Source organism: Nerophis ophidion, linkage group LG06 (assembly GCF_033978795.1).
Source record: "Nerophis ophidion isolate RoL-2023_Sa linkage group LG06, RoL_Noph_v1.0, whole genome shotgun sequence".
Lineage (NCBI taxonomy): Eukaryota > Metazoa > Chordata > Actinopteri > Syngnathiformes > Syngnathidae > Nerophis > Nerophis ophidion.
The window spans coordinates 35376057-35520235 of record NC_084616.1 but is presented as its reverse complement, the minus strand read 5'-3'; the positions used below and the strand labels follow the sequence as shown (position 1 = coordinate 35520235).

Genomic DNA, 144179 nt, shown 5'->3' with positions numbered 1-144179 from the left:
AGCTGAGGTATACACTCACCCATCATCCGCTTCCCAGCCGGCTCCCGCATATGCCCCGCCCGCAGGGAACGCGTGGACCACGCCCCTCCACATGCCTCCCCCGTCAGACTCGAGCCGTGTTTTATTTTATCTCTCCACCAGTCCATCCATTTGCGGATGGTAGACACTGGTGCGGATTGACTTAATTCCCAGTAATCCGTATAGTTCCTTTATTGTGCGTGACATAGCAATTTTCGTAGAATAATACACAACTCACAAAATGTTTTTTTTGCTATGACTATGTCAGAGTTAGACATGCGTTTTACTGAGGTGGCAAATTATGATGCGTTCAGTTTATCGCAGCGCCAAGTAGACAATCTGAAAATTCCCGTCATATCAATTCCTAGATATGGTCGTAATTATTTTAAGTATACTGCGCATAATAAACGCAACATTATTAATATTGCTACTACGGATAATTTTATCAACAACTCCTTAAAACAGCCCACTACCTATAATATGGGCTTTCTAAACATCAGATCTTTGTCTCCCAAAACGTTATTAGTTAATGAGGTCATTAGAGACAACAACCTTAACGTCATCGGTCTTAGCGAAACCTGGCTTAAACCAGACGACTTTTTTGCGATAAATGAGGCATCCCCTCCTAACTATACGAATGCGCATATTGCCCGTCCCCTTAAAAGGGGAGGGGGGGTCGCACTAATATACAACAAAAACTTTAACTTTAGTCCTAACTTAAATAATAAATATAAATCGTTTGAGGTGCTTTCCATGAAGTCTGCCACACCTCTGCCTCTGTGCCTGGCCTTTATCTACCGCCCCCCAGGGCCCTGCTCGGACTTTATTAGTGAATTCTCAGAGTTTGTTGCTGATCTAGTGACGCACGCCGATAATATAATTATAATGGAGGACTTTAATATCCATATGAATACCCCATTGGACCCACCGTGCGTGGCGCTCCAGACTATAATTGATAGCTGTGGTCTTACACAAATAATAAATGAACCGACGCATCGCAGCGGTAATACGATAGACCTAGTGCTTGTCAGAGGTATCACCGTTTCCAAAGTTATGATACTCCCGTATACTAAAGTAATGTCCGATCATTACCTTATAAAATTCGAAGTTCAGACTCATGTTCGGCAAGCTAATAATAATAATAACTGCTATAGCAGCCGCAACATTAATGCTGTCACAACGACGACTCTTGCTGACCTACTGCCCTCGGTAATGGCACCGTTCCCAAAGTATGTGGGCTCTATTGATAACCTCACTAACAACTTTAACAACGCCCTGCGCGAAACCATTGATGGTATAGCACCGCTGAAGTTAAAAAAGGCTCCAAAAAGGCGTACGCCATGGTTTACTGAAGAAACTAGAGCTCAGAAATTATTATGTAGAAAGCTGGAACGCAAATGGCGCACGACTAAACTTGAGATGCACCATCAAGCATGGAGTGATAGTTTAATAACTTATAAACGCATGCTTACCTTAGCTAAAACTAATTATTACTCAAATCTCATCCGCATTAATAAAAACGATCCAAAATTTTTGTTTAGTACAGTAGCATCGCTAACCCAACAAGGGACTCCTTCCAGTAGCTCCAGCCATTCGGCAGATGACTTTATGAAGTTCTTTAATAAGAAAATTGAACTTATTAGAAAGGAGATTAAAGACAATGCGTCCCAGCTACAACTGGGTTATAGTAACACAGATACAACTGTATATACGGTGGATACTGCAAATATCCAAAATAGTTTCTCTCGTTTTGATGAAATAACATTAAAAAAATTGTTACAACGTGTAAATGGAATAAAACAAACAACATATTTACTTGACCCACTTCCTGGGAAACTTATCAAGGAGCTTTTTGTATTATTAGGTCCATCAGTGCTACATATTATAAACTTATCACTTTCCTCGGGCACTGTTCCCCTAGCATTCAAAAAAGCGGTTATTCATCCTCTCCTTAAAAGACCTAACCTCGATCCTGACCTCATGGTAAACTACCGACCGGTGTCTCACCTTCCCTTTATTTCGAAAATCCTCGAAAAAATTGTTGCAGAGCAGCTAAATGAATACTTAGCGTTTAACAAACTATGTGAAACCTTTCAATCCGGTTTCAGGGCAAATCACTCGACTGAGACAGCCCTCGCAAAATTGACTAATGATCTATTGCTAACGATGGACTCTGATGCGTCATCTATGTTGCTGCTCCTCGATCTTAGCGCTGCTTTCGATACCGTCGATCATAATATTTTATTAGAGCGTATCAAAACACGAATTGGTATGTCAGACTCAGCCCTGTCTTGGTTTAACTTTTATCTTACTGATAGGATGCAGTGCGTCTCCCATAACAGTGTGACCTCGGACTATGTTAAGGTAACGTGTGGAGTTCCCCAGGGTTCGGTCCTTGGCCCTGTACTCTTCAGCATCTACATGCTGCCGCTGGGTGATGTCATACGCAAATACGGTATTAGCTTTCATTGTTATGCTGATGACACCCAACTCTACATGCCCCTAAAGCTGACCAACACGCCGGACTGTAGTCAGTTGGAAGCGTGTCTTAATGAAATTAAACAATGGATGTCCGCTAACTTTTTGCAACTTAACGCCAAAAAAACGGAAATGCTGATTATCGGTCCTGCTAGACACCGACCTCTATTTAATAATACAACTTTAACATTTGACAACCAAATAATAAAACAAGGTGACTCGGTAAAAAATCTGGGTATTATCTTCGACCCAACTCTCTCCTTTGAGTCACACATTAAAAGCGTTACTAAAACGGCCTTCTTTCATCTCCGTAATATCGCTAAAATTCGCTCCATTTTGTCCACTAAAGACGCCGAGATCATTATCCATGCGTTTGTTACGTCTCGTCTCGATTACTGTAACGTATTATTTTATGGTCTCCCCATGTCTAGCATTAAAAGATTACAGTTGGTATAAAATGCGGCTGCTAGACTTTTGACAAGAACAAGAAAGTTTGATCATATTACGCCTGTACTGGCTCACCTGCACTGGCTTCCTGTGCACTTAAGATGTGACTTTAAGGTTTTACTACTTACGTATAAAATACTACACGGTCTAGCTCCAGCCTATCATGCCGATTGTATTGTACCATATGTCCCGGCAAGAAATCTGCGTTCAAAAGACTCCGGCTTATTAGTGATTCCTAGAGCCCAAAAAAAGTCTGCGGGCTATAGAGCGTTTTCCGTTCGGGCTCCAGTACTCTGGAATGCCCTCCCGGTAACAGTTCGATATGCTACCTCAGTAGAAGCATTTAAGTCTCACCTTAAAACTCCTCTGTATACTCTAGCCTTTAAATAGACCTCCTTTTTAGACCAGTTGATCTGCCGCTTCTTTTCTTTCTCCTATGTCCCCCCCTCCCTTGTGGAGGGGGGGACATAGGAGTACTGGCTGTCCAGAGTCGAGACCCAGGATGGACCGCTCGTTGGGACCCAGGATGGACCGCTCGCCTGTATCGGTTGGGGACATCTCTACGCTGCTGATCCGCCTCCGCTTGAGATGGTCTCCTGTGGACGGGACTCTCGCTGCTGTCTTGGATCCGCTTGAACTGAACTCTCGCGGCTGTGTTGGAGCCACTATGGATTGAACTTTCACAGTATCATGTTAGACCCGCTCGACATCCATTGCTTTCGGTCCCCTAGAGGGGGGGGGGGGTTGCCCACATCTGAGGTCCTCTCCAAGGTTTCTCATAGTCAGCATTGTCACTGGCGTCCCACTGGATGTGAATTCTCCCTGCCCACTGGGTGTGAGTTTTCCTTGCCCTTTTGTGGGTTCTTCCGAGGATGTTGTAGTCGTAATGATTTGTGCAGTCCTTTGAGACATTTGTGATTTGGGGCTATATAAATAAACATTGATTGATTGACATAAAGGACGTGCCCTGGTCAGTCAGAACCTCTTTCGGGATTCCAATTCGGGAGATGACCTGAAACAGTGCTTGCGCCACACTCTTTGCAGAGATGGAGCGCAAGGGTACTGCTTCGGGGTAGCGTGTTACATAATCCACCAACACAAAGCGGTATCCCCGTATGCTCGGGTGAAATGGTCTGATGAGGTCCATCCCAATTCCTTCGAATGGTACCTCCATAAGCGGCAATGGGCGCAAGGGTGCCTTCGGGATGGCCGCTAGATTCACCAGCTAGCATTCCGGGCAGGCAGCACACCAGCGGCGCACGTCTGCCCATATGCCCGGCCAATAGAATCGGACCATGACCCGATTAAGTCTCTTATCATACCCCATGTGGCCAGAAAAGTGGTGTGCATGCGCCGTCTGGAAAATAATTTCCCGGCGGCGTTTTGGCACCAACAACTGGGTGTATTCCTCACCGGTTTGGGTGTCAAGGCTCACTCGATATAATCTGTCCCAATAATTGAGAAGTGGGGGATCATCCGCGCTTTCCCGGGATGCACCAGCTGACCTTCGATGGACTCTACCTGATCCCAGGCCGCACGCAAGGTCTCATCGCGGGACTGCTCGAGGGGAAAATTCTCCGCAGGTTGCCAGCGGGGAGCCGGGGGGCCTCCCGCGAAGCCCCCGCCGGTCCCCGCTCGGCAGCGCCGGATGAACCCTCGTCACCGCTGAAAACTGCGCGAACATTCCCTTTTCTTATGGTCCGTGAACGCATCCCCATGCATTGCATCACCAGATAGTTAAACACCGGCCAATCTTTTCCTAAAATTACGGGGTGCGTAAGGTGCGCGCTTACAGTAACCTTGACACTATGCCTTTGCCCATTATAATAAATTTCCACTGGCACAATAGGGTACTCGTGCACATCCCCATGAATAAACCTAATTTTTCCCCGTGTTGCATGCCTCAAAACCCCGGGTCGAACCTGGTTTTGGTGGATCATGGTCTGTTTGCAGCCCGAATCCACCATTGCCCGGTATGTACCCCCTTGTACCCTTACCGGGACACCGTACGTCTCCCCGGGATCGGGGGCGGGCGCTGGGGGCCCGACAACCCGAATCATCTGCCCGACCTCCATCAAGGAGCAGTCCCGTCGCACACGCCCAGGCTGTCCTCACCCCCAGCAGACCGGCCCTGGTGTCCGCAAGTCCCTCTGCGAGGGAAACCCCTTCTCAGCAGCGTCAGCACCCTGAAAATAATGAGCAGAGGAGAGGTTATCATCCCTTTTCCCTCCCCTTGCTAGTGTGGTCATTTGTTTGCGTGTGTGTGTGTGTGTGTGTGTGTGTGTGTGTGTGTGTGTGTGTGTGTGTGTGTGTGCATATGTCCGAGTAGGGGACCTTCTCTCGGGTCCCGGCCGCCTCGGCCAGGCTGGGTAACGGTTCCAGGGTTGTCGTCTCCGGTAGCGCGGGTCGTCGGTGGGGAGCTGGAACGGGCCTCTCCGTTGGTCTTGTGGACGCCTCTTTTTGGACCGCTTTGTGGTCCTCCGCTAGATTTACCGCAGTCATCACGTCGCTGGGCCGGTGGTACTTCACCCATGCTGCGGTCCGGGCTGGAATTGCCGCAATGAATTGTATATGGCTCTCAGCTGCCTTGGGCTGGAGCCATCTGGTCGCTGCGAGGGTAAAGGGACAATCTTTGGGGCCGAGTTTCAAGGCCCGGAACCGGCGTCGGTGGTCCTCCGGCTGCTTCCGTTCCGGTCCAGGATGGCGCGGCGCAGGTTTGCAAATTGCATTCGGGCGGCCGCTGGGAGACTCTGCGCCGCCCTTTGCGCCAGGAGCGGCAGCAGCTTTGTGCCCCACTCTTCTTCCGGCCAGCTGCATGCAGTGGCTGTGGACTCGAAGACGTTGAGGTACGCGTGGGGGTCCTTCGTCTCTGTCATGCGTTGCATGGGGGCTGCTTTTCGCTCTGATGCCCCCACTGCCCTGTCCATCAATGCCTGTTGAACGTGTGTCTGCTGCTGAGACGCCGCTACCACTGCTGCCAAGACCTGGCCAAGCGCTTCCAGGGGGTTTGTAGTGGACATTGTCGTGGCCCGGTTTGGTTGGGCGCCAATTGTGAACGTCTTGCTGACTGGGTTCTCCCGAACCACCCTATACCACCACAATGGATTGACGATAGTTTTTATTTTTCTTCTTTTCGGCACTCGTCGTTTGCAGCTTTTCTCCGTTGCTTTTCAGCAGTCTCTCGCCAGTCCTTGTCCTGTAGTCCTCCGTGCCGTTTTTGTGTCTCCCTGTCTCTCCCCCCCACCTCTGAGGTAACCAACGCTAGCAATAAAGAGACAGGTGATTAGATAACTCGTTCCAGCTGAGGTATCCACTCACCTGTCATCCGCTTCCCAGCCGGCTCCCGCACATGCCCCACCCGCAGGGAAAGCGTGAACCACACCCCTCCACAATGACATTTATGCGTCTTGTAATTGGATACTCATCGGACAATTAGCGGATGACTTTGAGAACACATACAGTTGATAGACAGTTGCGATAGCCAATCGGATCACGAGTTGTGGTGAGTAAGGCCTTATAGATGGCCTCACATTAAACGTGACATTTACGCGTCCTGTGTTTGAATACGTCATCGGGACCGTTGGCAGATTAATTTGAGAACACTAACAACTAGGGCTGCAACCAACGATTAATTTGATAATCGATTAATCTGTCGATTATTACTTTGATTAATCGATTAATAATCGGACAAAAGAGACAAACTACAATACTTTATTATACTGGCACCATGTCCTTTCGACTTGCCAAATAAAACAAGGCAAGTGTTACAAAAATGTTTTTTTTTATAAAGTGCACCATTGTCCTGCACAAGAGCAATAATTTTGCTTAGGGGAATTTCAAACCTGGCTACTACCTATTCCAACCATTCTGCAATGTTGGATGCTGAATGTCTTTCCTCTAGTGGCATGGTCGTAAGGCAGATTGACTTCATGTTCCATTCCTCTCCAATGTAGTGGCATGTATTGCCAAGGTAGGCTACACTTGTACACACATCAGTAGTGAGAGCAACTTTGCCCTGGGTGGCTTTTATGTCAGTCTACAACTGCATGGAATGTCCGCTCGTACTTCCTCTCCATCAGTTTGGTAAAATGGTTCCTCGAAGGAAGAGTGTAACCAGGGTTGAGGACGTGAATCATTTGTCTAAAACCTTCATCCTCCACCATTGATAGTCGCCTCATGGCAGTTAGCAACATATTCAGGTAGCATCAGTCAATGCAGCCGCTTGCTGTGGTGTGCACACCTTCCTTTGTACCAAGTCGCTAATGCTGCGTTGTTTCTTTCTGAAATGAGAGAAACCATATTATGAACGTACATAGTAGCATCATTTACATGTAATTTAATACACACCCAGTTGATTTAATTAATAATTTCTGGCGTAAAAGGCAATTACTTCACCACATTAAAAAAAAACAGCTAAATTAAATAAATGGACATTGGGGTTGCAGCATACAGCAATAACAACACAGAAATGTAACTCATCAGATCAGAACTGGGCAGAGGTGGATAGAGTAGCCAGAAATTGTACTCAAGGAAGAGTACTGTTACTTTGGAGATTTATTACTCAAGTAAAAGTAAGGATTAGTCACCCAAATATTTACTTGAGTAAAAGTAAAAAGTGTGTTGTGAAAAAACTACTCAAGTACTGAGTAACTGATGAGTAACCTGATTGTTTAATGATTACGGCAACAAATAATGCACAAAAACATAAAAATAACAATGAGCAAATTCAGAGCCAGGAATATCTCTTAAGCAACTAAAACAATAATATATATTAAATAATAGAACATAAAAAAAAAAGGCACATTGAGCCACAATAACTTAACAGCACCATAGGCTCAGTAGGCAATCATTGATTGATTGATTGATTGAAACTTGTATTAGTAGATTGTACAGTACAGTACATATTCCGTACAATTGACCACTAAATGGTAACACCCCAATAGGTTTTTCAAAGTTAATCAATGACTTAATAAATGACCAAGTCGAGGTGATCTACCTCATATATACATATACATACACACACATATCATATATATATATATATATATATATATATATATATATATATATATATATATATATATATATATATATATATATATATATGTATATATATATATATATATATAATGTATATATAGATATACATATATATATATATATATATAATGTATATATATATATATATATATATATATATATATATAATTTATATATTTATTTTGCCGTTTTTTTCACATGATATAGGTGTTTTAATGAATATACATGCATGTTTAACATATAGATTCCTATCTTTCATGAAGACAAGAATATAAGTTGGTGTATTACCTGATTCTGATGACTTGCATTGATTGTATCAGACAGTAGTGCTGATAACGTCCACGTTTTCAAATGGAGGACAAAAAAAGGTCCTCTTTTCTGTCTAATACCACATGAAACTCGTTGGTTTTTGGCATCTTATTTGTCCAGCGTCCATATTCGTTTTTATACACTTTACAAGAAATACATTGGCGGCAAACTCCGTAGCTTGCTAGCTTGTTTGCGCTGGCTTTCGGAGACTTTTATTTTGTTAGCGCAGGCGCGATGAATGGCACTTTTATTGTGAAGACAGGAACTGTGCGATAAGTCTTTAGGCTTTTGACGGGATGTACGGTTGAAATAAAAAGTGTCTTATTTCTTTTACACTTTTGATTGATTGATTGATTGAAACTTTTATTAGTAGATTGCACAGTTCAGTCCATATTTTCGTACAATTGACCGCTAAATGGTAACACCCGAATACGTTTTTCAACTTGTTTAAGTCGGGTTTTACGTGTGACGGTCATGTGACCGCCTGGCTCTGTTTGATTGGTCCAACGTCACCAGTGACTGCATGTGAATGGTGAAACGCAGGCATGCGGAGATCCTACTTTGAAAAACCAAAACAAACATTAATAGATCGATAAAAAATAGTAGCGAGTAGCGAGCTGAATGTAGATAAATGGAGCGGACTAAGAGTAGCGTTTCTTCTCTATAAATATACTCAATTAAAAGTAAAAGTATGTTGCATAAAATCTACTCTCAGAAGTACAATTTATCCCAAAAGATACTCAAGTAGATGTAACGGAGTAAATGTAGCGCGTTACTACCCACCTCTGGAACTGGGTCAGATATAGTACACGTTTCTGTGGTGAATAATAAAGGATTCACTTTAGGCTACCTGTGAATAATAGCATGAAATATTCCAGCACCTTCATAACGTTTAGTTATACTAAAGCGTCACTCAAATCTAAATATATTTCTATGGCTTTATCGGGTACGGTACATTGATCCATTATGAAACCAACCTGAGATATTTCTGTCCGTTACGTTTATTTCCAAATTGTTAACCGTGCATTTTCATTCTCAAAACGGAGTCAAATGCGCCGGAGACACATTATCAGCCCCACAAAGCAACAAAGACATAACTTTAACGTTACTCACAAAAAAACTGAACTTATGAATGCCTGTTGCGACTCTTAACAACACAGAAAATGAACTCTGAAAGTCAATACACAACAGTTGCTGCTGCGCTTCCTGAAAAAAAAATCTCCTCATTAACAAAATATTAAAAAGTCACAAAGACGCACACAATGGCTCAATGTACTTGGACTATAGACTGAAAAAGTTATTTACCATGAGTTTTTCTTTTCATCCATGGATCCAACATGATTCCTGTTCAGGTGCTCCCGAAGCGATGTGGTACTTCCGTGCCACGCGAGGTCCATGCTGCACGTTTTGCAGGAAACTGTCTTCTTTGCAATGTTTAAAGTGAAGTATTCCCACACTTTTGACGACTTAGGTCGTACACTTTTCTCCAATGCAGCATTAACCTCCAGATGTTTCTGCGCAGAACTATCTGTACTGTTTTCTGCCATTTGTCCAATGCTTCCAAGCGAATGAGACTGCGTGGTCACGTGAGCTGCACATGACACATCATTGGCTGGCTCACTGCCACCACATGAGACTTAGCCTCAGCGCAGACCTGGCGCTGTTTTGTACTGTTTTTGTACTTATTTTGATTATTGTTTCTCAGCTGTTTGTAAATGTTGCAGTTTATAAATAAAGGTTTAGGAAAAAAAAAAAAAATAAATAAATAAAAAGAGCCCCAGCGCATGCGCATTGCATACATCCAACGAATCGATGAGTAAATTAATCGCCAACTATTTTTATAACCGATTTTAATAAATTTAATCAATTAGTTGTTGCAGCCCTACTAACAACCCTACCTTGATTTCATTACAATAGAACATAAAAAAAATGCATGAGAGCCCTCCTACAGACATCACACAGGACGGTTTAGTCAGTATGAATTGTTTTACTTATATTATGAAACTTACAAACAATGCTTGGAGTAATGAATGAAGAGCAGAAACGGAATGGACGCATAGAATCAGAATCAGAATCAGAATAATTGTTATTGCCATTGTTTGAGAACGGGTTCACAAACTAGGAATAGTAGACAAAACGGGACACACTTACCGTTCAAAGGCACAACAAATAATTTCAACCCGCAGCACCTGCGGTGAGCGCACTCATCCAAAAGATGGCATTATAGCATGAACAATAACACACCTTTTCAGTGTTTTTGTCAAAATATTAAATACAAAAGATAATGGCCGGTTGAGAAGAAAAATGCATAAATTAGCTGCACCGTTTTGTTATCTGCAGGGTTGAAAGGGTTGGAAAAAAATAGTGGCATTTTTTATAATTTAATATAAATTTAATTTAAAAGTACATTTAAATTATTATTTTTTGTCCTGTAAGTAAGTCGTAGCTTATAGTCCAAAAAACACTGTACTTTTTTTCTGTAAGGCATTATTGTAATCACATTACAATTACAAATCAACAGTGATGGTAACAGTAACATACTTTTTCACATGTCACCACCCCCATTACCATTATTTACCAGCACGTTACGACTAGTCTCCTTTTTTGACCAACAATCTATGGTCAGAGCCTTGCTTGGGTCGTAATTGTCAATAATGCTGGCAGCAGCCCACCACAAACTCGGAATGAGTTTGACGTTAAGTAGGAAAAAGCAGGAAGTCATTACTCATCATAGTAGTATAACTTACCATGTGGTAAAGAATATCAATCAATCAATGTTTACTTATATAGCCCTAAATCACTAGTGTCTCAAAGGGCTGCAGAAACCACCACGACATCCTCGGTAGGCCCACATAAGGGCAAGGAAAACTCACACCCAGTGGGACATCGGTGACAATAATGATCCAGTGGGACGTCTGTGACAATAATGACTATGAGAACCTTAGAGAGGAGGAAAGCAATGGATGTCGAGTGGGTCTAACATGATACTGTGAAAGTTCAATCCACAATGGATCCAACACAGTCGCGAGAGTCCAGTCCAAAGCGGATCCAACACAGCAGCGAGAGTCCCGTTCACAGCGGAGCCAGCAGGAAACCATCCCAAGCGGAGGCAGATCAGCAGCGCAGAGATGTCCCCAGCCGATACACAGGCAAGCAGTACATGGCCACCGGATCGGACTGGACCCCCTCCACAGGGGAGAGTGGGACATAGAAGAAAAAGAAAAGAAACAGCAGATCAACTGGTCTAAAAAGGGAGTCTATTTAAAGGCTACAGTATACAAATGAGTTTTAAGGTGAGACTTAAATGCTTCTACTGAGGTGGCATCTCGAACTGTTACCGGGAGGGCATTCCAGAGTACTGGAGCCCGAACGGAAAACGCTCTATAGCCCGCAGACTTTTTTTGGGCTTTGGGAATCACTAACAAGCCGGAGTCCTTTGAACGCAGATTTCTTGCCGGGACATATGGTACAATACAATCGGCAAGATAGGATGGAGCTAGACCGTGTAGTATTTTATACGTAAGTAGTAAAACCTTAAAGTCACATCTTAAGTGCACAGGAAGCCAGTGCAGGTGAGCCAGTACAGGCGTAATGTGATCAAACTTTCTTGTTCTTGTCAAAAGTCTAGCAGCCGCATTTTGTACCAACTGTAATCTTTTAATGCTAGACATGGGGAGACCCGAAAATAATACGTTACAGTAGTCGAGGCGAGACGTAACAAACGCATGGATAATGATCTCAGCGTCTTTAGTGGACAGAATGGAGCGAATTTTAGCGATATTACGGAGATGAAAGAAGGCCGTTTTAGTAACGCTTTTAATGTGTGCCTCAAAGGAGAGAGTTGGGTCGAAGATAATACCCAGATTCTTTACCGTGTCGCCTTGTTTAATTGTTTGGTTGTCAAATGTTAGAGTTGTATTATTAAATAGAGTTCGGTGTCTAGCAGGACCGATAATCAGCATTTCCGTTTTTTTGGCGTTGAGTTGCAAAAAGTTAGCGGACATCCATTGTTTAATTTCATTAAGACACGCCTCCAGCTGACTACAATCCAGCGTGTTGGTCAGCTTTAGGGGCATGTAGAGTTGGGTGTCATCAGCATAACAGTGAAAGCTAACACCGTATTTGCGTATGATGTCACCTAGCGGCAGCATGTAGATGCTGAAGAGTGCAGGGCCAAGGACCGAACCCTGGGGAACTCCACACGTTACCTTAACGTAGTCCGAGGTCACATTGTTATGGGAGACACACTGCATCCTATCAGTAAGATAAAAGTTAAACCAAGACAGGGCTAAGTCTTACATACCAATTCGTGTTTTGATACGTTCTAATAAAATATTATGATCGACGGTATCGAAAGCAGCGCTAAGATCGAGGAGCAGCAACATAGATGACGCATCAGAATCCATCGTTAGCAATAGATCATTAGTCATTTTTGCGAGGGCTGTCTCCGTCGAGTGATTTGCCCTGAAACCGGATTAAAAGGTTTCACATAGATTGTTAGACGCTAAGTATTCATTTAACTGCTCCGCAACAATTTTTTCGAGGATTTTTGAAATAAAGGGAAGGTGAGACACCGGTCGGTAGTTTACCATGAGGTCAGGATCGAGGTTAGGTCTTTTAAGAAGAGGATGAATAACCGCTTTTTTGAATGCTAGGGGAACAGTGCCCGAGGAAAGTGATAAGTTTATAATATTTAGCACTGATGGACCTAATAATACAAAGAGCTCCTTGATCAGTTTCCCAGGAAGAGGGTCAAGTAAACATGTTGTTTGTTTTATTCCATTTACACGTTGTAACAATTCCTCTAATGTTATTTCCTCAAAACGAGAGAAACTATTTTGGAGGGCAGTATCCGCCGTATATACAATCGTGTCAGTGTTAATAGAACCCCGTTGTAGCTGGGACGCATTGTCTTTAATCTCCTTTCTAATGACTTCAATTTTCTTACTAAAGAATTGCATAAAGTCATCAGCTGAGTGGGTGGAGCTACTGGAAGGAGTCCCTTGTTGGGTTAGCGATGCTACCGTACTAAACAAAAATTTAGGATCGTTTTTATTACGGTGGATGAGATTTGAGTAATAATTAGCTTTAGCTAAGGTAAGCATGCGTTTATAAGTTATTAAACCATCACTAAATGCTTGATGGTGCACCTCAAGTTTAGTCGTGCGCCATTTGCGTTCCAGCTTTCTGCATAATAATTTCTGAGCTCTAGTTTCTTCTGTAAACCACGGGGTGCGCTTTTTTGGAGCCTTTTTTAACTTTAGCGGTGCTATGTTATCAATGGTTTCGCGCAGGGCATCGTTAAAGTTGTTAGTGAGGTTATCAATAGAGCCCACATACTTTGGGAATGGTGCCATTACCGAGGGCAGTAGGTCAGCAAGAGTTGTCGTTGTGGCCGTATTAATGTTGCGGCTGCTATAGCAGTTATTATTATTATTAGTTTGACGAACATGCGTCTGAACCTCGAATTTTATAAGGTAATGATCGGACAATACTTTATTATACGGGAGTATCGTAACTTTGGAAGCGGTGATACCCCTGACAAGCACTAGGTCTATCGTATTACCGTTGCGATGCGTGGGTTCATTTATTATTTGTGTGAGACCACAGGTATCAATTATAGTCTGGAGCGCTACGCACGGTGGGTCCGATGGGGTATTCATATGGACATTAAAGTCCCCCATTATGATTATATTATCGGCGTGTGTCACTAGATCAGCAACGAACTCTGAGAATTCATTGATAAAGTCCGAACAGGGCCCTGGGGGGCGGTAGATAACAGCCAGGTGTAGAGGCAGCGGTGTGACAGACCTCATAGTAAGCACCTCAAACGATTTATATTTATTATTTATGTTAGGACTAAGGTTAAAGTTTTCGTTGTATATTAGTGCGACCCCCCCACCCCTTTTAAGCGGACAGGCAATATGCGCATGTGTAAAGTTAGGAGGACATGCCTCATTTAGCGCAAAAAAGTCGTTTGGTTTAAGCCAGGTTTCGCTGAGACCGATGACGTTAAGATTGTTGTCTCTGATGATATCATTAACTAACAACGTTTTGGGAGACAATGATCTTATGTTTAAAAAACCTATATTATAGGTAGTGGGCTGTTTTAGGGAATTTTTGATCAAATTATCCGTAGTAGCAATATTAATAATGTTGTGTTTATTATGCCCAGTGCATTCAGTATAATTACGACCATATCTAGGAATTGATACGACGGGAATGTTCCGATTGTTTGTTTGTTGCTTTGATAAACTGCACGCATCATGGTTAGCCACCTCAGTAACGGGGATTTTCCGATTGTTTGTTTGTTGCTTTGATAAACTGCACGCGTCATAGTTAGCCACCTCAGTAAAACACATGTCCAACTCTGAAACACTCAAAGCAGAAAAAACTTGTTCTAATTTAACTGACTCCTTACCCAGACCAGTAGTCTCGCATCCTTTATTTAAATCCGTCTTCAGGGTGGAGGGAAGTGGTGTTCTATGGGGATCAGCCTTCTGCTTTGTTTTTACATTATTAGGTCATGCAAATACATTATTGTAATGGCTTACTTGTGGTCAGGGAGAGACACAGCCATGGCTTTATTAACTAGTGCTAACAACACACAGTGAACGTGTTTAACCGGAGATGATGTCAGCTCCGAGTCATGTCAGTCTTTCTACACCAGGGGTGTCAAACTCGTTTTAATTGAGGGGCCACATCACTGTAATGGCTGCTTTCAGAAGGCCGATTTATTAAAATTAATTTACAATATACATGCAGGTGATAACCTGTGATTAATCATGAGTAATCAAAATGCATTTGATTATTGCTTTAAAATCATAAATAAAGGTGACAAGCAGATATTTAAAGATTAGTTTTTTTCTCACAAAAATAGTTTTGCAATACAGTAAATAATAATATATTTGGCATGATCAGATAATATGAGAGTTTAAAAAATATGCATTGTATACATACATACACTCAAGCACATAATCACGTTTCATCAAACATATATTAACATTGTTGCTCTAGGAGAAACTGGGTAACACATGGCACACTGATAAAGCTTAACTTATTGTTACTATAACAATCTACAAGGTTAATATAGGTTGCTTCTCATTCTTCCCCTCCATTTTTCTGCATTCTTTTGTATCTCGAGTTATCGTTACGTATATGTATTGTTGCTTTAGAACAACTGTATTGTTGATAATACTGGTAAATTATTGGTATTGTTCATGATCAATAGCGCTATTTCTATTGGTATTTGTTATGCAACATTTGTAGTGTAATAATGCTCAATGTCATTTCTGTATTATTTATTTCATCAATTGCTTCTTTGCTATCACTTTTACCATCATATTTGTACAAATCCTATTTGCTGATGTTGCTCTATTGTTGTTGTTGTTATGTGAACTGTTGTTGTTTTTGTCTCTCCGTCTAATACCCCTCTTGTCCCCACAATTTCCCATCTGTCTTCCTTTTTTTCTCTTTCTATCCCCTCCTGCTCCGGCCCAGCTGCACCAAATGATAATATAAGTACATTTAATAAAGTCAAAAACAAATAAGGCAACAAGAAAAGTATCCTACACTTCTCTTTTGTAAAGTAAATCTGAACAGTCGATATGGGCATCTACATCAACTATATGATTTGCCTGAGAAGCTGGACAGGACAAAAAAAAATATTATTATGATGTGTGTATAAGGTAAGACATTATTTGGCGTTTTGTTTCGCGATCTTATGCAAAAGCAACTTTTCTTACCTTCTGGTACCTGCTGATCTCTATATAGAAACTACATAAATCCTGAAAAGTATTGCGCGAGTCCGCTTTTGGAGTCCGTGCCGACACCGTAGTCGATAAGCTTCTTTTTTTTCTGTATCTTCATGTCATGTGATATCCACCCTCTGCTGTTGACATTTCTAATATAAAGTAGTGTAAAGTTCTTACTTACTGTATATCTGTCAGTAAACTCGCCATGAAAGCGTTGAAATATACCGGTGTAGTGAGTTTACGTTATTTACCCAAGGAACTTTGTTTATTAGAGAGTTCTGGTTGGACGGTTTTTCATGGGACACATATCCTGTGTGGTTGTTTCTGGATGAGGAGATGCTGCTCCGTTATTGACTTAAGTAAAGTCTGAATGTCATTAAAACAGTTAGCTCCGTCTTTTGACACTTATTCCACTCCCGTTCTTGCACGCTACACTGCTACAACAAAGATGACGGGGAGAAGACGCTGCCGAAGGTGAGCCACGTAAATAAAACTGCCCACAAAACGGCGCATCCGGAAGCGACTGTCAGAAAGCGTGTTGAAGATGATCTGTAAAACATAATCCATGCAACATTTTGACCAAAGAACCACCATCACATGTTTTGTACACCACAAGGAAGTGTTTTACGTTTAGAAAAAAAAAATAATAATGTGACTCCTTTAATGCGCCTTATTATCTGGTGCGCCTTATACAGTATATGAAAAAAGATCAAATATGGACAATTCATCGGCACTGTGCCTTATAATCCAGTGCGCCCTATGGTCCGGAAAATACAGTATTTTCATCATGATCATGTCATGTACTAAAAGTATTTGGCCACCCATCCAAATGATCAGAATCAGGTGTCCTAATCACTTGGCCCGGCCACAGGTGTATAAAATCAAGCACTGCGGCATGAACACTGTTTCTACAAACATTTGTGAACTAATGGGCCTCTCTCAGTGATTTCCAGCGTGGAACTGTCATAGGATGCCACCTGTGCAAAACAAATCCAGTCGTAAAATTTCCTCGCTACTAAATATTCGAAAGTCAACTCTGTGCTTCATTATAAGAAAATGTAAGAGTTTGGGAACAACAACAACTCAGCCACAAAGAGGTAGGCCACGTAAACTGACAGAGAGGGGTCAGCGGATGCTGAAGCGCATAGTGGTAAGACTTTCTGCACAGTCAGTTGCTACGGAGCTGCAAACTTCATGTGACCTTCCAATTAGCCCACGTACAGTACGCAGAGAGTTTCACGGAATGGGTTTCCATGGCCGATCCACTGCATCTAAACCATACCTCACAAATTATGTCCAATGCAAAGCGTCGAATGCAGTTGTGTAAAGCACATCGCCACTGGACTCTAGAGCAGCTGAGACGCATTCTCTAAAGTGATGAATCTGGCTTTTCCATCTGGCAATCTGATGGAGGAGTCTGGGTTTGGAGGTTGCCAGGAGATCGGTGCATTTCGGACTGCATTAGGCCGAGTGTGAACTGTGGTGTGACAGGAGTTATGGTCTGGGGTTGTTTTTCAGGAGTTGGGCTTGTAGCTGAGATAGGCGCCAGCGCCCCCCGCAACCCCAAAAGGGAATAAGCGGTAGAAAATGGATGGATGGATGGGCTTGGCCCTTTAGTTCCAGTGAAAGGATATCAAAACATTTTGGACAATTCCATGCTCCCAACCTTGTAGGAACAGTTTGGAGCGGGCCCCTTCCTCTTCCAACATGACTGTGCACCAGTGCACAAAGCAAGGTCCTTAAAGACATGGATGACAAAGTCTGGTGTGGATGAACTTGACTGGCCTGCACAGAGTCCTGACCTGAACGCGATAGAACACCTTACGGATGAATTAGAACGGAGACTGAGACCCAGGCTTTCTCAACCAACATCATTGTGTGACCTCACCAATGCGCTTTTGGAAGAATGGTTTAAAATTCCTATTAACACACTCCGAAACTTTGTGGACAGCCTTCCCAGAAGAATTGAAGCTGGGTTAGGAATGGGATGCCACTTCAAGTTCATATGTGAGTCAAGGCAGGTGGCCAAATACTTTTGGAAATATAGTGTATGTTCTTCAGCGCAGCTTCCTTCTTAGCGGATGGGGGATGAACATGACACTCACAATAACACATTGCAGTTCTCTGGGCAGAAAAAACTGCCTTAACTTCAAAGCCTGATATTCCACATTTTCAAAGCAGGAGTTTACAATCTTACTGTCCAAGCATCACGCTTGTTTAACGAGGGCAGCATTTCCTCCTTTCCGAGTCTTTCCACTGAAGTTGGAGTTCATCCACCTTTTATTTTTCAGAGACTGAACATTTGCCAGTAGTATAACCAGAAGAGTTAACCTTCCTTTGCCAACAATGCGCCGGAGTCTATGGTCAGCTTCTCCTCGTCTGCCACGCTCTGGTTTCGGCTTGTTGCAGGCGCCTGAGGATGAATCTCAGACGCGCTGTAGCTGGCTATGGAAGGCGTAGGAGCTCGTCAAAAGAGGGGACGGCGTGGCGAGGTGGAACAGTGGCCGGGCCAGCAACCTGAGGGTTCCTGGTTCGATCCCCACCTTCTACCAACTTTGACATGTCCGTTGTGTCCTTGAGCAAGACACTTCACACTTGCTCCTGATGGGCCTGGTTAGGGCCTTGCATGGCAGCTCCCGCCATCTGTGTGTGAATATGTGTGTGAATGGGTGAATGTGGAAATAGTGTCAAAGCGTTTTGAGTACCTTGAAGGTAGAAAAGCGCTATACAAGTATAACCCATTTACCATTCAATGTTTTGATGGTGACAACAGGCAACAAGAGACTTCGACTTGTGCAGTCCCGAATGGCTTGAACCAAAAGGCAAAAGAACACAAAATAATGACACAAGAGCACAGAGCTCCTGCAACCAGCAGCCACTACAGTGGCGCCATCTTGGGAAAAAAAAAGAGACTGTAACCGCATTCTTGTGTTCAACAGTCAGAGGTTGGGTCTTCAGGAAGTTTTCACAATCATTTATTTAAACCGGTCACAGGGAAACGCTGGTCGCTCACCTTTATACCGTGAATTGATTAACGTGGACCCCGACTTAAACAAGTTGAAAAACTTATTCGGGTGTTACCATTTAGTGGTCAATTGTACGGAATACGTACTGTACTGTGCAATCCACTGATAAAATCCCCATTAATCAAAACACCCGCAGAAGTCAGTCAATTTCCTACATATGTGGGTGCCTCCACAAATAAACCAAGACCAACAATTGTTCTCTCTCTTTTTAGTATAAGAGCAGACAAATCCAATGGGTAAGAAAGTCCAAGGTTTCGAGATAATGCGGACGAGCCCAAGGAAAAAAGAATCATTGAGAATTCATGAAGGTTAAGGCTGGTCCATGGCAAATGGAATCTTTGTCAAAGTGATGTGTAACTAACTAAAATGATTATAATTTTACAACATTAATGTCTGAGGTTAGTTCCTCTTTTTGAAAAATGGTAGCTTTGTACCAGAGGTGGGACCAAGTCATTGTTTTGCAAGTCACAAGTAAGTCTCAAGTCTTTGCCCTCAAGTCTCGAGTCAAGTCTCGAGTCAAGACAGGCAAGTCCCGAGTCAAGTCCAAAGTCAAGTCTGGAAAGTCTCAAGTCAAGTCCCAAGTCCTGCATTTTGAGTTTCGAGTCATTTCAAGTCCTTTTAACCCCAGACTAATGTATTTACACAGATTGTGTATGCTTTTAAAATGCTGTATGCATTTATTAAAACAAGTGCATTTAAAACTGCAGGAAAAAAATAGTGCTGACATTGCACTTCATAATAGCACTATCAACCCATCATTTTAAACATTTAACTCATTCCTTTACAGAATAAACACATTTAAAAAAAACAAGTACAACTGTACTTATTTGCACAAACGTGTTAACATTGTATTTCCATGGAATATTGCATTGTAACTAGTTCCACAGCAGTTTCTATCCTGTTCTTACCTTATCTCATTGATCTCATCTCATATTCTGTGTGTTTATGTGTGCGTACACATGAAAAACATAACAAATACATGAACATAACAATGAACAGAGTCGCACTTTTTAGATGTAAGGGCCCTATGCAATATGTACACATATTCTTAATATAGTATACATTTTAACCAACCTTTATTTCACTATGTCTGTCTTTTTGTAAGTGGCTAAAATACGCGGTGCTGCTGACCGCCGTCTAACGTTACGTTACTGTGTGTGATGCATTCACCAACGTAACGTTATGTGTAGGTACTTCATGCAACCCTGCTTAAAAAAAAGTCCCCTGACAAAAAGTATGAATAAAGTAGTGAACTGCAGTGGACGCAAGAGATTGTCGTGTTTGCAATGACTTTACAACCATAGACATCTTATAAGTAGACACAGCATTGGCTGCTATTACACGAGCACTTTGGCCGCCATCTTGAAGAGGTGACAAGGTGCCGGCGAGCAGCCTAAACTGACAGTAAGAAAACAAAGATGTCGGGCTGGTGTTCAGCGTTTTCCTGCTCAAATGAGCGGACTGTTGAAAATAGGAATCGGGGGATTACTTTTCATAAGTAAGATTTAACATTAACATACTATTGGTTGTATTTTGTGAAAATAATATCACCACAGAGTTGAGAAGGAGCAAAGATCTTCAATATTTGTATGTGAAAATCACAAAGAAATATTTTGGGGGAAAATGACCTCGCCCCTACAGGGATTTGGTTTACAAACTTCAGCCCCACCTAAAACAAAATTCACCAGCCACCACTGATTATGATGCAGTTTCATTTTAGGCAAAATACAAGACAATACTCTCTTAACAGTCTAATTGTAACCAGGAATAAGTCTTCCAGTAACAATATTCAAATACTAACTTTGTTGGGTAAGACAGACTTTGGTTTTATTCTGAATCCAGTGAAACAGATTGGTGGTTTTAGTTCATATAAAGACTTTCAGGTGTTTATATATGTTTAAGTATTTGGCAGACACTTTTGTCCAAAGCAACATACATAAAAAATACATATATAACAATCACTGTAAACATTATTATTTAAGGGAAGAATGTAATAGAAAATATCAATACAAAGTGTCAAGACAGAATAAACTCTCTGTTGCTGCAAAAACGGAGATACAGTCTATAAGTCCCTAAGATATATAGATATCTAATGTATTCATACATTGTTTATGTAGGATATACACATGTATATCTAACCTAATCATATTGTTTCTTCAATTTAAAAATAGCTGACCGTTTTTTTCCCCCTTCTCTGGGGTTATTATTCCCAGTTTTGATCTCGGACGTCTGGTCACTTATAGCAATGGTCCCCAACCACCGGGCCGTAGCCCGATTGGTACCGGGCCGTAGCCCGATTGGTACCGGGCTGCAGAAGAATTTTTTATTTAAAAAAAATAATAAAAATAAAACATTTTTTTTAATTTTTTTTATTTTCTTAAATCAACATAAAAAACACAATATACACTTACAAATAGTGCACCAACCACAAAAAACTCCCCTTTTCATGACAAAAACGTCCCTTTTTCATGACAACGAAGAAAAAAAAAAAAGGACACCCCCCCGGGCCGCGGGACAAATTATTAAGCGTTGACCGGTCCGCGGATACAAAAAGGTTGGGGACCACTGACTTATAGTATATAAGAATATTATATTACTGTTAAGCAAACTAGGAACACGCCAAAACATGTGTCCTTTATCATAGCTACACGTATGACAAAAAAGCCTTTGAAAATGTTTGGTATTCAGTGAGGTAATATGAATTAAATGTGCTGACAGTTAATTGCTCCTGCCAAATGAATTGCACTGAGTGGAGTGGATCACCACTCCAAGATGGCGGCTCCGCGTTTCGTCTGCGCGAGTAGGCAGTAGCGCTCCATGCTGCTACCCTTATAAGATGTCTATGGCTCTAACGTTAGCAGTGAGTTCACAGCCTCACTGATTTAACTACACAATAAATAAAAGTTACGTTACTCAGCCAACAAACGTTAGCTTTCATTCAAAACTTACCCTTCATTGTGCATCTTGAAATGTCAAACGAAGTAGGAAGTTGTTGCGTCTCCGTCTGTAATCTTCGAACCGCATGCTTTGCATACTGGAATTCGTTTTTTGTTGACCAACTCGTAGTTTTAATCCCCTAACGAAAATATTTTTGGCATAATTTTTCCTCACTGGCGGGTTGTTTGAGAGATCTTCTTCGTTGGTTTTCCTGCAATTTGATTGTGTCAGGCTTGGACTTGGTCTTGGGTTGTTTTCCCGAGGTGCAAAGCGAATGGAGTGGAAACGGCGTGAAGGAAGGTACATCTTTATTTTAACACTAAAACTAAAAATAGGAACCAACAAAAAGCGCGCACAATGGCGGTACAAAAAACTGGGCTATGAAACAAAAGACTAGCACAAAGGCTATAAACTACAAACATGAAACAAAAACACTTGCGCAGTGGCATAAATAACAAAAACTTACGTGGACAAAATGGACAGCATAGCAAGGCATGAAGTGAATGAGGTGATGTTGCCAGACTGACTAACTGGTAACTGTGGCTTAAATAATGAACATAAGTGAAAACAGGTGTGAGACAAGACAGGTGAACTGATTGGTTGTCATGGTAACAAAACAGGGAGTGGGAAAAAAAGGAACTTAGAGTCCAGAGGGTCAAAAGCACCTGGTATTCCTAGGCAGTCTCCCACCCAAGTACTAACCAGGCCAGACACTGCTTAGCTTTGAGAACAGATAAGATTGGGGGTGCTCAGGGTAATATGGCCATTCATAACTCATGATCAGACATGACAGAAAACTAAATCAGTTGGCATGGTAAGACAAACAAGGAAATCCAAAACAAAACTAAATGTCCAAAAAACTAAACATAGCATGACCAAAACAAAACATGAACCATAGGCGTGACAGATTGGCTGAATGCTGTGTGACGAAAATAACGTGGATGTAATTTGATTGACTGTTGTAGTGACAGGTAGCGCACATACGCTGACAGACACGCGTACACAAGGGAAGATACGGAGCGCTCCTGAATAACTTTTTAATCGTTGGGTTTTGGGGAAAGTAGTAAGTCATGTCAAGTCAAAAGGCTCAAGTCCAAGTCAAGTCACAAGTCATTGATGTTAAAGTCTAAGTCAAGTTGCAAGTCTTTTTACATTTTGTCAAGTCGAGTCTAAAGTCATCAAATTCATGACTCGAGTCTGACTCGAGTCCAAGTCATGTGACTCGAGTCCACACCCCTGCTTTGTACCATATTTAATGCATCATGAGGTTACGCTCACCTGCCGACCACTAACTAGTAGTGTGAGGTAATCCTTCATTGGCTTGTGACCCGGTAGTGCCTTTTCTTTCTCTGTAATAAAGGGCCACTGTGGCATCTTTTTTGGGCTCATCACAATTAAAGACTCGCAACAAAACCAAGTCCCTTGTGTTGATAAAATCCTCGAATGGAAGGGGCCGCAAGCCAGATGCTAATTGGCTAAAAACGCTAGTTTAAAGCAGTTGTCTAGCAACCCCAAGCTATACAGGGAGACTGTGAGAGTTTGGGCACATTTAAAGCATTTCTGAACACACAAATTGATCTCTCTGAGAGGCTGACACAGCTCTGACAGGCGCAAGGTAAGACAACTGCGGAAATATACTCGTCAGAAGTGCAGATCACCGTGGAAGCTCTTCGAAATGGTGTACAAGATGTAAACAGGATGTGACGTCGGGCGTCAATGCCTCTTAAAAATGGCCTCATATAGGAAGTATTTGTACCACACACAGGAAGGGATGCCATCAAAATGGTAGCCTGGGGAGGCTTCAAGCGACATGCAAAATGAATGAATAAAGGATTTGTACGCTGAGACATGGTTCACACGGAGGCATATTTGGAGCGAGGTATACGTTTGTAAACCGAAAAAGTGGCAGGTGTACTGTAAATCGTAATATTTTCTGAGAAAAGTCATCCTCTCACCTCCAGAATGGATTGTGAATGTAACTAACAAGAGCATCTATACCCTGAACATGAATCGTTTCAAGAGTGACCTACTAACTTGATAACGCTTCCTTCCTCTGATGTCAAACAAAGTTTACGCCGCTTTCAAGTGAGCATTGACTACCTAGAAGCTTCTTCTGGGCCAGAGAGAGAGAGAGAAAGAGAGAGCGAGAGAGTCCATTAGGAAATAAAGCCATTAGTATGTGCATTTACCTCTTTAACGCCAGCCTCCGAAGTCGCTGAAATAGTGGATCCATTTTTGATGCATTCTTTTACACCCACTTCCTGACATGTTGAAAGGAAGTGAATAGTTGCAGCACTTGAATATGAATGCCTTTTGGCATCCCTCAGAAACCTTTCTTGATATACTGTAAAGATTTGAGAAAAGCTGGCAAAGCCGACCTTTTCTTAACGGTAACTCTTACAGAGTCCGTTGTTACTTACGCATAATGAAGTCTGTGTATCATTGTGAAATCAATGCAGATTTGGACGACATGGCTTTCTTGCGCTACAGCTAACAATCAGTGCTCGCTGTGATTACAGGCAAGACGTTTCAGAGCGCCAGTCTAGCAGAATGGCTGAATGGCTGCACGAATCTCTGGGGCCGCCAAATTGCTAATGCATTAGTGATGACACCCCCCTTAGAGGTGGGTGGGAAGGCAATCAGTCAGGCGCCATCTCTGTTCATCAACGAATGATGCACGACCTTCATCCGCTCCGTACAGGCCACGCTGATGTTAAATATTCAACTCGACTTGCCGTCCAGTCCATGTAACTTGCTTCGGTTGCATGTTAACGGTTTAGGATTTGGATTTGATGTGGATTTGCATGAAGCAAACAGGACTCGGTCTAGCTCCATCCTATCTTGCCGATTGCATTGTACCATATGTCCCGGCAAGAAATCTGTGTTCAAAGAACTCCGACTTATTAGTGATTCCCAGAGCCCAAAAAAAGACTTCGGGCTATAGAGGGTTTTCTATTCGGACTCCAGTCCTACAGAATGCCCTCCCGGTAACAGTTAGAGATGCTACCTCAGTAGAAGCATTTAAGTCCCATCTTAAAACTCATTTGTATACTGTAACTTTTAAATAGACCCCCTTTTTAGACCAGTTGATTCGCCGTTTCTTTTCTTTTCTACTTTGCGCCCCCCTCTCCCTTGTGAAAGAGGGGGCACAGGTCTGGTGGCCATGGATAAAGTGCTGGCTATCCAGAGTCGGGACCCGGGGTGGACCGCTTGCCTGTGCTTCGGTTGGGGACATCTCTGCACTGCTGACCTGTCTCTGCTCGGGATGGTCTCCTGCTGGCCTCACTGGACTGGACTGGACTGGAATCTCACTATTTTTACTACCTTTGTTATAACATCCACGACAGCCCGCATTCTCGTTGACTCTCTTTCGACAAATGGACAAAGTTTTTCGCTAAGTAGAATCACAGCTGACCTGGACATTGGAAAGTTCTCTTGTCGTCTGAGAAGTGTTGTATCCGAAATAACTGCATTCGCTTTCTCTTAAGGTATTCATGTGTGATTCCTACAAGTGTCTGTACAGACGGAAGGAGAAACACAGGCATGTCTGGATGACTTGCCTTCATATTTCCAGTGGTTAGCTCCAAGTTACGAAATTGTGCTGTGGCGCGTTCTTTCTGACGTCCCTTCCTGTGTGGGGTGTGGTTTTTCTGCCGTCACTTCCTCTTCAAACTCACTTTGAAAATGATCAATGAGTCCATACAAAGCTAAGAGCTGAAGATTCAAGAAATACACAGCACACTTACACGTGTAAAAAATTCTCCAAGGAGGGTTACCTTAAACGATAGTTTAATGTGGCTGAAACGGGTCTTAGGCTAAATATTTGTTTAAGGGGTTATCCGGCTTAGTGTAGACATAGCTTAGTTTATTGTTGTCACGTCGGGGTCGCAACTTTATGCGGGGTCGTTCTTTCAGGAATGCAGACGGAAAACTCTGGACAAAAGCGTGAAGGTAGGAATGATTTATTGTCCATAAATCATGCAGAACACAAGAATACTGAAAAGATAGAATGGGAGCTATGGCGAAGCTTAGCACATGAACTAGAAACAGGAGACATAGAAGTACTCAACATAACTGTTTCTTGCAGCAAACAAGGAAGCCAGGCTGAGCGTGGCGAGCAAGGTGAATAAAAAGCTCTCTGATTAGTGCAGTGGTTCTTAACCTGGGTTGATCGAACCCTAGGGGTTTGGTGAGTCGGCCTCAGAGGTTCGGTGGAGACTCCGCCGCTGAGGTCAAGACACATCTGAGTCATCGTGTAAATATAACTTCTCCCTATCGCCGTATTATGGATACTACCTCAAACAATTTTTCCTTTAATTTTCCATCTTATTTGCAGGTGTGTAATTTATTGTGAGTTCATGCACTGTTTGTGTTGTTCTTTGAACAAGGTGGTGTTCATGCACAGTTCATTTTGTGCACCAGTAAAAAAAAAAACATAACTTTGTCTTGAATTGGAAAGAAAAAAAAAACATTTTATTTTTCACTAAAGAAGGGTTCGGTGAAGGCGCATCTGAAACCGGTGGGGTTCGGTACCTCCAACAAGGTTAAGAACCACTGGATTAGTGGTTGGCAGCAGCTGAGCGTACTGACCACTAACCAGAGGCAGGTGAACCCAATTAATCCCCATGGAATCTAAAACAAACCCAGAGGTGCACAAACAGGAACTAAGGGAGTCCAAAACTAACAGAACATAACAAAACATGATCCAGGCCACGGATCATGACAATTGTGTTCTTTGTGGTGTTTTTCAAACTGCACCATTTTTCTCCTCAGAACTTCCAACTAACTTGAAGTGTTTTGCCGAGATAATTATTTGTGATATGTACATTCTCAGAATGTGCTTGTTCTATTTTGGGCCGAAGTAAAACAAAGACAACAATCTGAAGGTGTCATAGTTGTATTTTTACAGTAAGTTATCATGCCTTGATATTACCCGTGCGTTCCACGTGGGAATACATTTACCTCCAGCTAAAAGGAGTTTGACACCCCTGGTTTACTATATCTTGCTACATGAGTTACTTTTTACATTACAGCTATCACTTCACTGCTTTCTTCATTTTGCAAACAATCAAAAATCATATAGAGTGAATACAGCTGTGTTGTGATGCAAACAAATCAGTTTTACAGTTCCATTTTACAAACATCACAAGTTAGGGATGTCTTATTAGATCCATTTGAAACGTTCTAAGGATAACTAAATAAACTAAATGTCACGGCCAGGGCGCACCCCAGAGCGCATTCATCCGTGCGCCACTCCGGCTGCAGCAAGCGGATGCATTCAATCGACAATCCATCAACTCTACACACCTGTCGCTGATGTGCCTCCTAGGCTTCTTAAGCCAGTGCAAACATGCGTCAGAACGTAGCGAACGTAGCGACCTTTTCCCGTACAGTAAGCCGACAAACCCTAGCTCTATGCACTCTCTCTCTCTCTCTCTCTGTGTGTTTCTCCCCCTACGTGTTCATTTGTCCCCTGTCTCTTGTCGTTCCAGCAGCCTTTCCTCCGTTCCCGCGTTACGAGCTGTGTGTCTCCCCTCCTCGTATCCCCTCTGGTTCCCTGGCTGCCACTTTTGGATCTCGACCTCCCGTCTGGACACAGACTTTTGATGCCTCGCTCCTGCCCTTGATCTCACGTCTGCTCACGGACCCCCGAGCCTGCCTTTCCCCTCTTGGACTTCCGCACCTTGCTCAACACTCCGGGTAAAACTCATCATATGCTCGCTTCACATAGACGCACACAATACATAGTTTTGGATTAAGTACTCACTTCACTTTCTATTGGAATATTAAATAAATAGCTACAGAGCTAAAACCACGCCCCGCTGTTTGTGCAGTCTTCTTCAACTGTACACGTAACACTAAAAATATTAATAAATCTTACGAGACTAATCGTTTCTGTGATGGAGTTCTCAACTCAAAACACTTGTAGAATTGCTGTGGTAGTTGTGATCTCAAGATGCAGGAGACAGCTGTGCAGTTCTTTCCATCTCCGAAGTTGGTAGAGTGGCTGTGCCAGCAATCTGAGGGTACCTCGTTCAATCCCCACCTTCTACCATCGTAGTCACGTCTGTTGTGTCCTTGGGCAAGACACCTCACCCTTGCTCCTGATGGGTCCTGGTGAGCGCCTTGCATGGCAGCTCCCGCCATCAGTGTGTGAATGGGTGAATGTGGAAATACTGTCAGAGCGCTTCGGGCTGCTTTAAAAGGGGTAGAAAAGCGCTATACAAGTACAACCCATTTACCATTTACCATCTAGCTCTAAGCTAGTAGGATCAGATATTTTGGTCAGATCTTACAGGGTTCATTCTGACAATCGCTACGCCAACTAGCGATGTAGAGGCGCGTAACACAATTTTTTTACTCGCAACTTACAGTAGAACAATTAGCCAAGAGACAGAGCACTCGTAAGTCAAGGTAGTACTTTGTTGTAGATGCATGTATTTGAACTTTTATGCATATCTTTCACCCCGCAAAGTGAGAGGAAATTCAAAATACATTCAATCTTGTGCACCCATTACTAAAATTATTTAGGTGGAGCCCTGTAAAAATCCTCCACAATTCCAGTAATGATTGCATGTAAACGTCAAAAATGTATTTTTCAAATAGTCTGCTCTATGTGTTTCATCTTATCGTCAATGCATTTCACAGATGGTAATTTGCCACCTATTTTCACACTAACTTTCAATATGGTGTCAAAGTAATTACAAGGAACCAACATCACCTGACAGACTTTGTGTTGAAGAAGATGAAACCATGGTAACCACCAGCAGTGTTAACATCAGCCACAGGCAGTGATCAATGCAACACATCAAGCTACTCAACGCACAAAAGGACAGAGCACCTCTCACCCAATCATTATCTTGTTCACTGATAGCAAAACTGATAATGGATGAAACCTTTTTGACACATCTAAGGTCAATATCAAAAATTCCTTTTTGGCCACGTCCTCAGGAGGTTTCCCCAAAGGAAATCCGATGCCAGGCAAGACTCTGTACTACCAGTATTCACAGATGCATGCCATGTTCTATTTCCAGGTCACAGGCTTGATTAGTAAGATCAATACCACAAGACCAAGTTACAAGGGGGCCTGCCGAGTTATTTGGGAGCAGAATCTGAATGAATATTTCCACGGATGCTGCTGCCTGTTGCCGTGACAACAGGAGACAGACAGTGGAGTCCCTAAGCAGGATTTAGGGAGCCGAAGAAGAAAGATTGGATACATACCATAACATTAGAGTAGATAAGCTCCAGTAATATATTTGGAAACTATGATGTACCTTTTCGGGCACTTCGAGACAAAGTCAGGATGTGAGCGACATGAAAAATGAGCCAAGGCATAAATCAGGAAAGGGGACAAAAATGTGGAAATGCAAACACCAGATTGCAGGATGAGACTGTGCAGCTGCTCGCAGTCTCTCAGTTTGCCTCCCTCCTGGAAGCCTTGTTGGTATTTCCATCTGCTCGTGGGTGTGGTCTGTTTTTTTTTTTGACAAAATCCATTTTGAGTTTTTCAAATTCTTTTTCACATTGTGTCTGCAGACACATGACACATATTTCATATCTATCCATTGAGGACTTACTGTCTCGTAAGGTATCCTGGAAGGAGGTAAAAGCTGCAATGGCGCTTTGTGCATGCTTGATGTTTAAATAACGCAATCACCAAATAAATGAATGTTATTCTTGCAAAATTACAGTACTTGCTTTTTCTTTGTTTAGTAATCCTACAGCTGTGATCATTCCAAAGTGTTTTTGTGGTCTTGTTCATTTTGAAAAAAACCCAGCTGGTTCCTGTGAACTCTGCACTCACCACTTCCCTCTCTTTCTGATGCTTGTAAGTGTCTTCCTGTTTACCACTTTCAAACCTCACATTTACAGAAAGCTCTAAAGGCCTACTGAAATGAGTGTTTCTTATTTAAACGGTGCTAGCAGGTCCATTCTATGTGTCATACTTGATCATTTGGCGGTATTGCCATATTTTTGCTGAAAGGATTTAGTAAAGAATATCGACGATAAAGTTCGCAACTTTTGGTGCTGATAAAAAAGCTTTGCCTTTACCGGAAGTCGCAGACGATGACGTCACAAGGGTGAGGGCTCCTCACGTCCTCACATTGTTTTTAATGGGAGCCTCCAGCAGCAAGAGCTATTCGGACCGAGAAAACAAGAATTTCCCCATTAATTTGAGCAAGGATGAAAGATTCGTGGATGATGATATTGATAGCGAAGGACTAGAAAAAAAAAATAAAGTAAAAAGAAAAAAGGCGATTGCATTGGGACAGATTCAGATGTTTTTAGACACATTTACCAGGACAATTCTGGGAAATCCCTTATCTTTCTATTGTGTTGCTAGTGTTTTAGTGAGATTGAATAGTACCTGATAGTCAGAGGGGTGTGTCCACGGGTGTCTTGAGGCCAGTGTCTGAGGGAAGTCAACGGCAGCTGGATGGACGGTGCAAGCTCAGCTGATCTCCGGTAAGAAGTGACTTTTTACCACAATTTTCTCACCGAAACCTGCCGGTTGACAGGTGGTCGGGATCCATGTTCGCGTGACCGCTCTGATCCATAGTAAAGCTTCACCTCTGGGAATTTTAAACAAGGAATCAACGTGTGTTTGTGTGGCTAAAGGTTAAAGCTTCCCACCTCCATCTTTCTACTTTGACTTCTCCATTATTAATTTAACAACTTGCAAAAGATTCAGCAACACAGATGTCCAAAATACTGTGTAATTGCGCGATGAAAAGAGACAACTTTTAGCCGCAATTGGTGCTGCGCTAATATGTCCTCTACAGTCCGTGATGTCACGCACATGCGTCATCATTCTGCGACGTTTTCAACAATAAACTCCGCGGGAAATTTAAAATTGCAATTTAGTAAACTAAACCGGCCGTATTGGCATGTGTTGCAATGTTAATATTTCATCATTGATATATAAACTATCAGACAGCGTGGTCGGTAATAATGGGTTTCAGTAGGCCTTTAATGCCAATGAGGGAATGCATAGGAAACATTGCGAGAAAAACAGTGCAGTGCAACTACAATTGTTTATATTAGTGTTGTCCCAATATCAATATTTTGGTACCGGTACCAGTACCAAAATTATTTTGATATCTTTCTGTATTTTTCTAAATAAAGGGGACCACAAAAAATTGCATTGTTAGCTTTATTTTAACACAAAATCTTTGGGTACATTAAACATATGTTTCTTTTTGCAAGTTTGTCTTCATATAAAATAGTGAACATACTCGACAACTTGTCTTTTATTAGTAAGTCAGCAAACAAAGGCTCCTAATTTAGCTGCTGATGTATGCAGTAACACATTGTGTCATTTTCCATTTTAATATTTAGTCAAAGTTATTAAGGACAAGTGGTAGAAAATGAATTATTAATGTACTGGTTCACTTACTGTTAATATCTGTTCTCTTTCTCTTTTAACATGTTCTATCTACACTTCTGTTAAAATGTAATAATCTTGTTCTTTTGTTGTTTGGTACTTTACATTATTTTTGCATACCACAAATTTGGGTATCAATCCGATGCCAAGTCGTTACAGTATCATACATTGGTCATATTCGCTACTTTTCAGAGGCCGTATAGTACTGAATATGATTCATTAGTATCGCGGTACTATTCTAAGACTGTATACTGTACAACCCTAGTTAATATATAGAAAAATATATATATATTTTTTTACAAGTGAGACTCTTTCCGACTTGATGTGGATGTTTCCTGCTTCAGACAAAATCCTGTTTTAGCGTCACGATGCCACTTATAACTCCAATATTTCATCCTCTGCTCACACCTAATCTGGCTACTTTCATAATCTAAAGGATCCATCACACTTTCAATACCAACTAAAACAACGATAATAAACATATGATAAAATATTTTATCACTCAAAGCGTTATTATATCATAGGAGGTTAGACTTTTTGATTCAATTCTTGTACAAAGTACTGAGATAACACACTCTGATACAGCTGAGTGTGTAATCTCAGGCACATCGCTAATTTATACATTAAGGGGGCGTGGCCTGAGCATGGTCTATGCCATGGGTGTCAAACTCTGGCCCGCGGGCCAAATTTGGCCCGCCGTGTAATTTCATTTGGCCCTTGAGGCAATATCAAATTAAAATTAGAGCTGGCCCGCCACTGTAACACTGCATTCACCGCTGACACTCTTACTTGCCAACCCTCTCGATTTTCCAGAGAGACTCTCGAAGTTCAGTGCCCCTCCCTAATTTCATCCCGGACAACAATATTTGGGGTGGGCTTTAAAGGCACTGCCTTTGGCGTTCTCTAAAACTTGTCTCCACGTCCGCTTTTCCTCTATACAAACAGCGTGCCGCCCCAGTCACATAATATATGAGGCTTATACACACACACAAGTGAATGCAAGGCATATTTGGTCAACAGCCATACAGGTCACACTGAGGGTGGTTGTATAAATAACTTTAACACTGTTACAAATATGCGTCACACTGTGAACCCACACCAAACAAGAATGACACATTTCGGGAGAATATCCACACCGTAACACAACATAAACACAACAGAACAAATACCCAGAACGCCTTGCAGCACTAACTCTTCCGGGACGCTACAATACATTACACCCCCCGCTATCACCAAACCCAACCCCACCGCCGAAAAGAGGCATTCAATTTTTATTAAAATTTTATTTGATATGCCATTGATATTTTTTAATCATTATTAATATTTGAAACTCGATTTTGCATGTCACTATAAAGTTATATAAGCCTTGCTTGTTCAATATTCATTGCAAAACTTGTTTGGGTCCCTATTAAAAAGGTTAATTTGTTCAACCTCGGCCCGCTGCTTTGTTCGGTTTTAAATTTTGGCCCACTCTGTATTTGAGTTTGACACCCCTGGTCTATGCTGCCCTCCCATGCAATTCCACGTTGATTTGGATGTAAAAGAAACAAGTGCTTGGATTAGTGCGTGAGCACACTTTGATACATCTGAATTTTTTTTGCATAACCCGTTTTCTGGATTTGACCGTACGCCAATTTTAAGTATCAACACTGGTAATAGAATGCGGTTATTATTTTCCAAACCACAGATCATCTATACATAGATTTCCAAGTAAACACACTTGTGGAGTTCTGCGCTGTCTCTGTAATAGAAGACACATTTCTAAGATCTTGTTTATGACGATCACTGATTAGAGGGGAATATTTGCCAGTATCGCTTCTAAGAATGTGCCTGTGCATTACCGAGTGCACAGCAATGTTAGTTTCCTAATGAATACTTTGCTTCTCCTGCTGACATTTGTGATTTTGTATTTTCATCCGTGGTTGACTACCCTTCCTATGTCGGTGCTGTTTCTCTTGTTAAGCTTTATTTCCACTTATCTAATAACGGGACCTTCTACTCACACACCGCCTACCTTTTCTGCATCCTGGGACTGTTGTGTACAGAGGAGGGAAGGAGGCGACAACCAAGGCAGAACTGCGATTTCCAATGTTTATTTTAAACCTTTGATGAGTACCCGACGTGTGTATGCTACTCCAAGTGAATGAGTGTGACTATGTGTAGTATTAATAATGTAAATGTTACCAAGGGTTGTTGTCTGTGAGTGTTGTTTATAATCTTTCGTTGAATCAAGAGGGGAAAGGCGAAGAGGCAGTTTGTGGACAGGCAAGGGGTCGTGGGCAGGAGTGAGGCAGCGTGATGTGGGTCCGAGCAGGGAAGTCGTGGATCGAGGAGAGCAGTAAGGAATCCGGATGGGAGTAGAATGACAAGGCTCGATCACGGAAGGCACGGGAGTCACTATAAAAACACAAAGGAACATGAACCAGGGATACACGGAGAGAGAGAGCAAAAAAAAAAGGCAAGGAAATCATGGGTAAAGGAATGCCAGACGTAATGCTTACTGAAGAGTTAGCGACGTTCTGGCAAAGGTTCCTCGGGTCTGCTGGTTTTTATGCCGCTCCCTTTCATTAAGTGCAGGTGTGTTGGTTCTTAATTGTGTGCAGGCTCGTTGCTGCGTGGGCGTGCTATCAGCAGAGCCACGTCTTATCGTGCTATCAGCAGAGGCGCATCTTATCACGCTGCCAGGGGAGGCGCTCGCAGCTCCAGCCGACGAGGAAACGCGGATTCGACTCCGCGTCATGACAGGGACCACGTCAACAATGCCAAGCCACAACTGTAACTGACACATCAATAACAATAATGATAATTTGTATTGTATATTACTTCTTTGACTTACACACCTTCTTCCAACACACACATACACTGCAGCTTACTCAACATCAGGCTGCGCTGATAAGTGCCCAGCTAACCCCCATAACTGAGCACTCACCTTTGTTGATAAAGGAAATTTGACACAGGGATTAGGATCATTTGAACTAGTAAGTTTATGCAGACATACGATTACTGGTTTTAATGTTATTAGCGAGTGTATTAAAATGTTCTGTTGTGAAAATAACCTTGTCTGAAGCCTGATTGCTCTAGTTACACATCCTGAGACACAGTATACATGCAGCAGTTTCTAATTTTATATTATTCCATCATACTGTTATTGTAAGTTATAAGAATGATCTCAAATCACTTTGTCCCGAGAGGGAAAAGTCTCTCTTCTGCTCAAGGTTAAATGCACACCATCATCACACCATACGACATTCCAGACACAAGCAGTCAGGGCGGTCTGTTTTATGCCTGTATGTGATCCATTTGCATATTAGGCTAGTTCCAACTTGAATTTGTGTAGAAATGTGTGCTTGAATTGACTTCTGAGAGTGTATGAGCTGATTGCAACTAAATGTCCAGACTCATTTCGTAATGTAGACTTCTATTTACGAAATAATTTGAGATACGACTCCAGCATTTTTGTTCTGTACATTGACACATTATTTCAGTGGTTCTAAAAAATTTTTCACCAAGTACAACCACAGAAAAAAATTCTCTCTCCAAGTACTGCCATAGTGATCAACATTAAAATACACTAGCGTGGTAGGCCTCAGTCTTTGTTAAAACAGGGCGGAGGTTAACTATATGTAATATTTTTGGCCACTGTAACAATACACAGTTTGAACAGTAACACTGAAGATTGTTGGAAAATAAAAGACTGTACGTAATTAATGAATCAAATGTTGATTCTTTGGCATACCACTAAATGGAGCCTCTATACCACAATTTGAGAATCCCTACATTATTTCATACAACTACTGTCTAAAAGTTAGATTTTATTCCAAAAGACTTGTTACATGATACCACTGTGCTGTTTTGAGTGGGCTAAGCACGGATTAAATTGATTTCGATAGATTTTAATGGACGTGGCTGATTTAAGATACGAGGGTTTTGAGTTACAAGCTTGGTCCTAGAACCAATTGAGCTTGTAAATAAAAGGTACTGGCAGAGGTGGGTAGAGTAACCAGAAATTGTACTCAGGTAAGAGTACTGTTACTTTAGAGATGTATTACTCAAGTAAAATTAAGGAGTAGTCACCAAAATATTTCCTTCCATCCATCTATTTTCTACCGCTTATTCCCTTTCGGGGTCGCGGGGGGCGCTGGCGCCTATCTCAGCTACAATCGGGCGGAAGGCAGTGTACACCCTGGACAAGTCGCCACCTCATCGCAGGGCCAACACAGATAGACAGACAACATTCACACTCACATTCACACACTAGGGCCAATTTAGTGTTGCCAATCAACCTATCCCCAGGTGCTATTTACTTGAGTAAAAGTAAAGAGTATGTTGTGAAAAAACTACTCAAGTAATGAGTAACTGATGAGTAACCTGTTCGATTAATGATGACGGCAACAAGTAATACACAAAAACACAAAACATAAAAATAGTAATGAACAAATTCAGAGCCAGGAATATCTCTTAAGCAACTAAAACAATAATATATATTTAATAATATATATTTGGTTTTACACTGTATTGAAAAAAAATTTGAAAATTAATTTTACCTTTGCCACCTCATGATACTATCGGTTAAGTTTTGTATTCATAAATGTGAGTTTCTCAATACCCGACCTGTTTTTTGTGCCTTTGAACAATATTTAGAACGCAACATTAAAACATTCTCTACCTCTAACAACCAAAAAGCTGTGAAAACGATGATGCTGTGTTCCAAATTTTGCATTTTGTTTATTTTATATATATATATTTTTTGCATTCTATTTTAGTTACTTTAAATTTACAACCCCGTGGCGCTGTTTTGTACTGTTTTTGTACTGTTTTGTACTGTTTTTGTACTTTGATTATTATTTTCAACTGTTTGTAAATGTTGAAATTTATAAATAAATGTTTATATTAAAAAAAAGTGCTGTTAATCATGTGACCGCTTGGCTCTGTTTGATTGGTGAAACGGAGTCAAACTTCACCAGTGACTGCATTTGATTGGTGAAACGGAGTCAAACGTCACCAGTGACTGCATTTGATTGGTGAAACGGAGTCAAACGTCACCAGTGACTGCATTTGATTAGTGAAACGCAGGCATGTGATAGATCTTACTTTGAAGGTCTGTCTGACAAAACAAAACAAACAAAGACTGCATTAACAGATCGATAAAAATCAGTAGCGAGTAGCAAGCTGAATGTAAATAAATGGAGTTGAGTAAAAAGTAGTGTTTCTTCTCTATAAATATACTCAAGTAAAAGTAAAAGTATGTTGCATTAAAACTACTCTTAGAAGTACAATTTATCCCAAAAGTTACTCAAGTAGATGTAACGCAGTAAATGTAGCGCGTTACTACCCACCTCTGGGTACTGGTGTACTTGCAGACTGAGACCAGCGCTTTACTATTTGTGACCTATAGAGTAAGATTCTGTGGACCATGAATGACGACCAGATATTTGGAACTGTTCAACAAAAGAACTGGGAAAATGCCTTCACTTGTCTTAGAAGGATCCCAGAATCTCACAGAGTGATAAGATTCATGGCTCTTTGCTATGTGTCTTTGATTAATAAGACCAGACCATTTTTGAATCCCATTCAGACAAAGTCAGAGATTTGGTATTAAAGATTCAGTGATTCAGTGAAAAGACAGATCATTTTCTAAAATAGACTTATCCCATCCCTGAAATACATTTCCAGTATAGCACCTCATGCTTTTGTTGGCATAAAACCTGGACGCTTCCCATATAAACATCCAATTGTTTATTCTAGGCAGTGCCGTTCCTCTGTCATTCTGAGGTTGGAAAATTTAATGCTGCCTGTGAAGGCTTTGCCTCCAACTGAAGGTAATACTTAAATATTGACCGGTGGGGATAGGTTTTCTAAACGTCTGCTCATCTGCAGCCTTCAGTCAAAGAAATGGCATTCATCGAGTGTCTGGCTGACATTGGAGTCACCGAGGTGAACTCACTTGTGAAGGTGCCAGCCTTCACTTAGTCATAGATAGACAAGGTTACATATGAAAGATTAGAGCTTCTAGCATTTATTCTATTATGGTAAACCGTCTATTCTGTGTCAATAATTTCAAGGCATTTGAATATGATATTAGAGCCCAGTGACACAATTCAATAGGTTTATTTAAATAAAATGCTCCCTATTTTTCAAGTTGGGTACAAGATACATGTCATGATCTCTCATTGCAATTATTAGTTTCTAGTAATTTACTTTATTTCCTGTCCAGCACTTTACATTTTCTGTTTACCTCCTTTTTGCCAATACTTTTCCTGTCAGTCCACTGGCTCCCTCATCTGTCCAACTTTTGGAAATCAGGGTCAGGATGCTGAATCATTGCACTTTGTACCTTAACCTGCTGCATAGCTTTCCTCATTTTCCCCATTTAGCAGCATGTTTCGACAACTTGTCATAGTTGCCAGGCAAAAACAGAGTACACCGAGACCGTGGTGGTGTCTAACTCACAGATTCACTTTTTGAAAACCGCTCTGTGCAATGGTGCATTTTCATTGACTTTCCACTCTAGGATTCCTTTAAAAACAGAGGTCTTCCACAAAATCGCCTGTCTTTTGCCGGCATGTTGTGAAGTTTTGCAATTCCAAATAATGCAGAGGACATCAGGCAGTTTGCTGGTAAGATTAATTTTTACTTCAACACACCAGGCGAAAACCCACAACTTAAGCACTATCTTTGCGTGGCATGAAGATAAGCATCGTGAAACTTAGTATGGGCTGTGAATCTTTGGGCTCCACATGATTTCTTTCGATTCAATTCTTTGGGTAACGATTCAATTCAGAATCGAATCTCGATTCAAAACAATTCTCGTTTCAAAATCAATACTTTGTCAATAACATTGGGTACCAGTTCTACAATATTCCATCAAATAGATAAATAGTTGTATTACATTTCTATATTGCATCGGAGAAAACTGGTTTTGTTTAATACAATTCTATCCAAATATTTAAATACAAATTAAGCAACAAGCAAAGTATCTGACACTTCTCTTTTGTAAAGTATATCTGTACAGCAGTTATTGAAATCTCCATTAACAAAATGATTGGTTTGAGTGGCTAGAGCATTTAGAAAAAAAATAAAAAATAAAAAAAAATTAGTATTTAAAATAAAAAATTCTAATATTTTCAATCGATTAGGAATCGTTACAAGTAAGAATTGCGATTCACTCTAAAATCAATTGCATAGGTAGTGTGAAACAAACAATAAAACCAACAAACACAGTCATGTGTGGCAAACAATGGACAATCATATGAGACCGGTATAAATAAGGGAGATGATTAGCCTTACAAAAGGTGAGAACACTAATCATAAAATTACGACAGGTGTGTAGCTATCGCTCCTAGCAACAAAAGTAAACAAAGGAGCCGCCTGACGCATGAAACCAAAACACACTAAACACAGGCGAATAATTTACGCAAACAACAAAAGATATGACCTGCTGCAACAGATCAAAACAATATGGTAGTAATTTACCCAAAGGGCTTTGCGCGAGTCCGATAAGTTACTTCTTTTTCTCTATCCTCTTATTGTGGGGAAGACTTGCTCGTACATACACATGCATCCTCCGCTCTTGTCATTTCAAATACAAATTAGCGTATGTTTTTAACTTACATCTAATTGTAGACTTACTATGGATGCACTAAAACTATGTGTCTATTGGAGAGAAGATGCTTTTGAAGTTAAAGTTAAAGTACCAATGATTGTCTCACACACACTAAATGTGGCGAAATTATTCTCTGCATTTGACGCATCACCCTTGATCACCCCCTGGGAGGTCAGGGGAGGAGTGGGCAGCAGCAGTGCCGCGCCCGGGAATCATTTATGGTGATTTAACCCCCAATTCCAACCCTTAATGCTGAGTGCCAAGCAGGGAGGTAATGGGTCCCATTTTTATAGTCTTTGGTATGACTCAGCCGGGATTTGAACTAAGCGGAGACATGTTAATAAGACCTCCCACAAAACAGCTAATTTTGAAGAGATATGTGACGATCTGTCACTTCAATTCTGTTTGCGTTTTCTTGTTTTGTGTTTATTTCTTGCCAGTGCTCCTATTTGATTCCCATTTCCTGCATGTCTCCTCTGCGCACTCGTTTTCCTCACCTGTTTCTGACTGGCAGCCTGGCACACCTGGTCGCAGTTGCCAATCAGGCTGCTGTATATGCCTGCCTCGCCTGTTCCTCAGGGCTTGAGGATTGACTATATTAAGAACATTACATGCACGACTGCTTCTTTCCCTGTTTTGAGTATTAAAAGTCTCTTACCTGATCATCACTTAATCAATCAATCAATCAATGTTTATTTATACAGCCCTAAATCACAAGTGTCTCAAAGGGCTGCACAAACCACAACGACATCCTCGGTAGAGCCCAAATAAGGGCAAGGAAAAACTCACATCCAATGCCACGTTGGTGACAGTGACAATGATGACTATGAGATACCTTGGAGAGGACCGCACCCCCCCAGGGGACCGAAAGCAATGAATGTTGAGCAGGTCTAAGATGATAATGTGAAAGTCCAATCCATAGTGGATCTAACATAACGGTGAGAGTGCAGTCCAAAGTGGATCCATTATAGTAGCGAGAGTCCCGTCCATAGTGGAGCCAGCAGGAAACCATCCCAAGTGGAGGCGGATCAGCAGCGCAGAGATGTCCCCAACCGATACACAGGCGAGCGGTCCATCCTGGGTCCCGACTCTGAACAGCCAGTACTTCATCCATGGATGAAATACTGGCTCTCTGCACTCTCCTGGTTCCTGGATCTTGGGGTCACGCGGGTTCGCAACAAGACAGTCAAAAAGCGGCCCGAAAATGGTCTATAAAACAACATTTGTGGACAATTTTGACCAAAGTACCACCATTACATGTTTTGTAAACAACAAGGAAGTGTATTCATGTACAAAAAAAAATCATAAGAGCCCTGTAAGGTTATTTTGAGAAAAGAGTTGTCTCTCGGCTAATTATTATGCCTGAAGTTAAAAGCTAAAATCTGAGTAACAAACATCCTCGTATTAGCTGGTTCAGCTCTAGATGTTTCTGACTGCACCAGAGAGCCAGCTGTTCCACCTCCCGTGGAACCGTTGACGGTGTATGGGTGTATGCGAACGCCAGTCTTTGACAGGGATGTCAAACATGCCGCCCGTGGGCCGAATCAGGCCCGCAAATAGGTTCAATCCGGCCCGCGAGAAGTGTAAAATCGAGCTGCATTTTTAAATGAAAGAAAATGCTGTTCTAAATGCGTCCACTGGGTGTTGTATTAGCAATTCTGTTAGGCAAGCAAGGGCGTGCCAAATACATGGCCTGCATATTGTGATCATCCTCGTCTCACCCGACACATTCCGACAATTACTAAGCAATTAACTGAACTGCTGCCACCTGCTGACATGGAGTATTACGAGGTTACAATGCTGAGTTTTACACAGCACAGGCACTAAGCAACGGCACATTATTTGCAGATTAGAATGATTGATTTGGAAAAAAAAAATATTTGGACCAATTACATGAATTTCCCTTGGCACTAGCGGCACAGTGGTTGAACAACACTGCAGTAGAGCAGTGGTTCTCAAATGGGGGTACGCGTACCCCTGGGGGTACTTGAAGGTATGCCAAAGGGTACGTGAGATTTTTTTTTAAATATTCTAAAAATAGCAACAATTCAAAAATCCTATATAAAGATATTTAATGAATAATACTTCAACAAAATATGAATGTAAGTCCATTAACTGTGAGAAAAAAAAATGCAACAATGCAATATTCAGTGTTGACAGCTAGATTTTTTGTGGACATGTTCCATAAATATTGATGTTAAAGATTTCTTTTTTGTGAAGAAAAGTTTAGAATTAAGTTCATGAATCCAGATGGATCTCTATTACAATCCCCAAAGAGGGAACTTTAAGTTGATGATTACTTCTATGTGTAGAAATCTTTATTTATAATTGAATCACTTATTTTTCAACATGTTTTTAGTTATATGTATATCTTTTTTTCCAAACAGTTCAAGAAAGACCACTACAAATAAGCAATATTTTGCACTATTATACAATTTAATAAATCAGAAACTGATGACATAGTGCTGTATTTTACTTCTTTATCTCTTTTTTTCAACCAGAAATGCTTTGCTCTGAATGAGGGGTACTTGAATTAAAAAAATATTCACAGAGGGTACATCACTGAAAAAAGGTTGATAACCACTGCAGTAGAGCATGTAGGCACCTTTTATTTATTTATTTATTTATTTTAAACCAAAAATACGATTACGCCTCTAGCATGCAAGTGAGCACTGCAAGATGCACAGACATATGTAGGGTAAAAAATAAAAAATAAAAATCATGCCTGAACACAATGCAATTGAGATGATTCCGACTGAATGGAAGATTCACGCATAAAATCAAAGTGTGTCCTTCCACACGGCAACATGTGGCCCCTTTAGTGGGGATGTTGTTCAAGCTCAGCTGTGTTTGCTGTGAGATGGCTGGTCAAACAGTAATGAGCTGTCCTGGCTGTCAGGTCAGCCCACTGAACGGGCCTGGCGGAGGACCATCTGCTCTCTGCCGCGTGTGGAGGCTGACAGCAGCTGAAAAAGCCATGTGAGAATGTGACTGATGGCTCTCTGCCCCTGCAACGCCTCCGCCAGGAAAATGACGGTCAAAGTGTAAAAAAAAAAAAAAAAAAATGTCCGCGGTTCTTTTCCTGGATCAGGTGGCCGAGCAGTGGGAAAATGGGAAGTGGCCTCCTGGCTGTGTGTGTGCCTTGCGTTTAGATAAACCTCTAAGAAAAGATCCCGCAGGCTCGCAGGTGGGATTCCCATTAACCCTTGTTTCATGTGTTGCATCACATCCGGTGGGCCTATTTGTGTGGGTCAGGTGGTGGGAAACATGTATTTACAGGATGCACTGAGACATTTACATAGCTCCAGAGTGTAGGTCGTCCAATATCAATTAAAGCAACTTCACTCTGCAGACTGCGAGATGGTCTCTAGGAACGAAACATTTGATTAAATCCACTGCTCAATAGTGAGATTGCAATTGCACTCTTGACACCAGAAGTCGTGTATTCTGCGACGAGACAAGGTTAACCGCAGTGTTGTGCAGATGTTCACCCGACACGACCCCGCGTGATGAAAATCTGGGCCAAGCAGCAGGTGATGGACCGTGCGGATGGTGCGTCCCTCCTGTCGACAGGCCATGATAAATCAACTAAGAGTGCATGGCAGTCTATATAATCTGGCAAAGGGCCCACTTTGGGTCAGTGTTGGAATATTATAAGCAAACAAGGCAATGCACAAGTAGCACATTTTTTTTCATAGGCGGAACTGAGGAAGACTGGATCAATCCAATCAATCCAATCCACTTTATTTATATAGCACATTTAAACATCAAAATGTTTCCAAAGTGCTGGACAACAATATTAAAAACAATATTCAAATACTATCCTGAGCTCCACCAATGACTGAATAAAAACAAAAAATTAAAAAATAAATACTTATAAAACCAATATAAAAACAATACAAAATAAATATGATTAAAAACGATTTTAAAGGGTAAAATCAATTAAAACAGTAAATAGAAATCACAATTTTAAAACACAAGGGACAACAGAGGACCACACAACTCACGCAGTGTTAAAAGCCAGAGAATAAAAATGGGTCTTAACACGAGACTTAAAACACTCCACTGCAGAAGCAGTGGAGTGTTTTAAGTGATCAAGAGTGACTCAATGTCAACAAGTAAAGATACATTTATTTGGATTTTGTAGAGAAGGCCAACAAAAAAACTCATGTTAAGAGAGACAGAAACACACATTGTTACAGGAGAAGAGTTTGATGTTCCATCCACCCATTTTCTACCGCTTGTCCTGTTCGGGGTCGCGAGGGATGCTGCAGCCTATCTCAGCTGCTTTCTGGCGGAAGGCAGGGTACACCCTGGACAAGTCGCCTCCTCATCGCAGGGCCATCACAGATAGACAGACAACATTCACATTGTTGCCAATCAACCTATCCCCAGCTGCATGTCTTTGGAAGTGGAAAGAAGACGGAGTAACCGGAAGGAACCCACGCAGTCAGGAGGAGAACATGCACACTTCACACAGAAAGATCTCGGCCCCAGGATCGAACCCATGACCTTCGTATTGTGAGGCACACGCACTAACCCCTCTACCACCGTGCTGCTGGAGTTCGATGTTAAGAGCTTCAATTATTTAATGGCGAATTTAATGCTGTTTACCAATCTGCCAAACTATTACCTAAAGCAGTACAGTGGTACTTCAATTTTAATAGATAGATAGTACTTTGATTCCTTGGGGACGGCGTGGCGTATTTGGGAGAGTGGGTGTGCCAGCAACCTGAGGGTTCCTGGTTCAATCTTCACCTTCTACCATATAAAGCACATCCGTTGTGTCCTTGAGCGAGACACTTCATCCTTGCTCCTCATGGGTCCTGGTTAGCGAAATAATGTCAAAGCGCTTTGAGTTCCTTAAAAAAAAAGGTAGAGAAGCGCGATACAAGTATAACCAATTTACCATTTACCTTCAGAAGAGTTCCTTCAGGAAAATTTAAATTCCAGTGTACAGAATTGAGATTGAATTTAAAAAGTTAGTACAAAGTAAATAATGGGTTGTTTACATGGAAATAAAATCGAAAATATTACTATAAGAATAAAAATAAAAAGCAACAACAAGAGTAAAAAAATCTAACAGTAAAAATAGGAATATAACAAGTCGAGTCTAGTCAAATCAAATCAAATTTATTTATAAAGCACATTTATGTACAATGGGCAGGTTAAAAGATAGTACGAGAACCGAGCAAACAACACAACACAAACAGAACATGATAAAAAATTAATAAATAAAACATAAAAACATAAAAACAGGTTCACAGCAGGTGTATAATGGGACGCCATTGCAGGATGGATATCACTTAGTGTTAAAAGCCAAGGAATAAAAGTGTGTTTTTAAGAGAGATTTAAAAACAGGAAGAGAGGAGGCTTGTCTAACACTCAGAGGTAGGTCGTTCCAGAGCTTGGGAGCAGCAGCGGCGAAAGCTCTGTCACCTCTAAGCTTCAGCCTTGTGTCAGGGACTGTCAGTAGCAGCTGATCGGTTGATCTTAGGGATCGGGTGGGGCTGTAAGGCTGAAGGAGGTCGGAGATATGTGTTGGCGTGAGGTTGTTTAGACACTTAAAAACAAATAGAAGGAGTTTAAAATTGATTCGATAACACACAGGGAGCCAGTGAAGGGACGCTAATATAGGGGTGATGTGCTCACGTCTGCGGGTCTGTGTTAGCAGACGAGCAGCAAAGTTCTGCATATATATATATATCCATCCATTTGTCAATGGTTTTCCATAACTGTCTAATGTTCCCTTTTGCAGCTTTGATTAATTCTCAGTGAAAGTCAGCCCTAGTTTTCCGCAGCAGCATTGTAACTTTGTTCCTCAAACTTTTAAAAATCATACGATCCGTATTTAGACATGTTTTAATTGCTCTTTTGAGAGCTGAGTCATGATTTTTCATCAGAATCCAAATTGTTTCATTAATCTACGGTATTTTTATTTTAGCACTTTTCTTTCTGGGTTTTGTTTTAGTGTATTTACGGATAATCTCTTTGATTTTTGTCATTAGGTCATCACAGGCTTGTTCATCCATCCATCCACTTTCTACCGCTTATTCCCTTTCGGGGTCGCGGGGGGCGCTGGCGCCTATCTCAGCTACAATCGGGCGGAAGGCAGGGTACACCCTGGACAAGTCGCCACCTCATCGCAGGGCCAACACAGATAGACAGACAACATTCACACTCACATTCACACACTAGGGCCAATTTAGTGTTGGCAATCATCCTATCCCCAGGTGCATGTCTTTGGAAGTGGGAGGAAGCCGGAGTACCCGGAGGGAACCCACGCATTCACGGGGAGAACATGCAAACTCCACACAGAAGGATCCCGAGCCTGGATTTGAACCCAGGACTGCAGGAACTTCGTATTGTGAGGCAGACGCACTAACCCCTCTGCCACCGTGAAGCCCAGTGCTTATCCAATTTATGTCACTCCATGGTACAGTTTTAAGTTCCTTCTCGTGTAAGTGTTGCTCTTTTTTAGGGGTATAGGGCAAGCATTTTTGTGCACCTTTTTGGCTGTGATACCTAAATCTTGACAACTTCCGTGTTATCAATGTGATATTATGGTCTGATAAGCCGGTTAGTAAATTGTAAGTTTTTTTTATGTGATCAGGTTTATCAGTAAATACCAAATCCAGCAAGGTTCGGAAGGAATGTGTAATTCTAGTAGGGCAGTTTATCATTTGTGTCATGTAGAAGCCGTTTATAATATCCTTAAGTTTCTTTCTACGTGATTTATTCAGCCAGTCCAGATTAAAGTCCCCCATAACGAATAATTATTTCATACAAGAGCGTAGAATTGGGTAAGGATGCTAGGCACACGTCCCTACCAATATCTAGGCGCTATTGTGTAGTCACTATCAATACAAGCGCTGCCAGTAATGTTTAGTCAATGATTATGGCACAGAAAGGGTTAAATGTCGGTCTCTGCTAGAAGTCCCGCCTCTAACCTAAATATCGCTGCCTGATTGGTTGCCGGTTTCATGCTAACTTACGTGTGATTGGTTGTCCCCGCTGTCACTCCTTCTGATTGTAAAAGCTAGCCTACATGCTAGTTGCTAGCGAGCGGACGAGAGGCAGGTCAACTGTCAGTGTAAGTTGTAACTTGTAAGTTGTAAGTAAGTGTAAGTTGTCAACATGTTCGGCATTTGTTGTTCCTGGCACACGGTAGCTAGATGGATTTTAATATCAGTGCTGTGATTGACATTGTGTTTGTGTCTGTTTGCGTGCGTGTGTGCTGTAGGTTTTGAAGGATGTCAATAAAAGAAAACTGGATATAAGAAACTTCTTTAGGAGTCAAACTGTAAGTTACTTCAAGGGTGTATAGAGGCTCCACAATATTGAATAATTCAACAATATATCACTGCAGTCACGCCCCTTAGAGTGCTATAATGAGCATATACCATGGACTGGAGTGATATATTGCTTTTATAAAACGGTTACCAATAAAGGCAATATGAAATATGAATACTCAATCAATCAATTGAGAAATACATATTATCCAATAAAATAGCCTCACTGTGGAAAAAATAGTCGCATCTCTCCAGACGTTAGCTCCAAATTAGCACTGCATCTCGTCTTTTCCTCCGCTTTTTTTCAGGTGAAAGTCAATGCTCGGTCCCCTTTACCATTGTTAACCCTCCCCGTAGGTGAAAGTTAAAGTTAAACATGTGAATTCAACTACTTTAGTCCGTTTTTTAACATCGTAAAAACATCAGCTGTCTTTTGCTACGGACTGCAACAGTCTGTTGTCATGGATACATGACAACAACTTCCATTCATACCAGTCATACGTGCCTGAGGCGGAGTGATAGCCTGCGCTGTGATAAGGCTTTAGAATAGTAGCCGTGCTCAATATTTAAACCACGATTAACAGCCAATCACATCGCCGGATTTCACCTTTCCGTTTTATTTTTGAAATTATTTTTTAGTTTCATGTATTTGTGTAAAAGTGAGCAACGATTTGAAAATACCAATGAACAAAACGTTGTGGTGGAAAAACAATAAAACCTCACTAGATGATCATGTGATTTTACAATTATAAAATATAATTAATTAATATTAAGTAATATTCATATTTAGTAAAAGCCTTTTTGCTCAGGCAGTAACTGTACCATCAAGCTCTATGGTCATTGTCCTTAATGTATCTGTCGTTACATAGTAGGCTATGTTAATTGACAGTATGATGCACAGTTGCACTACAGCCCTACACTAAAGATTAAAGATGAGAACTCTTCGAAGTTGTCTCCTTTGCTTTCATTTTAGTTGCTTTACTCTATAACATCTGCATGACGTGAAATTATGATTGCTAATGTAAAAAAAAAAAAGAGTAAACTTTCAGAGTGCTGCCTTGGAGCACTTTTGTGTCCCCACCAATCTCAAAATCAAACCTACTCCCTTAATTTCATACTGTGCTGCTTGAGGATGTCTGAAAATGAACTGAGACAAATGTCTTTAGCTGTGGGTGGTCGGTATGCAACGATTACCTTGAAATACATTTCTGAGGACAATGTGATTTTAATTCCAACACACTCAAAGTTATCTACTGTGAGGGTTATTTGTTCACTTTTAATGTTTTCCCTTACATAGATCATAACTTCTCCCACCAATCTGTCTTTTCTCTAAATCTTGTACCCTGGGACATTAATTGCAGCAAAAGGTGTTGTAGGTTTTAACCATGTCTCCGATAGACAAAGGTAATCCAGATTAGAGTCTGACAATAACTGCTGGATTTGTTCAGTCTTTTGGACAACACTTCTAATATTAAGGTGACCCCCAAATATTGATTGATTGATTGGTTGATACTTTTATAAGTAGATTGCACAGTTCAGTACATGTTCCGTACAATTGACGACTAAATGGTAACACCCGAATAAGTTTTTCAACGTGTTTAAATCGAGGTCCACGTTAATCAATTCCTTTAGGCTTTGAATTTTGGTCCCATAATATTTGTGCATGGTTTGCAGTTTGAAACTCGTTGTTTGGAAGAAGCTGCGTTATTTGGAATCTTAGCTCTATACTGTTTATAGGGCCCAGTATTATCAGCATTACTTAATTCAGTTTTACTCACGCCTGTGCTGGTATCAACCAAAGGCCTATGCTTGCATCCCAGGTCTGGTAGATGAGCGCAGATGTCATCAATTTGTTGTTGCGAGCGTCTTCCACGTGCTCCATGCTTTTATATATATATATATATATATATATATATATATATATATATATATATATATATGTATATTATGCATATATATATATGTATATTATGTATATATCTATATGTATGTATATAATGCATATATATATATCTATATATATTTATATATGTATATATATATATATGTGTGTATATATGTATATATATACATATATATATGTATTTATGTAGGTATGTATGTATATAAACATATATATATAAATATATATATACACCGTATATATATAGGTATGTATGTATATATACATATATATATACATATATATACACTGTATTTCCTTGAATTGCCGCCGGGACGCTAATTAATTTAAAACCTCTTCTCACTCCTGCGCTTACCAAAGGCATGCGGTAAAAGTAAGCATGCGCTAATTATTTTAAAACCTCTTCTCACTCCAGCACTTACCAAAGGTATGCAGTAAATATTTAAGTGTGATGTAAGTTTGGACCTTAAATCCGACTGAATAGCTCTTAATCTTCTTCCCTTTATGCGATTTCAAATTACCGGTATTGAAATCAGCCTCCTCCATTTTGAAAATGATGACAGAGGAAGTGTCACGAGTTTGACCAGGCGGTAATACTAAGCATGCGCTAATTATTTTGGGAAGCGAGTTTGACCCGGCAGTAATTCAAGACAGGCGCATACTATATGCCCTGTGGCAATTCAAGGAAATACGGTGTATATATATATATATATATATATATATATATATATATATATATATATATATATATATGTATATATATATATATATATATATATATATATACACACATATATATATATATATATATATATATATATATGAATGATGTGAATGATATGCAATATTCCAAAAAATGTGCAGTTCCCCCTTAAAAGTTAATACACTTTTACAATATTGTGTGCAAATAATCTGCAGTTAACTATTGTGGTTACAATTTCAAACTGGTATTTCTGCTTGTGTGAATGTGAATCGAGCCATGATTTGAACACATTGTCTTTAAAAAAAAATACTATCCACTCCATCCCTCACGGCCAAATTTTCAAGGAAGGCGGAGCAGCTTGTCGGAAGCCCAAAACTAAATTAATTTGGATGAGAAGGCTTTACGCCTTTCAACGTGTATTCGCATTTTAGTCTCTAAAATATCTGGTTGTAGTTGTGCTCTCTTTGCACTCCTTTGCGTGTTACGTAACATACTGTATCTCAAATACTACACGCACATCACAAAACAGACACACATTATAGACTTTTTAGTCAAAGTGATCATTTTATTTCTCTTTGTTTGCTAATTTATGTTAAGTTATACAGTTGGTCAACCAAAAAATAAATAAATCAATAAATAAAGGATGACAACATTTTAACTTTCCATCTCATTGATTGTTTATGTTGCCAGTCTGCTGTTGGCAGGAAGAAACACACAAAAGAGTTTACAGAAGTGGTCCCATAATCAGCAGCACATAACAGTGAGAGCAGAGAAACTACACAAAAACCTACATTTACTTAACACACTTTTACTTTACACACACGCACATCCACACAAAATGCATCACACATCCCTTGGCCATGTTGACTCGGGTACCACCACCAACGCACAAACAGACATGACCGCGACAGTAAATTGACCTACTGTACAAAAATCAAAAAAATATTTCAAAATATACAATTATTATTATTTATTTACAGCTCAAGTATACACCTGCTCACTTTCACTAGATATACTTATTGTGAATGTCTCAGAATGTACATCAATATTTACAGTTTAAATACAATAAATATAACCTTAGCTTAGTCACACATATTTATACTATTTGCACTAATAAATAGATAATATCACTCTATTTTTTTAAAAATATTAATTTCAGAAACTGAAGCTAGAAATACATATTTAACGCAACTTAGAAGACAAAGAAGACCCGTGGAAACAACAAATACAAGACATGGACAAATGTATTGGGATACTATTTTAATTTATTCATTCAAGTTTATCAGGTGTCCCAATACATTTGTCTACATTGAGTATCACGTGACAGTGTTTTACTTAGTTATTAGAGGGGCTTTGAGAGAAGCAGAAAATTGGAAAATTGTCTTTTTTTTTCATATAAATTGTGCAGATATGCTGATACCATTAAAGTTAGTGATACTGTGGTGATACCAGGCCCATGCCAGTGCTTCCATTCTGTGTGCAGACTCCTTGAAGATGAACAGCTGACATGATCAATACGTTTCTTCACCTAATTCACTCTGGCTGGCTGGCAGTATTTTTAGCTCGCCGGCTGCTGAAGCTCATTTCTCACCCAGAGACATGTGTGGCTGCTTTGTGCTCACTACTGTGCTTCCTCAAATGCGTTTTTTTTTTTTCCAAAAATCTCTGACAGCTCTTCTTCCCCTGCAGGCCAAAGGTATACCTTCACCTGGGAGTTTGAGGGTCACTTGTATCGACAACACATCCCAACCCAGCGATTCTTATTAAAAAAAAGATGGGGTTATATTCTGCTGGTGGCAAAAGGGCAAAAAACCCGCTGCAGTCTAATGATAATACAAGTGCATTGTTTCCTTTCCAGTAAGTCATTGTCTTTTTAGCTCCTTCCAAGTATGCACAGTACAGTCTGATCAAATGTTTTTACTGTTACTGTACAGTAAGAACAGCAAAGAAGGCAATGCATTTTATAAGACAAGGGCTTTGACAGATTACAGCAGGGGTCCCCAAACTACGGCCCACCAGCGTCCAAAATCCAGCCTGCGGGAAGTCTCAATTTATTTATTTCAATTTGTCCGACCTTTTCTGTTAGCTTCCTTTCTTTGTTTTTAATGTCTATTTTCTGCTGGATCTACTCTTTATTTTTATGCTGCCCTTTGTTTTGTGCCGCAGCTGTTACATATGCTGTAATACTGTACATTAGGGCTGTCCAACTCATTTGAGCTCAAGGGGCCGCATGGAGGGAAATCTGCGCATTAAAATCATGACATTGAAACTAAAAAATAAAGACAACTTCAGATTGATTCCGTTGTCTTACTTTGGCCAAAAATAGAACAAACACATTCTGAAAATATGATAATGAAAGAATAGAGAATAATACCCGGAATTTACAAAGCTTAGATCAGGGGACCCCAAACTAAGGCCCGTGGGCCGAATGAGGCCCGGCAGCATACAATATCCGGCCCGCAGAAATTTTCAAGTAATTTTTTTAAATGTGTCCTTTCTAATCTATTTTCTATCACTTGTTGTCTAAAAATACATTTTCTCATTGATAACGTGACATCATCGCGCCGCAGTGTCGGGCGAGCGTGCGGCAAGTGCGCACTCTTTTAGTTAATTAGTGCATGAGGAATATATATATATATATATATGTATATATATATATTAATATAAATATATATTTATACTGTATATATACATATATATATACTGTATATATATACATATATATATATTCCTCATTCGTGCATGAGGAATATATATATATATATATTAATATAAATAATTATATATATTAATATAAATATATTTATACTGTATATATACATATATATATATATTCCTCATGCACTAATTGACTAAAACATATATATATATATTAGCCCTGCGTTGAGGTGGCGACTTGTCCAGGGTGTACTCCGCCTTTTGCTCGATTGTAGCTGAGATAGGCACCAGCGCCCCCCGCAACCCCAAAGGGAATAAGCGGTAGAAAAATGGATGGATGGATGTCAGACATGTTGAATTGTGCAAGTGTAAACATGTGATGGACGTTAATGGAACGCTGTTAAGCATGTCTGAAATAAGGAAAATCATAACCGAGCAGTTTTCTCTTTCCAACAGTTGTTGTCTATAGGTATGTTCTTACAACCGTGCAACAGGCAAACAAGATAGACACGCGGTACATCATCTTGGATAATTAGAGATGGCTACATTTTACGTTTAAAAATCAATACGATACCAATTTTCGCTACTTCTGCATGTGTTCATGTGGAAATACATGTTATTTGTTTAATAATAACTGTGCTGTGGGTCTTTTTTTCTCAAAATTTTGAGTCTCATTTGCAAGTATCAAAAAGTAGACTTAGCATGCAGTTGCGATTCAAAAACGTTAGATGGCAGTATTGCATAGACAATGTGTTGTCTAGTCAGATGACTCTAGTCTTTTGTTGCGCCCTTAAAATGATTTATCCTGTAAGTATTGTACCTTGTAATAGGTACATGCCACTTGATTGTAAGGTGCATCGTAATTGTAGATTTCATTACCGAAATTGGATGTGTTGAAATCGCCATGTAAAATCGCTGATGCTAATCAGTAGCATGTCTAAGGCTAATTCCAATTATATTAGCTTCAAGCAAAAACATTTTGAGAAATACAACCTTATTTTCCAGCATTTTCTAACATGCATACTTGTTTTTTTTTTCCAAAATATCTTCGAGGCACCCGCTCATGGCGTCATGTGCAACAGAGCTCTCGAAATATGGCACCGTTTGAATTGCTTGGTGGCAATAAAAGTACCAAATTCTATACTCATCCTATGATAATCAATATTTTGTCCTTCGAACCAATGTCTTCTTTAGTGGACATTTGTTTTTGGGCTATTGCTTTTTTTCAGTTACACCTTTTGAAAAAAAAAAAAAATTGCCCTGTTATGCAAAATACAGACGTCCACTGCAGAGGATGCTGGATCTGAGAAGGTTATACAGTAAACCCTCGTTTATCATTGTCAATTGGTTCCAGGCCTTAACCGAGGTAAATTACTTTCTGTGAAGTATGAATGATTAATTATGAATTGTACATTTTCATTGCTAGAGCATTAAAAACTGTTTACGACCTTCTAAAGACAGGTTTTGACAGTATGAGACCTAAAATAACAGCCATAGTCACTTTTACACTGTTTAATCCAATACAGTAATGCTGCCTGAAGCTGAGCCAATCACTGGCCACGATACTGAAAAGTGCACTTTGATTCGTTTGACTCTCGTGGATAATACAACTGTCGAGTTAGTATTTTATTGCTCATTTAGCCATTTTATGTTTGAGAATGTTTAATTCAGCCCCGAAACACCAAGAATTGGTTATTTAAAAAACAAACTACTTCAATATGGTGAAGCCCCAAACTTTGAAGTGTGACGTGGCGAGGAACGACTGTAGTGCTTTTGGAGCCTCTAACATATTTTGTGGGTTATTTCAACAAAATCTTATGCCTCTATTTGTGACCGTTTCGGTTTACAAACGTTTACAATCGCCCCAAATATGCCTCTGTGTTCGGACCATGTTTCAACCAATGGTTACTTCATTCATTTTGCATTTTGAAGAGATGGGGGGCCCCCATGTCATCCTATACACCTGGACTCTGTCATTTTGCAGAGCTTCAACGCCAAGTGGCAATTCTGATGAGTTTATTTCTACGATTGTGCTGGAGTATACGATTTATTTCTACAATTGTTGGCGCGGTCAGAGCACTTAGAATTCACTTTGTGTGACTGACTTGCGACTCCTCCAGTTCGGGGATTTTATAAGCTGAGGGGCCTTTGTTACACAGAAAGACTTTAATTGGGATGAGACCAAAAAAGATGCTACAGCGGACCTTTATTACAGAGAAGGAAAAGGCACTACCTAGACACAATATGGTGAAGGATCGCCTTACACTGCTTGTTTGTGCTAACGATAATGGTGACGATGTGAAGCCACTGCCCATTCAGTCTACCCCAGGGCAGCTTTGGCAACTGATGTAGCTTACCACAACCAGGTGTGAATGAATGATGAGTCCTACTTCTCTGTGAGCGCTTTGAGTGTTTAGAAAAGCGCGATATAAATCAAAGTTATTCATTTGACACTCCAAAACTCCTAGTGTTCAACGCTGGCACAAATATTCCCAAGCACATGGTAAAACTAGTTGCTTTTTTTTTTTTTTTGGGGTTTTAGAGCGCACCAACAAGAATACGTGTTGACATTTAAGCTTGCTGTTATGTTGTTGTGTTGTTTGGATTAAAAAAAAGAGATTGTTAAGTTATTCACCCCCTGTTATTCATGTTTACATTGATTCTTATGGGGAACTCTGCTTCACTATTCGAACTCTTCTTTTTTGTTCCAACTTTTCGGTTGGTGAACCATGTTGAAGAAACAATTAAGTTCGTAAATCGAGGTTCCACTATGTAAGGTGACATGTGGTCAACTACTAGACAGCCCTGTCGTCTCACCTAAAAATGTAAAGTTCCAGTCATTTAAACACTGCAGTAGGTGGAATTGCTCCTGATACTGTGCAGTCAGTGTTTATGAATAATTATATTTTAATTCAAGAGGCAAAACAAAACAGTACAGATGCAGTTTTGTACCAATTGCCATAACTTAACTAAACAAGTTGTAGTCCATCTTTTTGCCCATGTTTGTTTTGGTGTAATTTATCATTTTATTTATGATACTTTATTGTGGATTGCTCCAAGTCCTACTTTGGGCGGTTTAGCTCGGTTGGTAGAGTGGCCGTGCCAGCAACTTGAGGGTTGCAGGTTCGATTCCCGCTTCTGCCAACCTAGTCACTGCCGTTGTGTCCTTGGGCAAGACACTTTACCCACCTGCTCCCAGTGCCACCCACACTGGTTTAAATGTAACTTAGATATTGGGTTTCACTATGTAAAGCGCTTTGAGTCACTAGAGAAAAAGCGCTATATAAATATAATTCACTTCACTTCACTTCACTTTATTGTGATTATATATGTTATCTTTTTTATGGAGAACCTTTAGTTGATTTACAATTTTATGATCTTACCAATGCTGGTTATGTGGTACGTCCATGAATTACATGTCTAACATATTATTATTATTATTCCTTATAGAGTAAGACACATGCTGAATAAGAAATGTCTGCATATGTAATAGTAGTCTTTCTTTTTTCTATATTTAACATGAAGTTTGGGAAAATGTTTATGAAACAAACATAGACCCAATAATTAAACTTCAAAATAGCGTAACTAAAATAATACACAAAACGTGCTACTATGAACCTACCAATCCCTTATTCATAAGTTGTAATGTTTTAAAATTTTCAGATATTGTGTTTTTTTTTTAAAACAATGGAAATTATGTTTCGAGTAAAGAACAACAGCCTTCCAGCTTGTATTCTCAGGTTCTTTAAATTAAGAGGCGAAAACCATAATTTATGGTGGGTATTGATTTTTGAAATATGTAAAGTAAGAACGAATATAAATACAAATGTATTTCAGTTTTAGGAGTAAAATGCTGGAACAAGCTCAGTGATGAGTTGACGACATGTAGTTCTCAGTGGCCTAGTGGTTATAGTGTCCGCCCTGAGATCGGTAGGTTGTGAGTTCAAACCACGACCGAGCCATTCCAAAGACCATAAAAATGGGACCCATTACCTCCCTGCTTGGGGGTTGAATCACCAAGAATGATTCCCGGGCGCGGCACCGCTGCTGCCCACTGCTCCCCTCACCTCCCAGGGGGTGATCAAGGGGATGGATTCAATGCAGAGGACACATTTCACCACACCTAGCGTGAGTGTTGTAATCATTGGTACATTAATTATTTATTTAATTAACTCTTTGTTAAGGTTTAAGAAAGCCTTCAAAGGTGAAATAATGGAAAAATATAAAATATAGCATCAATTACTTTCATCCCATTGATGTTACAGGCAATCTAATTTTCAGTGAATGTATAGGATAGGCAAATATAAGTCTTGGCTTCAGCCTATTCCTTTTTCGGTCATTCTTTTTCTTTTTGTGTGTTTATGTATATGATTGTTAATATGTATAATTTGTGCTGTTAAATTGATCACACAAAATGGTAGATTATATGACCGAAGTAAACTAATTTCATTTATTCATCATTTTACTTTTTCTCTATATTCAATGGAAGTCCTGATCTTGCTGGCTGCAAAACGAGTTCACATTTGGGTACTAATAAAGTACCCTAACCTAACTTAAAGCGCTTTGACCACCTTCAAACCCTCATAAGTGCATGCTATTGACTTCAAATCCCACAAAGCTGCCCTCTAAAAGTGTGTGCTTAACAAAACAACTCAAGGGTCTCAATCTAATTACAGTGTTCAAGTGGACACGACGAAATAACATTGATTAAAACTGCACATAGTTAAAGTATATCATCAAGAACGAACTGGCACAGGAAGCATAAGGCAAACAGACGCTCCGCAGGCACCCAACACTGTGACTGACCCAGGGGCGCCGAAAAGGGGGGGTGAAGGAGACGGATTCTAGTGGCCCATGATGGAGGGGGGGGGCCCAGAGAGGCCCCTAATGATGATGAAATTATAATACAGTGGGGTCCTGTAAAGATAGAGGGGCCCTGTAAAGATTCTTTTCATGGGGCCCAAAATCCCTAGCGGCGCCCCTGGACTGACCTGTGTGTGCATCACTTTACACCTGATCAGTCTCAAGCATTGGTTTTGCCTCGAAAAGGGGCTACAGGGAAAGGGGGGCGGGGCATTGTCTCCTCTGTTGACCAGCAGAGACCCCTAGTGGTTACAGTAGTGTATTGCCACTTCAATATGGTTACATCACTGTACAATTTGAATCCACCAAAAATTGCACTCACAGGAAAATACACATGTACAGACATCAAAATATAGCCTTTGTGTTCCAGGTGTCGGAATGTTCTATAATGAAGGTAAATAACGGATTAACAGTAAACCGTCTCGTCTATTGCTGAGCAAATGTGCAAGTGCAGCCAACAAAAGCCAAGGCGTCCACTCTCCTCCTCCTCGTCATCACAAAAGGCTCTGTATCTATGGCGCGTTGCCACGGCTTCCACTGGGTAACGCACAACTCTATTTTTACCCACCTTTTCACATTCAGGAGTGGCGCACAAGCCCAAACAGGCATTTCTGCATTTGAATGAAAAAACTCACACCACCGAGCCCCGGCAATGGCGAGCGTGAAGCTGATCAAACACAAGCATTTTGCGCTTAACATGATTGGTTGGACAACCGGGATCAAACACGGAGCTGTGTTTGTCTAAGAAAGATATGATGGCAAAAGAAAAAGTGCTGCTTTGTTTTAAGGCTCAGAGATGCTGGAAATATAGCTGCATCTGTCCCGCAGTAGCACAAATAAGAATGTGCTTGTTTAACAACACCACAATCACGTTTCAGACACTAGTATTGTGACCATGTAGGGTGAACAATTTGTACGAGATTGTGCTCTTTACATTCAGAAAACCACCTCCTAAATGTGGGATTATTATTCAGAACATGGCAAATTGGGCACACCTGAAGCTTGGAAAACGTCTACTGATCACTTGACAGGTGAAGGTGATATGGAGAAAAAAAACACGTCGGTGGATTTTTTTTTTCTCTTCTTTTCTCCGGACGACGCACTGCGAAATGCTGCATCATAGCTCGGACTCGGGCGAGCCGATGTTCTGGTAGCCTGTCTTGGTGCTGGTGCCATAGTTGGTGTTGGTCATCTCCTGGGTACCCCCGGGCCCCAGGTAGGCATGGTGAGGGGGCATGGGAGAAGGAGCCTCGCTGGGGTTCTTGTTGAGGATGAAGCGCTGCTCGTCCTGTTCCTCCAGGTTGGAGATATCCTTCATCATGCCTTTACGGTAAGAGACTGACAGCTTGTTGGAGCCGTCCGACACGAGGTTGAAGTGGCGGACGATGAAAACCAGAGGTAAGGGCAGCATGGCCAGCACGATGAGGGAATAGGCCATGCCTAAAGCCCAGGGTGGGTAGCTGTGGAAACGCTCTGAGCCCTGACAAAGAAACAATGATGGAGAGAATAGCAAAAGATGGGGAGGAAAACATTGAAGCACAAGGCAACAAGATGGATAAGCAGGAAGTTGCACTAAGGTACTTTTTGAGGACAATCCTGCATGCTCCAGCTCTGGTAATATATACAAATATTATATGTTATATTGTACATTTTTATGTAATTAATTACAGTTTTGGATTCATTTTGATTAATCATAATTGAATAAATAGTTTTTTTAAACTTGTTTTATAGTGTTAGAGCAGTGTTTCTTTACCATATGGCCAGGGCCCAGCGAGCATCCTCTAGAACAGATCTGGGCAAATTAAGGCCCGGGGGCCACATGCGGCCCGTTAAGCTTTTGAATCTGGCCCGCCGGACATTCCCAATTTTTTTTTTTTTAGATCTTTAAGCTGGAATGTGTATTTGCCGTTATGATGTCCAGTGATGTTGTCTAATAACCGTAAGTCTTCTACTATACCAAGTCTTTCAATGGTTGGAATCTGGAATCTGCACTTTTGCATGATATACTAGTTACTATGGTCATCTAATTAGTTACTATGGGGCGGCAGAGCTCGGTTGGTAGAGTGGCCGTGCCAGCAACTTGAGGGTTGCAGGTTCGATTCCCACTTGTGCCATCCTAGTTACTGCCGTTGTGTCCTTGGGCAAGACACTTTACCCACCTGCTCCCAGTGCCACCCACACTGGTTTAAATGTAACTTAGATATTGGGTGTCACTATGTAAAGCACTTTGAGTCACTTGAGAAAAGCGCTATATAAATATAATTCACTTCACTTCACTACTATGGTAATGTAAATCACAGCAGCTCAGACGAGGCACCAAGCAGTGTGAGTAGGGAGTGTTTCCACAAAGCCAAAACGTGGGTGTTAGGGACAGACGCGGAAGGAGATTTTTACAACAAACTTCTACAGCTTAGTGGTATATCAGATATATCCGATTGTAGGCATTTTTTTTTACCCTTGGCATTCTTATTTGGCTGTGTTTGTTGCATTTTTGTTAACTGTAAAATATGTGGATGCAGAGGTGGTGCGGCGTTCAAATGTTTTCAATATTTAGTGTTTTATGTTTCATAGTTAATATTGTAAATCCCACATTCTTTATTTTCATGTACAATTTAGTGTTGCCAATCAACCCATTCCCTTCCGTTTTTAAAGGCGGTCTGTCATAACGTTTTAGCATTCAATAAGACATTATTGTGAGGTTTTGTATGCTCCATCTATCCATTTTCTATCGCTTATTCCCTTTGGGGTCGCTGGTGCCTATCTCAGCTACAATCGGGCGGAAGGCGGCGTACACCCTGGACAAGTCGCCACCTTATCCCAGGGCCAACACAGATAGACAGACAACACTAGGGCCAATTTAGTGTTGCCAATCAACCTATCCCCAGGTGCATGTCTTTGGAAGTGGGAGGAAGCCGGAGTGCCCGGAGGGAACTCACGCAGTCACGGGGAGAACATGCAAATTCCACACAGAAAGATCCCGAGCCCGGGATTGAACCCTGACTATTCTCAGGACCTACGCATTGTGAGACAGACGCACTAACCCCTCTTCCACCGTGCTGCCCGGTTTTGTATTTGTGTTCCCAAAAATAATACCGGCCCCCAGACACATATTTTTCTGTAAATGTTGGCCCCTTAGTCAAAATAATTGCCTAGGCTTGGCATAGAGTGCCGCCAAAAACATTTCTGTTTCTCAACCTCGGTCTGTAGGGGCCGCAGCAGTACTCAGTTGTAATACTCTTTTCCACCACTTGTGGCAGTCATGAAATCCATCCATCCACTTTCTACCGCTTGTCCCTTGTGGGGTAGCGGGGGATGCTGGAGCCCATCTCAGCTGCTTTCGGGCGGAAGGCGGTGTACACCCTGGACAAGTCACGACCTCATCGCAGGGTCAACACAGATAGACAGACAACATTCACACTCACATTCACACACTAGGGCCAATTTAGTGTTGCCAATCAACCCATCCCCAGGTGCATGTCTTTGGAGGTGGAGAGCTCATTATCACATGTAAGCATCCCTGTCAATGTGAATGAGGGAATAAGAACATGGGTCTAGGGCAGGGGGCCTGCAACCTGCGGCTCTAGAGCCGCATGTGGCTCTTTAGTCTTTAGCCCTAGTGGCTCTCTGGAGCGTTTTCAAACATGTATGAAAATAGAAAAATATTTTTGTTTTAATAGGGTTTCTGTATGAGGACAACGTGACACAAACATCCATAATTGTCAGAAATCCCACTGTTTATTTTAAACATGGTTCTCTGCTGGGAGTATTTGGCGAGCGCCGTTTTGTCCTACTAATTTTGGCGGTCCTTGAACTCACCGTAGTTTGTTTACATGTACAACTTTCTTCCACGATGCCAGAGAAAGACATATTTTATGCCACTCATTGTTTGTCTCATTTTGTCCACCAATCTTTTTATGCTATGTGTGAATGCACACACCTTTGTTGATGTTATTGACTTGTGTGGAGTGCTTATCAGGCATATTTGGTCAGTGCATGACTGCTAACATGCTATTTAGTCTAGCTTTACTTATGTATTACATCATTATACCTCACTTGTAGGTATATTTGAGCTTATTTAATTTCCCATGTCCTCTGTGTATTTAATTTATATCAGCATTTCTCATGACATATTATCTGTATGTAATGTTGTCTGCATTTCTGATAGTGGTTTGTGTGCCATGTTGTTCCAGACCACAGCGAACGTAACCCAGCTTGCATAGATTGTTATAAATCCATTAGAAAAATACAGCCTGCCATTTTCCTTAACTTGGACACACACATCTGTACCTTTGGCCATTTCTAAGCCAGTCGTTTAGAGTAGTTATCTCACCCCCTGAGAAGCCTGATTTATTAATGTTTTCCAATGTTTTAAAAAAACATTACTATTCAACATTTCTATCAACAAAGATATGTGTCAGCCTGCGACACATAATCATTTTGATAGTAGGCTAATATAGCTAATACAGACACTTATATCATGTGTTGACTTCATTATATCACTTATAGAAGGCTTTTAATTGTTTGTGGCTCCAAACAGATTTTTTTTTTGTATTTTGGTTCAATACGGCTCTTTCAACATTTTGGGTTGCCCACCCCGGGTCTAGGGCTTAGTGCTGGAGCCAAGAACCAAACGAGGGTCTGAGCTACAATTAAATACAAGCGTTGTGCCTTTAGAGGAATAAATTGTTGAGATATTGTTACACCTTGCTTTTCCCTGTTTGTCTACAAAACAAACAAAGTAGGTATAATTGAATGGGTTAGAGTTGACGAGTGCATTTGAACACTGCTTAGGGACAAACTCGATTAGTTAAAAAGGGTGATGATGTCCAAAATCTCGGCGATGGGACAAAGTAGTGAGGCTGCCTATCCAATTATAGGCATTGGTCAAATTCCCTTGAATTGGCGCAATCGCAACAACGCAAATTCCTGGAGTATCTGAATAGTTTACTGTGCATGGACAGAAGTCATTGCGAAGATTTGGTACTTTGATGAAACGCACAAAACGGTGAACAAAGACTCACTAACCTCGGCTTCAACCCAAGCGTTGTATCCCGCGGGGCTGATGGCCATCTCGATGACGGTCGCCACAATCAGTACCACCAGCACAGCTGGTGACACGTACCTCCACATGTAGTAATAGAAAGAGTACGGCCTGAAACCAAGCATGTCCTCCAGGTCCTGCATGAACCTGCGAGATATAATGAAGATATTTCCTATACGGGGCACCAAAATCTTTTTGCTCAATAACAAACAAACATTAATGATGGAGGACTTAAGACTTCTAGTTTCACATGCTAGTACCGTTTAGTGCCGTATATCCAGGCCACAGAGATGTTCTCTAGGATGACCACCACGGTGAGCGGCAATCCAGCCGAGTAGTCGTCAAACATGGTGACAAAGTAGTTCCCTGAACGCTGCACAAACAGCAGACCCAATAGGAAGGCAATGACACAGCAAACCACTGAGGGACATAAACATGCAGTCAGAACTTATATGGACAACACAAGCAGTAAGACATTCAAAACGAGTCGACTCACCGCACAGGATCTCTTTGCGGACCTTGAAGGCATCGAGTATGGGCGTGGTGATGCCCGTCATGGTTCCGATCATGCTTCCCAGGCCCAAGTTAATCAGCATGAAGAAGAACATGACAGACCAGAAAGGGCTGGCAGGGAAGTGCGTCATGGCTTCTGTGAAGGCGATGAACGCCAAGCCAGTGCCCTGAACCGACTGCAAGAAGCAGAAAAGAAGAGACAATAGGAAAGATCCATCTGCATCTGCTGCTTCCGCTGTACATACGTTGTACATGTGATAATAAAGATCTTATTGCAAAAAAAGTGTTTTCCTTGACCACAAAAGGGAACCTTAAAAAGTGGCATAATTGCTGTATCTATAAACCAAACAGTGATTTAAACATACTAATAATTAGAGATACTGTTTATCATATGCAAAATATCTCAATAACAGTTAATTATTTAGCCTTAGAACTTGATGAAAATGCATAAATTGAACAGAACATGTTAACTATCTTCAACAAATAACTTGACCAATTATAGGTAGGGGGTACTGCACTTTTTGTGGATTTTTGCCCATCATTCACAAGAATACATGTTTTTTTTTCTTTTTTATGCATTCTAAATCATAAATACACACTAGCAAGAGGAGGCTAATGCAGGTGATGGGGATTCAATCTATTCCGCATGTAAAGTGCTCTAAAACATAAAAAAACTTCCATTAATGTTTTGTATGCATGATGTAAGTATATACTGTATACAATGTAGTAATAGGCACATTTTTGGCAACAACCGTATTCTGATCATTTTAGGCATTTGGTTGCAACATCACTATTTCCAACAACTACAAATGAGAGGCAAAAATGACTACTTTGGAACCATTCATGATCCAGAAATTATATTCTTTACGCCGGAATCTATGGAAGATGAGCTACAAGTTTTGAACGAGAAATACAAACTACGAACATAACAATACAATCACTTATCGTACAATGTCTGCTCTTACTTGGATGCAGACTGATGGGATGTTTGTATCTTTCAGTACAGGACTTGTCTTCCCTGTTTAGATTAATTCATCACAATCCTCGCACAGGTAAACAATTATGTAAACAAACGGCATCTTGTTGTGTCTTCCTATCAATGTCTGTGTGTAAATTGAATTTTAAAGTTGAATAACTTCTCACCTTATGGACACAACCTTCGACTACTACTAGGTGAGAAGCATGATTTATACTCCAGCACAGACTTTTTTTTACCAGTTCAGCTGCAATAAAGCAACTCAGTAGGTCAAAATTACATCTTTGATCAAGGCGCCGTGTTACCACTAAAAATAGTTCCTCTGCGTTGGCTCTTAAAAACCAATGTCGGTAATAAATAGTTATTATACAACTCACGCCATGTTAATGGACTATAGTTGGCAGTTTTTGGATGTTTTTATAGAGGCAGACTATATGAATCCAATTACTGTAGATACAGTACATTGTTAGCCACCTCTTGCTTGTCTTTTTTTTTTAAATTTAGAATTTGCAAAAAAAGAAAGACATATACCTGTATGATCTTGCTTCACATAGAGAATGTAAATGATCTGCAACATTTCCCCAAAAAATGCAGTTACTTTTTAACAGTAAGTAGGGGTGGACACCTTCCACATTTGTACCGATACGGTGCCGATTGCCGATACCTGGGATGTATTTCTGTTTTTTTTTTTTGACAGTGAGCTTATAATGGTAACTGTGCTGTCCAGTTCTTACACATCTGAGTCTCATTTTGAAAGTATTGCATAGTAGTACACTTTGCATGCAGTTGAAATTCCAAGACATAGATGATGTTAAAGTAGTCTTTACCATTAAGTCGAATGTGCCAGTCTTGTCTTTTGTTGCACCATTTTCACTTTCTTTTACAACATTAGGTTATTTGGGTGTCTGTAAATATTTTTATTAGAACTTGGCTACTGGTTTAAGTCCAAAATACAGACAGAACTTTCCTTCAGAAGGTCTTGTCTTGGTCCATGTGATGTCAGATGAAACAAAAATTAAGCTGTTTGGCCACAATACCCAGCAATATGTTTGGAAGAGAAAAGGTGAGGTCTTTAATCCCAAGAACACCATCCTACCGTCAAGCATGGTGGCGGTAGTATTTTGCTCTGGGCCTGTTTTGCTGCCAATGGAACTGGTGCTTTACAGATAGTAAATGGGACAATGAAAAAGGAGGATTACCTCCAAATTCTTCAGCACAACCTAAAATCATCAGCACAGAGGTTGGGTCTTGGGCGCAGTTGGGTGTTCCAACAGGACAATTACCCCAAGCACACGTCAAAAGTGGAAAAGGAATGGCTAAATCAGGCTAGAATTAAGGTTTTAGAATGGCCTTCCCAAAGTCCTGACTTAAACATGTGGATAATGCAGAAGAAACAAGTCCATGTCAGAAAACCAACAAATTTAGCTGAACTGTACTAATTTTGTCAAAATGAGTGGTCAAAAGTTCAGCCAGAAGCTTGCCAGAAGCTTGTGGATGGCTACCAAAAGTGCCCTATTGCAGGGAAACTTGCCAAGGGACATATAACCAAATATTAACATTGCTGTATGTATACTTTTGACCCAGTAGATTTGGTCACATTTTCAGTAGACCCATAAGAAATTCGTAAAAGAACCAAACTTCATGAATGTTTTTTGTGAGAAACAAGTATGTGCTCCAATCACTCTATCACTAAAAATAAGAGTTGTAGAAATGATTGGAAACCCAACACAGCCAAGAAAATATGTTCTTTACAATTGTATGTAAACTTTTGACCACGACTGTATGTGTAATATTTGACAGAAGATGAGAGGTCACTTGCCTTGTTGAGTTCATCCTCCAGCATACAAGGGTCCAGGCCTAGCTGGGCAAAGTTTTCCTCCTTCACTGTCTTAATGACTCCGTACATTTCTGCATAGTCTTGTGTGGTCAGGTGGGAGAAGTTGATGTGAGAAGGAATGAGCTCTTTGCTCAGCACGCTGGTATTCAGATACATTAGTATCTTCTCGGCATTCCTGTAAGTGGAGAAGCAGGGGAATTTGTAGGAGTTGGGCTAAAAACAACAGCTTCTGATAAACTGGTTGACATTTGCTATGACATACTCACTCTATAACACACTTCTCGTTCATGATGTTTGCCTTGAAGCCCAGGACAGCAAAAACAACTAGAGTGGCCAAGATGGACGTAACAAAGTTGATGATGGAGACCAGGGCGGCGTCAAAGTGGCAGTTGTTGTCTCGCTTGTTGTAACTGGAGAAGGCAATGACTCCTCCGAAGCCCAGACCCAGCGCAAAGAACACCTGGGTGGCTGCCTCTCTCCACACCTGTGGCTCCAACATCTTTTCCAGCTGGGGTAAAGAGCAGTGGCAAAATGTCAGCTCTTATAATTTCACACAAGTTTAAGTTGATGTTATTTTGCAACATCAACTTTCGTATTACTCATTTATAGTCGTATTAGGCTAGCACAAGTGAGATGGCACGAAATGTAGAACCTGAAGCCCAAGACTGAACCAAAGAATGATACTATGTACAGTACAGGCCAAAAGTTTGGACACACCTTCTCCTCATTCAATGTGTTTTCTTTATTTTCATGACTATTTACATTGTAGATTGTCACTAAAGACATCAAAACTATGAATGAACACATGTAGAGTTATGCACGGTACTTAACAAAAAATGTGAAATAACTGAAAACATATTTTACATTCTATCCATCCATCCATCCATCTTCTTCCGCTTATCTGCGGTCAGGTCGCGGGGGCAGCAGCCTAAGCAAGGAAGCCCAGACTTCCCTCTCCCCAGCCACTTTGTCTAGCTCTTCCCTGGGGATCCCGAGGCGTTCTCAGGCCAGCCGGGAAACATAGTCTTCCCAAAGTGTCCTGGGTCTTCCCCGTGGCCTCCTACCGGTTGGACGTGCCCTAAACACCTCCGTAGGAAGGCGTTCGGGTGGCATCCTGACCAGATGCCCAAGCCACCTCATCTGGCTCCTCTCGATGTGGAGGAGCAGCGGCTTTACTTTGAGCTCCTCCTAGATGGCAGAGCTTCTCACCCTACCTCTAAGGGAGAGCCCCGCCACACGGCGGAGGAAACTCATTTCGGCCGCTTGTACCCGTGATCTTATCCTTTCGGTCATGACCCAAAGCTCATGACCATAGGTGAAGATGGGAACGTATATCGACCGGTAAATTGAGAGCTTTGCCTTCCGGCTCAGCTCCTTCTTCACCACAACGGATCGGTACATCTGCATTACTGAAGACGCCGCACCGATCCGCCTGTCGATCTCACGATCCACTCTTCTCCCATTCGTGAACAACACTCCTAGGTACTTGAACTCCTCCACTTGGGTCAGGGTCTCCTCCCCAACCCGGAGATGGCACTCCACCCTTTTTTCCGGGCAACCACCATTAACTCGGACTTGGAGGTGCTGATTCTCATTCCGGTCGCTTCACACTCGGCTGCGAACCGATCCAGTGAGAGCTGTTTTACATTCTAGTTTCTTCAAAATAGCCGCCCTTTGCTGATTACTACGTTGCACACTCTTGGCATTCTCTCGATGAGCTAACTCCTTCGAAACCATTAGAAAACCATTTCAGGTGACTAGCTCTTGAAGAGAATGCCAAGGGTGTGGGAACAAGTAATCACAGCCAAGGATGGCTATTTTGAAGACACTACAATATTAAAAATGTTTTCAGTTATTTCACGGTGGCAGAGGGGTTAGTGCGTCTGCCTCACAATACGAAGGTCCTGCAGTCCTGGGTTCAAATCCAGGCTCGGGATCTTTCTGTGTGGAGTTTGCATGTTCTCCCCGTGAATGCGTGGGTTCCCTCCGGGTACTCCGGCTTCCTCCCACTTCCAAAGACATGCACCTGGGGATAGGTTGATTGGCAACACTAAATTGGCCCTAGTGTGTGAATGTGAGTGTGAAGGTTTCCTGTCTATCTGTGTTGGCCCTGCGATGAGGTGGCGACTTGTCCAGGGTGTACCCCGCCTTCTGCCCGATTGTAGCTGAGATAGGCGCCAGCACCCCCCGCGACCCCGAAAGGGAATAAGCGGTAGAAAATGGATGGATGGATGGATGGGTTATTTCACCTTTTTTTTGTCAAGTACATACAGTATCTCCACATGTGCTGATTCATAGTTTTGATGCCTTCATTGACAATGTACAATGTAAATAGTCATGAAAATAAAGAAAACGCATTAAATGAGGTGTGTCCAAACTTTTGGCCTGTACTGTACATTATGATGTAAATAGTATATCAATAGCAGTACATAATAAATAGGACAGTTTAATAAATTGTGACTCCAAAGTGCAAATAAAAATGTCTGCAATGACAGCAAACCAAACGAAATAAACCTTAGGCTGAAGTAAGCCTAAAGTTTATTGCTCAGTGGCCTTATGGTTAGAGTGTCCGCCCTGAGATTGGTAGGTCGTGAGTTCAAACCTCTGCCGAGTCATACCAAAGACTATAAAAATGGGACCCATTGCCTCCCTGCCTGGCAATCAGCATCAAGGGTTGGTATTGGGGGTAAAGTCACCAAAAATGATTCCCTAGCGCGGCCACCGCTGCTGCTCACACCTCCCCTCAACTCCCAAAGGGTTAACAAGGGGATGGGTCAAATGCAAAGGACAAATTTCACCACACCTAGTGTGTGTGAGACAATAATTGGTACTTTAACTTTTAACTTTATTCATGTGCGATTAACTCATGGTTTCATATCATTTGACAAGGTTAACTGTAAGTAGTTCAGATATAATCATTGAATGTGACTAAAATTAAGAGCGATACTACTAGTTCAGCATTAATATTTGAGAGGGCCCCAACCCGCTCTGTGGTGGAAAAGTTGCTCTAGGATATATGAAAATGCGCTTTCAGAATAAATTGCACAATTAATCTGCTTTTTGTGATTATTTGCTTCGGTTCACTCATTAACTTTTGAACCTTTTAACTTTTATAATGCCTTGTACTGTACAAATAGCTTTTGAATGACAGTATGAATAAATTAAACCATTTGCAATGCACAGAGCCTTCGACACAAAGTCCACATATTTGCATGTAACTGCAAACACTCCCCACTAGAGGGAAACATCACCCCAACACTTGCTGTATATTGATGCCACTTTGCCTTTTGTGAATGGCAATGGCCTTGATCTAAACCAGGCAGCCATGATATCACCAAACATGCTTATAGAGAAAGTGTCAGAAGTGTCACATATGCTACATTTCTATTTAGCATGATTTATTGACAACGCCATGGCAGGAAGGTCTTCATCACGCCTTCTAACCTAGGTGCAATAAATGCACAGCGCAGTTGAATGCAATGTGATCATTTATTAGTGCTCACCTTTGGGGTGAACATGTGGGCGATGCCATCCACTGCTCCTCTCAAGAACAAGCCTCTCACCAGGAAACAGAAGAGCACCACGTAAGGGAAGAGTGAGCTGAAGTACATCACCTAAGGGAGACAAAGTCATTGGGTCATGTTGCCATGGACACACTCTTCAGGATGCCTCACACACAGGTTTAAACATATAAAAAACCCACAAGCACTCACAAACATTTCCACTACATTTTGTTGAGGTTGGAAGAAATGAGTCAAACATCTCTGCTGCCTTCAGGGGGCATGGAACCATCTTGGCTCTGATAATTGGATTAAGTTCTGAAAAATATGACGATTATGATGAACTCTCTCTTGTGGCTTCTCATTTTGAAACATTGAGTTGGATATTGCACCGTGCTAAATGACTCACTTTCTCGATACAGATGTTTGAGTATTGTTGAAATGTTTCATCTGATGGAGGCAAAATAGAGTGTGCTACTTGACTGCAAACCACAGGGTTGCTGTTGTTGATTTTTTTTTTTTTTTAATTTATGTGTGGCACTGGTTTAGGATGCAGTCAGAACAACTCTGGATCTGTGAAAAACTGATTCTCCAGAGTACAGGTGTCGTACTCAAGGCCTGGAGACCAGATTTGGCCTGCCACATCCTTTTATATGCCCCATGAAAGCCTGGAAACAGCATGTGTCAATAAAATACTTTGTCTTTATCTTCAGTTTTTCCATTGTGACAGAAAACAATGAAATTCTTACATGTAATTGCATATATTTTAAACTTTAATATGATCTTATAATGCAGGGGTAAGGAACCTATGGCTCTAGAGCCAGATGTGGCTCTTTTGATGACTGCATCTGGCTCTCGGATAAATCTGAGCTGACATCCCTTAAGACGATAAGTAATGAATAATTCCACTTGTAATCACAGTGTTAAAAATAACGTTTAAAATATAAAACATTCTCATGTTTTTTTATGTTCAAGAAGTTGTGTTAATGGTAAAAAGTAATTTATTTATTAATATCTGTGTTGGCCCTGCGATGAGGTGGCGACTTGTCCAGGGTGTACCCCGCCTTCCGCCCGATTGTAGCTGAGATAGGCGCCAGCGCCCCCCGCGACCCCAAAAGGGAATAAGCGGTAGAAAATGGATGGATGGATGGATGGTTATTGTGGGGCTTGCCCTCCTGGTGGTTCTTCAAACCACCAAGCACCGACATGAGAGCCCTTTTCAGGGTTACAATATTGTTTTATTTTTCAATAAGTGTCTCAGTTGCTTTCCAGTAATTGTATTTTTCTCTTTTATTCTCACTCGCGCTGTGGCTCCAGCCCCAACCCCGTCTCTCCTCCTGGCTGCTGCTTATAACAGAGCGACAGGTGATTAGATAACAAGGCCCGGGTGGGCGTCTACGCACCTGTCGCTGATTTCGAAGCCGTTCCTGGGACACCCAGATTTGCTGCAGGCCCACAGGCCACGCCCCCTCCACAGTTAGCTTCAGAATAACAATGTTATTACAAAGAATAAGAGACCTATTATACTCTAGAAATGTTGGTCTTACTTAAAAATGCACGCGTTTAGTTGTGTTCAGTGTTAAAAAAAATATAATATGGCTCTTACGGAAATAATATTTTAAAATATTTGGCTTTCATGGCTCTCTCAGCCAAAAAAGATTCCCGACACCTGTTATAATGCAACAAACATTCTAGAGTAATTGCATTATTCCTCGTTTATTGATTTCTGACATGATCGTGAAAAATTTATTCGCGCTAAGGGGGAATCAATAATTATAAATGGACTAAAAATACGGTTTACTACGTTGTAAATACATTTTCAAGATTATGAGAGCTGTCTAGACATGAAAAAACATCCGGTAGTCATTTTTACATGCTTTTAATGTAATATAGTACTGTTGCCAGAGACTGAGCCAATCATTGGCAACAATACTGAACTGTGATCTCTGATTGGTTTTGTGTCACATATTGGCCAACTGTAGTATTGATATTTTAGTTCATTTTTTGCTTGAAATGCTTAATTTAAATAAATTGTTGAATATGATTTAAAAATAATAAATAGTAAAAATATGTTCTGGGGGGAAGCCACAATATTTGAGCGTGATGTGATGAGGGACAACTGTATTATACATTCCAAACATGTTTTTCGTTAAAATGATAATAAATAATCAAATAGCTGCTTGACTCATGATTTCAAAGCAAGTTTTCTATCAAATTGTACACTATGGACGAAAGAAATCGTGGCAGCTCAGTCACCAGAATTTCACTGTAACAAAAACGGTGGTAACTTTTTTCATTAAAGTAATACATCAAAAAACAAATTTGACACCTTTGCTCTAATGTAGTGTTTCTCCCCAGAGGACCACCAAAAAATATATCTTTCTCCGCTGTGGTCCAAATGGGCCGATTGCAATTTAATGTCAAATAAAAGTTTCTTAAGTGCAAAAGATAGTGAAGTGAAGTAAATTATATTTATGCAGCACTTTTTCTCTCGTGACTCAAAGCGCTTTACATAGTGAAACCCAATATCTAAGTTAAATTCAAACCAGCATGGGTTGCACTGGGAGCAGGTGGGTAAAGTGTCTTACCTAAGGACACAACGGCAGTGACTAGGAAGGCGGAATAAAGAATCGAACCTGGAACCCATAAGTTGCTGGCACGGCCGCTCTACCAACCGAGCTATACTGCCTGATAGGATAGTTACTGAGTTTATTCATTTTAGCACAACATAATTGCAAGTAAATTTATTTTTCATAATTTCCTATGATTCCCTTCTTATGGAGTATATTTGGGTAGTAGTTATTGTTCTAATCAGCCTGACCTAAGCCTAAAGTTTAAGTGTTTAATCAATGATTCTCAAAACGGTGGTACGAGTACCACTAGTGGTACGTTGGCTCTAACTGGTGGTAGGCCAAAGAATCACTTAATTATGTGCAGTTCATTCTATTTAAATCATTATTTAAATACAGTGTTTTATTTTCCTATATTCAAACAGTGTTATTGTTCAAACTGTGTGTAATGTTACAGTGCCCAAAAATGTTAAATACACTCGCTAAAAATGTTGGTCATCATGGTTTTACATAGAGAACCACATTTTTCTGAGGTAGTACTTGCGGAAAAAAGTTTGAGAACCTTTTTTTTTTTTTTAGTTACCAAAGGGTTTCCTATAATTTCACAAGGTTGTTAACTGTTGAACTTTATGAATGTTAGCTATAATGACTGAATACGATTATAATCAAGTAATTACTAATTTAGTGTAAATATTTCAGTTGGCCCCAGGACCCTTGGTGATAAAAAAGTTGGGCCTCGAGGACAAAATGTTTAAGAACCCCTGCCCTAGAGCATATTTTTAGTAGTTTTCTCCTCACCATGTTTGCTCCTAATGGAACCTAAACAATAATTTGCCTTTATATATAACTAAAGTTAGCTTAGCCTGTTTGACAAATGCTGCTTTGATTTACTTTTCTCAAGTTGCTGCACTCCCGCACGAGTTTTACTTTGAAAAAACCTGTTCTATTGAAAAATACCTCCACCAATGCAACTCTTTTGGGCAGCATTATTCTACTTAATAAAACATTGGCAGGTGAACAGCAATTCCGAACATTCAGGCCGATGCCCTCATTTAAAAGGATAAATCAAATGTACATTTATCAAATTTTATCCCATGAACACCATTCCCCCTCGTTTTCTGTTGAGATAAGGGTTAACACTTGTGTGTACTTTATTCCTATTTATTCACACACATGATCAAACAGACCTTACCCGACAAGCAGCATCGTCCGGCATCAGAAGTGACTGTTACTGTTTGGTTGAAGTTAAACATGTTTTTTTTCCTCTGCATAGTACTGATCAAGTGACCAACTGTATTGTTTTGATTTATAATATGAGTGCTACTTACTGTATATGTATGTATGTATATATTTTCTTTTATTATTAAACAAGCTAATGACGCCAAATGCGAAGGGTTTTGAGGTTAAAATGGAGCCAATTTGGTCTGTTTGTCTTTTGGTTGGGCTTCACGGTGGAAGATGGGTTAGTGCGTCTGCCTCACAATACGAAGGTCCTGAGTAGTCCTGGGTTCAATCCCGAGCTCGGGATCTTTCTGTGTGGAGTTTGCATGTTCCTCCCCGTGAATGCGTGGGTTCCCTCCGGGTACTCCATCTTCTTCCCACCTCCAAAGACATGCACCTGGGGATAGGTTGATTGGCAACACTAAATTTGCCCTAGTGTGTGAATGTGAGTGTGATTGTTGTCTGTCCATCTGTGTTGGCCTTGCAATGAGGTGGCGACTTGTCCAGGGTGTGCCCCGCCTTCCGCCCGATTGTAGCTGAGATAGGCACCGGCGCCCCCCGCAACACCAAAGGGAATAAGCGGTAGAAAATGGATGGATGTCTTTCGGTCTATGGCAGTTTTTGATCAAGTGCTTGGATTTTGAGTTGTTAAAGAACACCTTTTTAGTTTATCATAAATATATTTTTAACATTTGAGTTTTTTTCAATGTAATATTTTTTGCACTATTTTGCTGTTTTTGCACTTTGGACACCTGTAAAATAAACATCATCTGAGAACTCCAACCTGACTTACCTAACTCAAGGAGAAGCCTGCCACACTCCTGAATGTCACACGTCCACATAGATGTAACAAAATGCTTTTTTTTTTAAGGTCACAATAAAGGTGTTGGTGTGGACACGGCCACAAGCTGCCGCATTTATAGTGATGGATGGGTTTATTGAGTGCATGGCGACTGCCCACCTTCCCAGAGGACTGGATGCCCTTGATGACAGCCAAGCACACCAAGATCCAAGCGATCAGCAAGGACAGAGTCATCTGCCAGTTGAGTCCGCCAGTGTCGTCGATGCTGCTGGTGATGTTGAGCGTTCTACGGTACCAGAAGTACGTTGTGGCTGAACTTTTCTCACACTCTGGCTCCACGACTGCGTTGTGGGACAAAAAAGGCAGTGGGAAAATAAAGGATGCATCAATATCACAGATTCAAATTGCAACCTTTGTGTGGTCAAGTTATATTTATTTTCACGCCAGTTTATGGTAAACTTGTATATGTCATGATCCTTTGTCTGAATCATGTTATGTTTAGTTGTAATATCCTTAGTTTATTGTCTATTTCTGTTTTCAGCACCCTCTTTAGGTTTAGTTTCATAGGACATTGATTCGCTGCACATGCCTCTGATTAGTGGTCGGGATGCTCACCTAATCAGAGAGCTATTTATACCTGCCTCACGCTGCACCTGTCCTGGCAGACTTGTTTGCAACATGCGAATGTTTGTGTGGCTTTTTCAATACAATTAGATTCCGATTCTTGGGGTGATGATTCGATTCAAAATCGATTCTTGGTTTAACACGATCCAGCCATCCATCCATCTTCTTCTGCTTATCCAAAGTTGAGTCGCGGGGGCAGCAGCCGAAGTAGAGAAGCCGAGACTTTCCTCTCCCCAGCTACTTCGTTCAGCTCTGCCGGGGGATCCCGAGTTCGGGGGGCATACTGACTGTATGTGCGAACCATCTAATATGTCTCCTCCCGATGTGAAGGAGCAGTGGCTGTAGTCTGAGCTCCTCCCGAATGACAGAGCTTCTTACCCTATTTCTAAAGGAGCGCCCCACGACCCGACGGAAGATTCTCATTTCAAACACTTGTACCCGTGATCTTGTCCTTTCGGTCATAACCCTAGTTCATGACCATAGGTGAGGATAGTAACGTAGATACCGGTAAATTGAGAACACTGCGCCATCTTCACCACAAAGGATCGATACAGGGTCTGCAACAGAATCGGAGACAAAGTGCAGCCCTGGCGGAGTCCAACCCTCACTGGAAACGTGTCCGACTTACTGCCGGTAATGCAGACTAAGCTGTGAAACTGATCATACAGGAAGCGGACCGCCACAATCAGGCTCTCTGATCACTCTCCACAGGACTACCCGAGGGACACTATGGATTCTCCATGTCAACAAAAAACATGTAGACTGGTTGGGAAAACTCCCATGCAAATTCAAGGGATCCTGCCGAAAGTATAGAGTTGGTCCACAGTTCCACGACCAGGACGAAAACCACACTGCTACTCCTGAATCCAAGGTTTGACTATTCAGCGAGCCTCCTCTCCAGTACACCAGAATAGACCTTACCCGGAAGGCTGAGAAGTGTGATCCCACGATAGTTGGAACACACCCTCCGGTTCCCCTTTTTAAATAGAGGTACCACCATCCCAATCTGCCAATCTAGAGGCACTTCCCCCGATGTCCATGCAATTCAGCAGAGTCTTGTCACCCACGACAACCCCACAGCATCCAGAGCCTTAAGGAACTCCGGGCAACTCTCATCCACCCCCGAGACCTTGTCACGGAGGAGCTTCTTAACTGCCTCGGCAAGCTCAGCCCCAGAAATAGCCCACCGCGCAGTCCCCAGGGACTGCTTCCTCATAGGAAGACGTGTTGGTGGTATTGAAGAGGTCTTTGAAGTATTCCTTCCACTGATTCACCACATCCCCAGTCGAGGTCAGCATCACACCATCCCCATTATACACATTGTTGACAGAGCACTGCTTAACCCTCCTAAAGGGGGCGGAAGGTGGTCCAGAATTGCTTCAAAGCTGTCCGGAAGTCATTCATCTCTGATTGGCTGCCTCGACAATAGAGGCACGGAACATGGTCCACTCAGCCATAATATCTGGCACCTCCCTCGTAACATGTTCAGAATTCTCCCGGAGGAGGGAATTGAAACTCTCTCTGACGTGAGATTCTGCCAGATGAGCCCAGCAGACCCTCAATATTGTCTTTGGGCTTGCCAGGTCTGTCTGGCATCCTCCCCCACCATCGAAGCCGACTCACCACCTGGCGGTAATCAGTTTAAAGCTCCGCCTCTCTCTTCACCCGAGTGTCCAAAACATGAGATTTTCAATCTGATAACAGAACCATGTGTATAAGCTCCCACGTTCATATGTTTGAACGTGGTGTACAAGAAAACTTAATTCAGTGTTCCACTTAAATTGCTAGCACTCTCGAGATATGTTATCCCAGGTCCACAACCAGCTCCTTGGTCTTCGTCACATTGAGCTGGAGGTGGTTCTTTCCACACCATGTGACAATAACTGTCCTCGCTTCAATTGTGCCTCCTTTAAACTTTCTCTTTTTATTCCATGATGTGTTGTTGACATGATTTGCCTACCTTGACTGTTGGCACTTCAACTACTTTAACAGTTATGGCTAAATCAACAATTTGCCTGTTTTTGTTATTAGTTATAACGTAGCGGTTAGTTTCGAGCCATTCCAACGTCAAATTCTTCAACATATTTTGACACACAGCCAAAAGTACCACATTCATAATAAATGGACAATTTTTACAATTCAGCACATTCAGGACAATTGGCCTAAACATTTTCCACGGCCAAAAAACGTCTACTTTTCCTGTAATTCTACATTTCATATCACCATTATTTATTACTGCCACATTTCTAAACAAATTCTACAAACCCTGTTTCCATATGAGTTGGGAAATTGGGTTAGATGTAAATATAAACGGAATACAATTATTTGCAAATCATTTTCAACTCATATTCAGTTGACTATGCTACAAAGACAACATATTTGATGTTAAAATTGATAAACATTTTTTTTTGCAAATAATCATTACATTTAGAATTTGATGCCAGCAACACGTGACAAAGAAGTTGGGAAAGGTGGCAATAAATACTGATAAAGTTGAGAAATGCTCATCAAACACTTATTTGGAACATCCCACAGGTGTGCATGCTAATTGGGAACAGGTGGGTGCCATGATTGGGTATAAAAACAGACTCCATGAAATGCTAAGTAATTCACAAACAAGGATGGGGCGAGGGTCACCAATTTGTAAGAAAATTGCTGAACAGTTTTAGAACAACATTTCTCAACGAGCTATTGCAAGGAATTTAGTGATTTTACCATCTACGGTCCGTAAAATCATCAAAAGGTTCAAAGAATCTGGAAAAATCACCGCACGTAAGCTATGATGTTACGGACCTTTGAACCTTCAGGCAGTACTGCATCAAAAACCGACATCAGTGTGTAAAAGATATCACCACATGGACTCAGGAACACTTCATAAAACCACTGTCAGTAACTACAGTCGGTTGCTACATCTGTAAGTGCAAGTTATAACTCTGCTATGCACAGCAAAACCCATTTATCAAGAACACCAAGGTACACCGCTGGTTTCGCTGGGCCCGAGCTCATCTAAGATGGACTGATGCAAAGAGGAAAAGTGTTCTGTGCTCTGGCGAGTCAACATTTCAAATTATATTTGGAAACTGTGGACGTGGTGTCTTCTGGAACAAAGAGGAACATAACCATCCGGATTGTTATAGGCGCAAAGTTCAAAAGCCAGCATCTGTGATCGTATGGGGGTGTATTAGTGCCCAAGGTATGGGTAACTTACACTTCTGTGAAGGCACCATTAATGCTGAATGGTCCATACAGGTTTTGGAGCAACCTATGTTGTCATCCAAGCAACGTTATCATGGACGCCCCTGCTTATTTCAGCAAGACAATGCCAAGCCACGTGTTACAACAGCGTGGTTTCGTAGTTTAAGAGTGCGGGTACTTTCCTGGACCGCCTGCAGTCCAGACATGTCTCCCATCGAAAATGTGTGGCGCATTATGAAGCGTAAAATACGACAGCGGAGACCCTGGACTGTTGAACGACTAAAGCTCTACATAAAACAAGAATGAGAAAGAATTCCACTTTCAAAGCTTCAACAATAAGTTTCCTCAGTTCCCAAACGTTTATTGAGTGTTGTTAAAAGAAAAGGTGATGTAACACTAGGGGTGTAACGGCAGACAAAAATTTCGGTTTGGTACGTACCTCAGTTCAGAGGTCACGGTTCGGTTAATTTTCGGTACGGTAAGAAAACAACAAAATATACATTTTTGGATTATTTATTTAACAAATTTGCTGAATCTTCCACCAAAAATATTTTTCTTAGTGGAATATCTGATGTGAAGTAATCAGAAACTTGGATAGGTCAATAATTCATAATAACATTGATTTTGATTCAATATAATGTTTTGAGCAATGACAGTTAGAAAGAAAAAAAAACAGCTTTGTTTTATTAGTTAACGTTGCAACTTTTTCTAAATTACATTCAGTCTTTAAGCTTTTTTATTTCACTTTTGTTTATGTTTTTGTTTATTTAAATAGTATTTTTTGAATGTGCCGTGGGCCTTTAAAACATTAGCTCACTACTTATCTGGTCTGAGCATTTAGTCCCTCACCTGTCCCTCATTGGCAATCAGAATGTTACTTATGCCAGACCTGATGGGGCTTGATCATTTTCTTCGTTAGCTTTGCGCTTTATACACGTTTGCTCTCTGTGCACTTCTCAGCTCACCATCTTTATTTTTTGCGTTACCTGAGTTTTCTCTCTCTAAAAAAAGGGGGCTTCTTTTCTGCACTTGCCTGACATCACTGCATCCTGAACTGTAATGTAAAATGAAATTTTGCCCGCAGCACAAACACCAATGCCACCGTTCACATCTCCATGGTTTTGCTTGTATGACTTTATATAAGTCAGTGAAGCAGCTTACTCGCAATTGTGGAAGCTGCAATAAAGTGATCCCAGTATAAGTGAACCTAAGTGCTTGTGTGTGCACGTGTTTAAATGATTTGTTTTGAACTAAAGAGATTGTTTTTTTTAATTCCAGCTGGATTTGTAAGCAAAGTAGACAACATAATGCTGATGAAAAATGATGTCTGCACTGCAAGCTATAAGCTGCCAGACATTGTGCATAATGGCAGCCCCACTGCTGCAGGGAAGGACAATGTCTAATAGTAAATAATCATTTAAAAATGTTATATATATGCAATACCAATTTGAGTGTCAAAAATCCATTACCTGATAAATTTAACCATCCAAACCATTCTTTTCTATATAATTTTTGCCGCTTTTTTGTTCACTTACTGGCTTGAGTTCCATTGATTTGGACGGGACATTCAGCCCAAGGAAGCGGGTACTGGAAAGACTGGAAGAAGTAGAAGATGCTCCATCCGATGATCACGTTGTAGTAGAGGCCCACAAAGCCGCAAACCTGATGCATAACAAGAAAAAAACAACATTGTTACGTGTGTCACACAAACATCTTGAATGTTGGCGTCAGGCAAGGGATGCTGAGCACACATCAGCTTAACTCAAAAGTGCGTATGAATTATTGAGCTGTTGGCTCTCAGCAGTCGAGGCTGGGGTCCGGTGTAAGAAGGTATTTATAGCTACTGAATGTCCCTCCTGCCACATCGGAGCACACACTACGCCTCGCTGCCCCCAGCCAGAATCGTCCCTCTCCCCTGTGTTAGTTTAGATTGATGAAATCTCATCAGAGTAAGAGGCCAAACGTTACCACAGTAGAGGTCAATCGCTGACTGACAAAAGGTCGGTGCTGACGTGACGGCAACTTGATGGGTCACTTCCTCTCCTTTGACACCGTAAGAGCTTTCTTTACCAAGTTTGTTGTCTTTTATTATTGTTCCATCATCAACCAGAAGTGTTTTTTTTAACAAATATGTAATAATAATACATGCAAAACTGTTACGTCTGTTCGGCATCGTGGTGCTGGGTTCGATTCCCTCGAGTATGCGTCGAAATAGAACACAGCAAAGGTAAGGTTTAACTATTTATTTGAATAACAAGAGGTGCTAATAAACAAAAATACTGGAGATAAGGAAAGGGAAACAAAAGACGCTAGCATGAAAGCTAGGATAAACAAATAGTAAATTAAACTGGCACATAGGCACACAAAGGGGAAAACAAAACATTTAGCATGAGAGCTAAGAATAAATAAAATTGCGCAGCGTGAGAGCTCACGAGAATACTACAGGAATTGCATGTAAGCAAAAGTGCAAAGCAGACGTACCGTTGTGTGAAAACAAACTAGAGTCCCAGGCAGAAGACTGAAAAGAGGAAGGCTTATAAAGGGAAGGTGATTAACAGAGAACAGGTGTGCAGGAACCGGGAGTAACAGCTGAAATTAATAAGTAACCATGGTGATGGACTAAACGGTAAATAAACGGATCAAACGGAGAATAAGAACAAAGATGGAAAAATAAACAGTAATATGTGAAGATCGGAGTCACGGATCGCAACAAAAACTAGCCATACTGTTTATGTAGCCCTGTATAGGGAACCCAGGAAAAGGAAAAGCACACACACGCACACAGGGCAGTAAAACCAACATTTTTCTTAACTAATCAGGAAGATTCTTCTCAACAAAAGAGGAGAAATATGACTTTAGAAGAAAATCTAATTCAAAATTTTTGTATGCTCGTACAAAATTTAAACCCTTTAGCATATCCGTATGTGGGATTAAATTATCGAATTGATTAACCAAAGAACTCAAACAAAGCACCAATATGATGCAGTTTAAGAGACCGGTAAAACTACAGGTGTTCACAAAGTACACAGAACAAGAATTATGATAAATATCTTGGACCCTTTTTATTCTTTAAATCTTTTTTATTGAGACAAAGATTATTTATATATTTAATATTTGTTTACTTACTATGGTATATTTTTGGTTTATTATTTATCTGTTCACTGTTATCTTACAGAGAACAAGGAAATAGGACACAATTGCTACGGTATGAAAAGGGTCAGGATTAAATAAGCTCTGTTTCTTCCTAATCCTTTTCGGACGTGCTGTGATGAAACAACTGAAAATATCTGATGCATTACATTGTATCATATGCATGTTAGAAATAAACTGAAACTCAACTGAACTGAATGATAACAATTAAAAAGTGATTTTCAAATGAAATAAAAAGGTATCCTACACTGTTTTTTACATTTTTACAAATATTTTACAATATTATTTAGAAATGAGCGATTTGGCCTAAAGTCTTTTTTGTGATATAAATTGCAACCTTCTGTGAAACAAATTGACATTGCAATATATTATTTGGTATGTAAATGGTGATAGAACCATTTCAAAATAGGCAACAAAGGCTCCTAATTTGGCTGCTGATGTATGCAGTAACATTTTGCATAATTTTTGGTTATATTATTTTGTCAAAACTATTATTAATCTACCCGTTAATTCTTTGACCTTTGTTTACAAATAAAAGCTCTGGCTTGATAGTGGTTTGCATATATAGAACCTTTATTTAACCAGATAAGAAACCCATTGAGATCAAGATCTCTTTCACAAGGGTGACCTGGCCAAGAGGTCAACAGCACATGTCACAGAGCAGTTTCAAAAAAGTAATACATTAAGACATACATTTTAAAATACATAAAAGAGAACTGTAAAACAATAAAGATTTACACCTTTTAAAACACAGGCACTGTGCAAAAGTCTCTTGCTCTCTGTCCCTTGGGACAGAACGGAAGTCTCCAAATGGAAGTAGTTCAGTGAGTTTCACGTTCGTTTGAAGTCGTACCTCCTACTGTATGCATGTTTAGCTACTGCTCATCCTACAATGAGGATATTTGTAAGAAACGTAGTTCATTTGCTGCCACGGAAGCGAGGGTTGGTGACTTAAAAGTGGCTTTGAGTTGTAGAGCGAGGCTTGCCATTATAATCGCTTGTTGCTGTCAAAATTGCAGGACACGGCTAGAATGTGCCATCAACATGCACTATCATGATATAATGATAGTATTAAAAGCTCTATTGTCTGCCAAATGTATATTATTTATATTATAAATCGTCTATATTGCGCAACCCTACATCCAGCTTTCCATCCAACCAACCATCATTCAGCCCCTGCTAATACCGTCATTTTGGTACTATAAGCCGCTATTTTTTTCTTCGCTTTTAACCCTGCACTTTATACAAGGCTGTGGATATTCTAAGGATTTTTGCATTTTTACAGGCTTCACATGCCGCCAATTAGACCAATGAAATTGTCAAACGGCATTTTCACATTTAATCAAATGCACTCAGGCAATTATTGAGTCGGCCATTTAGTGCAGTATGGACTCACCCTTATCATAAGAGAAAACACGACAAAATGCACAAGACACAGCCCAAAAGCTAAAGATGATCGACCCGACCATCGAAAAATAAAACAGCCTCCACACGGAATGGAAATCCACCACCACTCACGGGCCTCGACAGGCCGGACCGCAAGAGGAGGACAACGATGGCGCCCATTGACCTTTCTGGTAGACCATCATCTTTTGTTTCGTTTGTGAACGAACACTAGCACCTCTGTAACTCTTTCATGTTTCAATGTGTACACCTGTGACTTATAGAATCATAGGGCCAATATATGTACAAAATAAAATTTGGACAAAAATGTGCTTTATATCCTGGAAATTAAAGCTAAATTGACTGCAAAAAGGAACAAAGTGCTGCCTATTGTAGTGAAGGCTGCTATTCTCATGATGGTCATGTTCAACGATCACATGAGCTTACGTTGCACAGGCAATTTAATTAACCAGTGAGCAGAGCATGAGTGCATGTATTAAAATACGAATGGTGTAAAGGGAGCGGATTCAATGGAGCAATGTCGCTGTGAGGAAGCAATTAGAAATGTTGAAATAAATCTGGATACTGCAACTTCCCTTTATCACCAAGGCAACCGACTCCCTCAATTATGTGTAAAACTCGAGCCTTGCACCCAGCAGGATATCAGAATGATAGGCTCCATTGCCTTCTTCTTTACTGAAACATCACATCGATTTTTTTAACCCACATTCACCACGAACGCTGTAAGTACACTGCTTTTGGGGTTAAGTCACCTCATACACTTTATATAAAGATTAATAATATTGTAGTCGTGCATTAAAAAGCAATCACTAGTATCCGGTTACAAGGTCATACTTGCCATCAGACTAGAAACCCCGATGCCTCCCAGCTGGGGGTACACATAGTTCCACACACCAATGCTGCCACGCCTAATTCGCTGACCCACCGCCAGCTCCAGGAAGAACAGAGGGATGCCGATGAGGAGGAGGAGGATGAAGTAGGGCACCAGGTAAGCGCCTAAAACAGATAGAAAAACAATTTATCTTCATGTTTAATCTTCCAGAGAAGTAATGTTTTGTTGTTGGAGCAGCCATACAAAACCCAAATGACATTACCATGATTAAAAAGTTAGCAGACAAAGGAAAGTGTTATGATACTCAGGAGTGGCATTATTATCCATCACAAATTGCTGCTGTCTTGCTGCCCACTTTTATGGATCTTTGATGTCTATTCTGAGCAAAGCATATTGATGCAGTGACAGTCAGCTGAGTACTTTCCTCTCCATGGCATGTAGGGACCAGGTTGTGAATCTCCTAAACAAAGACCGGTCACATGTATCCTATCTTACCGGGCGCATGCAAGCAACTTTAAAAATAACAAAAAAAACAATGCTGGCTGTACCCATTGGTGGAGGGAACCCAATTTATCATGGAGGATCTGGAGGGAAGACCGGCCAAGTAGATAAGTGAAAATAACGCTGCACTGATTACTTTAAACGTGCCTATCGTGTAATCAATAAAATAAAATGAAAATTAAATTTAGAGCTTAATAATTAAAAAATCCCTTTCTACAAACCCCGTTTCCATATGAGTTGTGAAATTGTGTTAGATGTAAATAAAAACGGAATACAATGATTTGCAAATCATTGTATCACGTTTATATTTACATCTAACACAATTTCACAACTCATATGGAAATGGGGTTTGTATTTATCATCAAAATAAATCAATTACTCAATCAAGTTCCTCATCTGCCTACCATAAACTTCTGCAGCTCAAGTCACTCATCTAGACACAAGTCTATAAAATTACTTATGTAAGCTTTAGAGATAGTGTTAATTGATACAATCTTAATGCAAATAAAGACACATATAGAGGTGCAACAATTAGTCGTCGTTGTCGACAAAAAACGATAATACAATATGTTGCCGACTGATAGGACGAAATTCTATCTACCAGTAACTATGTTTACCAATAATTGTGCAAATAGTTGGAGCTACATATTGGACAAACACATGGCCAAGAAGACTGTGCCATATAAACTGTGCCACATACTGTATACCGTATATTATCAAAATGACCACGTGCACATCAGTCAAGTCCGACAAACACCTGTTGTGACAACAGTAAATAAGTGTGCCAGGGACAGACAGTAATGTAGTTTGCCATGTCTGTCTTACCGTGTCCGTGCCAAGTCAATGTATCTTTGTTTAATAGCTTCGTGAAGTTTTGCAATGTATATGCAAGAATGATCCCAGCTCAGCATAAATTGTATGGTAACTCCCACATATGGTAGTCTGGTTCCTCTTTTGTGTCAAATGTCCTAGTATTACCAACTATCCCTGGCAAATTAATTTGTTGATAACAGTTAGTGATGTTACCGCTCGCGTTTTTCCAGCAGAGAGCTTCAAATTATGAGGTTCATTCATTTGGACGTAAGCCTGCAAGCAGTTTTGGATGCCTCTGAGCGCTGTTTTTGGCAGTCTTTTTTCAACAGCAGGCCATTTGTGTTGTCGCACATTGCTGGACGTACTTATGTGGGCAGTCTAGTACATGCTTTCTAACTGCATGGCCCCTCCTTTCCACTGTGCTCCGTGTACCCAGACTGTTGGCTTCTGCCTGCATCTTCCTGTATAATTTCTTCTAGTCTCATGTCCTCCAGACTGCTCTGACGTCTACAAAAGAAAACTATTTCCCTGTTTATTTATCCAAAACATTTTACACAGAACGGTTTTGCCATGTGTACTGTGTAGTTTGAGGAGACAGAATAGCAGGTAGGATAAAGCAGTGTTTTTCAAACTATTTTGAGCCACAAAATATTTTTGGAATGAAGAAAAGACAAAACGTTAAAAAATGAAACTCCGTCAGTTTGTCGTGCCTTATTTTGAGTTTGTTGTTGTTTTCCTCTGTGTAGTGCTTTAGTTCCTGTCTTGCGCTGTTATTTGGGTGGGCCCTCCTGTTTTGTTGGTGTTTTCCTGTAGCAGCTTCACACCTTCCTTTTGCCTGACCTGCTTTGTATTGGCAAACAAGACTATTTCAGTTGTGCGGACGCTTTCCTTCTTTGTGGGGACATTGTTGATTGTCATGTATGTACGGATGTACTTTGTGGACGCCATCTCTGCTCCACACGCTGTAAGTCTTTGCTGTCGTCCAGCATCCTTTTTTTGTTTACTTTGTAGGCAGTTCAGTTTTACGTACATTTTGCATAGCCATCCCTAAGATTCAATACCTTTTCCTTTCCGTTTTGTTAATTGTTGGTTTAAGCGTTACTTACCTTTTTACCTACACGCCATCTCCCGCTGTGCTCTGCATATTGGGATCACGACAAACCATCCTCGACGCGTTCCGACTCTTACAAAGCAAAGAACTACCTGCTACCACCTGCTGATATGGAGTTTTACATGGTTTCCCTGCCGAGCTCTATACAGCACAGACACTTGACAATGGCACATTATTTGAAGATTATAATTATTGATGTGCAAAAAATATTTTTTGGACTAATTAGATAAAGTTGCACCATTTACCACGGCACACCAGACAATTTCTCACGGCACACGAGTGTGCCGCAGCACAGTGGTTGAAAAACACTGGGATAAAATATTATTTTCATCTAATCGCGGCATGAGAGTGTGCAGGTGTATTTATTGTAATTTGACCTACAAATCACTGGGGGGGGGAAATAGCGGCGATGTTCGTATTTAAGGCATATATTTAAACAGTTTCAAAAGACAAATTCTTATTCTTTTGGAGAGATTGTGGAATGGAAGGGTTAATTTGCATATAAAGGGAAGGCCTCCACAATCAAAACATACAGACAGTACTCGGAAAGCGGGTTAAAATGTGACAGTGGGGCAAAAGTCATACAAAAACATACCCACTATATATCATTTAGACCAGTGGTCCCCAACTTTTTTGTAGCTGCGGACCGGTCAACGCTTGATCATTTGTCCCGCGGGGGACGGAGGGGGGAATTTTTTTTTTTTTTTTTTTTTCATGAAAAAGGGGACCACTGATTTAGACCACAAGGAAGTTTTTTTAAATGTAGATTGCAATACTGTATTCATAGGTCCTTTGTGAGACTAATGTCAATAGATATGACCATATATGTGTATCTGTAATTGGTATATTGGAATACATTTTTACTAAATGCCATTATTGCAAGCTTATTGGATAGTAAGCAGTGTTGGGACTAACGCGTTACAAATTAACGCATTAATGTAACGCCGTTATTTTCGGCGGTAACTAGTAGTCTAACGCGTTATTTTTTATATTCAGTAACTCAGTTACCGTTACTACATGATGCCTTACTGCGGTATTTTAAGGTATTTTTTATGTAGTACTGGCTAAAAAGTGTGTTTTATTGGAGAGTTGCAGTGTCGTCCACCTGTGTGTGTGTGCGTGTGTGTGTGTGTGTGTGTGTGTATGTGGGAGTGGGGTGGGGGGGTGTTTGTGTTTACTAACAACAAGACATCATCGGGGAGCCGAAGTCAAGTTTCTTAACATGGAGATATTCTCACTACTTTTCTTATGTCGAGCACAAAAAAAATAACATTTTAGTTAAATGTAAGTTGTGTCTTGGATCAAAGATCCTATCTACTGCCCAAAACAGTAATTCCAATCTGCTGAAACACCTACGAAAGAACTTCGACGGAGCTAGTAAAGAGAGACACAGACTCCGATGCCACTTCACCTTCACCTCCACCACCACCTAACCAACAGCGGGTGGATGAATTTTAACGGACGGACTGCTAGCCAGGACAAAGTTGATAGACCCATTACAGTGGAGTCACCTGCTTTCAGGCAGCTAATTAGCATGATACCGGGCGTCAAATGGCAAATGGCACGGAAAACATTTCCAAGTACCTGGACAGTGAGTACATAAAAATGGAAAGCAAGCTAAAGAAAACACTCAAAACTTTGCCTCTGCTCTTCATTCAGATCTGAAGGTACACACACTGAATTTTCTTATACACTGTTGCTCTTTCATTCCAGTCTTCTAGAGTGTTAGATTATCACATCACTCTAAATGTATAGACTATAAAGTTCACAAACATAAAGAGGGGTCCTCGTGTGCCAGGCCAATCTTTCCTTATCTCTAAACTAAAACTGGGGAAATGTGTAGAGTGTTCTGGGCTTCTGTACAGCACTGATTTCCTGAAGACATGATTTTATTTCAGAATTCCTTCAGAGAAAGGAACGCCTGGTATGTCATGTGTGGCATCCTTGGGTGAAACCAGGTTTACAGCTATGTTGTGACATGTTGTTATGCTCTTTTTTAATTTTGTATGTTATGTTGCAGCTATCTAAAATAGTTTTGTCAATTTGTCCTGGCCTAAAACAAATTGGCCCTTTGAAACATATCTTTGTCTTTGTGTGTTGAATGTTGACCACATTGCTTAGCAGAGTTCAGTGATGCAAATGTATGTCAAGTTAAACAACAAATTGTATTATTCTGTAGTACAATAACAGTACTGAAATGAAGTCTATAAGGGCATTAAATGGAGCCTTGTAAAAAAAAGAAGTAACTAAATAGTTACTTTTCACAGTAACGCATTACTTTTTGGTGTAAGTTACTGAGTTACTAACTGAGCTACTTTTGAAATAAAGTAACTAGTAACTGTAACTAGTTACAGGTTTTCAGTAATTAACCCAACACTGATAGTAAGTACTCAGCGGAACGAAGGTTCAAATAATTAACTAGAAATGAAAAATTAGCATAATTCTTTACAGTTAATGAAACACTAAAAAATAATGTCCATCCACTTACCCCCGCCATTCTTCTGGCACAGGTAGGGGAACCTCCAGACGTTACCCAGACCCACAGAAAAGCCCACCTGCGCCAAGATGTACTGCATCTTGTTGTTCCATGCCGGCCGTCCGTCCTCTGCATCAGGGTCAGGGGAAGGCAGCAGTGCTCTTACCGGGGCAGTTGAGCCCGGGCTGAGGCCCATGCTCATCTGACTGCTCTTATAGTCCATGGGGTGCTCCAGAGACAGCAGGTCAGCCACAGACTCAGTGACCGGCTCACTGCTGTGCTCCAGCTGGGTCACCCTGGTGTTATTTGGCATGGCTAGAAAAATAGGAATGTTCCTCCAAGGCGTGCAGACGGTGAAGAGAGGAGACTTTGGAGGTGTTTAATTTGGAGTTCAAGAAGAAGTGGAAAGGTGCCAGGGAGAAGAGGTTGTGCTTCTGTAAAAAGACATTTTGGAGAAAGTCAGGAAATATACATTTCTGGTCAGAAGTTTACTTCTACTTAGGGCTGGGCGATATATCGAATGTACTCGATATATCGAGGGTTTGTCTCTGTGCGATATAGAAAATGACTATATTGTGATATTCGAGTATATATTCTCACGCAGTTGCTTTAAGCTGCGGGCATTTCACTACGTGCATTTCTAACGCTTTGTTGTCTCTCCATCTCACAGAGACATAAAACAATCGCACCTTCTAACATACGTCACATACTGACGCGCGTGCAACGTCATACGCTCTCACCGAGCAGAGAGGTAGCAGCATGGGTAACGTTAGCTGTGATGCTAGCGGAGAGGTGCAAGTGAAAATATGAGAGAGAGAAGGTGCCAATCTGGTAAAAAATAAAGGAATAATTAATTCCCAAGAAAAACACCACAGGGTCTATTGTCTCGCATGGTTTGGCTTCAAGCGGGAATATGTGGAACAGACAACCGTAATGTCAAGTATGCGGCAAAAGCGTTGCTACAAAAAGTAGCAGCTCTACTAATGTACCATCATTTAAAAAGTCACCCCGTAGAGAATGAAGAGTGCTTGAAACGCCGCATGTCAACATCTCCGTTCAATTCCACAGCCAACAAAATGCCGAAGCAACCATTTCCACATCTACACCGTATGAAAAAATAGTCAACAACAGAAGGAGATAACTCCTGCAGTAACCTACCACATAGCAAAGGAAATACACTATTTGATTTCCTACTATACAGCTCATTTTTATTTGACAGTTTTGAAATATTTTGTGTGATATCATGCACAAAAGTGCATTTTATTTGTTTTAAACTATTGTAGAGACGTTCTGTACAAAAAGTACACTTTATTTTAGTATTGTTTTGATACGTCATAGTGACATCATGCACAAAAGTGCACTAAAAGCTTGTTTTAAAATGTCTCTGACAATCTTGGACTTTCTGTTTTGGAAATTTCATGAATGTTTGTGCCACTGGTTAATAACTGTTTAATAAATACAGTTATGGTAAATTGACTTAGTTGTGATTTCCCCTCTCTGCATGAAAGTTTAAAAGGAGCATATATTAATGCAGTAGGAACAAGAATGTTTTAATGTAGACATATAGAATCATAATACTGGTGTGATTACTGTATTTTCCGCACTATAAGGCGCACCAGATTATAAGGCGCACCTTCAATTAATGGCCTATTTTAAAACTTTGTTCATATATAAGGCGCATTGAATAGACGCTGCAGTAGAGGCTGGGTTACGTTATGCATCCTTTAGATGTAGCTGCGCTAAAGGTAATGTCAACAAAACAGTCAGATAGGTCAGTCAAACTTTATTAATAGATTACAAACCAGCGTTCTGACAACTCTGTTCACTCCCAAAATGAATAAACAGCTGTTATATTATTTTTCCCGATTCAATGAACACGTAAAAAACAATCTGATATTTTTACGGTAAATCAAACGCTAGTGCAATCAAAATATAGTAACACTCGAAATAGTGCAAAGCAATAATATATCAATAACTCAACGTTGCTCAAACAACACACAAAAAAAACTTGTAAAGCTCACTTTATTAATTTATTCCTCATTCACGAATCCCTCAAATTCTTCTTCTTCAGTGTTCGAATCAAACAGTTGGGCGAATCAATGAAACATTTAGAACAATATTTAGACGCAATACAACTGCCATCCTTCACGGCTTCACAGTGGCAGAAGGGTTAGTGTGTCTGCCTCACAATACGAAGGTCCTGCAGTCTTGGGGTCAATCCCAGGCTCGCGATCTTTCTGTGTGGAGTTTGCATGTTCTCCCCGTGATACTCCGGCTTCCTCCCACCTCCAAAGACATGCACCTGGGGATAGGTTGATTGGCAATACTAAATTGGCCCTAGTGTGTGAATGTGAGTGTGAATGTTGTCTGTCTATCTGTGTTGGCCCTGCGATGAGGTGGCGACTTGTCCAGGGTGTACCCCGCCTTCCGCCCGATTGTAGCTGAGATAGGCGCCAGCGCCCCCCGCGACCCCAAAAGGGAATAAGCGGTAGAAATCGATGGATGGACAACTGCCATCCTTATCAGAGCATGACAAAAAAATCACTGGAGGAACCTATACAATTAATGGGAATTCAAAAAGCTATAAATTCATTTGCAAAAAATAAATCTCCTGGCCCACATGGCTACAATACAGAATTGTATCAAATATTCAATGAAGATTTGTCTCCTCTATTATTACAAATGTACCAATCTTCATTTAATAAACAATTGTTTTCTCCAACCTTCAATTTTTCTCATATCTCATTAATACATAAAAAGGATAAAAACCCATTGATTTGCAGTAATTGTCGTCCTTTATCCCTAGCCAATATGGACAATAAAATTTTGGCAAAAATCTTAGCCACAGGATTATCAAATGTAATAGGAAAATTAACTCATACTGACCAAACTGGCTTCATGGTAGGTCGACAATTTTCAGACAATACAAGAAAATTGTTTAATGTTATTCACTATGCTAGAAGTCTCCCTTATCCTACAACAATATGTACTGTTGATGCGGAGAAGGCATTCGACCACATAAACTGGTCATTTATGTTTTGCACATTAGGTAAATTTGGATTTGGAGATAATTTTATACAATGGATTAAGATACTTTATACAAGGACCGTGGCATCAGTCAAAACCAATAATCATATTTCAGAACCATTTTTGTTAAAAAGAGGAGTAAAACAAGGATGTCCTGCATCTGGATTATTATTTAATTTGGTTATTGAACACTTATCTGCAAAAATAAGGAGTGAAAATAATATTCATGGTATAAAATTTGGCTCTCAGTATAATAAGCTATCGATGTATTGTGACGACATAATTCTCTACCTGTCACATGTTAACTCCTCCCTTCAGTATGTCAATAATTTCATCACTGAATATGGCTGTTTATCAGGGTATAAGGTCAATTGGGACAAATGTGAAATATTACCACTTAATAAAAACAGCAAGAAATCACAAGTTCAGAATCCAAAATTAAATGGAAAGAGGCAGAAATCATATATCTAGGACTACATGTTACACCAAACCTTTATACAAGCAGAGATCTACATCTTAAACATTTAAAAAATAATATAGAATCCAAAATGGAACGCTGGTCACGTCTCCAAATATCACTTTGGGGTCGGCTAAACATAGTAAAAATGAGTATACTGCCAGCAGTTATTTATATACTGAAAATGATGCCTGTCCTAATTAATAAAAGTTGGTTTAAGAAAATACATACAATGATATCACATTTTATATGGTGTGGAAAGAAGGCCAGATGCTTATATTTAAGTTTGTCTTGTACACAAGATAAAGGAGGACTGCAATTACTAAACTTGTTACATTATTATATCTCCTTCGGTTGTGAACAAGCAAGCCACTTATTTCATTCTTCTGCAGATAAGGACTGGATCAACATAGAAAAAAACATATGTTAATGAATTTGGACATTGATGTGGGCAGTTTATATTATATTTAAAAAAATACCTAACGAATTGTGGCAAAGCCCATTAGAAGCCACCTTTAACATTCTGAAATTGTGTCAGAAAATACTAGGAATCAACCCAATGACATCTGTAAATCAACCGCTTTGGTACAATCCTAATATCATAATTAATAAAAATGTGGTTAAATGGACAACAAGGAAACACCGAGGTATTACTAAACCTCATCATTTTATTAATAAAAACTCTTTTAAACCGTTCAACGATTTAGTTGATCAATATAAAGTACCCAGAAATAATTTTTTTAATTTTATTTCTTTAAAACACGCTGTAAATAAATACATATCCTCTGAAACTATGTCTTTAAATAGTCATGAACTGGAAGATGCACTTTTTAATCAAGATACATTTAAGAAATTAATTAAACTATTTTATGGAATAATAAATGAACACCACACTAGAAATGCAAATGATGCATGTGTTTCGGAAATGGATGATGGACTTAAACATTTTAGATGAATGAGACATATCATGGAATGATATTTGGAAAAATACCAATAAGCCCTTTAGGAGCATTAAAAACAAGCTGACTCAATTTAAGATCTTGAATAGATTGTATTTTACATCTTCTCAGCTGTTTAAAATCAGTGTGGTAGATAGCAAGGTATGTACGAAGTGTCGGGCAGCTCAGGGAACTCTTGTTTATTTATTGTGGGAATGTCGGAGAATAAAAGAGTTATGGTTGAAAACAACAAAAGAAACAATCACATTTCTTAATATAAACATCCGAATGACATCGCAAACTTGTATTCTTGGGGGACTCCATCAATTTAGTAACGTGTCATCAAAGGGTAAAAATGCATTTCTTTCAATATGCATAATAACAAAACGGGTAATATTAAACAAATGGATAGATGTTGATAGTCCTACTCATACTGACTGGTATACACAAGCTATGGAGATGATATCAGTAGAAAAAACTGCATTTAGTTTAGATAATATTTAGATAATAATGAGTCATATATTGGAATATGGGATCCATTATTGAAATTTGTTTTAAGTATTAAATGAACCAAAATATGACTTATTACATCTTTGTGTAAAATATTGGACAAAGTGTGTTATCAAACTTATGAGATGCGATGCATTGTTCATTTTTTTTAATTATTATTTTTTGTATTCACGTTTTTAATGTTAATATCAATGAGGGATTTTTAATCACTGCTATTTTGAAATCGTTACTAACATTGATAATATTCATTTTTTTTTTCACTACTTTTAGATAGTACTGTGTCATGTTTGTATGTCCTCAATGGCTCTGTTTATTGTTATTATGAATGTTGCTGGGTCGGGTTCGGTTTTGGAATTTGATTGCATTATTATGTATTGTTTTGTTGGATTGATGAATAAATTCATTAAAAAAAACAATTGTTTTTATTTAAATAGATTCTTGAAAAGGGCAGTGCGTGAAACAGGGGTTTTGTGCGTGTGCCTCACAATACAAAGGTCTTGGGTACGATCCCCTGGTTTGGAATCTTTCTGTGTGGAGTTTGCATGTTGTACCCTTGACTGTGTGGGTTCCCACCGGGTATTCCAGCTTCCTCCCACCTCCAAAGACATGCACCTGAGGATAGGCAACACTAATTTGGCCCTAGTGTGTGAATGTGAGTGTAAATGTTGACTGTCTATCTGCCCTGCGATGAGGTGGTGACTTGTCCAGGGTGTACGCTGCCTTCTGCCCAAATGCAGCTGGGATAGGCTCCAGCACCGCCACGACCCAGTTAGGGAAAAACAGTACAAAATGGATGGATAGATTCTTGAAAAATAATTAATCGAATTGGAATGGGATTAAATATGTTTTTTTTTCACAACCCTTTGTAGAAAAATAAAAAACTAAACCATCAAAAATGGAAAAATAGTGCAAAAACACAAATTGTAATGAAAAAAAAAATGTTTTGATACATACAGTATAAAAAACATTTATGAAGTTGTTTTGTTTGTCAATTCCATTACAAATAGCACCCCTGTGATTTTTTTCATTTTTTAACAAAAAGCAGTAGTTTTCAGATTGAAAAAAAAAAAATAGGACTTTACTTTGTGTCAAAATCGTACAAAATCCTGGACTGAAACTGCTGAAACACACAGTGTAGCCCTTTTTCATCAACATTGGTAAAGAGGGTAAAGAACCTCATGCTAACAAATTCCTACAAACTCATTCCAACATCTTTGGCGTTAGTATTCCCAGTATACGTAAAGATGGCCACTCAAAAAAAACAGTAGTACCAGTGCTACACTTGAAGCTCTCAGTTGATGCCTTTTGCTAATCCTCTTCATTATAATGAAGGACACACAGCAGCTGAATTACCAGCCAGTTTCTATAACAAGCTATTATTACAAAGTTAAGTCATGTGATTATCGTGACCGGCAGTAAGCAGTCTAAGTGTGTAACTACTGATCTGAGGAGAATGTGGTTAAATTCCCATCAGTTTCAACAGCATCATTAGTATCGCTTTGTCCTCAGATGTTTTGAAAATGACACGACAATGTGTAAAAGCTGCTAAATGTGCTGCGAAAATCCTGATTTTACACTGGGCAGGGGGGTAAACCACACATCTTGATACATGTTAGTCAGACAACAGCCACAGCGTGGTGACATTTGAAAAGCAGTGTTTGTTCAAATTAAATCTCATTGAAGAACATTCTCAAAAAATGTGCTGCTTCAGACTGGAAAGTTGAACTACCGGCACCAAAAGTGTTAGCAATAATATGACTAGAGTGGATTGTGTGCCTTGGAAGACATGCTCGCATTCATGTAATACAGATGTCCTCAACATCTTATCATCCTTGGGCAAATGGTCAATGACATACAATCCAATAAGTTGCTAAGTTACCAGTTATTATTATAACAATATAAACCCTTAAATATGACAAATCATAATATGATTTGATCATATTTGATTTTTGTTGCAAGTAGTTCTGTACTGATATTACATTTCGCTATAGTCAATATAATGTCCCACAAATAAGCCTATGAACAATATTAATACCAGTATTACTTTTGAGACCATATTAAGCACAAATGTAATCCTAATATCAAAGCAAATATTCCTTTCAAACACAATACACTTTGATTTCTCTGTCATTTATTTTTACCATTGTAAGTTTAGTTCAAGTTAAAGTACCAATTATTGTCACACACACACACTAAATGTGGCAAAATGTTGTGAGTTCAAACTCCGGCTGAGTCATACCAAAGAATATACAAATGGGACCCATTACCTACCTGCTTGCCACTCAGCATCAAGGGTTGGAATTGGGGGTTAAATCACCAAAAATGATTCACCACCGCTGCTGCCCACTGCTCCCCTCACCTCCAAGGGGGTGATCAAGGGTGGGTTAAGAGCTTTTAATAATCCAAAACATAAAAAAAACAATAGAAATAAAATCAATTACCCTAAATACATTGCTCTGAGAGCAAAAATTTAACTTTAATAAACAATGAACAACTTGAAGCACAGTGTTTCCCTGGTTGGAAAAACTGGGTCGTGTGGGTTTGTTTTGGTGTCTTTTTTTGTTGCCATTACTTTCCAACAAATTCAGCATACTTGCTGGTTTGTCCGTGTTCATGGGCACATCCTGGTTATTTGTTTGTATCTAAAATATCTAAAATACCTATAAGTATCAAAGTATCTACCATGAGTTGATTAACGTGGACCCAAACTTAAACAAGTTGAAAAACTTATTCGGGTGTTACCATTTAGTGGTCAATTGTACGGAATATGTACTGTACTCTGCGATTTACTAATAAAAGTCTCAATCAATCAATCAATCTTGTATCTAAAATATGTAACTAAAATTTCCCACAATGGGACAACACGCTTGGCAATCGCCTTGTTGCTTCCAAGTTTTTGTTATGTTGCAGTACTTCTCACTGGTGACTAGCGAGGCTCTGTCTGAGCACAACAGTGTGTGTAAGCTAGGGGTCCTGCCTCTGCCCTCCGAGACAAAGATTGTGGATGACTGAAAAGAGGGTTCACTCGGTTCATTTAATTCTGCCATTGAATAAATACGTTCAAGTGCTGTGAAGGATGAAGAGACGAAAGAAAAAACAAAACACAGGGACATGAGAATTTATCAAAGTTATCAAGACCATTTCAATTAATTGTTCGATTAATTGATTTACTGACTCTTGGCCCAGGATTAATTGCAAGCCAACATGGCTGGGAACCCATGAGTGTCAAAAGCGGGGGGCTTAAACATTACATGAAAACATTGTGAGGCAATAAGCCTACGGTGCGACAAGCCAGCTAAATATCACAGTAACAATGCATAATGTTGGGAACACATGGAGTTGGAGGACTTAGCTGCAGACAGTCTGTTGCTATAGCACAGTGCAGTTGCACCAAACTCAAGTAGCTCCCAAGCCGAGAATAGAAGCCAGAGGTTTTTGATCCGACAAGTCCACGACAGTGGATGAACAGATGGATTTGACTGGGATCAGAGCTGCTCGTTCGTTCAATGTGACTGGTCTTAGCACCACTACCAGCTAATCGAGCGGACTTTAAGCCCACCCTGAGGCCGCACCAGCAGCACGCACATCACATTCCTCAACAGTGGCCATGAAGTAGTCACGACACGCAGCAGGTCTGACCTTTTACTCTTACACAACATGGAGGCATTACCATGCACACTAAACTGGCTGACATCATGTTAAATTTCATACATTCAGCACGAACTTCATAAGCAACACATCTCTACTAACAGACAACTCTAAAAAAGGAAGGTACTATAAATTATTGTGAAACCTTGTGCAAACACCTTCAGGACGCAGGTGTGTGTGTCTTCTTGGACATTATATCAATTGTCCTTGTCCGCAGTGTTAATCACAGCACAGGTTCAATATTTCCCTCACACGGCTATACTGGACTTGTTTTTCTTGGACTGGTTGCTAAGCAATGGCTCGTCCTGCAACATTGAGGTGCCATCTCTTGCAGCATCAGTGGCCGCCTGTTTCTCCTCTCACCATGGCAAACAGACGTGACATCCACTGAGAGCTGGCTGCAAATCACTTGGACTGTGTCAGAGATGGATGTGATTGTTGTGGCCTCTGGTGTGATGACAGTCAACCATCCAGCAAAGGCAAACTGACACATTTACTCGAGTCAAATCGTAAAGGAAGGTCTACAAATAATATCTAAACCTTTGGCATGATCAAAATATCTGAATTTAAATAACACACTTGCTGTATAAGTAATGCATTGTGGGCTGCTGGGTAGGGGATTACCAAAATTTACGGGATCATTTAGAAACAGACTAACAAAATGAGGGGGGCCTTGGTTACATAAAGGTTTACAAAGCTGACTTTTGTGCATATGTTCCCACAATTGATGGCCAAATCCAAACATTCCCACCCATTTCATAATCACCCTGTGATTAACTGGTGACCAGTTTAGGGTGTAGGTCATCTTTGCTATTTATTCAGCTGGAATATCAACTAACAAGAAGAATTCATTTGATTCAGTTGATTCCTTGTTGCTTAGTAACACGCATCCCAACTGCTTTGAAACATAAACCCTGTCTTTGTTTGCATGCTTTAAACAATGAGTAGCAACTTACATATGATGTGCTACCTATCATCAAAGCAGTGCATAAATATTAGGGATGTGATTCAAATCGATTCTTGCAATAATTATAATTGTGTATAAAAACTAAAAAAACTTTTCAAAATAGATTATACGTTGAAAAAAACCTGCTCTTGGCTGCTGACATATGACGTATACACACAGCGAGTGAGCAACAAAATGGCCTAAAAACTTTATTTTTTTAAATGTATTTTCTTACAAAAAATGTTAATAAAAAAGTGCATTCGTTAAAAATTATGAATGAATTCAGAAACAGAATAAAAAAGAATGGCAATTTTTTTTCAGCACCACTAACACATATATCACATTGAAATAAACTACAAGGCTCTCAAAGTTAATGTGTTGATTTAGATTAATCCTTTGTCATTATTAATTTAATTAATCATTTTTTTAACGCAATTGACCCATTTGCAACGCAGAATGACTCAAAATCCTGACGTCTCTGGCAACACATTTTAAGGTAGTTTTCCAAATATTGAAAAACTTATTCGGGTGTTACCATTTAGTGGTCAATTGTACGGAATATGTACTGAGCTGTGCAATCTACTAATAAAAGTATCAATCAATCAATCAATCAATCAATTTTTACTGGCGCTCATGGTCAGTCGATTTGGCGGTGACAGCTGCGGAAGCAAACAAGTAAATTTAAAGAACACAATACAGCATGTTGGCCCTCGAGAGCAGACTTCGGTTATTTTGACTCGGGGGCCTCATTGAGAGACAAAAATGTGTCTGGGGTCGGTGTGAACAGATAAATAATATATATATATACATATATATATATATATATATATATATATATATACATATATATATATATATATATATATATATATATATATATATATATATATATATATATATATATATACATATAAATATCCATCCATCATCTTCCACTTATTCGAGGTCGGGTCGCGGGAGCAGCAGCCTAAGCAGGGAAGCCCAGACTTCCCTCTCCCCAGACACTTTGTCTCGCTCTTCCCGGGGGATCCCGAGGCGTTCCCAGGGCAGCCGGGAGACATAGTCTTCCCAACGTGTCCTGGGTCTTCCCCGTGGCCTCCTAGCGGTTGGACGTGCCCTAAACACTTCCCTAGGGTGGCTAAGGCATCCTGATCAGATGCCTTAGCCACCTCATCTGGCTCCTCTCGATGTGGAGGAGCAGCGGCTTTACTTTGAGTTCCTCCCAGATGGCAGAGCTTCTCACCCTATCTCTAAGGGAGAGCCCCGCCACCCGGCGGAGGAAACTCATTTCGGCCGCTTGTACCCGTGATCTTATATTTTTGGTCATGACCCAAAGCTCATGACCATAGGTGAGGATGGGAACGTAGATCGACCAGTAAATTGAGAGCTTTGCCTTCCGGCTCAGCTCCTTCTTCACCACAACAGATCGATACAACGTCCGCATTACTGAAGACGCCGCACCGATCCGCCTGTCGATCTCACAAACTCGTGAACAAGACTCCTAGTTACTTGAACTCCTCCACTTGGGGCAGGGTCTCCTCCCCAACCCGGAGATGGCACTCTACCCTTTTCCGGGCGAGAATATATATATATATATATATATATATATATATATATATATATATATATATATATATATATATATATATATATATATATATATATATGTGTGTGTGTGTGTGTGTGTGTGTGTGTGTAAAAATCGGTTGTACAGTATGTGTTCTTGGGTCCCTTTTTGCAAGAACACTAGTACAAAAACTCAGAATAATGTCTAACAGAATGCTACAAACATTATGACAGCCCACCTGAAAAAACGGAATTTTTATTTTTTTTACTGAAAGAGACCACCAGGCAAACAAAAAAATCAAGCAAAGTTCAATGAAATTGGAACAAATACAGCAAAATATGACCGCAAAGAGCAAAAAACACCAATCAATCAGATATGATACCACTTTTCCAAAGAACTTTATTGTAAAATTCAGCTTCCGAGTCATTTTGGCCGCTTTGTAAACAAACCTCGACCACACTGCGTCTTGCCTCGTCTGCCTGTAGCTGCTGAGACACAGATAAGTGTAATAACTTGTACATCACTCAAAAGCACAGCTTCCAACCATTGAAATACTTGCATTAGTTTGAAACTTACGGTAATTTGAAAACAGCGCTGCACATCATAATGGCGACTACAGTCTACATGTTAAAGGTCAAAAACTAATTTTGGGAAACGTCCTCGGGTTATGCAGCCCGCGGGCCATGTTTTGCCCAGGTCTGCACTGTATGGAAATTTTGAGTACAAACAAAATGACGGAACAGTCGACCAATATAAAGTATTATGCACATCCCGCATGACACTGTTTTGTTTTCTTTTAAGCACTTCCATCTTAAAATACTACATTAATAAGACAAAAGGCGTAACCTCAGATTTCACGTGATGCTTAATGGCTGCTGAATGGCTACGCCTCGGAACTTCTCCATGCTTTGCCGTCCGTCAATTAATACCGACTTGACTACTACAAAGGACATCAGCTTTGCCTTGCAGAACAACTCCTTTATTTTTGTATTTAATGCAAAAAACAACACACCAGTAACAAACTCTCTGGTGAGTTACCACACACACTCATTCCCTGCTTTTTCCGCCCCCACGTCAGGTCGCAGTTCACACAGGCCCCCAAAATAGCTATCCACGTTATGCCTGTAACATTATTATTTGTTTTTTGGACCACCAAAATCAGCACCTCTTTATCCATCATACAACTTGACTTCAGGTCTGTCCTTGCCTATTAAAATGTTTCAAGGTTAAAAATACCATCAGCAGTATTTTATTTTGAAAATAAACCAGATAATTTAGCTGATTTTTGCTGAATTGAGCCGCCATGTTCCGGGGTCTGTGAAAAACAGAAGCTCTGAATATATTTGGTTGAGGGCTTCGGTCTGGCAGAACCGTATAGTGCGAATGTAGTAACGAAGTAGTAACTGACACGTTCACTAGAATTGAAACGTATTGGCCTGGCCGATAGACTGTGTGGATATCTATGGTAATAGCCACATTTTAATGTGAATAACAGTTACTTGTTAACAAGAACATAATGTTAAACATGTTTAATAAACATGTTAAATGGGGTTAGGGCTTGTTTTTTCTGATTTATTGTTACAATGTTGGGTATTTGTGTTAAAACAATGTCAAAGGATCAAAGCATAAGATTCATGCATTTTGGCGTGAGCCTGCATGCTCTTTTGGATGCCTCTGTTTGCAGGGTTTTGCAATCTGGCTACCTCATGATGTCACAGCGAGGTGGATGTACTAATTTGGACATTAGGTATTCAGGCTAAGAGGAAACACAAAAAAGGCAGGTTGTTATTATCACTATTATTATTTTGATCTAATCTTGGCATGTACACACTGACATGCAGTGACATAAATGTTGCTAAAAGCAGCTTTTCAATGCAGCTCGATATCAGGTGTACCTAATGCTGTGACAGGATGAATCGATATATTGTTTACTAAATGTACTTTTGACGGTGTCTGGAAAGAAAATGTGGTGAGGACTCCAAGATACATATTTTAACAGTGGACACATTCAAAGGATAAATTATGATACATTTGGACATGGTGGGGTGTGGTTTACTTTGCAATCTGGCAACGCCTCCACAATCGAACATTTTGCAGAGGAAAGTTATAGGTGAATTAAGTGAATGATATTTATATAGCGCTTTTTTCTCTATTGACTCATAGTGTTTTACATAGTGAAACCCACTATCTAAGTTACATTTTTAAACCACTTGGAGCAAGTGGGTGAAGTGTCTTGCCCAAGGACACAAAGACTGTGACTAGGATGGCAGAAGCGGGGATCAAACCTCAAACCATCAGGTTGCTGGCACAGCCGCACTACTAACCGAGCTATGTAGAATCTCCTCTCTGGGGCTTCACGGTGGCAGAGGGGTTAGTGCGTCTGCCTCACAATACAAAGGACCTGAGTAGTCTGGGGTTCAATCCGGGCTCGGGATCTTTCTGTGTGGAGTTTGCATGTCCTCCCCGTGACTGCGTGGGTTCCCTCTGGGTACTCCGGCTTCCTCCCACTTCCAGAAACATGCACCATGGGATAGATTGATTGGCAACACTAAATTGGCCCTAGTGTGTGAATGTGAGTGTGAATGTTGTCTGTCTATCTGTGTTGGCCCTGCGATGAGGTGGCGACTTGTCCAGGGTGTACACCGCCTTCTGCCCGATTGTAGCTGAGATAGGCACGAGCGCCCCCCGCGACCCCAAAGGGAATAAGCGGTAGAAAATGGATGGATGGATCTCCTCTCTGATCAACAAAATAATTGTGAAGATTCTAGCGGGAACTCTCATTCAACCCTTTTTCAATTACGCATGCACCTCCTGGTACCCCAGCACCTCCAAAAACCTCCTGCAGGCAACTACAACTCTAGACTAACACCCTCCCCTCTCCACATCCCACTTACCCGGATTGTAAATAATCAAATGTAAATAATCAAATGTATATACTTGTTTGTATGCTTTCGGAGCTCACTATGTTCACTGCTCGCTGTACATATCCTACAATGTCAGACCTACACTGTTTCAATGTCCATTTGTCAGATGACATAATTGTTGATGACTGAAGTGCTGATACGAACCAAACCTAACCCCCTCCACATTCCACCCCTCGGATTGTAAATAATGTAAAAAATTCAATGTGTATACTTTGATGATTAACTTGTGTGATGACTGTATTATGCTGAAAGTATATATTTATACCATGAATTGATTAACATGGACCCCGACTTAAAGGCCTACTGAAACCCACTACTACCCACCACGCAGTCTGATAGTTTATACATCAATGATGAAATATTAACATTGCAACACATGCCAATACGGCCCTTTTAGTTTACTAAATTACAAATTTAAATTTCCCGGGAGTTTCGTCTTGAAAACGTTGTGTAATGATGACGTGTACGCAAGACGTCACAGGTTTTAAGGAAATATGAGCACTGCACACACACACAGCTAAAAGTCGTCTGCCTTAACGGCATAATTACACAGTATTTTGGAGATCTGTGATGCTGAATCTTTTGCAATTTGTTCAATTAATATTGGAGAAGTCACAGTAGAAAGATGGAGTTAGGTAGCTTTAGCCTTTAGCCACACAAACACACGGTGATTCCTTGTTTAAAATTACGGGTGGTGAAGCTTTACTATGGATCGAGGCGCGGTCAAGCAAACATGAATCACGACGGAATATCAACCAGCAGGTTTCGGTGAGAAAATTGTGGTAAAAAGTCTCTTCTTACCGAAGAAAAGCTGAGCTTGTGTCGTCCATAAAGCTGCCGTCGACTCCCCTGAGACATTGGCGTCAAGACACCCGTGGATGTACACCTCCGACTATCAGGTACTATTTAACTCACTAAAACACTAGCAACACAATAGAAAGATAAGGGATTTCCCAGAATGATCCTAGTAAATGTCTCTAAAAACATCAGAATCATCGTGTGCGACTTCCGGTAGAGGCAGGGCATTTCTCTTAACACCGAAAGTTGCGAAGTTTATCGTGGATGTTCTCTACTAAATCCTTTCAGCAAAAATATGACAATATCGCGAAATGATCAAGTATGACACATAAAATGGACCTGCTATCCCTGTTTAAATAAGAAAATCTCATTTCAGTAGGCCTTTAAAGAAGTTGGAAAAACTTATTCTGGTGTTACCATTTAGTGATCAATTGTACTGAATAAGTACTGTACTGTGAAGTCTACTAATAAAAGTCTCAATCAATCAATCAATCAATCAAAAGGACCCATCCATCCATCCATTTTCTACCGCTTATTCCCTTTTCGGGTCCCGGGGGGCGCTGGCGCATATCTCAGCTACAGTCGGGCGGAAGGCGGGGTACACCCCGGACAAGTCGCCACATCATCGCAGGGCCAACACAGATAGACAGACAACATTCACACTCACATTCACACACTAGGGCCAATTTAGTGTTGCCAATCAACCTATCCCCATTGCAATGTATTTGTATCCCATCAAGTCATAAAAATGGGGGCCATAGATAATTCATTCGTGGGCCGGATCTGGCCCGCGGGCCTTGACTTTGACACCTTGGCAATAATTAGTTTTACTGTATGCCATTTAGATGACATGAATATCATTTAGACTTTAAACAGAACGGGAAATACAACTTCTCTATATATGGAGATAAGAACAACAGACAGGAGCTACATTGTGCTAAAGGTGGATATGACCTCTGCTGCCTCATCAAGGTCAATTGAATCACTAAACAAATAAGGACATGGCGCTGATCGTCCCAATGAAGAGACAAATGTGCATGGTGATGAATGACAAACGATGCTAAAGTGATGCTTGCCGCGTGTTAAGGTGGGGGGGAAATGGCGCCCCTTTACAAGAAGTACAAACAAATGCTGGGCGGAGTAGGAGTGGACGATGAGGAACTAATTTCAATTGACACGAAAGGAGTCGTAAGATTGTCAAACCAAAGGGGGGGAAAAAAGAGAAGACAGCACCTACCTTCTGAAAAGTGGAGGTAGCGTTAGGACGTTAGGACGCCGTGGCGAATGAAATGTTCTTCATCGAGGCTCTGCTACTGTAAGTCCGTGTGCAACATCACTGCGCTCGTGGAGGATCCAGCCAGGCGGCGGTTGGCGCTCACAGGACACGCATGGCGCGGCAGGTCTGACGCAGGAGACTATTGTGCTCTGGTAAAAATAATAATAATAATAATAATAATACCATTAAATCCGCGGAGGTAGAGTGGGCATGGTGTGGATGGCGTCTATGGGGGCGATGGAGGAGTTACGTGCTGTGCACATATACCTCTACACTTCCTTTCCACGTGCTGGTGGTGGCGCAAAGTACAAAAAAAAAAAAAAAAAACATTACTATGGCAAGTCACGATCATGCGTGACGCAGGTTTGACTCATCTTTCTGCGCTCACGTCAGCAGATGACCATGAAACTAAACAAAAGACAAAACAGCTGCAGTATTGCAGGTATATTGGCGCTGTAGACACAAATCCCACGCCCCATTCACAATTTATACCAGTACACACAGCATGTTTTGATGACATATATATGCATTTGTTACCCGTAGAACAGGGGTCGGCAACCTTTACCACTCAAAGAGCCATTTTGACCCGTTTCACAAAATAATGGGAGCCACAAGACTCTTGAAATTTATAATGAAATAACATTGTATAGAGAATTTAGTTTGGATTTGTGCTATGTACAAACCAGGGGTCTCAGACACGTGACCCGCAATTAAATATGAAGATTTGATGTTAGTGCGGCCAGTGAGTTTTATATTAATGCCCCTTATTAGCATCACGCATACAATTCCTCCCGATTTGTCAGGGAGACTCGCGGATAACAGAGTGACTATTCCCTCGAACGTCTGCTGTGTAACTCCCAATCAACAAAAGTAAGGGGCATGCTACGATGGCACTGTCTTTAGTGCCCTCCACAAATTGTATAGACAGCTTAACAGGCAGGTCACGTGTCGTCTGTGGCTTTTGCAGACGCACATATGCGATTGCTAGGCATTCTTGTTCAACAACCATACAGGTCACACTGAGGGTGCCAGTTTAAACAACTTAACACTGTTACAAATATGCGCCACAATGTGAACCACACCAAACAAGAATGACAAACACATTTTGGAAAAACATCCGCACTCATACACAACATAAACACAACATAACAAATACCCAGAATCCCATGCAACCATGACTATTCCAGGATACATTATAAACCCTGCTAGCAACAACCCCCCCCCGCCCACCAACCCCTCCTGCGTCGGTTTAGGTGGGCGGGGTTGAGGTGGCGACTTGTCCAGAGTGTATACCGCCTACCGCCCGAATGCAGCTGGGATAGGCTCCAGCGACCCCCCGCGACCCCAGAAAGGGACAAGAGGCAGAAAATGGATGGATGGATATAAATAAATCAATCAATCAATTTTTACTTATGTAGCCCTAAATCATGAGTGTCTCAGAGGGCGGCACAAGCCACAACAACATCCTCGGCTCAGATCCCACATCAGGGCAATAAAAAACTCAACACAATGGGATGACAATGAGAAACCTTGGACTGGACCGCAGATGTGGGCAAGAACTGGAAATAGAGCCAGGGTAGAAGGGAAAGATGAATGCAGCAATAGATAGATAGATAGTACTTTACTGATTCCTTTAGGAGCATTCCTTCAGGAAAATTAAAATGTACAGAGACATCCTGGATGAAAACCAACACTTTCCAGCCAACTCAATGGAGTTTTAGAGGTGCGGCAAAGAGGAATGGGCAAAGGTGAATGGTTGAAACTGCGCATGAATAGGTGTACCAAGCTTGCGGCATTGTATTCATAAAGACTTGAGGCTGTAATTGCTGCCAAAGGTGCATCAACAAAGTGTTGAGTTTGAGTTTGTGTTTATTTGGAACATGCATACCTACAACATAATAAATCACAATTTCAAGTTTCTCTATTCAACATGTTTGAAAAGGAGTAGGAAGTTGCAGAGCTTATTTAATCGTACAACTTTTCCTTTACTTAGCAGTTCCTAAAACTTTTGTTCACTTCCTGTTCTCAATTTATTCACAATATACTTCATTAATAATAACGTTAAAAATAAATAAATAATAATTTGTGAAGTAAATTATATTTCATATGATGAGATAAGTAAGAATATCTAGAAAATGAATGGGTGGATGAAAAAAATTCAGAATGTTTGACATGGTTCTTCTTTTTTGTACTTTGTAAACACTTTAAGTTTAAAGAGTTTCTTGAAGTGGATCATATTAGTACATTGTTTGATGTCTTTGTTTAATCCATTCCATAATTTAATTCCACATACAGATATACTGAAGGTCTTAAGTGTTGTACGTGCGAACAAATGTTTTAAATTACATTTTTCTCTAAGATTATATTTTTCCTCTTTTGTTGAGAAGAATTGTTGAATATTCTTGGGCAGCTGATTGTAGTTTGCTGTGTGTATAGTTTTAGCTGTTTGCCAATTCACTATGTTGTGGAATTTCAGTATTTTCGATTCAATAAATAAAGGGTTTGTATGTTCTCTCTATCGAACATTATGTATTATTATAACTGATCTTTTTTTTAACACAGTTAGTGAATGAAGTTTACTTTTGTAGTTGTCTCCCCATATTTCTACACAGTAACTCAGATATGGTAACACTAGCAAGCATTAGAGAATATGGAGAGATTTTTGGTCTAAATCATGTTTTGCTTTACTCATTTTTGACGTATTTCTTGCTATTTTATGTTGTATATTTTTTACATGAGATTTCCAGTTAATTTTATCACCAATCAATACACTTAGACATTTGGTTTGGTTTACTCTTTTAATTTCTAATCCATCCATCCATCCATCCATCCATCCATTTTCTACTGATTATTCCTCTTTGGGGTCGCGAGGGGCGCTGGTGCCTATGTCAGCTACAATCGGGTGGAAGGCGCGTACACCCTGGACAAGTCGCCACCTCATCGCAGGGCCAACACAGATAGACCGACAACATTCACACACTAGGGGCAATTTAGTGGTGCCAATCAACCTATCACCAGGTGCATGTCTTTGGAAGTGGGACATTCACACAGTCACAGTCACGGGAAGGACATGCAAACTCCACACAGAAAGATCCCAAGCCGGGGATTGAACCCAGGACTATTCAGGACCTTCATATTGTGAGGCAGATGCACTAACCCCTCTCACACCGTGCTGCCCCAATTTCTATTCCGTCATTTGTATTTGTGTTTGACTTGTCGTGTCATGCAAAGGCTGTGAAAACTTATGTACATTTGATTGTTTTACTTTTTTTATTGATTGGGCTTTTTCTTTACTTTTTTTTAGTTGCAAATGCATTTGTCGACATTTTAAAATTTGTATAGATAAATAATTGTTACCATCTTATCTAAATATAATATTTTAAAAAATCCAGGAATATGCAGGGCATATTGTTTCCCAATAATATTGCTTGGACTGCAGTGGAACTTACAAAATGTTAACGAAAAAATAAAAAAATAAAAATTTCACATCTGCAATTTGTACTGCGTGTTTTTGTCTTATGCTTTCAACGTGTTCACTAGATCCAGGTCATGGGTAAGACTCTTGGTCAGTGAAGTAAACATGATGTTTGGATGACCCTATGGGTAAATTATCTTGCCAAGAATGCAGCACGTGGGGATTCAAACAGGGAACCCTTCCGTTATTGGACAATAGTTCTACCTTGAGAGTCATGTCTCTCTCCATTAAAATGATAACATTTAAAAGATGGTTGTTTAACTGTGGTTAACTTATTTTGACACTTTTATCGCAGTTAAGAATAATTATGTGTTACTTAAAGGTGCCATATGTAATAAATTCATGTCAAGTGATCATTAAATGGCCCTGATTTTTCAAAACGCATAAATAAATCATGTTTTTTTCAAATACCTTTATACCTGATAACGGGATATGCTCGCTTCAAAATTAGATTTACAGCCCCGAAATATTGTTGTTGTTTTCATTTCGATGCCCCGCTCAGCCCTCCACCGTTTGACCAATTAAAAAGTCTGTGAGTGTGTCACATTAAGGTTGCCATTTATGCACCGCCACCTTCGTCGATCTACTGCCACTGGTAAAGTTACTAAACATGTCAGACCTTAGTAAATTTAAAAGGCGTCGTTACGATTCCCAACCTGTTGATGACAAAGCTAGGAACAAAATGAGGATTTGTATCGGGTATGCCTTTGAAACATAGAGACGATTGTAGAAAAATTGTAGTCTGTCCTAAGATGTTTTCTTCCATTTTCCACCAAAACTAGCAGAGTGGCACTGCGGTTGTCAGAATGAGTGAAATTATATACATTTTGCAATGATTATTAGCGCATTTAAAGATATAATTTGCTGCTTCTCAGACATAGCATCTGTTGAAGTGACAGGTGTATTCAGGCGTTTATTTTGATTTTCATATAAATGTTTTTAACTTGACAAAATTCAAACTAATGTACAGTTTGTAGAAAACATTGTGTTACATCGCTTTTACACACACACACACACACGCACACACACACGCGCACACACACACACACACGCACACACACACACACACACACACACACACACACACACACACACACACACACACACACCGCATGCATACACGTTACTGCGTCATCCTACAGCAAATATGCGCAGTGTGTTTCCTGTCTCCTTCAATTCATGTGACTCACTTTCCAAGGGCTGACTGCTGGGATCAGTTTCCATGGCAACCACAGATCATATGATGGTTATTCAGCCTGCAAGTATTTTTTCTCTCCTCCCAATTCACTCTTTCCACCCTGTAGTACCTACTGGTATTTGGCTGTACGTCTGTGAATGGGTCACTTTAGTGGAGCACAACATTACCCGTTGGTTAACCCTGGCCTCGTGCTTTTGTTTGTGATTGTATGTGACGTGTGACCTGATATGTAAACATAGAGCTTATCACACCTTTAAATCATGCAAGAGGAGAAGCGGTGTCCCCTGGCCATTGTCACATTGACTTTTCTGCTGCAGCATTACTCACTGTAAAGCTTCAGGAACACACTCTAGGTAGTGTTCATAGTGACGGTGAGAATGTAGATAGAGATAAAAATAGAACACTGGGAAGAGGATTTTCAAATGTGTATATGTATACTGTACATATATGTATATATTTGTGTATACTGTATATACACACATATTTATATATATATACAAATAGAACACTGGAAAGAGGATTTGTATATATATATATATATATATATATGCACCGCATTACATTTGTAATTGTATCAGTGTCGACACCTTGAGATTCAGACAGAGTCCATTTCTGTGTCTACACTGATACAATTACAAATATGGGGTACCTAGTGCAGGACCAAACATGTAAATTTATTTCCTTCTTGGTGCTTTAGCAGTTCACGTTCTGTGATGTGTAGTTTTGGTTTGGTCCATGTTTACTCAGTAAAAATTCCAAATAGGGTAACTTTCACATTTGAATCGATACAGTAACGATTCAAGGTACCTCAGAATCGATACCGTTACTGTTCGGTACCAATTTTTTGTACTTTTCTCTGTGTTAACAAATATCCATGTCATCCATTCATTTTCCGCTCATCCGAGGTCAAGTCGCGGGGGCAGCAGCCTAAGAAGAGAAGCCCAGACTTTCCTCTCCCCACCTACTTCATCCAGTTCCCCGTCGGGATCCCAAGGCGTTGCCAGGCCAGCTGGGGGACATAGTCTGACCAACGTGTCCTTCTCCGTGGCCTTCTCCAGGCCAAACATGCCCTAAACACATCCTGACCAGATGCCCTAACCATCTCATCTAACTTCTCTCGATGTCGACATAACAAATTCTATCTTTTTTAATAATTAAATAAACTGTTTTACGTTTAAAAAAAAAGCTGATTAATATAGCTGTGATGTCCAGTTGTTATTGTTTTATTACGCTTCCGAGTCTAATTTGTTAAAATTCATTAGCATGTTTTGCACGCAGTTGTAATTCCAAAATGTTAGATGGGAGGTGTGTATAGACTACATTGTTTTGCCTAGTTTGGAAGTAGTCCTTGCTATTAAGTTGATTGCGCCAGTCTAGTCCTATGTTGCACCCTGTAAAGTTTTTAGTTTGTAATTATTGTATTTATTACACACCAGATGTTTGATTGTAACGTGCATTTTCATTTTCATTTTCATTACCAAATTTCGAGGTGTTGAAATCGCCATGTAAAATCGCTGATGCTCATCAGCATCATCCATCCATCCATCCATCCATTATCTACCGGTTATTCCCTTTGGTTTGCGGGGGGTGCTGGTGCCTATCTCAGCTACCAATGGGCAAGCCGAGAGAGCCAACCAGAGTTTGGAGACCATGATTTGCTGCGTTGCCCAACATTAGCCCTCTTCCTGGAACAAGTTCATCCCTTGGGTGGAGTATTCCTACAACGCCATGAAGAGCTCCGCCACCGGTATGTCCCCTTTTGAATGTTCTTTGGGCTACTAACATCCCATGTTTCCACAACAGGAGCTCAAGATTGCAGTACCATCTAGAAAGGTTCACACCAAGAGATGTCAGAGAGTGTGGAGAGCCGCCCGTTCGGCCCTGGTGAGGGCATCCGAGAGGATATGTCGCAGTGCAAATCCCGGCACCTTCCTATTAGTCAGGACAACGTGTCATGTTGCTACCCTGGAGGTACCTGGAAGCCAAGGACCTTAGCCTCCAGGTACCATCCAAGAATGTAGCTCCCCATTTTGTTGGTCCTTATCCCATCATTTCCAAAATCAACCCGGCATCTGTTAAATTGGCTCTCCCACCCTCAGTCAAGCGACATCCGGTAGTTCACGCGTCCCAGATAAAACCGGTGGCAGAGAGCACTCTATCCCCCTCTACCCCTGCCCCGCCCCCTCCTAGGTTCTTTGAAGACGGTGACCCGATTTGGATGGTAAAGAAGATCCTCAGGGTCCGTCGACAGGGTAGGGGGCTGGTATATCTGGTCGACTGGGAGGTATACGGACCAGAGGACAGATCTTGGGTGCCGGCCTCCTACTTTGCCAACCCCTTTCTTCTGGAGGACTTCTTCCGTGCCAACCTGGGGGCCCTCAGACGCTCGTCAGATGCCTCGCCTAAGGAGGGGGGGTACTGTCACAGCGCGGTCTCAAACCCACAATCCTTCCACAGCAAGATTAAACACTCTGTCTGGCAGCATGCCAGGACACGCCCCCGCACGCTCTGAGTACTTCACACCCACGCTTCGCCGCAGTTGTAGACTGACAGCAATCAGCCCACCTGACAGCAATCAGGAGGACAGCATAAAGACCAGTCACTCCTTAGAACCTGCGCCGGAACGTCGTTAACTCTCTGTAGTAAGCATTACGTCTCTGGCTTCCCTCTCGCTGTTCTCGCTCTTGTTCTCCGTGTCCCTTGTTGTCTTGTTGACTCTTGTCCCTGGTTTCCCTCGCAGTGCCCGGTGTGTTCTGTGTGCTCGAGTTTTGTTACTCAACCTCCATCTGGATTTTTGGATTGTCTCCCTTGACCTTCGACCCCTGGTTGGACATGACCCTTTGTCGCTTCTCTCCTGCCCTCGACCTCCTGCCTGTCCCTAGACTTCCCTTTTGCCTCACCCTCTTGGACTGATGAAGATTTCATCAATCACGCACGTACAACATCCGCTGGTACTATTTACATTGTTGATTTCCCACTTAGTCCTGCAACCAACAAATCGAGAGGCATACACATCCCACACAATCATCAAAAGTTACAATAAACCTGGTAACCTGAGTTTTTTCGTGTTGTCGTCTCCTTCCACCCTTCACGTACATAACACCCAGTGTGTGAATGTGAGTGTGAATGTTGTCTGTCTATCTGTGTTGGCCCTGCCATGAGGTGGCGACTTGTCCAGGGTGTACCCCGCCTACTGCCCGATTGTAGCTGACATAGGCACCCGCGCCCCCCGCAGCCCCAAAGGGAATAAGCAGTAGAAAACGGATGGATGGATGGAATCTTTGGTCAGGGTTGTGCCAAGAACATAAGCAACTTAATGTTTTCATTGTGATAAATGTGTTATTTTGCACTAAAACATACAGCATTTCGGTAACACTTTAGTATGGGGAACATATTCACCATTAATTAGTTGCTCATTAAAGTAACAAAAACTTAATTTAGAGTTATCTGGACACTAGGGGAACATATAAGGGTTAGGATTAGGGTTAATTCTAAAGTTATTGAGGGAAGACTCTTAGTTAATGGCTTACTGGTTGTATAATAAAGCCATGCAGAATAAGGCATTAATAAGTACTTAATAATGACTAATTAAGACCCAATATGTTATTAATTTGTATGTTAATCAGCAACTAACTAATGGTGAATATGTGTTCCCCACACTAAAGTGTTACCATAATTTCATATGAATTAAAGTACAAACAATGCATATAATTAAATTCGGGTTTGATTTTAAAAAGTTTGACACAAATTAAAAATAAATAAACAGTTACACACTGACGACAACATACCAGCTCTACCGTAACATAAATAGTTGTTTTTAACATCCATGCAAAATATGGCATTCCCCACTGAGCTCACTGCATTATTGTTGTTGAGCAATGGTCAATGGCAGTTGTGTGCACATGTGCTGTTTACCACAAACCTGTCATCATACATTCTCCATCATTGGCGCACCATGCAACCAGCCACCCTCTGGAGAGGCAGGTTGCCAGGTCACAAATTAAACATGCTGGTGAACACTGCTGTCCCGTGTGTTCGGGGGGGGTTTTGCGCAGCTGAGCATCACTGTTCCCTCCTGTTCCCACCATTTTCCCCCCTTGCATCTTATGAATGGTACAGTCCTGATTGTGTCCACGTACTGACAGCCCTACTCCTCAGGGCATGGTGGTGCAACCTTTGAGGGGGGGACAGACACTTTACTGGCATTTACCTGTTGTTGTTCTGTCCCAACTGGGCAATATTGTGTTGCAGGAACACAAAATAAGGCACTGCTTCACATTTGTTCACATTACACGTCCTTATCCTTCGCATGTTGGGTAGCATTGTCGTCTTGTGTTTGAGCCGTGTGGTCTCATTTATTATTCCATCGCTGACCTTTGTCTATATCCATTTAGATCCCCGAACCTGCTGTTCATGTGACTGGAGGGGTGATACAACACCTACGGTTAATGAAGGGAGGACATGCATTTTAACTGTCAAGGGCTTGTTGGTGCCAGCATGGCTCGGTTGGTAGAGCGGCCGTGCCAGCGATTTGAGGGTTCCAGGTTCGAGCCCCGCTTACACCAACTTAGTCACTGCTGTTGTGTCCTTGGGCAAGACACCTTACCCACCTGCTGCCAGTGGCACACACACTGGTTTGAATATAGAAACGTAAAGATGTAGATAATGGGTTTCAATATGTAAAGTGCTGGGAGTGTCTAGAGAACAGAGCTATATAAATACAAGTCATTTGACATTTAGATTAAAGGGGACCTACGATTATTTTAAACTACATTTAACACACTGCCTTGTGAGCTAGATACAATGTATTGGATATACTTTGGTGTATATTTTGCCCCGCAGTCACATTTACAACCCACTTTCTGAGTCTGTCTGTAAGATGTTCGTCTGTGGTGGCATTTTCCGATTTCAAATGCAACCACGGCCAACCCTTCTCCAAAAGCATCACAATCTATCTTTTAAAAACGTCAATGTTTTAATATACCGGTATGTACAGTTGTTGTCAAAAGTTTACATACACTTATAACAGTGGTTCTTAACCTGGGTTCGATCGAACCCTAGGGGTTCGGTGAGTCAGCCTCAGGGGTTTGGCGGATCCTCCGCCATGGAGATAAGGACACATCCGACTTATCGAATAAATAAAAAGTTCTCCCTGACAGCGTATTATGGATACCCCCAAACAATGTTCCCTCTAATTTTCCATCTGATTTGCAGGTTGTTTGATTGATCGATTTGAAACTTTTACTAGCAGATTGCAAAGGAAGAGAATACATTATATGAAACAGTACAGTATACACAGTACAGTACATATTTTGTACAATTAACCACTAAATGGTAACACCCAAATAAGTTTTTCAACTTGTTTAAATCGGGGTCCACGTCAATCAATTCATGGTAATGTGTTTAAGGTGTGTAATTTGTTGTGAGTTCATGCTCTGTCTTGGTTTTGTTCTTTGAGCAAGGTGATGTTCATGCATGGTTCATTTTGTGCACCAGTAAAAAAACATATAACTTTTTCTTGAATATGAAAAAAAGAATCAAAAATTTATTTTTCACTAAGGAAGGGTTCAGTGAATGCGCATATGAAACTGGTGGGGTTCGGTACTTCCAACAAGGTTAAGAACCACTGACTTATAATGAACATCATGTCATGGCTGTCTAGAGTTTCCAATAATTTCTACTCTTATTTTTTGTGATAGAGTGATTGGAGCACATACTTGTTCGTCACAAAAAACATTCATGAAGTTTGGTTTATTTATTAATTTATTATTGGTCTACTGAAAATGTGCTGGGTCAAAAGTTTACATACAACAATGTTAATATTTGGTTACATGTCCCTGGCAAGTTTCACTGGAATGAGGCGCTTTTGGTAGCCATCCACAAGCTTCTGGCAAGTCTGTGCTCCTCTTGAAAAAAATTGATGCAGTTCAGCTAAATGTGTTGGTTTTCTGACATTGACTTATTTCTTCAGCATTATCCACATGTTCTCAAAATAGTTTTTAAGTCACGATTTTGGGAAAGCCATTCTAAAACCTTAATTCTAATTAATTTAGCCATTCCTTTACCACTTTTGACATGTGTTTGGGGTCATTATCCTGTTGGAACACCCAACTCCGCCCAAGACCCAACCTCCGGGCTGATGATTTTAGGTTGTCCTGAAGAATTTGGAGGTAATCCTCCTTTTTCATTGTCCCATTTACTCTCTGTAAAGCACCAGTTAAATTGTCAACAAAACAGGCCCAGAGCATAATACTACCACCACAATGCTTAACGGTAGGCATGGTGTTTCTGGTAATAAAATAAAATAAAAATAAAAATACGTTTTTCTTCTTGTCCCTCGTACTTATTGTGAACGATAGGCAAAATTCAGAAAAAAGTGCAGTTCCTCTTTTAACAAAAATAGATGAACACTTGCATCATCTTTTATAGCTTCCATTTCGTGTCTATGTTTTATGGTTTTATTAGGGTCCGCCCTGCCTATGGCAAAGGACTCCACAGGAGTCCTTTGCCATAGGCAAGGACCCTATTGTTCCTGTAACGTTTTATTCTTTCTTTCTTTCTTCCGCACCGTCGCGCCCCAATTTCACCCTCTTAACATATTTCAAAACTCACCAAATTTGACACACACGTCGGTCTTTCATGCCTTCCCAACATATTAGGCAGCCAAATCATAAAAATCAAAATTGCGCAATAGCGCCCCCTAGGAAAAAAAAAAAGAGACTGCTTGTAACTTCCGTTAGGAATGTCGTAGAGACATGAAACAAAAACCTCTATGTAGGTCTGACTTCGACCTAAATTTCATAATTGTATCTTCTGGGGCAAAAATTTACGGACATTTTGCAAAAACCCATTCAAAGCAAAATTTTCACAAAAAATGCAATTTTTGCCTCTTTGAGCTGTAATTTGAGCCCCTTAAAATGCTTCAAAACTCACCAAACTTGGCACACACATCAGGAATGGCAGAAATTGGGATCTAATGAAATTTTTTTTTTTAAAAACTCAAAATTGCGCTCTAGCGCAATTTCTGAGTAAAACACAGAAAAAACTGCTTCTAGGAAGAAAACACAGACAAAACTGCTTGTAACTTCCGGTAGGAATGTCGGAAAGACATGAAACAAAAACTTCTATGTAGGTCTTACTTAGACCTACATTTTAGTAATTGACAGCTAGCAGAAATAATCAACAGGAAGTTGGCAATTACCCCTTCAAAATAAAAGTTTTCGTGAAAACCCGTCACCTTTTTCAAATCGAAACTCCTCCCAGTGCGTTTGTCGTTTCGGCTTCAAACTCGCACAGGAGAGGGATTGAACCCTTTTAAAAAAAGTGGTCGGACAAAATTGTGATAAGTTTTCCGGTTTTGATTTTACGCGCGTTCAAAGAACCCCTGCGCAAATTTTCCTAAAAAATGTCATTTTTGCCTCTTTGAGCTGTAATTTGACCCCCTTAAAATGCTTCAAAACTCACCAAACTTGGCACACACATCAGGACTGGCAACAATTGCGAGCTGATGAAAAAACCAAACTCCAAAACTCAAAATTGTGCTCTAGCGCCCCCTAGGAATACAACACGGACAAACTGCTCCTAGGAAGAAAACAAAGATAAAACTGCTTGTAACTTCCGGTAGGAATGTCAGAGAGACATGAAACAAAAACCACTATGTAGGTCTGACTTAGACCTACATTTGAATAATTAACATACTTTGGCAAAAATCAACAGGAAGCTAGATATTTTCGCTTCAATACAACAACTGCATTACTTTCACAATGCATTAAATAGTGGGACGAAGGCGTCTTAAGCCCTGGGGCTCGGGGACGGCAACCCAAGGCGCGCTCGCACCTTCGCACCCTAATTTGACCCCCTTAACATGCTTCAAAACTCACCAAATTTGACACTCACATCGGTATGGAGCGGCAGACCAACTTATTAAGCAACCAAACCCCAAAAATGAAAATTGCGCGCTAGCGCCCCCTAGTAAGAGACAAAACACAGACTGCTTGTAACCTCCGTTAGGAATGTCGTAGAGACATGAAACAAAAACCTCTGTGTAGGTCTGACTAAGACCTACATTTCCAATAAAAAACGTCTATACCCAAAATCAACAGAAATTTTGCAAAAACTCATTCAAAGCAACATTTTTGAAAAAAACGCTATTTTTGCCTCTTTGAGCTGTAATTTGACCCCCTTAAAATGCTTCAAAACTCACCAAACTTGGCACACACATCAGGACTGGCAGAAATTGCGATCTAGTGAAAAAAACAAACCTTAAAACTCAAAATTGCGCTTTATTGCAATTTTTGAATAAAACACAGAAAAAACTGCTCCTAGGAAGAGGAAAAAGATCAAACTGCTTGTAACTTCTGGTAGGAACGTCAGACAGACATGAAACAAAAACCTCAATGTAGGTCTCACTTAGACCTACATTTTGATGATTGGCATCTTTCAGTTGAAATCAACAGGAAGTTGGCAATTACCCCTTCAAAATAAAAGTTTTGTAAAAAGCCGTCACCTTTTTCCAGACAAAACTGCTTGTAACTTCTGTTAGGAATGTCGTAGAGACATGAAAAAAAGACCTCTATGTTGGTCTGACTAAGATCGGGACTCGGGACACGGAGGCGGCGGAGGCGGCGGCGGCCAACGGCGGACCCGACCAACGCTGCTTGCAGCTTTAATTTTTAATCTGTTATTGTTCTGTCCTGTAATTTTGTATTAGAGCCTGTTGAATATTAATTTCCGTTTTGTAAAAGACAATATGCTTATATCTAAAAAAAAAAAAAAACTTTAAGTATCTGAATGGCCTCCTTAGTATCTGAGCCACGCTGCACCGTATTCTGCAGTGGCGGTCACTTTATAATTGTTTTGATCTATTTTTATTTACAGAAGTAAAAATAGAACAATCTAAAACAAACTTAAGATTGTCATCATTCATCAGTATGACCATGACGTTTCCTACTAATCCAGATATTGTCACTGGATTATAAATGATCTCCCACTTACTCGGCTTTGCAGAAGGAGAAAAGGCGCCACATTCACGTACAGTATATGTATGTTTAGTAGTGTGTGTGTGTGTGTGTGTGTGTATGTGGGGGGGGGGGCTGCTCTAAATACATCAAGACAATATGTCCCGTCAACAGGATTATCGCCTCGTTAATCATTCTATTCTGTGTAGAATTTGTGACGCAAGCTTGGAGCTGCTTTTGCTACTCTTTTTTGTTTTGTTTTTAAGTAAAGTAGCACCTCTGAGGGTTTATGTCAACAAATTGTGTTGATGATGATGTTTAATGCAGCGAGTTATATTCTCATCCATGAGAGTTTAATTACTTTTTTGCTGTGCTTAGTGCTCCCTGGCCATTTCCCCTTGCCGACCACTGAGGAACCAGTTTTTGTCTGTGTTACATGGCGCGCGCTTCTCCCCCATAGCCTTTTGTTAACCTTTTTTGACAAATACATTTTTTTCCTTTTTACAATTCAACCTTTCCTCCCGTCTCTGCATCCTGGTGTCAACACCTTGACCAAGACCCTAACACTACTGTTGTATAGAGGAAGTTGGACCACTGTAAACACATTGGCATTTTAACCTTGCTAGCAAACATAGGACACTGAGGTCCAAACTTGCAATTTACATAACTGAGGCTTTTCTCAAGTCACCCCTTTAAGTCCTCTCCTTTTTGGCAGTTACACATTGTTGAGTTGCTTTACCTTGTTTTCTTCAGATGCAGTGAGTAGACATTTGTTCATCTTCTGCAGGTATATTAGTAGTGTTCCTCAATATTCTATTCTAGGTCCTCTCTTCTTCATCAACGTATGGTCCATGAGTTTGGTTAAAAAAATTGTGTTCTGAAGCTGATTCTTAAAAACACTAGAGTACAGTCTTTGACCAGCTTTTCTGCAGAAGGTTCTTAAAAACAGCAGAACGCTCTCTAACTCTGAGAAAATATTTTATACTCAAATCAAATGTCTACTGTAGAGAACGCCGGTTCTCCGGAATAGACAAAATATGACTGATCATAGCCGGAAATATGGCCCTCAAAACATACAGAGGCAGAGCGTGCATGCATGCATACACAAAAAATACTGTCACAACACAAGCGCATGCCTCTGCGTATTCTTCAGTAAGCCCTGCGGAGCCCACGGGCCCTTATCTCCTGCAGCCGGTGGCTGCAATAAATCAGCAATCAGCACACCTGAAGCTGATGATCAGACCTGCCTTCTTAACCCTGCACAACCTGCTATCCCGTGCCAGAACGTAGCGACCTGTCCTGTTGATATACTTGCCAACCTTGAGACCTCCAAATTTGGGAAATGGGTGCAGGGTTGTGGTGGGCAGGGTTGGGGGGCGGGGTTTGGTGGTAGCGGGGGTGTATATTGGAGCGTCCCGGAAGAGTTAGTGTTGCAAAGGGTTCTGGTTATTTGTTCTGTTGTGTTTATGTTGTGTTACGGTGCGGATGTTCTACTGAAATGTGTTTGTCATTCTTGTTTGGTGCGGGTTCATAGTGTGGTGCATATTTCTAACAGTGTTAAAGTTGTTTATACGACCACCGCCAGTGTGACCTGGATGGTTGTTGATTCTTCTGAGGATGTTGTAGTCGTAATGGTTTGTACAGTCCTTTGAGAGATTTGTGATTTAGGGCTATATAAATAAACATTGATGATTGATTGATCAAGTATGCCTTGCATTCACTTATGTGTGTGTGTCAAAGTTGCATATATTAAGTGACTGGACCGACGCGCTGTTTGTATGGACGAAAAGCGGACATGGCGACAGGCTGTAGTGGACGCTAAAGGCTGTCCCTTTAAGGCACACCCCGAATATTGTTGTCCGGGTGGAAATCGGGAAAATTCGGTAGAATAGGTGCCCCGGGGCACTGAAATTCGGGAGTCTCCCAGGAAAATCATGAGGGTTGGCAAGTATGCCTGTACAGTAAGCCAAACCTAGCAAGCTCTATACAAGTCTTTCTCTCTGTGCTACTCTCCCTCCGAGTTGATTGTCCCACCTGTCCTTGTCGATCCAGCAGCCTACCCACATTCCCGCATTAAAGGGCGTGCGTCTCGTCTCCCCTCTGCTTCCCTGACTGCCTCTTGGATCTCACCTCCCACTTGGACACGGACCTTCTACGCTTCGCTAAAGCCCCCAACTTCCTGCCTGCTCACGGACCTCCGAGCTCTGCGTTGTCCCTCTTGATCATCCGCCTCTCTCTCAACACTACCGGTAACACTCAACAGCTAATCACCACACATAGTCTCACACACACACTTTGGATCCGTCACACTCAATTTTCCTTGTTGATTTAAATTATTTGTTATATATATATAAATATATATATGTACATATATACATGTATATATATATATATATATATATATATATATATATATATATATATATATATACATATGGAAACAGGGTTTGTATATATAAACTGTATTATATATATATATACACACATATATATATATACATATATATATATATATATACATATATATATATATATATATATATATATACATATATATATATATATATATATGTACATATATATGTACATATATATATATATATATACATATATATATATATATATATATATATATATATATATATATATATATATATATATATATATATATATATATATATATACATATATAATACAGTATATATCGTGCCGCAGTGGGAGAGTGGCCGTGCGCAACCCGAGGGTCCCTGGTTCAAATCCCACCTAGTACCAACCTCGTCACGTTCGTTGTGTCCTGAGCAAGACACTTCACCCTTGCTCCTGATGGGTGCTGGTTGGCGCCTTGCATGGCAGCTCCCTCCATCGGTATGTGAATGTGTGTGTGAATGGGTAAATGTGGAAGTAATGTCAAAGCGCTTTGAGTACCTTGAAGGTAGAAAAGCGCTATACAAGTACAACCCATGTATTTATTTATTAATCTATATATATATATATATATATATATATATATATATATATATATATATATATATATATACATATATATATATATATATATATATAATACAATTTATATATACAAACCCTGTTTATATATATATATATATATATATATATATATATATATATATATATATATATAAAACTACAAACCCCGTTTCCATATGATTTGGAAAATTGTGTTAGATGTAAATAAAAACGGAATCCAATGATTTGCAAATCATTTTCAACCCATATTCAGTTGAATATGCCACAAAGACAACATATTTGAAGTTGAAACTGATAAACATTTTTTTTTGTGCAAATAATTATTAACTTTAGAATTTGATGCCAGCAACACGTGACAAAGAAGTTGGGAAAGGTGGCAATCAATACTGATCAAGTTGAGAAATGCTCATCAAACACTTATTTGGAACATCCCACAGGTGTGCAGGCTAATTGGGAACAGTTGGGTGCCATGATTGGGTATAAAAGCAGCTTCCATGAAATGCTAAGTAATTCACAAACAAGAATGGGGCGAGGGTCACCAATTTGTAAGCAACTTGTCGAACAGTTTTAGAACAACATTTCTCAGCGAGCTATTGCAAGGATTTTAGGGATTTTACCATCTACGGTCCATTAAATCATCAAAAAGTTCAGAGAATCACTGCACGTAAGCAATGATATTACGGACCTTTGATCTCTCAGGCGGTACTGCATCAAAAACCGACATCAGTGTGTAAAGGATATCAACACTTGGGCTCAGGAACACTTCATAAAACCACTGTCAGTAACTACAGTTGGTCGCTACATCTGTAAGTGCAAGTTAAAACTGTACTATGCAAAGCATAAGCCATTTATCAACAACACCAAGGAACGCCGCCGGCTTTGCTGGCCCGAGCTCATCTAGGATGGACTGATGCAAAGTGGTAAAGTGTTCTGTGGTCTGACGAGTCCATATTTCAAATTATATTTGGAAACTGTGGACGTGGTGTCCTCCGGAACAAAGCGGAAAATAACCATCCGGATTGTTACAGGCGCAAAGTTCAAAAGCCAGCATCTTTGATGGTATGGGGGTGTATTAGTGCCCAAGGCATGGGTAACTTACACATATGTGAAGGCACCATTAATGCTGAAAGGTACATACACGTTTTGGAGCAACATATGTTGTCATCCAAGCAACGTTATCATGGACATCCCTGCTTACTTCAGCAAAACAATGCCAAGCTACGTGTTACAACAGCGTGGCTTCATAGTAAAAGAGTGCGGGTACGTTCCTGGCCCGCCAACAGTCCAGACATGTCTCCCATCGAAAATTTGTGGCGCATTATGAAGCGTAAAATACGACAGCGGAGACCCCGGACTGTTGAACGACTGAAGCTCTACATAAAACAAGAATGGGAAAGAATTCCACTTTCAAAGCTTCAACAATTAGTTTCCTCAGTTCCCAAACGTTTATTGAGTGTTGTTAAAAAACAAGTGATGTAACACAGTGGTGAACATGCCCTTTCCCAACTACTTTGGCACATGTTGCAGCCATGAAATTCTAAGTTAATTATTATTTGCCAAAAAAAAAATAAAGTTTATGAGTTTGAACATTAAATATCTTGTCTTTGTAGTGTATTCAATTGAATATGGGTTGAGAAGAATTTGCAAATCATTGTATTCCGTTTATATTTACATCCAACACAATTTTCCAACTCATATGGAAACAGGGTTTGTACAACCCGGCTGTCTGTGCCATCTCCTTCCTTCTGTACCCAACAAATAATGTGTATAAGTATAATCATATTAGTCCCATCCATCTCAATGAAACAACTGCGGACTAAAAAATAAACATATCCCATCAGGAATACAGAAAATATTCCCTCCTGCTAAGCCATTAGAAAATCCATGCCGTGTGCTTGCTTATTCATGGCAGAACATCTAATTGACTTGAGTGATTTAAAGGCCACTGCTCATAACAGTCAGAAGGGCGCCTCAAGTCTCACTGCTTCTGATAACTCAGTCCATAATTTGCATGCACTGTATGGTACGTTTGTAAATTTTAAAAGCAGAAACATGTTTTAGTTTTGACATATGAATGTTTTATTAAAATGTATCATATTTGCATGTCTTCCTCATCAGACATTGTGTCATCTGATAGAAATGTTTCTCATTACTGTCTGTCTGTCTGCAGCAATGTACTACAACATAGTATTCTTGCACCCTCTACTGGGTAACCTGGTTTATATACATAATAACTGAATGCACTGCTGTCAATCATTACTCCTAGGACATTTTGATATGTGAAATATACTTCACACACATGGAATTGGCTTTGCAAATTACGTGTTTGGCTTGAAGGCACTATGACATTTACCAGGAATCCAACTTGCATCCTAATCTCCATGATTTTGCACAGCAAGTCCTGAACATGAAACAAACTGAATTTATTCCGATTGTAGCTGAGATAGGCGCCAGCTCCCCCCGCGACCCCAAAAGGGAATGAGCGGTAGAAAATGGATGGATATACATATACATATATATATATATATATATATATATATATATATATATATGCATATATATATATATATATATATATATATATATATATATATATATATATAAACAATGAAATAAGCAAACTTTTGTGCATGTTTGTGTCATACAAAAATGGTGTGATTTTCACTGAAGTCTGCCAATATCATCTATTAATTTGCCAGGTTCCCATATTTGCACCCTTCGTCTCATGGCTTGTGTTATGATGAACATGGTGCTGTAATGTTCCCTTCTCCCTAGCGTCTCCTCTCCGCCTGTCAAGGCAGGCTGCTCAGAACTTTGCTGTGGTGGGAGGGCTTCACTGCCATCTGGGCTGCAGCAGGAGGGTTGTGACCAAAACACCACAGTACATGCACGGGGGTGTTGTTTTTTTGGCAAGAAAACAAAACACACTGGGATAGCACAAATTAGACCTTTTTATATATATATTTTTTTTTATGTTTGCAGATATTTCAAGCTCAATAAATAGCAATGTACGTCTGCCACAAATAGAACACCTTTATGGATACATATTGCCTACAGTATGACGGTTAAAGCATAATTCAGATTACTGCGTTAGTCAGCAACATTCTGCTTCCGCACCTTTACCTGGATCCTCATCAAAATTATATCTAAGTAACGGGTTTTTTATTCTTTTCTAAACAGAGTATCACTTGACTTGCCAATCTTGAGACATGTTGCTAATTTTGCCACAATGTGTTATTATATACCAGTGGTTCTTAACCTGGGTTCGGTTGTTTTTTCAGCCGCACGTCGTCGTCTGCGTCTTGCTCTCTGCCGCTTACGCTCCTCATGCACTGGTTCTCCAACTCCTTCTTCGCCGTCCTTCTCTGCTTCTGCCCTTTTACACAGTGCAGGTCGATTAGTTGACTGTGCCCAGGTGGGCCATCTACGCACCGGATGCTCGTCTCGGAGCCTGCGCGTCCCGCCTCGCTGCAGGTCCGCCGGCCACGCCTCCTCGCAGCCATTTCGGAGTCTGCCACGGCGTGCCCCGCCACTCTGCAGATCCGCTGGCCACGCCTCCTCACAGTGATGTTCCCACCTCCACCCACAGAGACAAACAGCGGATAACTGACAATCAACTTCATGAGGTTTAATTCATACTGCTAAAGATGCTACAAAAAAGTTATGGGCACATTTTCATTAAACCTTAGCAAATATCTTTCACGGGATAAGGTACAAATGATTACATTTTGAGGTTGACATGGATCACCATTTGGATTCATAGCTATTTTACTATTGGGAGTTAGGCCCTTTTTTATTTTCTTAGTTTGTGAAGAAAATAAATTGCTGCAAAAGCCACCAACACACAAAACAAGACAACTTATTGTGCCCTGACTGCACGTTGGTAAGACGACGGCAAATGTGTGCATTCCATAATGACAACATGCCATAAAAAACACACTACACTCTACATTAAATGCTAAGCAGTATATCATGAAACTACTATTTATCAAAAGTGGAAAAATCAACGTAGACTTACTGTAAACTTCAGCATATGTGAGTCTGAGGAAAATAGTGTTTTGCTACAATATGACTGATGGGAGCTGAACTGTTTTCTTCTCTTCATGCAGAGACAAAGTGTGCAGCCTCAGTAAAGAATAAAACCACTTTATATTGAGCCTGGATGACTTAGAGCTCCACTACTAGACACATTACCTCCTCCCTCCCTTCACTGGAGACAAATGACCCGGTCTGCACTGCCGCTTGGTGGCTGCCATTATTTATGTGTTTCTTATTCTCTTCTCCTCCCCCACATCATTTTCCCCGGTTTATTGTCATTGCCTTCACACCCTGTTTCATTATCGATCACAATGACGGGGGATTGGACCTGATGTCTTTTTTTTGCAGTGTTCTCTACTATATCTGCAGTTCTGTGGGCTGAAACACATACATTTACAGAGATCATTGTCTACTGTATTAAATGGCAGACATTTGAAATGATCAAGCAAGAGAAGTGTGTAAGATTAAGAAATAACAGTCATAAAAGTCAGCCGGATATTGGGTTAATGAGGAACCCTTGGCTGTTATGGTATACGGTAAATATTATCGGCACATGTAAGTAGTAATTCACCACAATTTATTCAAATACATGAGAGTGTTATTAAATATATTTACTCTCTCTCTCTCTCTCTCTCTCTCTCTCTCTCTCTCTCTCTCTCTCTCTCTCTCTCTCTCTCTCTCTCTCTCTCCATATATATATATAAACTCAGTTTCCATATGAGTTGGGAAATTGTGTTAGATGTAAATATAAACTGAATACAATGATTTGCAAATCATTTTCAACTCATATTCAGTTGAATATGCTACAAAGACAACATACTTGATGTTCAAACTGATAAACATTTTGTTTTTTCGCAAATAATCATTAACTTTAGAATTTGATGCCAGCAACACGTGACAAAGGAGTTGGGAAAGGTGGCAATAAATACTGATAAAGTTGAGAAATGCTCATCAAACACTTATTTGGAACATCCCACAGGTGTGCAGGCTAAATGGGAACAGGTGGGTGCCATGATTGGGTATAAAAGCAGCTTCCATGAAATGCTAAGTAATTCACAAACAAGGATGGGGCGAGGGTCACCAATTTGTAAGCAACTTGTCGAACAGTTTAAGAACAATATTTGACAGTTGGTTGCAACATCTGTAAGTGCAAGTTAAAGTGCAAGTTAAAACTCTGCTATGCAAAGCAAAACCCATTTATCAACAACACCAAAAAACGCCGCTGGCTTCGCTGGGCCTGAGCTCATCTAAGATGGACTGATGCAAAGTGGAAAAGTGTTCGGTGGTCTGACTAGTCCACATTTCAAAATATATTTGGAAACTGTGGACGTAGTGTCCTCCGGAACAAAAAGGGAAAATAACCATCCGGAATGTTATAGGCGCAAAGTTCAAAAGCCAGCATTTGTGATGGTATGGGGGTGTATTAGTGCCCAAGGCATGGGTAACTTACACATCTGCGAAGGCACCATTAATGCTGAATGGTCCATACAGGTTTTGGAACAACATATGTTGTCATCCAAGCAACGTTATCATTGACGCCCCTGCTTATTTCAGCAAGACAATGCCAAGCTACGTGTTACAACAGCGTGGTTTCGTAGTAAAACAGTGCTGGTACTTTCCTGGCCCGCCTTCAGTCCAGACCTGTCTCCCATCGAAAATGTGTGGCGCATTATGAAGCGTAAAATACGACAGGGGAGACCACGGACTGTTGAACGACTAAAGCTCTACATAAAACAAGAATGAAAAATAATTCCACTTTCAAAGCTTCAACAATTAGTTTCCTCAGTTCCCAAATGTTTATTGAGTGTTGTTAAAAGAAAAGGTGATGTAACACAGAGGTGAACATGCCATTTCCCAACTACTTTGGCACGTGTTGCAGCCATGAAATTCTAAGTTAATTATTATTTGCAAAAAAAAATAAAGTTTATGAGTTTGAACATCAAATATCTTGTCTTTGTAGTGCATTCAACTGAATATGGGTTGAAAAGGATTTGCAAATCATTGTATTCCGTTTATATTTACATCCAACACAATTTCCCAACTCATATGGAAACGGGGTATATATATATATATATATATATATATATATATATATATATATATATATATATATATATATATATAATATTTATTTTGCTAGTAGGTGGTAATATTGCCTGCATATGCAGCACTATTTCAACTCGAAACATGTCTTGGAAACCAAACTTTTATATGATAAATATTGTATAAAAAATATTACAAAAGAATCTAGTACAATAACTACAGTAGTTTTATGAAGTAATGTAATAATAATGTATAGCATTTACCTCAGCGAGTGGGCTTCTATGGTATCTCCTTCCAGCTGCTTCTCTGTCAAACACACCAACCGCAGCTTTTCATATTTTAATGGATAAATGTCCACCGTTTAGGTATTATTATAACATTCTTTGCTGGCGTGCAGACTGACAGTGACAACACGCTCTGTCATGTTTTTGGAGATTTCTTTCTTGTATTCAATGAAAATCCTCGACTTCTTTTTCCCAGCAATGTCCTTCGCACTCACTTTTTCCTGACCATGATTGGATAAAAGGTATGTAAATTTCAAGCTATAGGCTAAAGATAGCTAGTTAGACCAGGGGCTGTATTCCTAAAGATTCTTAGCGCAAAGAGTTGATCCTGGTGCCCAAAATTCTTGAAAATTCTTAGAATTATGATGTTTTTCTAGAATTTCCCCTTAAGGTAAAAATAGATCCTCGTAAAGATAAAAGCTATTCCTAGAGAATCCTACCTCTTAATAGCGCTCCTAAGATGAGATCTGTTAAGAGCAGGAAAGAGGACTTCAAATTTTAGTCCTTAGGGGACTCCTAAGCACTAAAGTTTAAAGTGGAGGACGGAAGGGGCATGAGAGCTATTCTCCAAACACTGGATGAGAGTGAATTAATTAAATGCTACGGATTGGATCATGCTGGAATCAAGTTTGTGGTTGCTCTCATATGCACTTGCTTCTCCAACCCAACGCCATGATGCAATACCACCCCAAATCAAAGCCAACCAACACTGCTTCCTGTGGGGCCGGTCAGCAATTACAGACATTAATAAAAGCTGAGCCATTTTACCCTCGTATATACCCAATTGAGTTGAATTGTTGAAAGTTGAAAAATGCAAACATTACCACCAGGACAACTAATTCGAGCTAATAAATATGACTGTTACTATGTGAATACTATGCAAGTGAGCCTAAGTTGTCACACATTTTGTAGGATAATTTTAAAGTATAGTTTACTATTCATTTAACAGATATTTGTTTTAATGTAAAATATCGATGGGTGTTCTCACTCATCCAGGTCATTGTATTCTCAGGGCATTCAATCGATCACAACTAAACTGTTTGGTTTGTCTTAGAAGCCGTTTCGCCTCACATCAAGTAGGCTACATCCATTCATGCACATTGGTCAGATCTAGTCTTGGACTTTGATTGGTCAGATCTAGTCTAGTGGCTGGTGCCACAACCCCAAATATTTATACTTCAACACTGGGAGGGTGTGCCTGGTCAAGCAAGGATGGTTCTGATCCCAATGGTTTTATGTAAATATTATTTACAATTACAGGCTTCATTCGATTAGTTTCCATGGTTAAGTTCAGCGATTGGAGGTTCATCTTTTGTCCGTAATCTCTAAAAAAATATTTGTGTCGAATTTTTAGGATTAACCAATCACAGCTTTAAAGAAACTGAACCTCTTCATTGTGGTTTTTGTCCATTTTTTGCTACGAGTTCGGTGAGAATGTTCTGGAATCAATAAGACTCTTTGCTAGGAATTTTTAGTTTAAGTTAGGAGCTCTCTGAAAGGATTCTCAGAATATTTAGGAACAGAGGCCTAGATGTTTTAGTCAGATCTTACGGGTTCACTGTGACATTTCCTACACCAACTAATGGCAGGGATGCTTGTTACTCAAATGTTTGATAGCAACTTAAAGTACCAGTAGAATGGAAAAACTATCCATCCATCCATCCATTTTCTACCGCTTATTCCCTTTCGGGGTCGCGGGGGGCGCTGGCGCCTATCTCAGCTACAATCGGGCGGAAGGCGGGGTACACCCTGGACAAGTCGCCACCTCATCGCAGGGCCAACACAGATAGACAGACAACACCCACACTCACATTCACACACTAGGGCCAATTTAGTGTTGCCAATCAACCTATCCCCAGGTGCATGTCTTTGGAGGTGGGAGGAAGCCGGAGTACCCGGAGGGAACCCACGCATTCACGGGGAGAACATGCAAACTCCACACAGAAAGATCCCGAGCCTGGATTTGAACCCAGGACTGCAGGACCTTCGTATTGTGAGGCAGACGCACTAACCCCTCTGCCACCGTGAAGCCCATGGAAAAACTAGTTGCCTCTATTTTGAAGTTATTACCATATATATCTTATTTATGACACCAGAAGATTTACGATGTTTGTGAATAAATAGATATGGTCAAAATATCAAAAATCTCCCAGAGATTCCTGAGTCATTTTAAGAGATAATGAGAAAGTCAGTCACGTGATCCGTGACATAGAGGTAGGAACCACAGATCCCTTCCCCATCAAAAACAATGCTAATAATGCAGACTTTGTCGGCATATTTCCAGTATGACTAATATGCTGATATGGTCAGAGTGCAGAAGCGTTCCTATCTTGACGTCATCCCACCACGAATCGGCAGAAATTGCCAATGGCCGTCTGAAATTGTGGCATTTTGTGAAGTTTAGACGCTATTTCAATCATCAATCAATCAATCAAAGTGTATTTTTTATAGCCCTTAATCACAAGTGTCTCAAAGGGCTGCACAAGCCACAACGACATCCTCGGCTCAGATCCCACGTCAGGGCAAGAAAAAAACTCAACCCAATGGGTTTTTACATACTTTGCGTTTTGGAAAAACAATTGCAAATGGATTATTGGATACAATGAAAGACAGTTAAGCATATAAAGTCAACTTGTTTTCCTATTTTTTTGGTACTTTAAAGCAGATGAAATAGCTGAAAGACAGCTCTTATATCAAAACACATTTGAGGAGAGCTGTTATAAGGACACCAGTGTGAATATTTTCCATGTCATATATGGAAAATTCAATGCACTGTCGTTTTCCAATTCCTGATAAAAGGTAAAAGTCAACACTGTGAAAGAAAATGTCAGTGTAAATTCACGGCAAATTACTGGATAATAATTGCATTACTTTTACAGTGTCATTTACAGAAATTTATTGTGAAATATCTTTACAACAATTTACTGTAAAGTTAAAGTACCAATGATTGTCACACACACACTAGGTGTGGCGAAATTATTCTCTGCATTTGACCCATCACCCTTGATCACCCCCTGGGAGGTGAGGGGAGCAGTGGGCAGCAGCAGTGCCGCGCCCGGGAATCATTTATGGTTATTTAACCCACAATTCAACTACAGAGCTGTGATTTTATGGTTAATGACATTGGTAGAATTAAATGCTGTACGTTCACAATTGTAATTTTGTAGTAGATTAATCTCTCGGTTTAACAGCATACCGATACTTGCTGTACAAGAAGAGTGTGCCACGTATTCTCTGAGACAAATCAGTTTGAATTTACAGTAGGATAATCCATCCTTCCATCCATTTTCTACCGCTTATTCCCTTTTTGGGGTCGCGGGGGGCGCTGTGCTTATCTCATCTACAATCGGGCGGAAGGCGGGGTACACCCAGGCGAAGTCACCACCTCATCGCAGGGCCAACACAGATAGACAGACAACACTCGCACTCACATTCACACACTATAGAGAATGTTGCACCACGGTACTATTATTGTGACACAGACGCAAACAGGAAGTGGATGACGTGTTGAAGTTATGCCAGACGGCACTTAGGAATACGTTGATAACATGTTTTGTTATTGTATTTCACTGCTATAATTTATTAAAGCAACGTGAACAAATGGAAGATCGTTCTTATTTATAACAAAACATGGACTTTATCAAACCGAGTTTGCCGACATCGGAATGCAAACAACGCATGAGCGAGCGGCGAATGCATTCACGCCATTGACCGAAGAGTGAGTGAGTCATCAAAACAAAGAAGGTGAAACGCAAACCAGTAAAACCAACAATGGAGGTACGTTGCCCTATCGCAAACTGTGAATACACGGCTCGGCACGAAGAGGCGGCAGTGGTGGCGGCGATGCTGAACATCCATGCGACCACACACACTGCAGCCCCCAGGGAGCCACACATGAATGCTAAGGTAGAGAAGCTCAAGCGACCCTCCATCGCCTTGGCGGGAACGGCCGAGACGTGTTCATATTTCTTAACCCGCTGGGACGAATACAAAAGAGGAACCAAATTAACCGGTTCTGACGTAGTCACGCAGCTACTCGAGTGCTGCGAGGAGGAGCTAAGAAAAGACCTCACTCGCGCAGCTGGCAAAAGCCTCGTGGATAGTGATGAAAAGGATGTTCTTTTGGCTATGAAAGCACTCGCCGTCCTTGCAGAAAACATCATGGTGGCCAGGGTGGCCCTATCCAACATGCGGCAGGGACACGAGGAGCCCATTAGGTCATTCCACGCTCGTTTAAAGGGGCAGGCTGGCACATGCAAATACGAACTGAAATGCACAAAAGAGGACTGTGGCCAGATGAATGATTTCACAGAGGAAATACTGCATGATGTGATCGCTCGGTGCATAGCAGACCAAGAGATACAGCTGGATTTATTGGGCGAGAAAAATCAAAATATGCCATTAAAAGACATGGTAGAGTACATTGAAGCTAAAGAATCAGGGAAGCGCTCAGCCTCACGCCTGCTTGACACCCAAAATACAGACTCGATCAGCAGTTCATATCGGCGAGGGAAACAGCAAGACGTCCGCAGCAAAGGGGGCCAAAGGGGAGAAAAAACTAAAACGAAACCTGAGGAGCCCTGTGTCTATTGTGGTGGAACAGGTCATGGCAAGACACCGCAGTGGCGCATCCGGCGCGCTGAATGCCCTGCATATGGCAAGACGTGCAAGAAATGCAATCGGCAAAATCACCTCGACAGAGTCTGTCTGGGGGGCCGCCCATCCAGACCCCCACCAGAAGAGGCTGATGGGGCGCACGAGGAACAACAGACAGCAGCGCATGTAGAACTGTGCACACTCACAATGGACAGCGCCCACGACAAGATCTGCACACTGCCCTTGGCCCACCACCTTTATGATGATATGTGCGACAAGTGGACGAAACGCCCATCCAACCCACAGCAATACATCCGCCTCACCCTCGCCATCGAGCGTGAAGATTACAAAGCGCTGGGACTCGACCTTCGAAAGCACACCCGTGCTGTAACCCTACCCGCCATGGCTGACACAGGGTGCCAGAGCTGTCTGATCGGCGTCAAGGTCGCCCAGCAACTAGGTCTGAGCACAGACGACCTCATCCCTGTATCAATGACCATGAGAGCCGCGAACAATGAAGGTATATGCATCCTTGGGGCCGCCATCATCAGATTCGCCGGCAGCAGCAGCGACGCCCGGAGGCTGGAAACGCGCCAGATTGCATATGTGACCGACACCTCAGACCGCATATATCTGTCTCGCACAGCCTGCGTGGATCTCGGCATGATATCTGAAAAGTTCCCAACTCTGGGTGAGGTCAACCTGGCGACCTCGGAGCCATGTAACTGCCCCCGACGCGCCGAGCCTCCAGTCACACCTATTACGCTCCCCATGCCAGCTACAGAGGCCAACAGGGAGGCGCTACGGGGGCACCTCCTGTAGCTGTATGCTCAGAGTACGTTTAACACAAGACCTCACCAGCCCCTGCCCAGGATGTCTGGCCCACCACTTTGCCTCATGCTCGATAATGAGGCAACGCCAGTGGCCCACCACACACCCATCCCAGTAGCCATACACTGGCAGAGCGAGGTGAAGGCTGGCCTCGACCAAGACGTTCGTCTCGGCGTACTGGAGGAGGTGCCGGTTGGCACACCGGTAACATGGTGTCACCGCATGGTAATATGTGCAAAAAGAACGGCAAGCCGCGGCGCACAGTTGACTTCCAAGCCCTGAACAAACATGCTGTTCGTGAAACTCACCACACACAGTCCCCCTTCCACCGGGCGAGGCAGGTGCCCAGTGGCATGTACAAAACTGTATTCGACGCCTGGAATGGCTACCACAGCGTCCCATTACATGAGGATGATCGCCACAAGACAACGTTCATCACCCCATGGGGGAGGTACCGATACCTCTCAGCCTCGCAGGGATACATAGCGTCAGGAGACGGCTACTCACGGTGATATGACGAGGTAGTCACAGACATTGGTAACAAGACCAAGTGTGTGGAAGACACATTACTGTGGGCTGACGACATTGAAAAAGCCTACTTCCAGGCCGTGCGATGGCTCGACGTCTCCGGCAGGAATGGCATCATCCTCAACCCTGAGAAGTTCGTCTTCGCCTCTCCCACAGTGGACTTTGCCGGCTTCACCATCACCATGACCGACGTACGGCCATGCAGTCGTTACCTGGACGCAATCAGAGACTTTCCCCGGCCACGAAACATCCCCGACGTCAGGTCATGGTTCGGCCTTGTCAACCAGGTGGCTTATGCCTTCAGTATGGCCGAGCGCATGCAACCGTTCCGGAAGCTCCTGCCGCATGGCGTGCGCTTTGAGTGGTCCCCGGAGCTGGAGGAGGTCTTCCGCGAGTCCAAGGCGACGATCGTCCAGGAGATCGAGCGAGGCGTCCGCATCTTTGACAAATCCAAGCCCACATGCCTCGCGACGGACTGGTCAAAGGAAGGGGTCGGCTTCTGGTTATTCCAAAAGCATTGTTTATGCCTCCCAGTCAAACCCTTCTGTTGCACTAATGGCTGGAAGGTGACCCTAGTTGGCAGCCGATTTACCCACGCAGCTGAGTCCAGATACGCTCCCATAGAAGGCGAGGCACTGGCAGTCGCCGACGCCTTGGATAAATCACGAGACTTCGTGCTGGGCTGCAAAGACCTCATCATAGCAGTGGACCACAAGCCCCTCCTCAAACTCCTTGGCGACAGGGCGCTGGACGACATACCCAACCCCCGCCTCGGGAACCTCAAGGAAAAGACACTGCGTTACCGCTTCCGCATGATACATATACCAGGCATGAAGAACAGAGCCTCTGACGCGATGTCACGCAGACCAGTTGGCACTCGGAACCGCGAGGACATCACGTCGATGGACGGAGTAGTGCTGTACGGGGACAGAGTAGTGATACCACCCTCCCTCCGCGACGAAGTACTCTACGCCCTACACGCCGCTCACCAGGGCGTCTCCATGATGACTGCCCGTGCGGAATCGTCTGTGTTCTGGCCAGGTATGACGGCCGACATCCTCACAACCCGGGCGAACTGTGAACACTGCAACCGTATGGCACCTTCTCAGCCTGCGGCGCCACCAATTCCCCCCATTTTACCTGTGTACCCCTTCCAAGCTATATGCGCAGACTTTTTCGTCCATAGGGGTGTACACTACCTAGTAATCGTGGACCGTTACTCCAACTGGCCACTCATATCCAGGTCGACTGCCGGCGCAACAGACCTCATATGCCACCTGCGCCGAGCCTTTGCCAGTTATGGGACGCCTGAGGAGCTAGCATCTAACGGTGGACCGGAATTCACCTCTGCCGACACCAGATCCTTTCTATGCAGATGGGGCGTGCACCACCGCCTTTCGTCTGTAGCCTTCCCCCACAGCAACTGCCGCGCGGAAATCGGCGTTAATCAATCAATCAATCAATCAATGTTTACTTATATAGCCCTAAATCACTAGTGTCTCAAAGGGCAGCACAAACCACCACGACATCCTCGGTAGGCCCACATAAGGGCAAGGAAAACTCACACCCAGTGGGACATTGGTGACAATAATGACCCAGTGGGACGTCAGTGACAATGATGACTATGAGAACCTTAGAGAGGAGGAAAGCAATGGATGTCGAGCGGGTCTAACATGATACTGTGAAAGTTCAATCCACAATGGATACAACACAGTCGCGAGAGTCCAGTCCAAAGAGGATCCAAGACACAGCAGCGAGAGTCCCGTTCACAGCGGAGCCAGCAGGAAACCATCCCAAGCGTAGGCGGACCAGCAGCGCAGAGATGTCCCCAGCCGATACACAGGCGAGCAGTACATGGCCACCGGATCGGACCGGACCCCCTCCACACGGGAGAGTGGGACATAGAAGAAAAAGAAAAGAAACGGCAGATCAACTGGTCTAAAAAGGGAGTCTATTTAAAGGCTAGAGTATACAAATGAGTTTTAAGGTGAGACTTAAATGCTTCTACTGAGGTGGCATCGCGAACTGTTACCGGGAGGGTATTCCAGAGTACTGGAGCCCGAACGGAAAATGCTCTATAGCCCGCAGACTTTTTTTGGGCTTTGGGAATCACTAATAAGCCGGAGTCCTTTGAACGCAGATTTCTTGCCGGGACATATGGTACAATACAATCGGCAAGATAAGATGGAGCTAGACCGTGTAGTATTTTATACGTAAGTAGTAAAACCTTAAAGTCACATCTTAAGTGCACAGGAAGCCAGTGCAGGTGAGCCAGTACAGGCGTAATGTGATCAAACTTTCTTGTTCTTGTCAAAAGTCTAGCAGCCGCATTTTGTACCAACTGTAATCTTTTAATGCTAGACATGGGGAGACCCGAAAATAATACGTTACAGTAGTCGAGGCGAGACGTAACAAACGCATGGATAATGATCTCAGCGTCTTTAGTGGACAGAATGGAGCGAATTTTAGCGATGTTACGGAGATGAAAGAAGGCCGTTTTAGTAACGCTTTTAATGTGTGCCTCAAAGGAGAGAGTTGGGTCGAAGATAATACCCAGATTCTTTACCGTGTCGCCTTGTTTAATTGTTTGGTTGTCAAATGTTAGAGTTGTATTATTAAATAGAGTTTGGTGTCTAGCAGGACCGATAATCAGCATTTCCGTTTTTTTGGCGTTGAGTTGCAAAAAGTTAGCGGACATCCATTGTTTAATTTCATTAAGACACTCCTCCAGCTGACTACAATCCGGCGTGTTGGTCAGCTTTAGGGGCATGTAGAGTTGGGTGTCATCAGCATAACAGTGAAAGCTAATACCGTATTTGCGTATGATGTCACCTAGCGGCAGCATGTAGATGCTGAAGAGTGCAGGGCCAAGGACCGAACCCTGGGGAACTCCACACGTTACCTTAACGTAGTCCGAGGTCACATTGTTATGGGAGACACACTGCATCCTATCAGTAAGATAAGAGTTAAACCAAGACAGGGCTAAGTCTGACATACCAATTCGTGTTTTGATACGTTCTAATAAAATATTATGATCGACGGTATCGAAAGCAGCGCTAAGATCGAGGAGCAGCAACATAGATGACGCATCAGAATCCATCGTTAGCAATAGATCATTAGTCATTTTTGCGAGGGCTGTCTCCGTCGAGTGATTTGCCCTGAAACCAGATTGAAAGGTTTCACATAGATTGTTAGACGCTAAGTGTTCATTTAACTGCTCCGCAACAATTTTTTCAAGGATTTTTGAAATAAAGGGAAGGTGAGACACCGGTCGGTAATTTACCATGAGGTCAGGATCGAGGTTAGGTCTTTTAAGAAGAGGATGAATAACCGCTTTTTTGAATGCTAGGGGAACACTGCCCGAGGAGAGTGATAAGTTTATAATATTTAGCACTGATGGACCTAATAATTCAAAGAGCTCCTTGATCAGTTTCCCAGGAAGAGGGTCAAGTAAACATGTTGTCTGTTTTATTCCATTTACACGTTGTAACAATTCCTCTAATGTTATTTCCTCAAAACGAGAGAAACTATTTTGGAGGGCAGTATCCGCCGTATATACAATCGTGTCAGTGTTAATAGAACCCCGTTGTAGCTGGGACGCATTGTCTTTAATCTCCTTTCTAATGACTTCAATTTTCTTACTAAAGAATTGCAAAAAGTCATCAGCTGAGTGGGTTGAGCTACTGGAAGGAATCCCTTGTTGGGTTAGCGATGCTACCGTACTAAACAAAAATTTAGGATCGTTTTTATACGGTGGATGAGATTTGAGTAATATTTAGCTTTAGCTAAAGTAAGCATGCGTTTATAAGTTATCAAACCATCACTCCATGCTTGATGGTGCACCTCAAGTTTAGTCGTGCGCCATTTGCGTTCCAGCTTTCTACATAATAATTTCTGAGCTCTAGTTTCTTCTGTAAACCACGGGGTGCGCTTTTTTGGAGCCTTTTTTAACTTTAGCGGTGCTATGTTATCAATGGTTTCGCGCAGGGCGTCGTTAAAGTTGTTAGTGAGGTTATCAATAGAGCCCACATACTTTGGGAATGGTGCCATTACCGAGGGCAGTAGGTCAGCAAGAGTTGTCGTTGTGGCTGTATTAATGTTGCGGCTACTATAGCAGGTATTATTATTATTAGTTTGACGAACATGCGTCTGAACCTCGAATTTTATAAGGTAATGATCGGACAATACTTTAGTATACGGGAGTATCGTAACTTTGGAAACGGTGATGCCCCTGACAAGCACTAGGTCTATCGTATTACCGTTGCGATGCGTGGGTTCATTTATTATTTGTGTGAGACCACAGCTATCAATTACAGTCTGGTGCGCTACGCACGGTGGGTCCGATGGGGTATTCATATGGATATTAAAGTCCCCCATTATGATTATATTATCGGCGTGTGTCACTAGATCAGCAACGAACTCTGAGAATTCATTAATAAAGTCCGAATAGGGCCCTGGGGGGCGGTAGATAACAGCCAGGTGTAGAGGCAGCGGTGTGACAGACCTCATAGTAAGCACCTCAAACGATTTATATTTATTATTTATGTTAGGACTAAGGTTAAAGTTTTCGTTGTATATTAGTGCGACCCCCCCACCCCTTTTGAGCGGACGGGCAATATGCGCATGTGTAAAGTTAGGAGGACATGCCTCATTTAGCGCAAAAAAGTCGTTAGGTTTAAGCCAGGTTTCACTGAGACCGATGACGTTAAGATTGTTGTCTCTGATAATATCATTAACTAACAACGTTTTAGGAGACAATGATCTTATGTTTAAAAAACCTATATTATAGGTAGTGGGCTGTTTTAGGGAGTTTTTGATCAAATTATCCGTAGTAGCAATATTAATAATGTTGTGTTTATTATGCCCAGTGCATTTAGTATAGTTACGACCATATCTAGGAATTGATACGACAGGAATTTTCCGATTATTTGATTGTTGCTTTGATAAACTGCACGCATCATGGTTAGCCACCTCAGTAACGGGGATTTTCCGATTGTTTGTTTGTTGCTTTGATAAACTGCACACATCATGGTTAGCCATCTCAGTAACGGGGATTTTCCGATTGTTTGTTTGTTGCTTTGATAAACTGCACGCATCATAGTTAGCCACCTCAGTAAAACACATGTCCAACTCTGAAACACTCAAAGCAGAAAAAACTTGTTCTAATTTAACTGACTCCTTACCCAGACCAGTAGTCTCGCATTTTCCATCTAAATCTGTCTTCGGGATGGAGGAAAGTGGTGTTCTGTGGTGATTAGCCTTCTGCTTTGTTTTTAGCCCCGCTCGGCATCCGCGTTTCCGATCACACCGCTGGCGTCTGCTCCGTAGACGGCCCCCGCTGCTACTAGACTCCCCTGCTTCACAGGCCGCTGGATGTAGCCGCCGATGTATTCCCATGCTAGTTAGCAAGTCTAGCACGCAAGTGTCTATCAGTCCAAAACGGCCCGATTCGTCCACATCCAGAAGTGTCTGGCGGTCGTACGTGATCACGGAGTGACCACGATGTGAGCCAGCCATAAAGTTTGTGGAATTGTCCGGTATTTCTGCCAAATGTTCCATCTTTAGCAGGAGCTCCTCGAGAGCGCAGCCCGTCCGGGCGCCGCCATCTTTATTTTCAAAACTATGAAGACTATGAAGCGGCTGATCACGGCTGATCACGGACAACACTGGCCCGAAGGGGGAGCTGGACACTGACTCTGTGCAGAGGGCGATACTACACTACCGCAACACGCCCGACCCTGTCACAAAGCTCTCCCCTGCGATGTGCATCTTTGGCCGGCCCATACGGGACTTCATCCCGATCCCGCCCGGGAGGTACAGGCCCCATGCAACATGGCGTGAGACACTGACGCTGAGAGAGGAGGCCCTCCGCAAACGCCACATCCATACAGCCGACAGTTGGGCGGAGCACACTAAGCGCCTGCCACCCCTCAAAGTGGGGGATCACGTACGCGTGCAGAACCAGACAGGGCCTCATCTCAACAAGTGGGACAGGACTGGCCGCGTTGTTGAGGTGCGCCAGCATGACCAGTACGTCGTCAAGATTGATGGGTCGGGCAGGGTCTCCCCTCGGAACCGGAGATTCCTGCGCAAGTTCCTTCCTGTCCACGATGAACTGCCCACCCCCCGATCCATTCATGACGACCTGGCAACCCATACTGGCATCCCGCCACCTGTTGCACTGCCTCTGCTGCCTGACCCCCTGAGTAGTTTGGCGTTACCTGCAAAGGTGTCGAAACCCCCTGTATCATCACGGCCCACCCTGCCACCTGCCCGGCCTCCCATGGACCCTTCCCAACTCACTGAGAGGTCCACCGCGCCTGCGACCCCAGATCGCAGTACCCCCGCCAGGCCGTCGCCTGCTCCTGCGGCCCCATCGACTGCCCCTCCCCAGTCGCCCGCTACACCATCAGCCGTGGGCCTGCGCCGGTCCACCAGGAAGCCCGGCGCGCCTGCCTGTCATAAAGACTATGAGATGAGGTAACATTTAAGGGGTTTATGGGTGGTGAATTTTAGTTCTATGTTCCTCATCACCATTTGTTATGTTCTCATTAATGATTATCACATCATTTCTGCTTATTATTACTTTCAGCCTTGGTTTACATATGTTAAAGGCTCAGGGGGAGATAGAGAATGTTGCACCACGGTACTATTATTGTGACACACACGCAAACAGGAAGTGGATGACGTGTTGAAGTTATACCAGACGGCACTTAGGAATACGTTGATAACATGTTTTGTTATTGTATTTCACTGCTATAATTTATTAAAGCAACGTGAACAAATGGAAGATCGTTCTTATTTACACTAGGGCCAATTTAGTGTTGCCAATCAACCTATCCCCAGGTGTATGTCTTTGGAAGTGGGAGGAAGCCGGAGTACCCGGAGGGAACCCACGCATTCAGGGGGAGAACATGCAAACTCCACATAGAAAAATCCTGAGCCTGGGATTGAACCCAGGACTGCAGGACCTTCGTATTGTGAGGCAGACGCACTAACCCCTCTCCCACCGTGAAGCCCCAGTAGGATAATAATTTCAGTATCTTACCGAGAAATAACAGTTAATTGCTGTGAAAAATAAGGACATTGTAATTATTACAGGTATTTGTTCATTTGGGGCAGCATAGTTCGGTTGGTAGAGTAGCCGTGCCAGCAACTTGAGAGTTCCAGGTTCGATTCCCGCTTCTGCCATCCTCGACACAGCCGTTGTGTCCTTGGGCTAGACACTTTACCTGGCTGCTACCAGTGCCACCCACTCTGGTTTAAATGTAAATTAGATATTGGGCTTCACTGTGTAAAGCGCTTTGAGTCACTAGAGAAAAAGCACTATATAAATATAATTCACTTCACTTGTTGTGTTGTTATAGTAATGTTACAGTACATTTTAATTTCAGTACTTTACTGTAAAAAATAAAACCCGGTATTTTTTTTTTACAGTGTACAATTCAACCACAAATGGCTGGTTTTATTTCAAATCAATCACGCAAAGGCAAAATCCTGTAGCTTTTACTTTGACACCTCCTGGTCCTTTCTCCCTATAAGTGCACATTCACGAAATACTTATTACTTTGTTAAACCCACACTGTCTTCATTTTACACATGAAAGCAGCAGCTCTCTTGTCTTCTTTCTTGGGTCAAAGGTAAAGCCCTGACCTGGCGAGACCAACATGTGCCCTTGTTAATAAAACAATAAACAACAGTCTTCTGTCGATAAGCACTCCCCAGTCCCCAGCCAGAGTTGACATTTATGTGAAACGTATTTGTCTTCATGTATTTCAGTCGTAAACATAAGAATATGTACTGTAGATTCCAGATACAAAAAAAAAAAATGCGTTTACACATGAGAGCTGGGGGGTGTTATGAAGACTTTCATTTTGCCCACCATATGTGCTTGTCCTTAGTGTTTGAAATCTAAGATCAGTCACAGAGGGGCAGGAATGGAGGAGATGGTAGGGGGGACACTGTCTCTCAGGACACCTAATACTCTGCGTGCTCCAGGGCCGGTGAGAAGAAAAAGAGCACAATTGGATTAGATATCAAAATAGGTCGGGTGTTTATTTTAATCAGTCTGGTGACACAGGGAGCTCTTGAAAGCATCAAGTCAAGAGAGCGCGTAGATCATGGAGAACCCACAGAGATGGTTGCAAGAGACAGGCAGTGAAAGACATGGAGAAAAAAAGAGAGAGAGACAGCGAGGGCAGCCGGGGTGATTGGTCCCCAGGCTATGGCTATGGCCCAAGGGCGAAGCCGTCTGGGGGGTGACTCGCATTCTGGAGTTCACAGTCAGGTTTTCAAAATCAAGGGCATAGTGATCACTTCCACTCACCGGCGTTTGTCCAAACGAGCACTGACACACACCCGTTGCTCTACGAAGGCCATGAAGTTGATAGTTTAAGTGTTTATCGGATTCCATCAACAACAACTTTTGCTAAACTGGTTTGTGTTGAAAGGGCCTCAAATAGTCATGGCAATAACACTTGAAATCTGAGTGTGGGAATATTATATTCTGGCCCAGGCAATATGATCCAGTGTTTGTCTAGTCCTCTGCAAAGTGGATCTGATGACGAATGATCATGCAGATTCTAGAAAGATTAAAAAGTGGTCTTTTCCTTGTACATGAATGGTGTTACTGAACTATGGCCACAGCTCGCTATATTGGCCTGACTAACCTTACATGTAAAAGTTTCATCAGGAGTTAAGAAGTCTTTTTTTTCAACCTCAAAGGGAGAAAATCAGAGTGGTCTGGCATACAATATGACGTAACAATGTTTCTTTAAGTTCATTCTGTCCATCATGTTTGATGTCAGGTAACTGCTTAAGCTACTTAACTATTTCATTTAACAATGGATTTGTTGTTTATTTCTCTTTTTTTCGAGGTCCATCATCCATGACCGTCATATGTTTGGTATGTGTTCAGTGGATGACGGAGGTGGCAGAATTAACTTGCTGTTACATATTGATGTCAATATCACAAATTAGACTTGTTTCCAGAGATTTTATTTCTATATTCATCTTTTAATCTAGCGTGAAATATTACTCATGCCACAAATTCACATTCATGAAAACTGCTAGATACATAATATGGGTGCACAATTGCACATCCATCAATGTTCTCAGGCTGTGAAAGCACCTAAAGAGTCCAGATGACCAACATAGTGTATTGTCATGTTTTCTCCTGAAAATGGATCTGCCGGTTATTTCCCATAAATGTCATTTGGAACACCCCCCTCTCCCTCGTCAGACACGAAATGCCACTCCCGCTTGTTGCTGCCCGCATCTACAGAACTGGAGTCCATTTCCCCACTTAGACATTGTGAATAAAGGCATTTAAAACTATTATTTTGATTAGCATGTCTTGTTGCCCTGGTCCACGATTACTCAAAAACTGTTATGGTTAACATTATGAGCAAAAAATAAATATCTCCTTCCAAAGACATGATAGCTTGTGTTTCCTCATGCTCTTTTAGCATTTCCTCAACCATCTTAATTAAGGAAAACATCAGTAGAAGAGGACGCAAAATAGAATACTGGTGGCTAACCCTCTTTTTCTTTCTTTTTCGAGTATTGGTCTTTGTTTTTCTGCAGGTTCCGACTTAGGTTTTCTCCCGTTGAGGGTGCTGCTGATTTTTGGGATCCCATTAGGGCTTGAGTAATTAAAAAAAACAAACATCCATACAAATTCTGCCCAAAACATTTTGTCTGAAGTCAGAATCATTAAAATGATTACTGCAAATTACACTCCTCTGTTTTAGTCCGTCCCATTTTGCGTAAGTCAATTTGATTCGAGAAATCCATACTTTCCACATCCATTATTTGAAAAGGTATACAGGCTGACCCCTTTTTTATTTTTATTGATTCAACCTGCAACAATGCATCTGGTAGACATATTTCGTGATTCTTTCAAAATATGTACAAAAATAATGTAATTCAGGAAGACGACTCTACCAAATCACATAGGGCCTGATTTACTATGGGTTTTTGCATACACTAAAACGTGTGCAAACCTTATAGCACACACAAGGCTGATAAACCAAACGTGGGCAAAGTGGAATGTGGCTCTTTGGGGGGCAGAAAAATGTGTGCAGTCCATCTCTGTCTTCATTAGTATGCAAATTATATATCAAAACACCCCCAATACTAAGAGGAGAAGATGAAAACATGATTATATAGCATGCGCAATGTGATTTATCAAGTCTCATCACCGTTTTGCAAGCGCTATTTTGGGTTTTATTTAGCACATGCGAGAAGGATGAGTACACACAGCTGCAGGATCAGTGCTCGTGCTGCACAGACACAAGAAGGAATTACAACGTATTAGACACATTGTCTATATAGCAACATCCTTTTATAGTTTGATTGCTGATATAGAGGACTTAAGGGGCTGATTAGAACACATTTAGTTGATACATATTTGTGTCCTTTAGTATTTTTTTTAATTACGTTTGTTATTTTCACTTAGAATATATATCATTAAAATATTTCTTATATGAAAAAAAATACTTTAAGTATGCATTTTTGCGTTTTTAGAGAAGTAAGTGAAGCCTCTCTTCAATAAAGGCACCTTCAGCAGTAAAAAAATTTAAATATTATTATTATTATTATTATTATTTTTGATGATATTTTTTACCAATGATTTTGATATTAACACTATAAGTGGTCTACTTATAACCGACCTTAGTGATCATTTGCCAGTTTTTACAATATATGATGGAAACTGCAAAAAGAACATGGAAAACAAATGGACATTTCGAAGACTGTGCACAGAGAAGAGGATGATTGCTTTCAAAATTGAGCTACAAAAGCAAGATTGGGACAATGTGTACAATGAAAAAGAGGTTGATGAAGCATACGAACATTTCTAAAACAAGTTCATAATACTTTATGACAAACATTGTCCATGGAGACAACTCAGTAGTAAACAGAGAAAGAATAATCAACCGTGGATGACAAAAGGATTAAAAAATGCTTGTAAGAAGAAGAATACGCTATATAGAAAATTTATAGTACAAAGAACTACAGAGGCAGAAGTTAAGTACAAAAAGTATAAAAACAATTTAACAAACATACTATGATCATGTAGAAAAGAATACCGGTATTACAGTGAATTATTGGACAGGAAGAAAAATAATATGAGAGCAACATGGGGCATTCTCAATAGTATTATTAAAAATGGCACTAAGAGGGATTACCCCCAATACTTCTTGGACGGAAATAAACATAATAGCAACATAAAGGAAGTAGTCGAAGGCTTTAATAATTACTTTGTAAATATTGGACCAAAATTGGAAGAAAGGATTCCAGACCCAGTTTCAATTGAAGACTATAATGATACCACAGAGTGAAATCCCAACTCCATGTTCCTCAGTAATGTGACACAGGAGGAAATGGTAACAATCGTGAAAAAATGTAAATCTAAGACTTCAACTGATTGTAACGGAATTGATATGGAAACGATAAAAAAGGTTATTGAAGAGATCTCAGGACCATTAATGTATATTAGTAACCTATCATTTCAAACAGGTACATTTCCAAACAAATCTAAAATAGCTAAAGTTGCACCAATTTATAAAACTGGAGACAACATCTATTTACAAATTATAGACCTGTTTCTTTACTTCCACAATTTTCTAAAATCATTGAAAAACTGTTCAATAACAGATTAGAGAGTTTCATAAATAAAAATAGAATACTCGTAGCGAACCAATATCGATACAGAGCTAATGTTTCAACTTCAATGGCTTTATTTGAAATTACAGAAGAAATTACCAATGCAATAGTTGGTAAAAAAAAAAAAATGTGCGGCAGCAGTGTTTATGGATCTAACTAAAGCATTTGACACAATTATACACAATATTTTAATAAAAAAACTAGAACGATATGGCATCAGAGGGTCAGTCTAAAACTGGATAAGACGTTATCTAACAAACAGGAAACAATACGTGAAGCTAGGCGAACACACTTCTACAATGCTAAATATATCCTGTGGTGTACCTCAGGGATCAATACTAGGGCCTAAATTATTCAATCTCTGTATGAATGACATTTGTAAAGTTACAAGAGATTTAAAGTTAGTATTAATTGTGGATGATACAACAGCGTTTTGTTCAGAAGAGAACACACAGAAGATAACACAAATAATAGCAGAAGAAATGAACAAATTAAAAA

The 144179-nt window shown here is 41.0% G+C and overlaps 1 protein-coding gene across 2 annotated transcripts; it reads right to left on the bottom strand.

The window, feature by feature from the left end:
- Positions 1 to 33536: 33536 nt before the first annotated feature.
- On the bottom strand, positions 33537 to 103392 carry slc6a17 (solute carrier family 6 member 17). 2 transcript variants are annotated; one of them, XM_061903564.1, is made up of 13 exons: positions 103038 to 103392; positions 86998 to 87419; positions 82091 to 82248; positions 78234 to 78360; positions 73039 to 73220; positions 68290 to 68400; positions 65053 to 65294; positions 64769 to 64961; positions 61957 to 62149; positions 61721 to 61880; positions 61445 to 61607; positions 33899 to 34176; positions 33537 to 33794 (listed from the first exon to the last, which is right to left on the bottom strand). In XM_061903564.1, exons 2-13 carry the CDS (start codon positions 87296 to 87298, stop codon positions 33626 to 33628), a joined length of 2277 nt encoding a protein of 758 aa, XP_061759548.1. In that variant the 5' UTR covers positions 87299 to 87419; positions 103038 to 103392; the 3' UTR covers positions 33537 to 33625. The 2 variants fall into 2 exon arrangements, with proteins under 2 accessions (XP_061759548.1, XP_061759549.1); XM_061903565.1 differs by lacking the exons at positions 33537 to 33794; positions 33899 to 34176 and adding an exon at positions 49054 to 57899 and having other exon boundaries at positions 103038 to 103388.
- Between the last annotated feature and the right edge of the window lie 40787 nt (positions 103393 to 144179).

Excerpts from the sequence above, each read along its gene's own strand:
- slc6a17 (XM_061903564.1), bottom strand. The coding sequence starts at position 87,298 with ATGCCAAATAACACCAGGGTGACCCAGCTGGAGCACAGCAGTGAGCCG. Across the intron at positions 82,249-86,997 it reads GTGCCAGAAGAATGGCGGGG|GCGCTTACCTGGTGCCCTAC; the intron begins GTAAGTGGATGG and ends TATCTGTTTTAG. Across the intron at positions 61,881-61,956 it reads CCGCAAAGAGATCCTGTGCG|TGGTTTGCTGTGTCATTGCC; the intron begins GTGAGTCGACTC and ends TATGTCCCTCAG.